The sequence below is a fragment of the Callospermophilus lateralis genome, chromosome 15 (genome assembly GCF_048772815.1).
Source record: "Callospermophilus lateralis isolate mCalLat2 chromosome 15, mCalLat2.hap1, whole genome shotgun sequence".
In the NCBI taxonomy this organism is placed as follows: domain Eukaryota; kingdom Metazoa; phylum Chordata; class Mammalia; order Rodentia; family Sciuridae; genus Callospermophilus; species Callospermophilus lateralis.
Genome location: NC_135319.1, coordinates 78,540,154 through 78,684,332, shown reverse-complemented (window position 1 = coordinate 78,684,332; position 144,179 = coordinate 78,540,154). Strand labels below are relative to the sequence as shown.

Genomic DNA, 144,179 nt, shown 5'->3' with positions numbered 1-144,179 from the left:
ATATATATATATATATATATATATATATATATATATATATATATCAATATATATATCAATCTATCTATCTATCTATCTATATGATTACTAAGCGATAAAGAAGAATACTTATGACATTTTCAGGTAAATGGGTGGATTTGGAAACTTTCAAGTGAAATAAGCCAATCCTAAAGAATCAAAGGTTGAGTGTTTTCTCTAATATATGGAAGGTAATCCGCAATAAGGTTGGGGGAGAATATAAATTCAGTGGATTAGACAAAGGGGAATGAAGGGATAGGAAAAGGAAAGACAGTGGACTGAATCTGACATAGGTTTCCTATGTACATATGAGTATACCACAGTGAATCTCACCATCATGTACACCCACAAGAAATTAATTTAAAAAATAATAATAACTATGGGTAAATGGCAGAAAGATGAATAGAGGGAAGAAAGCAGGGGTGGGGAAAGGGAAAGAGAGGTACTGGGTTCTGAATTAGGCTAAGATATATTTCATGTTGTATAATTATGTCAAAATGGGTTCTACTGTTATGTGAAACTAACAAGAACCAATGAAAAAGTGATATAGATACAGTGTATGATTGCTAAACTGTGAAACCAGCTAAAAATATCTAAATAATTATTGCTAATGTGGATATAAAACTTAATGTAGATATTAAAGTAATTATTGAAAGAGAAGATGCATAATAATAAGTAACAATATGGTAACAACAATTTAAGTCCAAATTTCCATATTAAATAAATAAACCAAATCTGGGAATGGTTGGAAGTGGGAGATAGTAAATACAATACTGTGCTAAGTTTTGTATATTATATAAGATAAAGGCAATAGGTACTATTTAATTCTTGCCACAGACAGATAAAAACAAATTCAAATTAATGTTAGCCAGGACTATAAGAAGAAGATACATTGTATGTTTGTAAATTATTATAAAGGAAAAAATAAATAAGATCAGAAAAATATACCTCATGATACACAGTCTTTGCCTCTGAATTGTGAAATTATGTGATTCATTGTCTTGTTTTCACTTTTTTTTTGCTTTCCAAAATTTAAATACTTGCATTATTTCACATTATAAAAACAAAAACTGCAAAATTATCACAAGAAAATATCTGCTCCTTTTAAAAAACTGCATATATATTCAATAAACCAGTTTTACACAGTTCATCACACCAAATAGCCATACTAACTAGATTTTTACCATGTTAGTCATCTATAGTCTCCTAGCATGAAATTGTTCTATTTCAAAGTCTCAAGTGTGGTAATAAATAATTGACATATAACTGATATGTCTGGAAAACTCAACTACCTTACATTGAGGGCTAGGGTCACTGAACCACCTAGGTGGGACCTTATTCATTGACCACTTTGTTTTTAACTCTTTCAAAGCCATAATCACCGTTATCACTCCCCTCACCACCACCACAACCACATCTGTCTTTTACTGAGCACCTATTCTGTGTCAGGCTAGTACAGAATGCCCTCCACGCACGACCTCACATTAATTCTTCCTACAACTCTATAAGGTGAGAATCCTTGTCCCTTTCTTATAGTGATAGAGAAAGGCTCAGAGAGGTTTAATTGTCTACTTGTTGAACGATGACCCAGCATGACTATAATTATAGAATAATAAATATTCTATATTAATAGTAAAACAGATGCTACCATTGGGAGATGAGAGGAGTGACAGAAAATGGCCAGTTCCACTGCCCTCACGCAGCCCTATAACAGCAGCTCATTCTGTGACTGTGGTCCATTCATTCATTCACCAAACACACGGTGCCCCGCCACGGGAGGGAGGCCTCACCCTGAAACTCTGAAGTCTACCCAGACCAAAAATTTTTCCTGGACAAACTCAGGAGAGGAAACAAGTCAAAGATAATGGCCATACAGGTCGAATATGGGCAAGGAGCTAACAGAGACCCGTGGGAAAGGCCTGGAGGTGGCCCAGAAGCCACCATGCTTCGGAGCTGATGACTGGTGGAGGGATGCCTTCTTGGGAGGGACCGTGTTTATCCATTTAAGCCAGAGGTGACGCAGCGTGTTCCAGGGGAGGGAAGCCAGGGCTTGGGAGGGCTAAGGCAGCCAAAGGAGCGAGCTGTGAGGTCCAGTGCAGGGGATGGGGAGGGCCTGCAGGGGGGCTAAGGTCCACTCCAGGCTTTAAACCTTATGCAATAGGCGCTGGGAGGGGACATAGACAGCTGCTGTGCTTGGGGACAGTCACCATGCTAGGGGTGGTAGCAGGGCAGGATAAAATGGAGAGTGGGAAATGGCCCAGAAAGGCCCAGAAGGCAAGCCCTGCACACTGAGAGAATGAGAGACACAGGAGAGACCAGCTCTATGTTCCAAACCTTGGGGACCAAGGCCCTCACAATGGCCTGGGGGTGGCTTGCCACTCTCCAGCTCCCACGACCCCTGACCTCGTCCCTCTCTTTTCTCCCCCTTGCTCACAAGGCTCCAGCCACAGTGATTTCTTCAAACTTCAAACACTGGACTGACTCAGCCCGAGACTTCGCACCTGGGGTCCTCCTGGTGTGCAGCTCCCCCAGGCCACTTGCACATCTGCTCTCCCCTCCTTCAAGTCTGGACCTCCATTGACCTTCTCCTGAGGCCCGTCTCAGCAGCCTTCCCCGCACTCTCCATCCTCCTCCTCTTCCTAGCACACCAGGTCATGGTACTCGTTGGTTAGGTTTTAGGGTTGGGCTGCCCTCACTTGCAGTCACCTCCATGAGGGCAGGGACTTTTGTCTGGTTTGTCCCCTGCGGTATTCCTGCAGCTGGCACATGATAAGTGCTCATTAAATATTTCCTCAGTGTTATAACTGATCACGGTGACGTGGAAGAGGGCCGGCCTGGGTAGGAGGAGGAAAATAGAGCTGGTCAGGCGTGTTCTGTCAGAGCCTAGTGGGATCCCAGGCAGTGGGGAAAGGGGCTAGAAATGAGGGGCCAGGTCCAGGGTTTAGAAGAGAGAGAGGGCGAGAGAGAACTTGGGTTTGGAGGACAGTCGCAGCCCTGAGGGGAGGGCTGGGAGTACAGGAGAGGAACCTGGAAAGTCAGGTTCTGTAAATGGAGGGAGGAGAACCTACCAGGGAGGAGGTGATCAGATTGCAAAGACAGGAAAGGCCATGTGAAGGAGGCTTGGGTAGGAGAAGAGGTCATCTGAGGATCACTGGTGTCCTTTTGGAGAGGAGTTTTAATCATGTGGCAAAGTCACTAGACCTGTGCTGTACATGTGGTGGCCACCTGTGTCTGCTGAGAGCTTGAACTGGACTCTAAAAATTGTGAAAAGTTAGAGATAAACCGATGCAATACATCTCAACAATTTTTATATTGATCACATATTAAAAAAGATGATTTTATCTTAAATATGTTAGGTGAAATTAAGCTATATTCGGTCAAATAAAATATTATTTAAAAGTAGTTTTGCTAGTTTGGGATTTTTTTTTTTTTACTTTTAAATAGGATTACTAGAAACTTTAAAATTGTACAAGTGGCCCAAATCATATTTCTATTGGACAGAGCTGGCCTTAAGAGTTACCAGTATAGATAAATGAATTTCTTCCTCTCTCCCTCCTTCTAGCTTTCTGTCTTCTTCTTCCCGCTCTCTCTCCTCTCTCTCTCTCTCCCTTCCTTTCTTTCTAGAAACAAATACCTCTTAGGAGCTACTTTGTTTTCTGAACGGATGCCCAAGTATTTAATCTTCTGTCCCCAATAAAAATAGATGCTTTTCATATCAAATCATCAAATTGCTTTAGCATTAATTTCCTGGAACTATGTTAAAGTCAGTGAAACACAGCCCATTAGCTGTACCAAGCTCTTATCCTCCCTGGGAGAAAGAGAAACTGCATAAATGAGGTTTCCTCTACATTAAGCAGCAAATAAATGAAGACCTCAGAAGAAACCACCTATGAGAAGTCCTGGAATTGCAATTACCCAGCCCTCCAATTGGGTAGGCAGAAGTTTTCTTACAATATAACCATCTTCCAAATAATGGTCCCTCTCGGTAGGAGGGAGGGAGACTGTGGGCTGCATGGGTCCAAGACAAAGAAGCTACTGATTTGGACACTTGAACCGCTGCTGAAGAAGGAAATTCTCAATGTTCATCTTGGCTGGGGCCACGGATTGTTCTTGGACGATGTGAGGCCGGCAGTGAGCCTTTATTTATCTGCTGGTCGTGCAGTGAATTTGCTCTCTTTGAGAAAAATCCAATGACACTTTAAAAAGTTGTTTCTACTGCCCTCTGATTTTTATTAAAAAAAATAATATATATATAAAGATAAAATGCAGTGTTGCTGTGTAAACATCCTTCCTGGAGGAGGGAGCCAGCAAGAACCAGGCAGTAGTCGTTTCTATCCATGAGGAAACGGATTCCAAGTGGTCCTGTAGTCACAAATTGTTCATTTTGTCCTTCAACAGCTGAGTGGAGAAGAGGCCTCTTCTGTACCTTGCCATCCACTCCCCACAGCCTGTCTCTCCCCTCCTTTCCCTGCCTCTCTCCCCAGGAACCTCTGTGGGTTAATAGGAGGCCCCTCTCCACCAGAGTGGGGTGGTTTTTTTTAGTTTTTTTTTTTAGTTAACACAAGTGATTTCTTCCTCAAATATTTATTTAGAAACTTGAGGTTTAAGTGGACACCTCTGGTGACCAGTTAGCATTTTCTAATCAAGGAGCAGTGAAACTAAATACAAGATTAACTGGTGCTGTCTTAGTTCCCAATGCCCTAATCTAGTTGAAGGGCAAAGAAATAATTACAGAAGGCCCTCATGTACTGATCTATTTTCTAAACAGAAGGACTCTAGTTTGCATCCAGAATCCTTGCTCAGAGGTCAGACTCACCTCAATATTGATAATGTTCACAAGCGAGCCAGAGTAGAGGTTGGGTTTCCATTGGCTGCTGACCACTCTGGCCATTTCACTGTGACTGAGCTCCTCAGAGCGGACCCTGGGATGAAGATTTGTTGCATGTGACTGATTTCAGAAATTCTGCCAGGGACTAGGGGAACAAGACAGGGACAAGGCCAAGCAGGTCCAATCTCTGGCCAAGTCCCAGTCTCAGCCTGACCCCACTCTGGAATGTAAATTATTTCTCAGCGTCAGTCTTCACCGGAGGCAGGGAGGCTTGCCCTTCATCCCCCAGACGCCAATCCCTGGACAAGGGCCAACCTGGGCAAGGTGCTCACCTCTGGCCAAGGGTAGACACAAGAAACAGGAAGGGGCTGGGAGACTGGGGGTGGTACCATCAGTGTCTGCTGCACCATAATTTGGGCCTAGATAGAATCTTCTTTTTATTGGTGCATTATGATTTTGTATAATGGTGTGATTCATTAGGCTGTATCCACACATGCACCTATTGATAAATCTCATTCCCCAGGACCTTCTCTTTCCTTCCCCTCTCCCCTCTCCCTGATCTGCTTGCTCTACTCTACTGATCTCATTCTTCTTCTTCTTCTTATTATTATTATTATTGCATTATATATATGGGATTCATTGTGGTATAAATGGACACCGCATAATTTGGTCGATTTTATTCCCTAGTACTTCCCTATCCCCCCTTCCTCCATTCTCTATCTCCTTTCTCTACTCTATTAGCTGGACAGAACCTTGACATCTTCCATGATTCTACTTCTCTGTCTCCCAGGATTCCTTATCTTGAGTTCCGGGTTGAGAATGGTAATGGACATTTGACCTTTTGTGTTGCCCAATTTCTATTCTCCCCTTTAATCATTGTAACTTAATGATTACAGTAATTTAGTAAACCAAAGTCATAGCAATTTTAAGAAATCCTTCTTCTCCTTCTTACTCTGTATCTTTTGGCAGAGATGGCTAGCCCAGACCCCCTGGGTGGGTGCATGGATGCAGGGTCCAGGCAATCAAAACAGTCCTCTCTCCCTCTGGCCCAGTGACTGGCCCAGGGGATGGTACCTTGGCCAGGTACAGGAGCAGAAACCACTCCTGCAGTTTCTAAGAAGAAAGGTATTCAACGCAGGACAACAGGTGCTCATGAAATCCCAGGAAGGGCCGAAGGAGCACGCTCTGGTTTCCAGGAAAGATGCTCATTTCCCAGCCAGGATGCAGGAAGAAGGTGGAGAGTGAGGAGGCCCCGCGTGTGGACTCCTGAGTTCAAGAACATACCTAGTTGCTGCCATCCAGGGTTCCAAAGCTTCCTGATGCACGCGAAGGTGAGTCAGGACACTGAAAGAACTGTCCTTGGCCAGGAGCCATGACCAAAGCAATGAGAAAAGGGTCCCCCCTCACCGCTGCCTTCCAAACCTCGCGCTAGAGCAGAGGATGCGTAGGACCCAACCTGCTGGCCCAACCCTACCTGGGATTTTAGTTTTCCAGCCTTGGCTGTGCAGGGGGTCAGGATGGGCTGTGTGGGCCAGCTCACCATGTCCCTGACAAGCCCATAGCCCAACTCAAGTGACGAGAGTCAGAGCAGGACTTCAGTTTGGTCCATGGGAAGCGGGAAGCTCTCTGTTTCTTGCAGGGTGTGAAAATGAGAAGCCAGTTGGTCGCTGCAGAAAGCCATTTAACAACCTCTAAGGACCGAGGGTGAGGTCGCACAGTGAGAAGGAACCCAGGAGAGACCTACAGACACTTCTTGTTGATGACACCACTTGAAGGGTCAGAGAGGGGAGGTGACTTATCCAGGCCACGTATCAGTCGGAGGCGGAGGTGGGTCTAGAACTCCAGCCATGTGACTCCCACTCCAGGTCTTCACTCATCACCTGGACCCTGGCCTTTGCTCAGAACCCGAGGTCCCTTCCCTGAGGCCAGCAGCCCTCCCACCCATCTCTGGGCGGGTCACACAATGCCTGTTTTCCAGCCTGTGAAGTGGTGATTGGTCTGAGCCCCTGAGCAGCAGAGCTGTTGGAGAATGGCCTTGGCAGAGAAGGCTCAGAGCACATTTTTGCAGCAGACAAGGTGGAGCCTGAGGCTGTGTGAAGGACTAGAACAGAGCCTGGCTACTGAGGAGCCGGGAGCTGGCTTTGAAAACACCCTAGGGGTTCTCTCCAGTGGCGGTGAAATGCAGCCACACCGGTTCAGGCTATTTTAAGCTTCGGAAACCAAGGGAGGTGAGGCGGGGTGAACCCGTGGGCTCCAGGCAGATGAGTTCCAGTCCGGCTTTCTCTGTTCCTCCAAGGTCACCTTGGGTCCTTTCCCTATCACTGGGACTTTGCTTCTCTCTTTCCTCTTCCCTTTGGATGGGAAGGAAGGGCCTTCTGACCTCGGAGAAGGAGTCTGAGGCGGGGAGGTCGCCTGGTGGGGAGGACTCAGATTAAATAGAAAAATGGGCAAAAACACTTTCCTTAATTGTGTTTGTCATTTTTATTTTATGTAATCCTCTCAACAACCCTTTGAGGACTAATGTCTCCATTTGTCACAGGATGAAACAGAGGTTCAGAGAAAGTAAATAGTTTGCCCATGGTCACACAACACAGCTGAAATTTGAAAACAGGCGTGTCTGTGCTCCTCACTATAATATATTATATGTGAACTCAAAATTCAGCTACAGTCAAAGCGACCTTTTACTTACATTTGCTGCTCTCTGTTCCTCTAAGGGCTCTGGAAGTTCCACGACAGAAGCCCCATTATTCAGATTAGGATACTGAAGTTCAAAGAGCTTAAGAAATCTGGCTAAGGACATTCAAGGTTATTCAAATTACATTCAGTCCTGCTAGGACAGAACCCAATTCTGTCTCCACGGGCCGGCTTCTTATCTTGGAATCGGGCATAGATTTTAAAGGTTCTGAAGAAATTTCAAAGACTCCCAGGACACCTACTTCAATCTCTTTCTCATTGTAAAATGAGGAAACAGGTTTTAAAATGTTAGGTGACTGGCCCGGGGTCATAGCACAGCTCATGGCTTCACAGAATAGAACCCAGACTCTGGACTCTTGGGCTGTGCGTTAGCAAACCTCTGTCTCCTGTGGACTTACAGTAGGGCTTCAGGAATGTCTTATCTTCATTTCCAGTTGGTCTGCACTGGGCAGTGGTTTCTACCACTTTGGCTTAGGTTTCTCTATCTGTTCACATCGTCTTCTGTCAGGTAGCTAATGAGGTGTGATGCCCAAAGAGGGGAGCGAGGCAGGCTGCTGTCGCTGTACTGGACAGTTCTGTAAGGAGAAGACTTTTCAGGAAATGACTCTCCCTGTAATCTAGTGCAGGAAAACCCCACTGGCCACACCCATTCTGTCATCCATAATTTTTTGCCATCTAAGTCCTAAGCATATCTATAGTCAGATGCCACAAAATTTCGCTAGGTACTTCTTTAAATTTTCTTACAGACAGATACTTGTCTGAGACTGAGGGTGGTGGTAATAAGCAATAAGACAGAATGAAAATCTAGGGTCTGGAATCTAGAATGGAGCACAGGAGGAGGCAGTTCTAGAATCAAGAATCCAGGAACCAATAGGCTTTTGATATCATTTTTTTTCCTTGAGCGCTTTAAACAGTACTGTTTCGAATACAACTAAAATATGGCAGAAAGTCACATTTTAATTCCTTAATTTGCCCTCACTTTTGCATTAAGTCAACAAATATTCACCAAGCTTCTTCTTATGCTGGGCACTATAAAAACCAGATGCTAAGGATACAGGTGCTCTTCCTGGAGCCCACAATCTAGCAAGACAGATAAATGTATGGATATCCAGCTCCAAAACCATGACCCACCACAAGGAAAGCGTGGGGCCACTGGCTTTTCCTTGGGTAGGGGGTGGGTAGGATTCTTGAGCTTCATGGAGGCCTGGGAGGCAGTTTTTGGAGGCTTGTGGGGAGGAGGGATTTCAGGTGAAGAGACTCACAAGGCTGAAGGCCAGTGGCTGGAGGAAGAAGCTACAGGGTTGACTGCAAGAAGCTGAGTCTTGCTAAGAGAGGGGGCCCTGGGGGAAAGAAGGAGTCATGGAGTTGTAAGAGGGAGAGGTGAGGGGCAAATGGGAGCCAGGGTGAATTCTGAAGAGCTGTGTGTGTGTGTGTGTGTGTGTGTGTGTGTGTGTGTGTGTGTTGGTTAAGCAGGAATGTGACGTGACCAGCTTTCTATTTTAGAAAACTTACTCCGGCTCCTGGTGGAGGATAAACTGGACGATTAGTGAGACCAACAACTAGAAGCCGGTTACGGAGGATGTCAGTGACCAAAGAGCAGTTCAATGCACCATGCACCTGCGCAAAGCCAGGGAAAGTAGAAACAGGAACTAGAGGACGCAGGAATTGAGGTACTTAAGGGGAAGAAAGTAAAGGAATTGATAATGAGGGCTCAATTTTTGAACTGGGCATTTGGTTTAAAAAAAAAGTGGGGAGTGCTTTTTAAAAAACTAAAAAATATGTTATAAACCATTTATGGTGAACAGGAAGTTGGGAAAATAAAGAGAAGAAATACCCATCATTCTAGCACAACCCATATGCTTGTTTTGATTCATTTCCTTCCAACAGATCAATTTCTTTCTTTCTTTCTTTCTTTTTTTTTTTTTGGCGGGGGGCAGGGGGAGAGGTGGGTACCAAGGATTGAACTCAGGGATGCTTGGCCACTGAGCCACATCCCCAGACCTATTTTTTGTATTTATTTAGAGACAGGGTCTCACTGAGTTTTTTAGCGCCTTGCCATTGCTGAGGCTGGCTTTGGACTCACGATTCTCCAGCCTCCTGAGCCGCTGGGATCACAGGCGTGCAGATCCAACATATCAATCTCTTAGGTGACGCTTTTCTTGAATGTTGGATGGTAGTTGGGCAACACTGTGTTCTTCAAACCTGTGCAAGACTCACTTTAGACCCACATCTGGAAGCTCCGTCTTTGTTTCTTATTTTGAGGAAGACAATATTTCCGGCCAGTCTCAGAATCAGGTCTTATCATGAGCATTTCGATGTCATTTGTCCCATAGCTTATGCAGTATATGACATGTCCCGTCTCCCTCCCCACAGGCCATAAAAATGGTCAAGGTGATGAAACTCCTTATGCCTTTGTGTCCTGGAAAATTGAGCCTGAGCTGCCAAGAAATGACAGCGTTCAAATTGATCCTTGCTCTGGCCTGTGGGGCCGGCTCTTGGAGAAGTTGGTGGGGAGCGAATGGACTTTCCATTTAGCACTCTGCTATTTTCACTGCCAGGGCATGACCTGAGCGTGCTTCAGCCTCCTGCCTGGCTCCACCAGGAGTGTCCACTATTGGCAAGTTCCGAGTTCTCCACAGGCACGAAGTGAAGGCTGAAGTCCTGTTTGGGGAAGGTGTTATGCAGCATGTCAGTGGTCTTGGCTTCAAATGAAAGGCCTCAGGGGGACATCCAGACAGTGCCCTTGTTCTGTGTTATCCGGCCGAAGGGTGATCTTAGGCAAAGCACACATTGGACAGAGAGAGGCCAGCCTGGAAGGGGAGCCAAGTCAGTTTGCTAAACCGCAGTGCAGTTTCAATGGAGCATTGGCAAATACGCAGCTACTGGATTCATTCTTTGGATTCTTCCTGTCCCCGTGGCCACAGGGAGACTTTCTCTCCTGGGCATCCACTGGGAGAAACGTAGTGATCAGTGAATCGGGCACAGGAGGGACCTGAAGAGAGGCAGAGGAAGAACTGGGAACATGCTGCTGACCAGAAGCAGGGGCCGGAGCAGTCTTTATCTGTTACCTGCCCTTGTGCAGGGAGAGCAGGATGGCGTCCAAGGGTATGTTCGCTGGGACTTTGCCCAGGCTAATTTTCCATGACAATGGCTGCTCTATGCTCTTTGAGGAGCATTGCAATGGCTTTGCAGGCCTTGTGTGGCCCTGGCCCGAGTTGGAAAAGACTCCCTCTTGGACTTCCGGCTCAACCCAGTAGCGGGTGAGGGACTCTGGCTGCGAGTTACCCGGGAGGCCAGACAAGCATTTCCCTGCTGCACCACCATTTTTACAGAAGGGAGCCTTTACTGGTCACAGCAGGGCTGTCCAAGACGCAGCAAGTGGCCATCCCTGACCACTGGGCTCTTTCACTCCAGCTAGAAGGAAGGTTGAACTTTGTACTCCACACAGTCCCTGAGAGATTTTGCCAGACAGCATGTCAGAGTGTTTTTCTGACTTTCTGGGGGCCTCACTCTTCACAGCCTGTTCTTATGAAAAATGCTAGGTGAGGTCAGAGAAAGAAAGACACTTGGAAACCAGGGCTGGGCTGAAGTGCACCAGCAAGAGTGGACACTTAGTGGTGAGCAAAGTTACAAGCTGGTTTTAATGTTCCCTGATGTCTTTAAGAATAGATAGAGACTCAAATAAAGGAAACTACTGATAAGGGATTTGTGACTTAAGCAAGGAAAAATGTAAGTGCTCTGTTCTTTTGAGAGCAATAAAGACAGCAAACAAGGAAATGCCATAAGCCGTGACCCATAGTGTGTACACACAAAGGGGAGATTCTTGCTTTCAAGTCACCTTCATAAAAAGATAAAACTTAGTGAGGGAAATGACTCATAATTACTATTATTAGTATTTTTTAAGTTTGTTCTTTCAATCAAGGTGGCTCTTAAGTAGAGTTTCCCCGGGCAACTTAATCTCTTATGTCAACATGTTGCCTACACAGGCCTCACATTCACACCTTGGGCGTAAGAGTCGAGATGGATGGTGTCCACAAGGCAGCCAATCCCTTATTAACCCCATGGGGACTCTCCACTTACAGTGTCAAGGCTTCCTAAGCTTAAGTGCATGGGTCCTGAGGCGGAGACGGGACCAAGAGGAGCCTTCCTAATTCTTTTTGGCAGCAAGTGACAGAAAGCAACTTTGAAGCACTTTATGAGCTAGGAAAAGACAGCTCCCAAAAGAATCTTTAAAAAAAAATTGTTTCTAGGAGAATGGGGAAGAGGAGCAAGGTAGGCAGAAGTAACAGTGTCTACTACCACCTGTGCCTGGGCACTCTTCCCTCCCCTTCCTCTCCCAGGTGCTTCCGCTGCCACTGGGCCATCTCCCACTCGGACCTCTTGTTCGATCTCAATTCAACTTCTCCCACCTTGGGCACATGGTGTGCATCCCAGTGAAAATCCTGATCTGTTTAATGCCTATTTGAGGTAGATCAAGAATTAGGATTGGTAACAGGCCAAGACTATGGAATGAAAAGGATCCTACGGCCTTCGAATCTTACAGGTTGATGCAGCAAAGAGATGTAATTAAAAATTCTTCCCTTTCCATCTCAGTAAACCACCTATTCCCAAGATTCCAGGGAGTGAGCATTTGACAATATTCAACCTGCACTACTGAAAAGCTGATATTCGACTGCTGATTGTGCTAAGAAATGTAAGAAGAAACTCAGCATTTTGCTTTGACTCTTGCCTGCAAGTGAGTTCAGGTAAGGAATCATATGGACAATTCCATGAAGATTCAAGAATAGGGCACATGAGCTCAGAAAACGGAAACCGGAGACGATTCTTGACTCCCACCAGGCATGTCAATAGTAGGTCGCTTCCTCTTTCAAGCCATTTGCTGGAAATGTGTGTGTTTGAATGTTTATTTACTTAGCTCTACACTCCTGTTAGGCTGCAAGAAAAGTATTAATCTTGTCCACAGCAGTGTCCCCAACACCCAGCAAAGTACTCCCTGTGTTTCCAATGAGTTCATGGATCTTCACCTTAAGCACCACCATATGAAAGACCAGCTAACTCTATCTGCTTCTATCAGGTCTCACCTCATTTGATTCCTCTGATTTCTTGCTTTTTCTCCCATAACCTAGATTGCACCTGACCATTATGCTCTTTTATACATCATGAGATTTGAGGTTAGCTTCCACCACTGACTATTCTATTTTATTGGTTCAAATTGTTGAGTGAGATAGTGAAGGAAGATGAGAGAGAGAGAGAGAGAGAGAGAGAGAGAGAGAGAGAGAGAGAGAGAGATATGACCAATTAATCAGCTCATCTATTTGCATCAGGTCACAGGTCAAGAGCCAACCAGAAGAAGATTGATTACCCTTGAGTCTGATGGATGCCCACTTTGATCATCAGCTGAAATGAAGGCAAAAGGTCACTATTAATGGGTTCAAAATAGGTTCCTGGTCAGCATAGGTTCCTGCATGGGGAATTTCTTAGAGAAAAAGGTATGTGTGTAGCAAGCAATGTTTGACTTCTCTTGTAAAATAAGACGTTCACTCTAAAGAGCTACTGTAATCAGAGAGAGAAACTACAAAGGCAGACTCACACTAATCAGTGTAGAACCTGGTGCGTCCCTGCAGGTCTGCCTTGCTGCTGATCTAGCCATCCTTTTCTCCCTTCTTTCTAGAAAAGACATCTTTCCTGGTCACAGGAGAGTACATGTGATTCAGAGGGGACTAATGGGTGAACTTTAGCTCCCCCAGACACAGTGATTGGGTCAAGGGTGAGCAAAACCAGGCCAGGAAGAGTCCTTCCTTGAGATTTTAAACAATGAATCTGGAAGAGAGCGATTCTTTTCTCCTCTGAGACCGTGGAGCTGCTGCAGCAGACATTTTCTCCATCATGAGCTGGAAAGAATGAGCCGTGAGTCCGAAGTGGGGACGACAGGCTCAGAGAGCATCCAGACAGCTCTTAACTCCTGATGCCTGAAGGTCAAGTCTACCCTGTTTTGTTCTTCCCATTGTTCGATTCAGAGATTGAATAAACTCTCCCTTCCTCTCTCTTTCTCTCCCTCCTTTCCTTCCTTTGCTTCAGTTAGTTCAAGTGGACTTTTTCTTGCCACCAAGGAAGTTCTGAATTAATACAAATGCTGAATTTGGTCATTTAGGCTAAACAAATTTTTGCTAGATTATGAATAAAATTCTGAAATGCATAGACATTCAAAGGGGTTGGGGAAGAGTACACTGGCTCAAGAATCTAGGAAAGACTTCATGGTGGTAAACCTTTACTCTGAGGAGGGACAGAAGATAAAATGATGAAAGGGAGGGAAGGCAGGGAAAGCAAAAGAATGATCCTGGTGTGGATGAGCAGCACTATTTTAGCATCTTCTCAAGGGTTGATTCCATCTATCAGTTTTCAAATAGAAATTCCTTTAGAATGTGAACTATTTCTTTTTTCATCCTTTCCATAACCAACAATCTTTACAACAGTTTTATGTAAACTCCAAGAAGGATAGTGTTAGTGTTCTGAAAATACCCAGTGGTATTCTTATTACTTCCACAGTACTGAGAAACCCATTCCTAGTAGGGAATCTTCGTAATAAGAGGAGTCATAATTTAAATTTTTATAACATCTTATTTTTCCATGCTTTAAATGCTCTTCCTATAATACAGTAGCCCAACAATCTTTAACAGCTTCCAAAACTCTTTTAGCTTTTCCTTGGTACATGGTAGGCCTAGAATAGTCTTAAGACTCTTTTTTGTGCTAAGTATTATTTTTAAAAGTCTGATGAAATCTATGAGTTCTCTCAAGGAAAGTGTACATATTCCATGCCTGCTACTTTTGCATAAAACTCCAGGGGATTTTCAACCACCCCTGAGACCTCTAGAGAACCATCAAGCCCTGGATAAAAACCCTAATAGTTATAGGATCTAGTATTTTAGTTATAGTGCAACACCTGTATGCCTTGAACTGCCCACAGATATCTTTTCCTACCGTTTTTTCTCTCCTTGGGCCTTGTTTTCTTGTGAGTGTTTAAATTTGTTTTATCACGACCTGCCTGCTTATTTTCCTTGGGAAATCATTTGCAGAACTTGTTTGGGGCTAGCTTGGAGTCACATACATTCCCCTCTTTCCCCCCGCCCCCCCAAAAAATTTTGTGCTGGTTTCTGCCTAATACTTAGAGACTCGACTCTAGTTTAATTGAATGGCTTAGGGTTATTTTGACCACCCAGGTTATATGAATTGGGGACCTTGTGGCAGACTGAATGGTAGACAAGATATGCTCACCACTTGATTCCCTAATCTAGGAATGTCACCTTATTTGGAAGAGGTTCTGCTCATATAATTAAGGTAAAGGACCTTGAGATGAGGATCTGGATAGTCTGGGTGAATCTTCAATCCAACATTAAGTGTTACCATGAAGGACCAACAGAGGAGAAACACAAGAAGCAGAAGAGGCAGAGGTCAGAGTAAAGAAGCCGAGAGTCAAGGGCTGCTGAAAGCCACCCGCCCGGAGTTTGAAGAGACAAGGAACGACTCTCCTCTAGAGCCTTTGCAGGGAACCACACCTGCTAACACCTTGATTTTAGACTTCTGGCCTCCAGAACTGTCAGAAAATAAATTTCTGTTGATTTGAGTCCCCAGTTTGGCATAATTTGTTATAGCAGCTACAGGAAGTCAACATAAGCTCCAAATCCACACAAGGGTTGACCTGTTATGACAATTCCTCTAGGCCCTTCCCTCATTCCTGCCCTGCTCAGCTGGGAGACAACATTCCTTGCCGTCCCCTGGGGCAGAGAATGTCAAAAACAGGGAAGGGCATTTTACTACCAGTTAGTCTGCCACCATTTCCCCTTTCCGGATGCTGGAGGAAGATTTAAGATTCCCAGGTCAGAAACAAAGGAAAGCTTATTACTTGCAGCAATAGCAGTAGCCAGAATATCAGCATTCAAGTCAGTTCCCAACCTCTAATTCCCATCGAGTGACATGAAGGAATTCAAATAATACACAAAAATAAGTTTTTTTATGGGAAAGAAATCTGGGGTTTAGTGAACAAGTTGAATCTGTCCTCCTGTGGTGCCACAAGGAGATGCCATCTTTGTTATACTGGACAGTAGGCCTACAAGCCCTTTGCTGTAAAGGGAGACACTATTTCCATTTTCCAAGACTAAGCAAATCTGTTCTTTGCTTTGGAGGGAAAAACTATCTTCTAAGGCTGGTCATTGACAAACATCCTAGGGAAAATAGCTCAGGATGAAGGTGGTCAGTGCTACGGCCTATAAGATATGCAGAAATATCAGGGATCCTTGGAGACAGAGTGGTCTCCCAACAGAAGGTGTGGAGGGATGGGGTTTTCTTCTGACTTACTCTCACTCTGAAGGTTTATTATCAGTTATTGATTGCTACTTAACCTTATCTTCCCTCTACCAGAAATGGGCTAGGCAGCTCATGCAAACCTTCCTGGAGGTAACAGAACCACAAACATAAATATAGGATGATTCTGCACATAAAATGCAACGACAGAAATGTGTAGGCTTCCAGAGGGTGAGGACGGGTGTTTTGCAGACTAAGAGATTTGGTGCAAGTTATTAAAGCCTATCGCCCTGCAAGGCTGTTTGAGCTGCCTTTCAAAGTACTTCCAAAAGAGGAATTCTCAAACTATTTTGGGGAGTCATAGCATTGTTCAAAAAGTACAGCTTCCCAGGGTGTCTACTTTGAAGGAGGCCTGACTTATTTGTATGTAGGGCTCAGCGTGAAGGTTCAAAAGCAAATGAGCTGTTTTAATACTTTCTCTTATTTACGGAAAGTCTACCAGCACTAAACTGTGAGGGAGAATTCAGGCAGGAAAGAAGACAAGGGACAAATAAGAATGACAGTTGTGCCAGGGACATTTCTCTACCTGACAGCAGATTCCCACCTATGGATTGGGGGTGGCAGCACCCAACTGGAGGCTTCAGTTGAAGCAGAAGGAGGCGGGAGTTGGTTAAGCCCTCCCAGCCCCTCCCTGTGATCTGTTTTTATTTGTTGTTTTCCTATGTGAGGTGTTCCCTGAACTAGGAAGCAAGCTCTTCACTCTGCTCTGTGGCTGCTGAGCCTTTCCCCATCTGCTACCTAACTCGACAGCCCACTTGGGACTAGAAGTCCCCAAATCAACTAGACCGAACAGAGTTATACCTCAATTCAACAAAAAAATGCCTGCTTTCTACCAATTCTCTGGATCCCATTGGTATGAGACCAACCTTTACAGGGACATAAGTCAATGAAATGCAGGTAAAATCAAGTGATTAAGCTGGGGGGGGGGGGGAGTGGCAGAGAGACAGAGAGAGGAGACAGAAATAGACTGCAAAGTAACGAGAAATCCAAATTACCTTTGTTACGTGAAGCAAAACATTTCTGAATTTAGTACCTAGCCTAGAACAAACCCAACCACTGAGATGTGAACCTTTTTTTTTTTCTTCTTCCTCTTTTTTCCCTTTTTATTTTTGAGAGCAAAGCACATGTTTCCCCCTGCGTCAGCAAGCCGGGCAAATGCCGAGTTTAAGGCAATCAAAGGGCATGAACTTGAACTAAAGTTTGAAAATATAGACTGTCCTAGATAGTATCTCAAGGTTGGGAGACATTTTGACATAGAGCTGAACATAAGTCTTTTCTCCTCCATAGAACCAGTTACCCTCTGCTCTGGAAGCTGGAGAAATGGTTTACATTTCCCATAGTGAAAACAAAGACGTCCCCAGTTGAACAAAAATCACAGTTTTCCCACAGTTTGGTTCTTTATCTTGGGTCACGGAGGACATCAGACCTTGAGCTGGAAGGTGAGTTTGTAAGGGTGAAGGTGCCTCCAGGAATGGAACTTGTAGGTTTTACTTAAGAGTTTTCCCTAGAAACGTGCAATGACCTGTGATGACTGTGGGTTAACTTGTGGTCCCAATGGCACCAAATGGTCACATTTAAAAGAGTGCAGGAATTGATATAGAAAAGAGCCAGGTTATCTGCCCAGATCTTATAACAAGACAAAAGGGACTCTGAGCACCCTCTCTGACAGAGTTCAGGGTCTGGAATCCTCAGGAAGAGGCCCAAGAGAGTCAGATAGCTCAGTGGGCAGGGATAGGCCCAACTTGAAAGTCAGCTTCTAGCTCAGTTAAAGCAGGAGCAAAATGGACTGTCAATTGTAGTTCAAAAAGCCCTTTGCTGGGCACCTTGATGAGAGTTGCTCCTTTGGGAGGGACCAGGGCCTTCAGCCAGGCAGAATCCAGAATTGCAAGGACAGAAAGCATGAAATCCCCCAGTGGATCTTCAGGAATGGGAGTAAACGGGCCCTCCTACTCCCTCCCCTTGGTCTCTGAAATCATGTGTCCTTCCTACTGGAGACAACCGCTCAGAGGAGTCTCTGGCCTAATAAACATACTGCATCCTGAAGCATGCTCCCCACCCTTCCAGGGAGTGTCCTTTGAGCTGGCATCTCAGCGACAGCATTGACAGGCTGTCCTGACACTCTTGGAAGAGGCTATTCAGTGCAGATCACCAAGTCAACTGCTGCAAGCAGATGTCCAATTGGAGAATGAGATGCCAGTGCGCCCTTTGCAGGTATTCCCGATTTCCAAGAGTGATGTGTTTGGCTTCAGGGAAGGGCTTCCATCATCTGTAACTTACTTTACAACACTCTCCCATGGTATACACATGTTGGTGTCAAACTGTATCCTCAGGGAAATTATTTGGGCTACTCCACTTAGAAACCTCACACGCCAGGCATGATGAGTTTGCATTTGGAAATTGTAAAGGCCATCTGAGATTTCAACAATGTGCTGAATGACCTCTAGATTCATGTTCTGTGCTGCTCCACATGCTATATGTGAACCCCAAGAACTGAATTGGGGTTCTGTGCTGCTCCACATGCTGTATGTGAACCCCAAGAACTGACTCTACAAACTCTACATCATTCAGCCCTTCTACTCTGGTTTTCTGTGGGAAGGTGCCAGCAGGTGATTAGGGCAGAGGGAGAAAGAGGCTGAGGATTTATCCCCAATTTCCAAAGCCACACAACTCTTTTCAGGCTACAGGTTGGCAGTGATTCCACCCCTCGCTCCGAGGCTGCAGCTACTACCTGGCAGCCCTCTGCTTCAGGTATGGCTCCCTCCAGGTTCTGAAGACCACTTCTTCCTACATCCCTTCAGGCTTGCGAGAGTAGCAAAGCCCCTCACAGTTCCTGGCCCAGAGTGCTTCACTGTCCTTTGCTAGTGCCCTCTGATCCTGACCACACCTTTGCAAAGGTCCCTTCGCTGCACTTTCTTCCATGACCTTGTTTGAGTGTGTCATCTGTTTTCTGCACAGGATTTTGACAAATACAAGTACTTTTATCTCGAGTCAACTCTAGAAGTTTTATTAATTAGCATTTTAAAAACAATTTTTATGTTGATAAGTGGTGCTGAAGATGGTAGAATTAATTAGCTAATGCTCTTGCAAAAAAAAAAAAAATAGAGTATTAGAATCTATTCCACCAGGCAATTCCTTTTAAACTGCCATTTTGGGTCAAATAGCCACCTATTTAGGAAAGTTGGCCATGACGAGATGATTGACTAAAACTTGCCAGGTGAACACTCCTGCAATCATTTCAAGAGAATCCTGTGCCAGGTACTCAGAGAATCTAGGACAGATTGCTGGGACTTTCTCGAGTTCACAGGTGGATTGGATGGATTGATTTGTTTGCTTGTGGATTTATTTTTGTCTGCTTGTTTATTAAAAAAAAAAAAAAAAAGTGCATCAGAATTTGGCTGGAACTTCTGGATTGTGGGTGAGAGAACTTTAGCCCTCCCTTACTTCAAACAATTTAAAGCTACCAACACTTGAAAGAATGATTCAGTAATTATGAACCATCCGACTGGCTTACATCAGACCACCACAGAGAAAAGCATTCGCTCTCCTCCCTGACGAGGAGGGAAGAAAAATTGCCTTTCCCAAACACTGCCCTTCCCCAAGGACCAAAGACCACAGTGGCTCTGTCCCTTGTGTCCCCTTTGTGGACCAAGGGTGGCAGGAAGGAGGAAGGGCTTTGCGGTATCTTCGTGAATGTTGCAGTGGGTGCTCCCCCTGCATCTGAGGACTCTTCCAGGAGATGAGGTACTTAGCAACTCTGCTTTCAGCTATGAGCCCCTGTTACCAGTGGGGCCTTAAATGGGGCCAGGCCTTGTTATAAGTTACATTCACAAGTGCAAATTTCACTGTAGGAAACCTCCAGAGACAGCATACAGCTAAAGTGCAAGAAAGGAAAAAGGAGGCCCATGGAGGCTGAGCCACTCACCAAGGCCGATCTGTATGTGGTGGACAGGGAGTAACTGCAGCCCCAGTTGCCTACCACATCTGGGCTGCTGTCTGCAGCAGTCCAGTAAACTTAAGCAAATTTAAGTGCAGAATCCGAAAGAGGTACATTTGTCAGTCACAACACACCACTCCAAGTCCAGGACCATGCTGCATGAAGCAGGCTGAGTGGAGGAAGCGGGCTTCCTTCCCAGAGAGCTGACTGCCTGGCTGGGATCCACAACTAACTCCCAACATGGAACCAGAGCCCAGCTAGCCCATTGGAGTGTGACCAGCTCTAAGAACTCAGGAGCACAAAGAAGGGTAATTCAGGTGATGGTTCAAAAAGACCTGGCTCAAATGCTAGCTCTTCTTAGACAAGTCACGTAACCTTTCTAAGCCTCACTTTACCTTTCATTTAAAGGAAATACACAACAGGACCTCCGTCAGAGATGGTAAGAATTAAGAGCCACCTGCTCATTGCTGAGCATAGAGCAGAACAGCATGGCATGTGCCCTATTGGCTACTCAGCATTCATCAGCTAATACATTAGCAATCACAGAGAAGGGTACCATCAGCAGAGTCACCTTGCTGCTGCTTCTCAGAGCCACTGGGTGTATGGTGTCCCAAAGCACTCCATGGGGGGTGGGGGAATAACCTTGAAGAATGCTAATTAAATGATCCAAATGACCTGCCAAGGAAATATGATGCAGAAACAGGATTAGCCGAGGGTCAGCCAATTATGGTGGGATTACTCTGTCACTGATTTGTTGGGGGTGACTGAGCGGCACACAGTATTTGGGGAGCAGTAATCACCTGCTTTCCCACACACGGAATCAGCCTCAGCCTTTCAATCTGCCAAAATGCACGCGGACTGCTAAAAATGACTCAGAAATCCGTTTGCTGAGTTGTCTTTGCAAAGCCTGGGCCGTTCTGCTATGCAGGGAAGGATTAATTGTTCTCAAGGTTTCTGTTTGCTAATCTCCTCACTAGCTTCACAAACACCCAAGGTCATGTCCAGTGTGGGTCAGACTACTGAAATGCAACTCCAAGGTGGTAATAGTCTGAGGCCAGAGTGCATTCCTGTTCCGAGTTCTTCCTGAGTTAATTAAAAAGGTGATCACCAGGCTACCACACAGGAACAGAACCAGAAAGAGACTGCCTGTCTGTCCAGCAGAGGGACAAACATTTCCATATAAGGCAAATGGAGATGAAGTTCCAGAAGCTTGAAAGGTAGCTGTGGCTCAAAAGCCAGTATGTGTTCCAGTAGGAGTCAGAGCCTTAATCTAGTGTAGGCTCTGCAAGGGCCCCACAGCCTAGGATCAATTGGAAAAATCAAGATATTAAACATAGTCCATATTCTATTAATACACAGGAAGATTTTGTGGTTATTTTGTCACTTGCAAAACCTGTGGTCTTATAAATTAACCTATGAAGTGACACCGATTGAATAAGGGGAATTAGGATGAAAGTTATGCTGAAGAGAAATGTCTTCCTCTCTGGATTTGCCTGGAGTGGTCACTTACTTCTAAGGGAAAGTTTCCCACTTAGGAAAGTCCAGCTTGACCTAGTCGTCAGCATTGCAATGTCTCCCTGGAATCTCCTGGAATTTTCTCAATTACCTAGAACAAGGTTGATAAGGACTTTCCAAAAATCCATTTTATACCCATTTCATACCCAATCGAATGGATACTATTTCAAAACAAAACAGAACCTTACAAGGATTAGCAAGAATATGGAGAAATTGGAACCCTCAGGCGCTGTTCACGGATTGTAAATGGAAAACAGTATGCAGGTTCCTCAAAAAACTGAAAGTAGAAGTATTCCATGACTCAGCAACCCCACTTCTGGGTATGTATCCAAAAGAATTGAAAGCAGGATCTCAAAGGGATGGCTGCACATCCACATTCGCCGCAGCATTATTCACCACAGCCAAGATGTGCTAGCAAGCCCAATGTCTCCTGACTGAAGGCATGGGTAAAGAACATGGGGAAGTTCAAGGCCAGCCTCAGCAAGTGTCTCAAAATAAAAAGGACTGGGGATGTAGCTCTGTGGTAAAACAGCCCTGGGTTCAATCCCAGTACCAAAAACAGACATACATACAAAAAGTAAAAAAGAAAAACAATGTGGCACATACACACACACATAAGGGAATATTCTTCAGCCTTAAAAATGAGGAAAATCCTGTCATATTCTACAACAGGAGGAAACTTAAGGAGATAAGCCTGGGACAAAAAGACAAATACTGGGTGATTCCCTGTACATAGGGAATCCAAAGTAGTTAAACAAATGGAAAGTGAGACGGTTGTTACTAGGGCCTGTGGGGTGGAGGAAAAAGGAGTTGCTTAATGGGTAGAGAGTTTCAGATTAATCAGATGAAAAACTTCTGGAGACCTGTTTTAAAACAATGTGAATATACTGAACACTACTAAGCTGTCCCTTAAAAATGGTCAAGATGGTACATTTTTGTCACGAGCCAGCCATGGGCTGTGTGTGTGAGCTGTGAGCATTTGAGCACGTGAGAGGCCTGGACTGTCTGTCCTTCCTGCTCTGACTGGGCGGTGCCTTGTAGGTGTCCTTTACCCCACCCCCCCCCCTTTGATCCCACCCAGCACCCTCGGTGGGTGTGGCCTCCCAACATGTCAGTCAACCTGCTGACCACAAGACATCACCAAGCAACCCCCCGAAACCCAATCCCTTACCTTATTTGGGTTGAACTTTCTTGCGTGTTTTTCCCCTCAATAAATAGGGTTTCAGGTTTGCTGTCTCTCTCTTTGGCCTGCCTCTCTTGCCTCCCTCATGGGGGCTGAGGTCAAGGAGCCAGTCACTGAACCCCAAGAAATGAAGGTTCTTTCTGTGTCTGTGTGATTATTTAGTGCCAGCCCAATTCACCTGGAGTGACCCTGACTGATTCCGTTGTGTGTTGCAGAACATTTTGTTATGTGGTTTTTATCACAATAAAGAAAAAAACATAATTAGTGTTTGAAAAAGTTAAACTAATTCATAGATAAAGGAATGGGTGGACAGATTGGCAATAAAAATAATTAAAATGTTCATTGTAGGATCAGGGCAGCTTATATGTGTATGTGTGTTTACTAAGAGTTTTTTAAAATTTTTTTGTGTTCTTAAAAATTTCACAATAAGGGCTGGAGTTGTTACCGCAGTTGCCTGGCATGTGTGAGAGCCTGGGTTTGATCCTCAGCACAACATATAAATTAAAATGAAAGATCCATTGACAGTTAAAAAAACGTTAAAAATTTTTTCACAATAAAATATTAAGAATGAAAAAGCATGTAGTAATTAAGAGTTATATTTATGCACCCTCTATATACTTACGCTGCATATGTAGCCGATATAACTCATTTTTCTTTTTGTTTGTTTGTTTGAGATAGAATCTTGCCACATTGCAAAGACTGGCCTCAAACACTTGGGCTTAAGCCAGCCTCCTGCCTCAGCCTCCTGAGTATAGGGACTATAGGCCTGCCCAGCTTGTAACTCATTTTTCTTAAAAAGAGTTAACATGATCTGAATGAGTAGAATACTGTGGAAATAAAAAGAAGGACTCTTCCTTGCATTGATTTGTTCAACATTAACTCATCAGCTAACACATGCAACAGTTTTTAGAAAATCAACTGAGGTAGAACTAAATAGCAACCAACCACCGAGCAACTAACCTCTGCTCCCCATTCTCCAGCTCTAATCCTGCTCCCCAGAGCTAACTGTGCCTGATCACTTCTATTTCTTTGTTTCTGGTGGTTATTCCTCTGCCTTAGCTAAAATGCCTCTACCACTCATCAGCATTAGACATCGTCTGCGGACTTCCTGCCCCTGTGGATCTGCTCCCATACACTGTCGCCTCCCACCATCTCCTCCCCTCCCCACTGCCTTCCCTCTTCCACTTCTTCCCTGCTAAACACATTATCCGGGTTCATCCACCAGTTAGCTCTGCAAATTTTCAAGCGCATACCTCTCTCCCCAACTTTTGTACCATCAACCATCCCTTTTATCTTCCGATTCTTCTGTTTGTGTGATGAAGGTTTTGATCTATCTTCATCCTCGCCTAGACCTCTCCTCCCACTCACCTTTCACCCTTATGACTGTTCATCATCTTTGACTCGCCTTTATATTGCTATATCTGCTAGACTATGTCAAACAAACCAACAAACCCACAACAATTCCATGTTGAAAGGTTTCATCCCAGCATGGCTAACAAGCACACCGCTAAGCAAATATATAGCCCCTTGGAAATACCTGGACAACTGGGAAGTACTCATGTTTACCAATACTAAGCTCCAAAAACACGTGCCCCACCATGGCCTCCAAGTTATCAAAACCCAAATACTGATCGGGTAGGACTTTTCTCAGAAGCTGATTATTTCATTTTTGTCGTGCGGGTTATCGTTACTTGTTTGTTTGAGATGGGTTCTGGATGTATTGCCTAGGCTGGGCTCAAACTCTTGATGCTTCCACCTCAGTCCCTCAAGCAGCTGGGATTAAAGGTGTGTGCCACTGTCCCTGGATCAGAAACTGGTTGTGATGTGCTCTGCCCTGCACTGAGCTCTCTGTGCCCTGCGTCCCCCAGAACCCTGCAAGAAGCCTTGTCCCAGGATTTCATATAATACTTTAGCAGGTGACAGCCTTGAATTGCTGTCAAAATCATTTGGCAAAGCAAGGAGAGAGAGCCTCTCCTAATTTTATTTGAACAGAGGAGAAAGCATAAGTTCAGAGAAATCCCATGCCTTACTCTAGCCACACAATTATTGCTGCTATTACTTAAATTAAACTTGAATTGATCTGTAAATTCCAAGAATTGACTCTTGGCCTCTTCATCCAAAAATGATGCCCACCTTCTAATCTCAAAAACCTGTGGCTATGTCACTTTACATGGCAAAAGGGATTCTGCAAATGTTATTAAGTACTTGAGATGGAGATATTATTCTGGATTAAATGACCATGATCCTTAAAAAGGGAGAACTTCCCCAGCTCTGGGCCAATGGAATCATGACTGTGGAGGAAAGGGGTCAAAGTGATATTCACATGTGAGACTGAAATGCCACCCGTGGCTTTGAAGATGGAGGACAGGGACATTTGCCAAGAATGCAGGTAGGCTTCTAGAAGATGGAAAAGGCAGGACCATGACTCCTCCCCCACGGCCTACAAAAGGAACATAGTCCTTCCTGTCTGATCTTAGCCCAGTGTGACCCATTTTAGACCTCTGGTCTACAGAACTATACAATAATAAAAGTGTGTTGTTTTAAATTTGTTGTAATTTGACAACTAATATATTAGATAACTAATTCATGGCCCTGGTCCAGATTGGCAGGCCCTGAAAAGATCTAAAAGCAGCCGATTTCTCATAATGACTAGGTACTAGAGAACTGTTTATAAATTATGCATAGAGAAATTTGGAACTTTTGCAAAATGAGTCATGGTGACATCTGAGTTTTTTCATATAGCTGAGTGTTTACCTGTTAAAGACTCAAAGCATATTTTTAATCTTAAACATTTTGTAAGGTCAACATTTTAAACCTTCAAGAAGATTAAATCCTTTCTAAATCATATAGATAGATAGATATGTAATATAAATATCATATTTCCAAATAGACTATATATCTTCATATATAAGATGTGTCCATTAGTTCCATACATTTATTTATTCAGATATATACATATGCATACATATATATAATGCATATATATTCATATTTCTTTCTCCTTAAGCAGAATATATTAAACTTTAGTTAACATTTTCATAATATGTGGGAGAACTTATTTTAACTATTAATTATTATCCCATATTAAAGCATTATCCTTGGGGATGACTAAATGAAAGTTACTGAATGTTGCAGATTTTTTTTTCAAAGATGACAATTTAAAATATTCTGTCCTTTTTTCTGATTTTTTTCAGAATACCTTTTCCTGAAATTTGGCTCAGACACTGTGGTTACTAGTTGTTTACTACCACTTTCATAACAAATGTTCCCAAACTGCCATTTAATAGGGAACCCTAAACCATGTGTTTACCTTGACTATATTAAAAAGAAATCACGTTTTTCAGCTCCCTGCTTGCAATCTTCAATCCTGATAGAGTGTTTTTTTTTAGCTTTATTTTATTCATTTATTTTTCTGTGGTGCTGAGAATCAAACCCAGTGCCTCACACATGCTAGCCAAGTGCTCTGCCACTGAGCCCCATCCGCAGCCCCACTCATAGTGTTTTGTACACATATTTTCTGGTTAGCAAACTTTTGAGTTACCAGCAGGGTGAGATTAGGCAATGAAGCCATGAGAAGTTCACTGGCTCTGGTGTCCAGCAGCTGATCTGTGGCAGGGCCATGGTGAAAACTCAGGCTCCCTTAGTTCCTGTTCTTGGACCTGGGAGACCTATCATCCTGCCTTCAGATTGAGCAGCAAACCCTGCATTTCTTCCAAGGACCCTTTAAACCAGTCAAACAAACCCACACAATCACCATCTCCCTTCTCCAAACACTATTCCTCTCCACCCAGTCTCAGAAGATCTAACCAACACAGTCCTCCCAACTCTGACCACAGCCACCTTTGGAAGGCATTTAAGAGGTTCCATTTCCTAGCAGTCTGGTGGCAGCTGTTGAGGTCACCACCTGCTGGAATGGCTGAGACAGGAGGCTCCTTTCCAGGGGGTGAAATGACTGGGTCCAGTTTTATACCCAAGAGCTCCTAGTTTACTGGTCCTGAGCATTAGACTGACTTGCTCATCTGAGATCTCTCTGAGGTTGCCAATCACTGTAAGACCAAGAGACATCAACAGGTCTGAGAGCGTAGTCTCTTCTAAGTTCACTTAGCTTGGCTAGAAAGGAGGGCCAAGGGAGTGTGTGTGTGTGTATGTGTGTATGTGTGTGTGTGTGTGTGTGACTGAATGGGCTGTGTGGGACTGTCTATGGATGTGGTTGAGGATAATCCTGTGTCTGCGTGTCCCTGTGTGTGTGAGGGGAAGGGGTATGGGGTTGTGCCTGTGTTTGTGTGCACATCGGTGTCTGTTCATGGATGCAGCTGAAGGAGAAATGGGAGAAGGGGAGAGATGGGGGACAGCTGAAAAGAGAGCCAGCAGAAAAGACAGAAATAGACATATGGAAGGCAGAGCCAAGAGCGAGTGCAACAAGCAGGGAGAGGGGAAATGAGTCAGGAGGCGAAGGTACAGAGGGGAGCAGAGCGCAGGCCGAGTTCACGACACAAGCAAGGGAGAGTCCACTTCTGGTGTAGGAAATGCCTTGTTGCTGGAGGCAGGTGGGTGCCAAGGCTTCCAGGGAAATGTGCTACCTCTTGGCACTTTCTGTCTCATTGTCATAGAGGGGCTGTGCGGCCTGATGTCTCCAAGCCCATGTGCTTCCAGCCACGGAGCCTTAGCCCTGTCTCCACCGGCACGGCCCTAGAAGGTGGTGCTATGCCATCCACCTCCTTGTCAGAACTATGGCTTATTTTTTTCTAACTTAGCAGCATCAAACAAAAGAAGTCACTCTTGTTCACTGCGTCAACATGGTATACAGTCCTGGCCCAGAGCCTCCCTCTCAGGACATGCTCCGGATGGGGATCAGGGGTCTTGGCGTGTAGGACTGAAGGGGCGGGGCCTGAGTCTGTGGACAACTACAAACCACACCTGGCATTTGGTGCTGAGCAGTGACCAGGGAGAGATGCCCTGGGAGAGGATGTTGGTCTAGCAGGAGGGCTAGGGACTACCTGCTTTGGCAGCAGGGTTAGCTTCCCCGTGGACCTGCTGTGCAGGTCTAGAAATAGAACTTTCCTATTTCTGGGTCTAGGTCTCCTGTGAGTACAAAAGGTTTGCACTGGATCGGTGGATTCTCAAGTGCTCTGGGGACTCCAGAGGGATCCATCAAATTCCATCAGGGACTGTGGCCAGGTGAGGGAGCCAGGAATCAGGTCTCCCTCTGCATCAACCTGAGCTGCCTTTGTTTGAAGACCTTGAGCTGAAGCAAGTATGGAGCCCTCTGGGCTGCATGATGCCCATGTTCCTGCCAGACCCAGCACTTCGAGGTCCTACACAAAGTCGGGAAACAGGCTGACAGTGAACTTAAAGCAGAGGCTCCTTTTGTCCCCCCATGTGATTAAGGCATCTAGATCCTTTGGCTGGTGGCAGCACTGAAAATTCACCCACACAAGCTGACGTGCAAACAGCACAAGCTGAAGGGGGTTAAAGCTACACCCAACCCCAAAAGGCACCGTCATGTCACCCTGGGAGTTCCTGATTGGGGCAAACCATTGGTTGACATTATTTAGCCATAAATAAGCTGTGGGTTTCAAGCTATCTCCTTGAAATCCATGCTACCTTGATGGTTACAAGAAGCCAAGAGAAACCCAGCTGGCTCACTGCTTAGAAGATCAGAGACAAGCTCTGGAGGAAGGTGGTGGCCATGCCCACCTCCCTCTGACTCCGTTTTGTGTGCCAAGCCCCTCCAGCTGGTTCAAGCCAGTCCTTTCCTTCCACTCTTCACGTGATCCACTCACTGTATCAACAAGCAGCTGTTGGCCCTCAGCTTCTTAGACATAAGTCATTTCTGGATTCTTGAGCTGCCCCTAGGCCCAGACTGGCCATTGCGTATTCTGGAGGGATCAGAAATTGGGCAACTAACAGAAACCAACCGTTCTCAGTTGAGTTCTCTTTGAGCTTTTCTCTTGATGTGGGAGCTGTGGGGTAGGGGTGAGGGGCACCTGCTGGTGCGCGGAAGGGGTCAGGAGAAGGCATTCGCCACCAGACTGAAAAATGACCAACTGCCTAAAAGCCAGGTGGATAAATCTGCCAAATCAGTAAAATGGCATCCTGTTCTAGTGGAAGGGTATAGCAAACACAGATGTACAAAGCAGAGTAGTAATTATATCGCAGAAGAAGATGCTAAATATTTAAATGCCTGCCTGGTGTCGATTTTTATCAGAGGGAATGTTATGGCGCAGGGTTTTACAGGCAGTCACTAGCTCGGATACGGAGTTATTTTTCTCTCACTCTTTAAAAGGGCTGAGCCCATCTTTTACCAATGGCAACCTAAGTTGCCGTTTTGTAAACCGTTACCTTAAACCTCAATCTCACTCCTCGCGTTGGAAAGTTCTCCTTTGGAGCTGTCCTGAAGCCAGGGGAACCTCTTCACAGTGGGACTGTGGTTTATTTCTGTTTCGAGGAGCAGTCACTTTGGCTGGCGGGCACGTGGGTGGTTCTCATGATAACACCTGCAGATGTTGCTCCTCCAGAGGATCCAGCCAGATCCTGAGCAGATGGCGTCTTCATCCCAGGATGCTGTGGCCTGGGAAGTGGCCCACCACTTCAAGCCGCGGCCTATTGATGAGGCCCCTTGCCTCCAAGGACAACACGACAGCCATGTGGAAATGCTCCAGTAGCCCCGAGCCTAGGGTCACAGCTTGGCTTTACCTGAGGGAGCCATGCTGCCCAGCCCCTCCTCCTCTGACTCCCATCAAGGTCTCTCCTGGAGGGCATGACCTCACCAATCACCCACCCTGGAGCTGCCATCTCAGACTGTTTCTGAAACCTGAACAGAGATGGTACATAGATCCCTAATTCAAGGGCCCTGAAGAGCCTGGGTCCCCAGGTCTTTTACCTGGTGTCATAGATGGCTTCCCCCCAAGCCAGCCCTGTTTCCTTCGTAATTTTGCTGGGTGGCAGGTACAAGTTATGGACCAGAGAGACAGCAGGTCACATCCCCGGAAGGAGCTCTGCCAACTGACCTTGGTTTCAGGAGACAAATTCCTCCTAGGATGCACCTATAGAGCAAGGCATACCAGACCTGAAGACCATGGGTTTAGGCAAAAGTGAACCCATCTGCTTTGGGCAGATGTGTAAAAGCCTACGTGAGAGGTTTCCCCTTAGCAGACCACAGATGTCGACTGAAATTCACTGTTAGAGATGCAGTCCCTCTGTTGAATACAATGTGACTTATTATGTTGTCAGCTGTTAGCAGTTTCATGTGAATTACTTTGTCCCAGCGTCCAATGTGATGATTATTCCGGGCAGCATTGGGTGAGCAGGGAGGAAAGTTAGGATCAGAATAGAAAGTGGGGTGAAGGCACCTCTGCCATGGGTTGGGGTGATACAAGGAGCCATGGCCAAGGTCTGGCTTCTTTCCAGTTTGCCACGGATGTTGTTAGTGATGTGTTAGTAGCTTTTCGTCACTTAAGCAAAATACCTGACAAGAACAACCAGAGGAGGAAAAATGTATTTGGGCTTGTGGTTTCAGATGTCTCAGTCCATGGTTGGCCAACTACATTGCTCTAGACCCAAGGTGAGGTGGAACATCATGGCAGAAGTGTATGGAAGAGGGGAGCTACTCAGTACATGGTAACTGGTAAGCAGGGAGAGAGAAGACCAGGGACAGATATATAGTCCCATTGGCCTACTTCCTCCATGCATGCCCCACCTGCCTACAGTTACCACTCAGTAGTCCATTCAGTTATCAATGGGTTAACTCAGCAAATGGATCAATCCACTGATGAGGTTAGAACCCTAATCATTGCCTGAAAACTCATCTCTGAATCTTGCTGCACTGGAGATCATGCTTTCAAAACAAGAGCTTGGGGAGAGACACTCCAGACCCAAACCATAGCATGGTGACAGTCGTCATTTTTAAACTTTTCCTTCCTCTTTCAGGGTCACATGCAATGATGGACACATAGGATTTCAACATGCTTGCTCTTCCACACAAAGACAAATATTGTATGCTTCGATGGATGGGTAGGAGGTACCGAGTGTAGTCCAACTCATACAAACAGAAAGTAGAATGGTGGTTGCCAGGGGCTGGGGAAGTTCTGGACATCTGTTGTTCGACAATGTGAATATTCTTAACACTGCCGAACTGAACACTGAAAAACGGTTGATGGTAAATTTTATCATGATTAAAAATATTTTTAAATGCATGATCTTGAAGGATAATTTGAGCTTTTCACATAGTTAATTCTCAGGAACTATTTGTCTGACTCATTTGCAGAGCTCATTCCTTTGGCACTTTCCCAAACTTAAGAGGAAAGTTAAAAAGAAAAAAAAAAATAGAGCAAACTGTTTCTAAATCCACCCGTATTCCATAATTTTCCCATATTGAGAATTTTCCCAGTATGGAGCTGTTCCTAAACCTGCCTCGTCCTTGGTTCCAAACTCTTCCATCCTGCTCTGCCTCTCTCTCAGTCTCTGGTCGCCTCCCTCCTTTCAGATTCCACTTTTTCTTCCAGGATGTTGACCGGGCTCCGGCCTCAGCACACCCTTTTACATTGCCATGTTTTTTCATTCTTCTTGTTAGTTGTGGCTCTCATAAGGCTCAGAGATTGATTTGGCGGTATTTATTGAATTCTTCTTGGCCAGCCTAGGGGATAGAGATGGGCAAGGACAGAAATAGGGACAATCAGGGAAGGAACAGTGGACATCCCCTTTCCATGAGGCGGTGAAAACACTTCCTATACAGTATTTTTTCCCCCTGTCAAATCAGGGCTTTTACCCTCTATTTTTCAGCTTTCGTTTGGGTCCTTGTTCATGCTCTCATGAGGTGGCACGACAAGTCAGTTCACTGAATTCCACGGGACGTACTGAAACACGGGGCGCGCTGTACACAGGCGCCATTACAAGGATCAGAAATGGCATCTGCCCTCAAGAGGCTTAGGGTCTGGGGAAAAGAAATCACAAAGAGTAAGCAGAGGGGCTGCGGTGGTGGCTCAGTGGTAGGGCACTTGTGGAGCATGTTTTTATGGGATACGATCTTCAGCACCCCATAAAAGTAAATATATAAAATAAAGATGGTGTGTCCATCTACAACTAAAAAAAATCCTTAAAAAAAAAAAAAGAAAGAAAGAAAAAAAAGGGGGTAAGCAGAAGCATTCTTCCCGACCCAGCACAGCTGCCCGTCCAGAGCACTTAGGCCCTCCAGATTATATTAGTTGTTAGAATGGAGTGCTTCTCCCTAGCTTGGTTGACCAGTGTTTCCTCAGTGTGGTGGGGGGAAGGGGTGTCCTTACTGACATTTGGGACAGGACGATTCCTCAGTGTGGAGTGGTGTTTGTTCCATGACTTTCAGGACAGTGAGCAATTCTGCTCCTAGGCACTAAATGCTGGAAGAACCCCCAGCCCATTGTTTTAGCAGTTCTCCAAAAAGTCCCCCACATTTATTTCCATGTGCTTCCCAGAGGCAACGTTTCCCAGTGGGAGCCTCTGGGCTGTGGTGTAGATATAGATTCCTCCCCATTTGTAATCTCCCAAAGGATGTGACCCTGGGAACAGCCCCAGGACGCCAAAGCCAGAACAAGATGACAAAGTGGGGTTCAGACATGGCGCAAAAAGTGATGAGGGGATGACAGGGGGTTGGCTATGAGTCCCCCAACCTACCCTGCTTCATCAGGATCTAACCCAAGGAGTTTTCCAGAGGAGCCCACAGGTTTCCAGAGCTGGGACAATGTATTAATGCCACTGGGGGGACACAAAGGACTGGCCTCTGACTCTATGGACTGTGGTTTTCTAAGCACTGCAAGAAATTGGTAGGCCAGAGAAGACTGTTTAAGAGGTTCCAGAGAGCTGCTGGACTGGGGTGCCCTGATCCCCACATTTGTGGGGCTGCCTAAAAGCTTCTGTTCTCTCCAATATGTATGTTGAAACTTAATCCCCAATGCAACTATGTTAAGAGGTGGGGCCTTTAGGATGTGATTAGACCACATAGCTCTACCCCTATAGGGGGGATTAGTGTCTTATAGAAGGGATGAAGGAAACTGACCAGGCCCTCCTTGCCCTTCAGTCTCTTATGCCATGTGAGGACATAGTAGTCCAGCCCCTCTCGCAAGTTAACACCACCATCTTGGAACCAGAGAGCAGCCCTTGTCATCTGGTGAACCTGCCGGCACCTTGATCTTGGATTTCCCAGCCTGCAGAACTGTGAGCAATAAATTCTATTCTTTATAAATTATCCAATCTGTAGTATTTTACTATAGCAGCAGGAACAAACCAAGACAGGGGCCATCCTGGATCTCGTCCAAATGACAGCCTGGTGGGACCAGGAGGCTCCAGCAAGAGAGACTGGAGGTACAACCCTGAGGATGTCCTAGGCTGTTGAGGGCCACTGGGAATGGAGATGTATCTACCCATCAAGGGAGCTACAAGAGAGAGGGTGAGCTGGAAATCTCTGAAAGGGCCCTGGGAGAAGGCCATCCTTAACCATCTGCCAGGCTCAGGAGCAGAGTTCAGCTTAGGAGTCCCTGTGCATAATAGGAACTGTCTTCTGTCTCTGCTTTTATTTCCTTGGCCTACACAGAAGAGGTGATGGAGGAGAGACGGAGGATCAGAAAGAAGCCAGCAGGTTTTCTACTCAAAAATTGCTCCAAGCTGGGAAAGGAGGGAAGAACATTTGATTTACTAAATCAAAACTGTGCTTGGGTCTTTCTACCTCTAGCATTTAATGCCAAAAGATCTGAGTGACCCAGTTGCAGGTGAATGTCACCCTTCCTGGGTAAACCTGAAGACATGAAGAGAGAGGAACAGTTAGAGTGTTTTGATCACAATCCAAATGTCACGCCGGTTGATGGAGGTTTTCATATAGATTAATTTCAGAGTAATTATCCTAACTTCACTCCACTGTGCTGTGTAAACTGCTTCAGGGAGACGTGATCTGCTTGCTGAGTAGGCAGCAAAAATCTTGGCAAGGGTACAGGTTTTATAATCACCCCCCTCCCCCTCCCCCATCAGGCAATTAGGCCCTTATCGGTCTCCATTTAGATGAACAGGACAAGCTTCTGTAATTAACATGTTGTCCTCAACTTAGCATGTCTGTCTGGCTCAAAAACACAATGTGTAATTTATTGTGACTGGTTTTATTGAATGGAACAAAAAAAATAATAATAAATTAGCCATAAATTTAGAGAGATGGCACATTTGGCGACTTTAACGGCAAGACAAAAGACCAGCTCCCAAGAGGACAGACAGGAGGGATATTTTGCTCCCTGCAGAGCTCCTCCAATGTCAGGAGTGTACGAAGCGGGTGTGAGCTTCAGGTGGATCAGCATCGGTGCTTCCAAATGACTCATTGGAGGTTCTGGTATGTTTAAGGATGATAAAGGGCCACACTGGTCCCAGGCACTCAGGAGAGAGCTGATGGAAACCATCAAGCTGTTTGTGGTCCATGCACAGGACTGGCCAGGTGGCTCAGAGGGACGTGCTAGGACATTTGCTGCTTTACCTTCAGGGCGAGGCCAGCACAGCCACAGTCTGCCCATCAGCCCAGGCTGCTATGGTCAAATACCAGGGACCGGGTGGCTTAAGCAACAGTTATTTCTTACAGTTCTGGAGGCTAAAGTCCAAGATCAAGGTGCAGGCAGATCTGGCTCCTGGTAAAGACCTTTCCTGGCTTGTAGACAACCACCTTCCCATTGTGTCATGACATGGCACCCAGGAAACTCTGGCCTCTCTTCTTCTTACAGGGGCACTAATCCCCATCGCGGGGACCCCACCCTCATGACCTCATCTAAAGCTGATCACCTCACCTCCTAGCACGGTCACATTGGGGGCTAGAGCTTCAACATATGAATCTGAACATTCAGTCCATTGCACACAGAAGCCATTCTCTGCTGGATGCCCTCGGAGCTTCACTCGCGCCAACCCCCGGTTAAGAATCAGAGCAGGATACTTCCTTTCCCACACTCCAGCCTTTTAGGCGGCAGGGAGGGGGACGTCAGGGGAGCCTTAGCCATGGTGCGATCAACGAGGGCCTTCAAACATTATTTGTTGGGACGAGTTTATCCTGTTCCAAAAAGAACTTAGGTGCCTTGCAAAGATAAAGGAGTTAGCAGTTGGTGAGAAAAATGAGGCATCAGGGAAACAAAGGAAGGGACAAAATATGGGCCAGACCCTAAAATAGAAGCAAATCCAATCTATTCTGCTCAAGTAGGGAACAGTGCCATGTTTTCCGGGAGGCCAATGGCATGCTGTCCCGTCGTCTCTCTTTTTAAATTTGGAGTGAAGTCGTGTTCCTCTCAATTTAGGGGCCTGCATTTCGATGAGTTTGTTTTGTTTGGTTTTTTTTATTTGGTTCCCTGACCTAAAATCTCCATTTCAATAAGGAAAGTGGGCTCCATCACAGCCAGTTAACAGTGGTCTTGTAACTCCTTCCTCTCGGGTTCTTTTCCTGGGGAACTTGGCAACTTGTAGGGGTGGGAGAGGAAGTCAAAGGTTAAGAGAGAATCGCACGGGCCCTTCCATACAGGAACTCCATGTATTGAAAGAGAAAACTCTGGAGGAAACAATTCTTTTCACCTCGGGATTTAAATGGCTCCAGACTTAATTATTTTCTAGAAGGGAATCAAACTGGGTAGGCATCCTTCACTGAAGATAAAGCTCCAAAAACAAAACAGAATTATCTGGATAATGGACTTGACTTTTTTTGCTTCAGCTGGGTTGGCACAGTGAAAGAGAGCAGTGTTTATTCAGTTCTGTGATATTTTCATTTGGGGGAACAAAGGCTATCTTTTCTTTCAACTCCAAGAATTGTTTGCCAAGATTATCTTTATTGAAATGCTCTGTATTAATAAGCAACACCTCTACAGTCTCACGTACAAGAGTCATTTTTAGCCTCCAGAGTTAAAAAACAAAACACACAACAATGACAAAAAGGGAAGTTCAGAGGAAAACCGCCCAAGAATTACATTAAGACTTTCTAAAGATTGAGCCTGTTATCTACAGGGTCAAGTCCAATGTTTTAGGCAAGAGTAAAAGGATTTGTTGCTTCCTGGCTCTTGTAACTTGGCATCTCATTTCTCCACCAAAAGCTTCCTAAAAGAACCATCTTGACCTGGTGTCTCAGGTCTAGGTGCCTGAACCTGTCACCTCAGTTATGCAGTCTGGGATCTTTGGCTAAAAGTGAGAGAAATTAATATCGCTCCAACCATGCCCATTCCCAGCCAACTTCAACCAACTGTTGACAGCAGGTGATGTACAAATGCCTCTCAGCATCTCGAGTGGAAGCCCCAGGATGAGTGGCATTATGAGCTGAATTGTTCCCCCCACCAAGTCATACGCTGAAGCTCAACCCAGTACTTCAGCAGGCAACTGTATCTGAGATGGGACCTTTAAAGAAATAATTATGTTAAAACAGGGTCAGTGGAGCAGGTTCTAATCCAGTGACTAGCATCCTTATGAGAACAGATTTGAAGCATGGGAGGAATAGACGAATTCTAGATAGGGCAGAGGGGTGGGAGGGAAAGGGAGGGGGCAGGGGATTAGCAAGAATGGTGGAATGTGATAGACACCGTAATCCAAAGTACATATAAGAAGACACAAATTGGTGTCAACATACTTATATACAACCAGAGATACGAAAAATCGTGCTGTATATGTGTAATAAGAATTGTACTGCATTCCACTGTCATTTATTTTTAAAAAAATCAATTAAAAAAAAGAACAGATTTGAACACAGATAAAACCTGAGGGAAGACCAGATCATTTGTTGGGATGAGTTTATCCTGTTCCAAAAAGAATTTAGGTGATCATGCAGCTAGAAGGTGGCTGTCAGAATGATGGCAAAGAACAAGACCTCAGAAGAACCAAACCTGCCAGCACCCTGAACTTGGACTTCCAGCCTCTGGAATTGTGAGAAATTAGATTTTGGTTACTTCAGCCATGCCATCTGTGGTCTCATTATCACAGCCCAAGCTGACTAGTCCCCAGGTGGAGTCTGGGAGTCTTCTTGTCTCTTCAGTTTAAGTTCGTTGTGACCCTGTTTCTCTCAACTTACCCCAGTTATTTCCCGTCCCATTCATGTGAAAAGGAAACCTGAAATTTTAAAGTTATTTTGCTTGGTTCTTCATGCCTTATTTTCTCTTCAAGTTTTCAATCCATCACTAACCAAATCTTCATCGAACACGACTACATGTGAGGTGCTGTTCTAGAGCCAGTCAGGGTCACCTGGTTTGTTGGCTGGCTCGCCACAAATCCACCAGAGGTATCAACAAAGCCTTCAACAACGTGGGCTGAGAAAAGCCTGCGTTTTCTTTCTTGAAGTCACTATTTTTCTAATTATTGAAGAAATTGGGATTGTTAAAGAATTTTGACAGTGATATGAAAAATTGGGTTCTACATATGTAATAAGAATTGTGATGCATTCCGCGGTCATTTATTTAAAAAATAAATGCCATCAAAATAAATAAATAAATGAATAAATACAAGAATTTTGAAAATTGCCGCAGTCTGGCTGGGCACAAATCAGGAGCCACTGAAGCGGGAACAAACTTTATTTCTGAACTCCACCAGCACACTCCACACACGCTCCCCAGGGAACTCTCCCGAACGCCAACGGGCTCCTCCAGGAAAGAGCAACCGGAAATCCCTCCTCCGGCACTTCCCCAACCAATGGGAACTCTCCAGGAATCCCCACGAGAACTCCAAAGTAGCAGGCCAAGGCGGACAGCAGGGGTCTAATATACACAGCTTAACATAACCATTATCATCTCAATGACTTGCTGGCGTCACCTCTCAACCACTCTGTTCTGGCAAAAATGCCATGTGTCATTTGGACTCGGCTATGGCTCTCAGCAGAAAATATATATAAAATATGACCAAATTACTTAAATTCACTTCTTCCAGAAGAGATGTAGCTATGAAGGTTTTAAGAATTTTCCTCCAACCTGATTGGAAAAATAGATATTGGGAGAATTTCTTCATGTCATGAAGCAACTTTTTAAAATTGTCGCTAAAGCCGTTAACAACATTCTTTCATATGGATTCATTTTATCTATCTTCCCTCTATCAAACCATTCGCCTAGTCCCATTTCTAGACAATGGGACTCTTTCAAATTATTATTAGTATTGGTTTGCTATGCTAAGTAGCCTGGCTTATTGGTCCTTCATATAAATTTTTGTTCAATTTTCTGAAAATTTCCTTATGGTAAGTTCCAAGAAAGAAACTACAGGGATTACAGGAGAGGATCTTTGTAGTTCTTGAGACATTACAAAACTGCCACCGTGGAGTGATTGCACAAACAGGACATAGTTTTTACTCTACAATAATCAGGGATAAAGGAACTTCTGCTTAGAATTGATAATCCCAAACTTAAAAGAAAAAGAAGTTTCATGAGATGATCAGAAAACTCCCTTGGAAAGCTGGCTACAAGAAGTTCAACTTTTTGCTACTGCATCTGAATTATGTATGTATGGTACAAATCATTCAGCTTGTCCTAATCAAGATGTAATACTGAAACGTTGATTAAAATTGAAGAATTTTAAATCTAGTATAAAAGACAGAAGGAATGCTAGGAAACATTTGCCATCTTTATAAATGATAAAAACTGAGGCCTAAGGAGGTGGACTCCCTAGGTCACATGCCTAATCAGAGCTGACTTTGGTATCATTGTCTCCTGGGTCCTCCCCACAGAAATTTATCTTAGGAGATTCAAGTTAGGATGGCACATAGCGATAATGACATATGACTGCTTCTTGATCATTTCCTATAAGGATATCCCTAACTAACAAGTGACTTTCATGAATTTAAAAAATAAAAGCAATATAAGTAAATAAATAAATACAAGCATCTTCTAATAATTGGTTAATTAGGAGAAGAGTGGTTTGCAAAGAGGATAGGTGTTGACTATGGCTTCTCTTCAGAGGAAAATGAAAATTTAATAATGCCTTTTGGAGCTTTTGATGGACTGATGAAAGTCCTACTTCCCCTTCCCTAGTCAGGGTTTTGAAATGAACCATTAGGGAGAGGCAGAGCATTGTCCTTGCTTGCCTTGCAACCTCAGAAACATGGGTTTCATATGCAAGGAAGGTGGGCAAGGAAAAATGTTGGTCTCCTGGTTTGGATTTAAAAACTTAGAATTCTAAAGAAGACAAAATGTTATGCCAGCACTGTCCAGTAGAATATAATGTGAGCATTATGTAATTTCCAATTTTCTAATAGTCATTTTAGTAAAAGTAAAAACTAGAACCAGGCATGGTGGTGCAAGCCTGTAATCACAGCAACTCTGGAGGCTGAGGCAGGAGGATCACAATTTGAGATCAACCTCAGCATTTTAGTGAGACCCTATTTCAAAATAAAAAATAAAAGAGTTTGGGGATGTAGCTCAGTGGTAAAGCACCCCTGGGCTCAATCCCCACTACAAAAAACAAAAGCAACAACAACAACAACAACAAAAATCAAGAATTGGGCACTATAGACAGAGAGAGGGAAAGGAAGGGAGGGAGGGATGTTGGGAAGGAGAGGGAGGGGGAAGAAGGGAGAGAGTGAGATGTCAATCATTCACAGCTGGACGATTTTGTACACTTGGCCAACAGCTTGAATTCACGTCCCAAGTGCCAAGGGTTCACCTACGGCTGACCTGCGGCAGCCACCTGAAAGCTGTCCTGCCCCCATAGCCATCAATCACGCCCTGGAGAACTTGTCTGGGAGAGGAGAGGCAGGCTGAGCCCTGGGCAGAGAGTTTTTCTTATCAGGGACTCACAGTCAGAGAAAGAAAGTCTCCTTGTTCAGGGAGGGCGGCTTTTGTTTGCTTTTTTGTTTCTCTTTTAGCTGAGGGAGTTCCTTGAAAAGATGAATATCATTGGAAGTGGAAATTCTTGCTAATAAGAAAAAACCTTCCCCATCCATACATATCCTGCCCAAGGGACTGTCCCAGCTTCAAGGGATTCCGCAATTGTCCCAGAGCCCCTCCTGCTTGGAGCTGCCTGAGGCCCAGGGACAGCCGCAGGGTTTCCAGAAAGGCCTGCTCTCTGTTTCCTTTCGCTTTGGCCAGCGCTGCATCTAGAGATGTTGAGACCACTGCTGCCCTGGGAGGACTAGGGCAGGGCCACCAGGAAGGCCAGAGACTTGACTCTCCTGGGCTGTGCGAGTGACGAGACCTGGAAGCAGGGACGGAGGAATATGGAGAGGCCTGGCGACCTCCGTGTCCAGGAGAAGGATCCAAAAAGGCAGAGGGCCTTGCCCCAAGCCACAGAGCAGGATAAAGACAGAGCTGGAGCTGGATGTGTCCCTGACCGGCAGCCCGCCTCTCTCCCTCGTAATTCATGCCGTAATTCAGCAGATGCTGAAATGTCCCTCTGTATTTGTGGGCGTTGAGAGAGGGCTGTGCATCATCGGGAGCCGCACCCACTCCCACAGCTGCCACCAAGCCAGTGAGTGGTGGTACTCACAGTCACCAAGGCAACCCTGGGTGCCAGATTTGCCACTTCATCACTCCATTGATCTTTCTTGGGTCCCTACTGCACACCAGTCTCTGCTCCAGCTACTGGGGGATGCAGCAGGAAGCAAACTACTCAACCCCCGCCCTTGCCTTCCTTCCCAGTGGGAAGAAACAGATAATGCGTAGGTTAGAAAGTGACAAGCAGAGGAGAAGGGATGAGGTATGTGGAGAAGGGAAGGGCTGCCATTCAAAACAGGGTGGTCTGTGAAGACCCGGCTGACAAGCTGTCATCCGGGCACAGTCTTCCTAGTTGGGGAACGTTCAGGTGAAGTCCTTAAACTTCTGACTCTAAAATAAAACAGCAATGATAACAATAATAGGTAAGTCTATTCAGAGTGCTTCTTCTACAGCCTTCTAAGTTCTTTATATGCATCAAACTTTCCTAGTTGTAGAAACCCTGTGACTCAGGTGATCTTGGGCCAGGTGAGAAACTATGGTGGAAAAAATAAAAAGCCATTTGTGTGACACAGAGGGAAGAGCTGGCAGGCCTGAGACACAGTGGCTGTCGCCTGTTACACCGAGTGAAGACTGGGATACACCTTCTCTTTCCTCCTGGTTTCCCCGTTCTGCAGATGAAGAGTGTAACTATCCCCTACCCAGTGTTTGGATGAAGTGAGTCAACACTGTTGGTGCTCTGCCAGGCTCATGGGACCCTCCTACTGGTTCTGCATGACTGTCCCCCAGTTCTGGGCACTCTGCTTCCCAAGGTTCCCTCCTGGGCCCTTGTCTGAGCACCTACTCCTGGGCTACTGGGGCTGCTTCTCCTGCAGGCAAAGGTCCATAAGATCCTGGAGGTCCATGATTCCATCTACCCGGAGCCCCTGCCCCAAAGGCCTGTCCTTTGTGCTCTCCTGGGAGAATTCTCACCTTTGCTTCTCCTCTTCCCACCTCCTGGTCCTGTTTCTTCTCACTTCCTTTCTGGTTCCTGGAGAGGGCACTTCCACTGTAAATCACTGGCTTGTGACTGTGACCACACCCAGCTTTGTGCCTGCCGCCCACCACCAGCTCAGTGGGGGAACTTTCATCTCCCCAGGCCTCTGGGGGCTGAGCCGCCTGCACTGTTTTCCACCCAGGGGTCGCCAGCTAATTCCCACTGCGCTCCCTGCATGACCTTTCTCAGGGCTCTGGGAGAGAGACCAAGTCCCCGGTGCAGCACAAGGCCCAGGCGAGATGCATTGGAGAGCTGTATAAGGAAGGCACATGCTTTGGGTGATTGTCAAGGGGACAAATCATAAACCCAGATTTTTGATCAACAAGACTTAAATAGAAACGGAGGCCATTCATTATGCTACCGGATTTAGTGCTTTTAACAAGAAACACACACACTTAAAAAGTAAGTCCTCAAAATTCAGTCTTTTGATCTCCACTATGGCTGATGAATCTCCACAATTTAGTGACATCCACGTGAGCCTGGGGACCGGAGAGTCACCATGTTCAGATCCTCAGAGTGTTTATCTTCCTCATTTAGTGAGTACATTTCAACTCCCTTTCAAAGTCAGATGGCTTTAAAGATATTAGCAAATGATCAAATTTACCTTATGAGATCTAGTAGCCTTGTTTTTCTAACGGTGACATTCTTCACCCTGTCCCATATGCCTCTCATGCCAACAACCTGAAAAATAATGCTTGTGTTTGCACATGTGTGAATGCACAGCATTTCTGGAAATTATTGTGTCCAACAGGGACCCCTCGATTTCACTGAGACAGGGCAGCATTACTCTGGAACTGGGCCAATTGAGGGATGCAGGAGGGACTGGCATGTGTGTAGGAGAGGCAGGTCCATCTAAGACTGGAAAGAAAGCCAGAGTCACTTAGTCGAGTGGTCCCCAGTCCTGGAGGGACATCAGCATGGGGATCTGCATGGACAGAGATCCAGAATCAGAACCACCAGGTGCTTTGCCCCAACCCAGCCTCAGTGAGCCTTCAGCCTGAAGAGTCCGGCCTGAGGTTATCATAGGCCCCAAGGGGTGGGAGGGGCAGGAATGGGACAACCGGATCTAAGCCCTGGGAAGTCTGTCATCCGGTCCCAGGGCAGAGTGAGGGAGGGAGTTTGGAGAAAGTAAAGCACAGAACCAGCCGGGGATGCCAAGGCAGGTGACCATCCAGGCCCAGAACAAAGCACAGATACAAACCTAGGAAAGAAGCACTGAGCCCGACGTGAAGGAGAGCCCAGAGTGGAGCCAGTAGATCCCCCCAGCTTCTGCAGGCCGAGTCTTTCCAAAGGAGTCAGACTCAACTCACATCCAGGTGCCCCAACTTGTGGCTCAACGTCTGCACTAAGTGAGGGCCCCTGGGGCCAAATCACAGAAAATCCTCATCCAAATTCTGCTACACCCCCATCAGCCTGCCTCCAGGGACCGGAAAATGTTTGCCACTTGGGTCCTCTCTGGGGGTGAAGAAGCAGGAGAAAGGGGTTGGATGTTTCTGGAACATTTGTGGGGTGTGAATCTGGTAAAGGAGTACAGAACACTCAGCATGGACAAAGTAAATTGACAGACATCGTTGATGACTTACAGGAAAGTCAAAAACCATCTTTTTCCAGTTGGACACATCAACTCTCATGAACGCAGATTTCAAAATCTCTAGGTTCTGCTGGAATTTTGTTGTAGCAAATATTGACCCAAGTTGGTGGGCCGCTGGCAGGGTCTTGCCAATGTTTTGGTTATCTGGAAACTCTGACGGGCCGTCGTGGAGAGAATGGATCCTGGGAAGTCAGGAGACCGGGCTGGGTTCTGGCCCCATCTCTGTTACCAACCACCAGCGTGTCCTTTGATGACCCTCTTGGACTCACTGCCTCCCCCCGTTTCCACATTCTCAGGATGAGGGGGTTGGGCTAGATCTTTTCCAGCTCCATAAACACATGATCTTACGACATAAATGGGGGCACCGTAGCTAAAATCATCTGATGTTAATTTGGACTTAAAAACCATTCTGATAAGTGTTTTCAGCCTTAGGAGGTGGCCTGAAGTGCACTTGTGAGATCCAAATTGGCCTCTCCTAAACCCCGAGCCTACGCAAGGCTCGTGGCTTTGGAGAGCTGCTTGGAGTCTCCAGGCTGGACAGATGGTACGGAATTTGGTGCCACTGACAATAAAGGTTGGTCCGTATCTGGCTGGATCCTGCAGTAATAAATGCATCAAGTATTTTCTTTCTCTTTTTAGCTGGATGCGGCTCATTTGAAACAGAGCCCGAAACTCCAAATGAGGACACGAGTACCTCAATTGTCAGCCTCTCAAGAACTTTAAAACTCGGTTCAGGGTTACTCTAGACCAGTGTGGTTTCGGCATAGGCCTGAGTCCAAGCTGTCGGAAGAAACTCTGAGACCCTGATTTGTAGACACTGGGGAGTAGCAGGAGAACACCTGTGTGAGGGCTCCTGCAGGAAATCTGGTCCCTGGCAGCATTTGACCCCATCTCAAACGTCTGCAGCTCTCCTTTTTCAAAATAAGGGGTAAAGTGAAAACAGGTTTTCTCGCAGGTAGGGGGTGACCAAGCAGCTGTAACAATGGGTAGCTTCCTCACGCCGGAGCTTCAGACTGTCACGTGATTATAGAGGGAACACTGCCTTATGAAAACATTGTTCACAAAATATTTAATTCACAAAATTAAGGGTGAGAAGGAAAGGGGATTCTTCATTCCTCTAAGGAATTCTTACGTCCGTGTATGTGAGGTAGGGCTGACAGTCAGAAAGGAAGCCCGTACATCTGGGAGGGGCACTTGTCTGGATTTGGGCCATGCAGAGGGTGATTAGGTAGCAGTGGATACTGGCCAGCCTTGGGTGGGGATCAGAGGTGACCAGATCTCTCCAACATGCCCCATGGGAGGTCATCCCTTTGCCTTGTCAACCACACGCACATTTATGACACAAGAAAAGAATTTGTCCAGCTATAAAAAAGAGCACAAAATGCCCCATGTGCCTCGGGAGACACCTGGACACCACATACCTGTTACTTAAACATGCCTGTTACTTCCCATGGTGATGGTGGTACAGAGGGACTTAGATTTTTTTTTAATATTTATTTTGTTTTATTTTGGTGTAGAAGGACACAACACAATGCCTTTATTTTTTATGTGGTGCTGAGGATCGAACCCGGGTCCCGCCCGTGCTAGGCGAGCGCTCCACCGCGGAGCCACAATCCCAGTCCGGGACTTAGATATTTTCAAACCCACAGCTAGTTCAAGAATAATATATATCAGGCATACAAATTATTGTCTTGTGTTATTTCTAGAATCCCATTGTAGAATCCCATTTTTAGATTGTGAAGATTAGTCCATTCTGCTCTCTTTTTAAAAATGGTTATATGACACAAATCTACCATCTTAGGAATTTTAAGTGCACACTGCAGTATTATTATGGTACAACAGATCTCGAGAACGTTTCCAAGAAGCAAATCTGAACTCTAGACCTGTGGAACAAGAGCAGCTCCCCATCTGTCCTCCCCAGACTCTGGCCACCACATTCTACTTTCAGCTTCTCTGCATCTGACCACCTTAGATACCCCCGCAGCCCTCAGTCTTTCTCACACTGTCTCGCAACAAGTTCAAGATGCAGATATTATCATTGCTTTCATTTTTATAGCAGAGCAGACCGAATCATTGAGAGTGATTTCTCTAACTTCATAGAGCTAGTAAGTAAGAGTCAGACCTTGAACCCAGATCTCCTGACTTCTGGGCTGTGGTGGTGGCCCTTTGCCACAGCACCACCCACCACCCCTGCTCACATGGAATTATTAAGAACCAGGGTGTTTGCAGATATATAATTAGTTAGGTAAAGATGAGGTCATATTAGATGACTGATGTCCTGAAAAAAAGGCATAAGAACGCACAGAGACAAGGAGATGTGCACAGGAAGAGTCCACGTGGAGAGGGAGAGAGGACTTGGAATAGTGCGAAAGCAAGCCAAGAAATGCCAAGGATGTCCAGCGCCTGCCAGAAGCAAGGTGGGGCCGTGGAAGGCTGCTTTCTTGCTGCCTTCAGAGGGAGCTCAGCCCTGCTGGCAACCCAGAGTCAGACTCCAAGCCTCCACAAAGGGAGGATAAATTGGTGTTGTTTCAAGCGGCAAATTCGCTTCAGCAGCCCTGGGAAACCCAAACAGGTGTTACCTCTCTTGAAAAGGAGTCCAGCACTGACTTCCCCGATGTCTATGGAGTGTTGAAAGGGCTTCGGTAGTGAGTCGAGATGCCTAGCCACCCTAGAGGCTCCCAGAGGCTCCATCTAGAATTCAGTCTTCCCTCTTCCCCTCCTGGCCAACATCCATCCTGTCTTCTTTAATTCAGACCAACAGCCCTACCCAGGACTGGGGAGGAAAAGGGACACCACGGTGAATCCACTGCCTGCCATCTCAGATGGTAAACATTACAGGACCCGGGCACTGGGGCATGAGACGGTCTTCTTCCGTGTGATAGGCTGAAGATTTAAATCTCTCTGCCCTTGTCCTACTCAAGCTCTTGAACCAGAACGCGCTTGAGTAATTTGTTCAGAGCAACCCCAGGTATGCGTGTGTAGGGTTTTGGGTAGTCTCTGCTACCTGTAATTGTATTGGCTTACAGTAAGAAACAGAGGTCAGAATCCAGCTGGATGTGGGAGTGGGTGCCGTGGGATGGCTGTGGGATGTGTTCTGTGCATCCAAGTCAGGATGTTCTCACAGAGGAATCTGCAAACTCATACGAAAGAAGAGGAAAGCTAAAAGGATGTTCTTCAGACCCATGCTATAGCAAAGGGGTAATGCTCAAATTTGTAGAGGTTTTGAAAAGCAAGAGTTTCCTCTTATGGGAGGAAAAATAGATTAGCATGTGAATCACGATGAAAGTTTCAGGTTTTCTTTACAATAGCGCTTGGAAATGCCTTGCATGGTCTGGCTGATCTTCTGGTGAAAGCAGCTGTGTTACATCCACCAGCATCCAATAACCAGTGACTCACAATCTGTGGTCCAGTGGACTCTTGAGCTGGAAGAAATCTCAGAGTTGGTTCAAACACACTCCTCTGGCAGACAGAGAAGGGTAGGCAGAGAGACCCTCTCCAGTCCCTTCCTTGTCCTCCCTGCCTCACCCCAACCAGGTGGACAAAGGACTTTGCCTTCTGTTTTTCTCTTTGCTTGCCATTGCTATCTTCTCCTTAAATTCACTTCCGTCTGCATTGTCTCTGACCCTACATCATTTGTAGTTTGAGTTGTGGGCTTCAGTGGGATATAACTAATCAATTACCCATCCATCCACTCAACTATCCACCCATCCATCCATCCATCCATCCATCCACCCATCCATCCATCCATCCCATACTTACTGAGCAAACTCCTATGGGTCCACCACTGTGCACCAGGGATGTAGAGATCATTAGAGCAAGATCCCTGTTACCAGTGAGATTATAATCTGATCAGAGGTATAAAACTAGTATGCAAGTAATGAGCCACAAACCAGCCTTCTTCAAAGAGTAGTTCCCCATCTAGCAAAGCATTTGAAGAATTGGAGAAAAAGATTTTAGTAGAGGATATAGCCAGTCTTATAAGTAGGGATCATTTATTGATCTGTACAATTTGAAAACTTAATGAACCTTGGCAACTGTGTATCCTAAATTTTTCAAAATAGCTCTGCTGCAAAAGATTCTATTTTCTTTTTAGTTCATGTGTTCTGACTGTCAGTCAGGAAATGCTGGATGCCATGCTGTCAGGGTTTTCTGAATCCATACATTCTCCCAAGCACCTTCCTTCTCTGCCTTGGATGGACTGGATCGTAGGATTTTCAATTCCAGTGTCTCCCACTACCCCATATCTATACCCAGAGGAGTAACCACCTGAGCCAGACAGTAGCTACACCAATTACTTGAAGCCTGCTTCGGATGGGCACAGGTGATAGGAAGCTGCATGAGAGAGTCAAGGAGCACTGGGCTGTTGAGCCAAATGAGAGAATGTGATGAAGATCTTGGAGTAGGCACCAACAAATGCTTGTGGGGAATTCTCGATGCAACTTGGAGTGGGTGTTGGGAATGAGTGGGGGAAAGCCTAGAGAAGATGCTCAGGAGGTGGGAGAGAATCAGAGTGATTCTTTCATCCAATACTTGACCCAGCATGAACTCTGCTGAACTAAGGGCTGGGGCCTGAAGGCTCAGACCCCCATAAGCAAGAAGAGTCTTAAAGTCTTTGCATTTCTGTTTCATAGGTAGAAGGACCCCTACTCTCTCTTTCTTTAACAGCTTGGACGAAAAAAATAAGTCAACATCTTTTTATAGTGAAAACACATCTCTCCATATACAGAAACACATGGCTCCTGAGACACAAATGTCCAATTAATTGTGGACAAATTTAACCAGAAATTAGGAAGCATGTCAGGAATGGCTCCAAATCATCTGGGCCTTCATCCACCCTGACAGCCCCATGTATGTGGAGTTTATTTCCCCAAAGGTTTTGCCTCACTGGTGTGTCAATTTGAATTATCAAGGAAATTTCAAAAATATTTTATATCAGATGCATATTTGAAGTGGATGTACAAGTTTAGAGTAGATTGGTTATAAGCCGTCGTTTTCAAACACATTTTGGGTGGCAACTGAATACCAAGCACTCACTGGGGCTGAAAAGCCGATATCAAGCTGGTACTGTGCCTCCTGCTGCTGGGGCTGCATCCTCTTTTGAAACAAACAAGACTTTTGGGCCTGAAACCTACTCTGCCAGTCACCAACATAACTCTGAAAGTGAGCTCCCTTCAGTTCCACCACGAGGACACCAAGGCACTGCCCAGCTCTCTCCTCAAGTGGCATTAGCTGCAATAATGCTCAGAAAACCTTCTGTCTTAAAAGTGTTTTGGCCTCAGGCGTTTCACCTACATTTGTCTTATGTGGAGGTGGTTTAAGCACTTGGGGGGCTGTTTCCCCCCACTTCCATCTCGCCTGTGGATTACAGGAAAGCATTTGGAGCAGGGATGAGGAGTTCAATGATCCTTTCTGGATCAGATGGCAAGCGTTACCTTCAGCCTGTGTTCCAGGTCACAATTCATACTCACTCTGGGATGGACCTAAGAGAGCCTATTTTGGGCCAAGGACCTTACATCTCAGAGAAACTACGGCCCAGAATGGGTTATTGATCCATAAAGCTTGGCATCATGGATCCCTAGAGCTGCAGGACACTCCAGGCCTTTCGTTATCTAGTTCAGCCACCAACCCAAGGAGAGGCCCTTTCCACACACTGGCTGCCTGATGATCACCGGGCCTGGGCTTGCACATTTCCGGTGATGGAGAATACAATGGGTTTTTTCCTCCGTCCATTCATTTACAGACATGTCTAATTGTTGTGAAGCTCTTCTCCATAATCAGACAAAATCTGCCTTCCTGTCGCATCCACTGACAGCTGCATTCCAGAGCTTCCGGAACAAAACTTGGGGTCCTCTGGATCCCAGGAGCATTGCTCCCACCCCCACCATGGCATCTACCCATCTGGACCATTTACTCCCCTGCTTTAATTCCCTGGAGAGTGAGGTCCACACTGACCGTTGGTGACGCGGCAGCTTGGAGTGTTTATTTATTTTGCTTTTGTTTATTAATGATAACCACCACCTGTTCTAAGTCCCACCCATTCCCTTCCCCCTTTCCTGAGGTGCAGAAAGCCCTCATTAGGACAGCGGGTGAGTTCACTGCCCTCTTTAAAAGCAAGGCAATGGAAAAAGCTTGTGTGTCTCTTGACAAGGCTGCTTAAATATAATCACAGATCTGTCACAAAACATGCAGGCTTATGAGGGGTTGTCACATTTTTTCCTGCAGTGGGAGACGTTTGAGGAAAAAAAATTTTTTGAAAGTTAATTCAAAAGGAAGAAAGAGGAAAAATTAAGGACTAAGTGATTTTATGAACATTTTGCATAACTACCATATCACTAGCTTTGCCAGGATTAATGATATTGCAGAGGATTCCTAAACAAAAGAGAAAATGAGACTTGGAGCCATATGCGTAGTAAGGAGTTGGATGTTCCCCTTCTATGAACTTTCAATTCTCTTGCTCTAGTGAGAGGCGGGAGGTGGAAATACTCAGTTCAGGTCCAGATTTAAGCCCATCATCTGAAGGAGGCTTCTTCAGAGATGACCTGCTCCCATGATGGCAATCACTCAGTCACACTCTACTCCACGGTTCCAGATTCCAGGGGAGTTCTGCATTCCCAGGCATTCTTTTAAAAATGTTCTTTTTAAAGCTATTTGGATTTGTATAAAGGAAAAAAAAATCACATCCCTCCGAGTTCTGTTGATGAGACCAGTGGGGGATGTCCTGGTTTGCTGTGTCTTTCAGGCTGGCCTCTTCAGTGTCCTGAGGACACTGGCCTGGACCTCCAAGTCTTAAAAGGATTCCTCCCTGAACTTCACATCTGGATGCTTCCAGGGTGTGGCCGCCCCACCTCACCCCATTGCCCAGCATTTGCAGGCAGGGTTTCAAGGACCTCTGAGCCTGGAGCCCCTAGCTCCTCGTGGGTAGATCCTGGTTGCTGCAGGGACAGTCCTAGGGCCCAAGGCAGCATTAAGTCCTAGAGTCCCAAGGATATTGCTGCGTCACCCCCTTGCCCACTCTCCCAAGCACTGCAGTGATTTTTAAGGCTTCTGCAACCACTGAGCAGAAATAAGACTTCGGAACTCTTCCTGGCTTAAAATGTGCTTTTCGTTTTCTCACCAGCCCACGTCTCCCACCCCTTCTTGCCCTGAATTAGAAGCACATCAGCAGACAGATCTCAGGACCCTAAACTGCCCGAATGGCGGGTGTCTATCTTCTCGTTCTCCAGTTAAATTCTCCTTCCCCTTCCCCTTTTCTTTTTCACGGGGTCAGGCTAAATGAGAGCATTGCATTCAGAGATAGCTTTAGCCTGGAAACACAGCCTCCCACCAATCAGCCTACCCTCTCCTCCAAATGCAAAGCAATCCCACTCTTTTCAATTCCCAGTAGTTGTAATGAGGATTATGAGAAAGCACCGTAGATCAATTTTCAAATGAAATGTAAGAAGGCTTTCCAGTGCCTAATCTTGACTGTCGAGTACAGCCACAGTATTATCTGGAGTTGCTATTAAAAACCAGGCTGAGCCTCAAATTAAGTTACATTGTACCTGCCCAGTGCAGCAGAAAGGGACATCAAAGAAAGGACCCATTTGGATGACAAACAGAAATAAATGCCTGGCCTGGGCATTGAAGACATCTGGCTTTTTTTTTTTTTTTTTTTTTTGAGGCTGATATTTGTAGGTGGGGACAATTAGAGACTTTAATGAGAACTGGATGTGGTTTCCTTATGCCCTCTTCTAACTCTACGTGAGTGAGTCTATTTCTGAAGGCTTCTTGATGTGTTGATAGTCTATTCCTTGCTCTTTACAATTTCTTTTTGCATTTTAATAAACGAAAGTAGTCTTTTAGGTAAGAAGTCAAGGTTGGCCTGAATGCATGCAAGGTCAGAATTAGACTATTTTAAAGGGAATGTGGTTTCATTACTTTCGACCTAGAGCAATACTAAATTGCTTGGAGAGGACGGTCTCTTTGGGATTTGCTCAAAGGGAAAAATAACTTTGGTAATTAATACGTCATTTGTCTTTTGAAGGACTTTGAAGTGTTTTGAATTCATTCTCATAGGCAGTTTTAACATTACCTTCTATGATCTTTTTATAGTTTATCTTGATCCAAAATATGCCAGATTCTACCTCGGGTGACACTTTATAAAAAGCGTTTGGTTGTCCTCGATGAAGCAGGATCAGCAGCTCCAGACCTGGCCAGACCTGGGTTTGAGCCCTGGCTTGCAGCCCTGGGGGGAGGGGTGGCTGGGGGCATGCCACGCACCTCTCCTGGGTTCTGTTTCCTCACTGGTAAGTGGGAATAATGGCAATCTTCACTTCTTGGTGATGTTGTGATGAGAGGAGGACAAAATGCACATGGCCACTTATAACAGGGCTGGGCACGTACTGTAAAGAACATCTGCGGCCATCCAGGGGTTTCTGAGAAAAGGGGCACAAAACGGTCAACGTCAGAATCTGAAAGGGTCCCTGGGCTCTCTCTCTGCCACCCTTCCTAGGAGGAAACCAGATGACAAAGACACCTCCTGCTGTGCTCAGGTTTAAGCCCTAAGTAAATAAGAGATTTAATCTCACGGGAAGCAAGAGCATTTTGTTATGGGTACAGAAACATTTTATCAGTCTTCAGGCAAAGTCAACAGTAGATGAAAGGATGTAATTTTTTCCAATTTTTTCTGATCCGTAGGGTGAGAAAATGGCAGTGTGAGTCTCTGAGCAGCCTTCGAGGCACCTGTGGTACAATAAATAAGACCATGCTGGTGTCCCTGTGGGGAAAGAGACTGGACTGGGTTTTCTGGACACCTGGATTCTACGTCTGTCGCTGTCTGTTCAAACAGGGCTGCTGTAGTGAATGCCTTCAACTGGGTAATTTAAGAAATTTATCACTCACAATTCCAGAGGCCAAGATCAAAGTGCCAGCAGATTCTGTGTCTGGAGAGGGCTTGCTCTTTATGGGTGGTGACGTCTTGTGGCATCCTCACAAGGGGTACAGGAGCTCCTTCATGCTCTTTTATAAGGGCCCCAATCCCATTTGTGCGGGTGGGATTCTCATGACTCACCTCCTAACACTATTGCAGGGGGATTTTATCATCCATGTGTGAACTCTGGCCACATCCAGACCACAGCGGTCACTGAAGTGGCACTGCTGATACGTGAGACTCCAAGGACCTCTTTCCCCTCAAGAGGTGATGTCTCAACTAGTTGGTCCCCACAGTCTCTTGGGCTCCTGAGTCCACAACCAGCGTCCACCAGCCAGGATTTCTCTTTGGGGGTTAACAAAGCCTGTAGTTGACAGTGTTGGGCCATCCAATGAGACCTACCTTGCAAAAAGGCCCACGGCAAGATGTGCCTTTCCTCCCAGATATTTATGCCCAGGAGAAAGACCCCTCCCAGCCATGCACTGGGGTGACATTGGTGCCGGCTTTGACTCCACAGGTATTCGCTGGGCACGTGCCTTTCAGCACTGCTGCCCACCATCAGGCCCATGGGCATGGGGGTTAAGTGGAGCGGGGGCGGGGGAGGGTTTCACTACTTGGTGAAAAAACAAATTCAGGTGAACCTCTGGCTTTTATCCAGATGGCCCACAAAGCTTACCTATCATTTGATCAGAGTGATGGAAGGTCTTTTACACAGAGTTCTGGAACCTTCCATATTTACTTCCAACTGGAGCATCCTCGCCTCCAGTGGAGTCTGGTCCTCTCAGGTGACTCAGTGGGAGCACAGGCTGCTCTTTCTTCCTGACGTCTCTCTCAGGCCAAGCCCACCTGCCCCGACACAGGAAGCTCTTAAAAATCAAATGCCCTTCTCTATCCTTTTTAGATGAGGAAACTGCTTTGTGAAGCTTGAAAATGGGCCACCGTTTAAGTAGCAAGTTTGGTAGGATCGCTTAGTTGTCAAGATATAGATAACATCTTCAAGTGCCATGTAAACAGATCAAGAGTTTGGGAGCAAACCCCGAGCATCAATTTGAAGAATGACTCCCCCACCTGCCCGCTCATGATTCACTCCCTGAACAAGCTGTCTGGCTTGAGCTGCTCCCCAGCTCCCAGGACACCGAGGAAGGAGCTGCAGGAGCCCCAGGCTTTGTTGCTCTGATGTGCTCACCACCCCCATCCCCCAAATGAGGGCTCCTCCCACTCCTAATTGTTCATGTATTTACTCTTTTTATAAAAGACTCAAGTTTAAAAGAAAGGAGCGTTTATTGAACGGGCTAAGAGCTGGAGTTGAATAGAAGGTTCTAAGTGGCACAACTATGTAATGGAGGATGGGGGTAAAAGAACACAGACTTTGGGATTCTGACAGGCCATCCAGGAGTGAGTGGAGGCCATCTGCCCAGGGCTTGGTGCCGGGCTTCTTCAGGACAGCCGTCCTGTTAATTAGGTTGACACAACATACTCTACACATTTGCTGGGCCAAGACTAGAGAGGCCTGCTTTGCTTTTCCTTCTTCCCTCTCTCCCTCCTGCCCTTCCTTTTTTAAACCAGAACTTTCCATCTGCATTGGTTTTCTTTGCTGTTATGGCAAATTACCACAAATGTAGCGGCTTAGTGCATCAGAGATTTATTGTCTCAGTTCTGGAGGTCAGGAGACCAAGTCACCTCAGGTGGCAGTTCTACTAGAAGTAACCCTTGTTCCATGGCTTGTGGTCCCTTGCAGCAATAGCTGTACTCCAGCCTCAGCTGCTCTGCTCCCATCTCTCTCATTCTTCTGTGGACCCTTGTGATCACATTGGGACCCCCCAATTGTCCAGGATGATCCCCCACCTCAAGGTCTTTAATAACATCTGCAGTCTCTTATACCACATAAGGTAACGTATTCCGAGGCTCCAGGGTATCAGGCTGCAGACGTCTTTAGTGGGGGGCATTATTCTGCCCACTCAGCAACCTGAATTGCTGAGGCTGCCGGGCTGGGGGAGTGGCAGCTGGGAGGTGACTTCGAGGAAGTGAGGCTCAGGTTTGACTTTGACTTTCTGAGTGAGCCTGGAGGCCAGGGCTCTGGACTGGATTTGGACAAAAGCCATTATTCTGGGTTCTTTTCACAAAACCACATAGTTCATTGTGCATTTTACCAAAATATTAACTCAACTGCCATTACAGTGACAAGTGTGTATAAATATATATACAGATATAAAAAGCATCTATCATATCTTCCTTTATTAAGTTAGTTTTTTTTTTTTTTTTTTTTGGTACTAGAAATTGAACCCAGGGGTGCTTTACCACTAAGTTACATCCCACCCTTTTTAAAATTTGAGACAGGGTCTCGACGAGTTGTTGAGGTTGGCCTTGAAATTGTGGTCCTCCTGCCTGAGCCTCTCCAGTAGCTGGGATAACCATGCCCAGCTCATCTATCATATCTTATAAAGTTGAAGGCACCCAGGAAACAAAAGGAAAGGTATTTCTGTTGAATTTAGCCCTTCTTCTTCACGGTTTTAGGCAAGATTCTGAATTTTTCAGGTAAGAGTTTAGGGAAGGGGTCGGTGCCTGTTGTAGAGACATGAAATATCCAGGAGAACTGTGTGTGTGTGTGTGTGTGTGTGTGTGTGCGCGCGCGCGGTCGCATGCTGGAGATCAAACCCAGGTATCCTGTGTGCTAGGCACGCACTCCACCACTAAGTTCTACTCCAGACCAAGAGAACTTTTAACCCGGGTAAAGGGAGTTTTCACCCAGCTATTGAATTTACTTTGGCCCGGCCCTTATTTACCATTGTTTGCACCTATTCTTTGCCCTCTAGTAAATAAAATCAAGAGTTTCCCAAAACACAGACCATTGTTGGATTTCCCTTCATAAAACAAATGGCAGCCACCCCTCCCCCCAGCACTACCCTAAGAGCAGCAGAGATGCTCCTGTGCCTTCAGGACGATCCATATTCTTAGAGAAAATATTGTCTTTCAGTGGCCTAAGTTTGCCCTTAAAATCTTTCTTCCTTCTACCCCCCACAGAATTATGGTCTCTACAGAAATATTTAAAAAGAAGGCATTCCGGGAAAATGCTCATGACTTTCCTCTAGGCCTGTTTAACTTTGGGGACGCCTGTGCATTTGGATAAAGCTTCATTTGGAATAAAGTTTGAGGTTAGGGAAAGGCAAGCTAATAGCCCTTTGACAAAGACCAGTTTTTATGTCACCCTCTTAATCTTTAATCTGGTTACCATATGTCGTTTAGTTGAGTAAAAGACTGTATTTGCAGTACTAGCTTGCCCAAGCCAGACAATGCCAGAAAATGAGAAAAAAATAAGTAAATGTGCCAATGACATTTGAAAACAATGCTTTTTGTCTAATAAATTCTTACTTTATTTTGAACTTCAGTATCTGTTTTATTGCATGTATATAAGGTATAGAAGTAGATTTGATAAGTACCCGTACATCGAACTAATTAATATATCCTTCACCTTACCTGGTTACTCCCCTGTTTTTGGTGGTGAGAACATGTAGAATCTACTCTGGGCAAATTTCAAGGGGACAGCCAGCACTACTGGTCATCTCCATACTGTTTATTACATTTCCAGAATTTACTTATCTTACATAACTGAAGTGTTCTTGACCACTATCTCTACATTTTGCCCTCCCACTAGCCCTTGGTAGTTACCATTCTCTCTGCTTCTGTGAGTTTTGCTATTTTAGATTCCAGATTTAAGTGAGATTGTAAAGTATTGGTTTATTGGTATCTAGCTTTTTCACTTACTATAATAACCTACATGTCCGTTTATGTTGTCACAAGTGCCAGGATTTCCTTCTCTTTTGAAGGCCTAATAATATTCCATTGTATGAACATATCACATTTTAAAATCCATTTATCTATCATAGGCATTTAGATTATTTCTGAATCTAGGCTATCAAGAAAATTCAACATCCTTTCATGATAGAAACTCTCAACAAACTAGCTATGAAAATAATAAATTTCAACAGAAAAGCACCACAGGTAACAACATACCTAATGGTGAAAAGCTGAATGCTTTTTCTCTAAGATCAGAAAAAGACAAAAACACACTTTTTTTTAAAGAAACATTACTCTATTTTTTATTATTAATTTTTAAAATTTACATATGACAGAGGAATGCATTACAATTCTTATTACACATATAGAGGACAATTTTTCATTTCTACTTAATGAAGTACAAGAAATCCTAGCCAGAGCAATTAGGAAAGAAAAAGAAATAAAAGGCATCTTAATCCTAAGGAAAGAAGTACAATTGTCTCTGTAGATGGTATGATCACATAGAGAGAAAAACCTAAACACTCTATCAAAAAATTGCTAGAACTAATAAGTAAATTCAGCATGCTTAAAATTTTAAAAAAATGTATCTGGACTGGAAAAAGAATACAGATTTTATTCTAAATTCATAAGCATTTTTTACAATAAGAAACAAATATAATTATTATTTAGAGAATCTGATATTAAAAAAGAGAATATGATTTAATTCACTGATACTAACAATGGTTATAGGATTGGGACATCTCTAACAATATTTTTGAAACAAAATTTAAACTCTAGTATAAGTAATTTAGAATTTAATATTGGATTGTGTATTTTAAAATATAGTAAATATTTGCATAGACTTAAATAGTTATTGTAATAGTTTCTTAGGGCTACTGTAACAAAGTACCACAAATAGTGGTACTTTGATGACTTAAAAAACTTTTTTTTTTTTTTTTTTTTTTTTGCAGTGCTGGAGATCAAACCCAGGGCATTTTGCATATACTTTCTGGGCAACAGCACTTCGACACTGAGTTATACCCACAGCCCCAGGTGTTTTTTTGTTTGTTTGTTTCTGTTTTTTTTTTTTTTTTCCTCTAAGTTCTGGAGGTTCTAAGTCCACACTCAAGGTGTTGGTAGGACCACACTACCTCTGAGGTTCCAGGGAAAAATTGGTTTCTATGGATATGGTATATTATTAATTGATTTTGGGATGTTTAATCAACTCTGCTGACCTACAGTTTATCCCAGTTGGACATAGTTCTGACATCAGCTGGTGTGCTGCAATTCAACTCTGGCATGAACCCACCAAAGTTAATTCACGTCCTACAAGGTAAAGGGTATGATACACAACAAGTTGCCCTCACTTCTGAATAACTTGCTACCAACCTGCGGTGTCCCCATGAGCTTCTTGGATTAGATAATTTATTAGAACAATCCAGAGAACTCAGGAAAATGCTAACCTATGAGTATAGCCAAACAAAAGCCATGTAAGGTAAGGTCTGGAAAGGTCTAGGATGCAGCTTCTGTGCTTTCTTCTCATAGAATCAGGGAGCGTCCCCTCCCTGCACATCCATGTTGTCACCAAGCAGGACGCCCTATTGACTGCATCCAGGGATTCCATTACCTAGGCATGATTTATTGAACACTGGCCTTGTGATTGACCTCCACCTCTAGATCCTTCCTCTCCTCCCTGGAGTTTAGGAGGTCAGGGGGATAGCATGTCTCAAAATCCAGATCTTCTAATCACGGAGTGGGTCTTCCCAGCTCCCATCCAGAAGCCCTCTAGGGACATACAGTGAATCATTTCGTTGGTATAAATCCAGGTGCGATCTCAGAAACTCATAAATAACAAACACATCTCTATCACTCAAGGAATCCCAAGGGTTTTGAAGTTTTCATGCCAAGAACACTGGAAAAGACCAAAGCCTTTATTAAACAGCAGTCATAATTATTTTTATATACTGCTAAATATAATTTTAATACTTTTATTAGGAAATTTTGCATCTATACTCATGAGACATTGGTTTTCAGTTTTCTTGAGATGTTTTGTCTTATTTTGGTATCAGGCTCATAGAACGCATTGGAAGTATTTTGTGCTTTTTTTTTTTTTTTTGTAAGTATTTTGTGGAGAATTGGTATTACTTATTTAAATGTTTAGAAGAATTTGTTTTAAAGTTGTGATTCTATTTATTTTTATAGGTGTATTCAGACTTTCTATTTCTTCTTGAGTCTTTTTCAGTCATTTTCGTCTTTATGGAAAGGACTAGTTCTCCAGGAGCCTTCCCTTCCTGGGAACTCAGGGGGAGGAAGTCCCACCTTCTTGGCCTCACTTGCGTGGAGTTTCCATTACACTGACCTGGGGCAGGGGCGGGAGGCAGGGCTCAGGACTCCCACAGCTCTTATTGAGACTTAAGATTTTCTTGAATAAATGTTCCATTTGCTGCATGCTCTTGGAACAATTTCCAGAGACTTTAAATGGTCATTTAAAAATATTCTTCACTAGTTATGATTATTCACTGGAAAGAGGGAGCTCAGAGGTCCTTGTGTGCCACCCGTGTGATGTGACATTAAGTATGCCTTAATCCATGACTGGTCATCCTTCTTTTCACAGAATGTGTTGTTTAATTCTTGACTTCATAACTTCAGCTGGCTGTGAACAGATTGGGTAGGACTAACCAAACGGAAGACGGGGGAAGGAGACACTGCAGGCATAAAATGTGGGGAATTAATATTGAATTGAAAAACATATTAAAAACTGGAGTGGTTAACTTTGAAATCAGAAGGCTAAAGTTATAAAAAGAACTAGTAGCCGTGTTCATTGAACACGTGGGATGCTAGCGATGCAGAGCAAGGTACATAGATTAGACGCGGGGACTCATCTCCTGGCAGGGTTGCTAGAGAGTTGAATATGTACTTTCCATAGATCTTTATCTTTCCATGGCTAATCTCATCAGTGCTAAACTGCAGCCTGTCTCTCCCTTCATGCACTGTGGTAGGATTCAAGAGGCACTTACTTCATTAACAGGAATTACTAAAATGACTTCAGTGTTGTACCTTTCACCCGTGATACCCACAGTGAAAACACCGGAGCATGTCTTAAAGCTTGTAATAGCAAGGTGCAAGAAAACCAAACAAGATTGTTGGCCATGTGGGTGATCATTCTGTTCTTCCTCCCCAAAGTTAAACAAATACAGGCAGCTGTTTTTTCCTCCGGGACTTTCTGCAAGGGTGACTTGGGTAAAGCTGCCCAAAGACGGGGGCCGGGGTAAACAACCTCATTAGGCCCGGCATTGCTTGCATTCTGAGGTCATGTCAGCTTCCTGAACTGGGTAAGCCATTGTTCTTCCCTTTCCAGGATGGGAAGATAAGCTATACTTCAAATATTTGTCCTCCTTATCTTGTCTACTCTAATAAGGGACTTGATTGTGGTGACATTTCAAATAAAACGCTAAATATAGAATTAAAGAGATAGATATTATTGAATGGGATGACTCCAATTAAAATCCTAAACCTATTAAAGGAAATGAAAGCTTCTTGTGTGTTGGCAGGAAAAGAGAACTTAGCCTTTCTGAGAGATTTTCCCACTTTGCCAGGGGCAGTTTAGTGATTGCTTCAATAAGGGGAAATAAGAGCAGACACATAACAGCAATATGACCCACTGGCTTCTCTTAGCAACTGAAATTAAAATGTCCTCGACCTATTTTAAAATCATTTACAAAGTTTGATTAGATAATTACTACTTACTAACATTACATCCTAAGAATGGCTTGAATCTGACTTCAGAGGCACAAGGAGGGGAGACTAGAAAGTGCAGCTGGACACACACACACACTATACATATATAAAATTTGGGCATGTCCACACAATTTGTGTGTGTACATATATCTCACAAGAGCTGTGTTTAAAAGTTATAGGGACATCTTCAAGCTAAAAAAGCTAAATCCTGTTGTAATTAAGTTAACTGAAAGTGCCGTGGCGAACAGCAAGATGAAGTAGAGCATTCCTTCATGTGAAAGACATTCCCATTTTATTTTTACTAAAACCGACTTAAAAGCTCACTTGAAACAACCCCATATTTTATTTTGAGGGGTTTATCCCTTCTTGGAAAATAATCAGGTACTGGGTGCTGATGACAGCAGCTCACAGGCCTAGAGGCAGAGGTCAGAGGAACTGGGAAAGAGCTGCCTGTCAGTCGGTGAGGCTCCCTGACTGCCTCTGCCCTGACCAGCTGAACAGGGGAGAAACCAGCCCAGAACATTATAAGGTCTGGATGTAATCTGTGTGTCATGGGAAAAAAAAGCTCAAAGAGAAATATATTCTTTAGAAAATTGTCAAGATTAAAGTTACAACTCTATAAAATATTACATGATTATTGTGTATCAGATACTTTTTACAGATCTTATTTTAATGGAGTTTTAAAATATTCTAAGTAAGGTTTTATTTATTTATTTATTGGTGCCATGGATTAACTCAGGGGTGCTTAACCACTGAGCCACATCTCCAGCCCTTTTTTAATATTTTATTTAGAGACAGGGACTTGCTGAGTAGCTTAGGGTCCTGCTAAATTGTTGAGGCTGACCTTGAACTCACAGTCTTCCTGCCTCAGCCTCCCCAGCTGCTGGGATTACAGGTATGTGCTACTGTGCCTGGCCTAAGTAAGGGTCTATATCTCAAAAGGTTATCTCAAAGGTTTTCATGGACTATTCATAAAAAAAGAGGGAGAGGGAAGTGAATACCAAATTGGTTTTTTTAAAAACATTCTTCCAAGTCTGAAGGTCCTGACCTAGTTAGGAGTTCAAAATGTAAGTTAAATTAGCTAGATTGGAGTTACACAAAATTATCGCCACTAACAAGGTTGAATCTGGTTAACTAAAAGCATTTAAAATAATTCTCTGAGTCCTGTAAACTTCTGTGTAAGTGTACTACTTGATTAGTTTCTAACGTTATGACTTAGGCATAAAAAACAAATTCATGTTGGAATGCACCTAAACAGATTTGTCCTTATATATTGCACAACATACCCTTAGAATGGCTCAGAACTTCAGGTCATCCAGTTCCACACCCTGGCCCCATGTGACAAATGCTTACAGATCACCTGACGGACTGTCTGAGACATTCATTGGCAGAAAGTTCTCTCTACAGCAGGTGTGATCTTGCAATGTTTTGAGCATTTACTAGTATCTAGTCGTTGTGTTGAGTGCTTCTTTGACATGGTCACGATTCTGTACAGTTAGTAACATCCAGTTGTATAGACAGGAAAGTGTATATGGATAGAGATGAAGTAATTTGCTCAAGGTCATTCTGTTGTCAAGTGACAGTGTCAGGTCAGCTGGCACATCCTGGATGTGACACTATGCCATGGGGCAAGTCTACTCTCATTCTGCAATTTTTTTCTTGCACATATTCATCATAACCATCATAGCCCCAGACAATAAGCATTTATTTTTTTCCATTTTTTCTTGTACCATTCTTTACCTGTTTACCTTTCCAGGGTGCACACAACAAGCCATAATTAAGGGAAATAGAAGTAAGATTGTTCCTAATTTTGCTCTAAAAAATTGCTAACTTGTAATTTTTCAAGCCATACAAAAATGCATATGTTAATAAATACCACTTCCTCCCTATCTTCTTCCCCAATTCAATTCTATATAGCTATTAGGAGTCTGTTGTGTCCTACTTTCCAATTCCTTTTTTTCTATTCATATGAACCCTTAAACATGTGTCCATCTATGTATCTATTTTTCCACCTGTGTGTATGTACATATGTATGTATGTATGGGCAGTCCTTCCTTCTTTGCTTTGAACAATTCCCATATGCACAATTCAGTTACTATGGTTTAAGTAACACTAGTCCTCCAAGAGCACGGTTCAAATTCCAGCTAGAAATTAGACTGTTGTCCTCAGTCTGCAAATCACTCATGTAGTAACTTATGTGCCCTATGACTCGAAACCAGTAATGTCACTTCTTTCAAAGTCTGTTAGTGGCTGGTCACTGGGCATCTGTAATTCATTCAGTTCCTGCACAGAGAGCAAAGCGTGTAGTGACACTGCTTTGTTTCCTATGATACAGCCATGTGACATTTTACAAAGATGATGAGTCAGCAGAAGGCACTGGCCAACAAGGACAAATAGTACAGCAAAGAAATTAAAAGTGATAACAATAGAAGTGAAATCGGAGAGGACCGTGGGGTGCTGACACTGCTGCGGTTTGATAGGACATGGGTGAGAAGCCAGAGAAACTTAGTGAAGGGAACTTAATAAAAAGATGTCCCAGAGGAAGTGGTGCTGGCATAAACCGTCACCTCAAAAACTCTCGGAGCCATTTCACAACACTGAGAGCAAAAGAAAGGAATGTGACAATTTGCCAAGGTATAGAAAGGAATTACTTGCCCTGTGTCATGACTTACATCCTAAGAAAGCAGGCACAGCTGGAATGTTAGGTTTTTGACAATAAAACCCTGAATTCTCAATGTCGGAAATGCCTTATATTGTACTAAAGAAATATTAAATTTACTATTTTTCATTTCTCCACACATTTATAATTGAAACTTCAAGAATATGTTAACATATGATTTTGAAGGCCATGGAACAATCATTTTTCTCCATTGATTACTGTTTTGTAGTTTGTTCGCCTGGTCATTTTTTTATGGTCTTGCCTAAAGACTCTATGTGTATGGTATAGAATCAGTTTAAAAAAATAAAAGCATATTCACATTCCTTCTGAAACTTGTGTTCTTCCTATTACATGTGAGTGCAAGTAGATGTGATTCTTTTTAATGCCTGCATTGTATTCCACTGCATGGATAGACAGTTGTACAGAGAACATTTCCTACTGATGGACATATAGGCTGTTATCAGTTTTTCACTATTACAATGCTGACATACTTTCATGCACATATTCAAGTATTTTATGGAGGCAATTTCTGCAACTACTGGGTTATTAAAATAAGAAAAATATTTACCTTCACTAATAGTCATGGCAATAGAAAACACCACCACAACATTTTACATTCGAATGGCCAAAATTTAACTCTGACAGTACCAAGTTGGAGAGAACCTGGGTCCACTGGCTCTCAAGTATTTTGCCAATATTAGTATAGTTCAGACTCTTTGAGAAACAGTATCCAATGTGGTCCCTGTACTTCACACAGGCACCTGTAGGAACTGGGTTCTTTTCACACCAACGCAATTGAGGCCTGGTATCTCCCGTAGACCTTGTTAGTCATTAGTCTTTTTGTTTACTTATCTCCTCGACTTTCCTCTCAACTATAAAATAAGGTCTGGAGCAGATATTTTGTCTAACCTGCTCATTACTGGACTAGAAGAGCATAAAACACCACTCAGCAAGTAGCTGAGTGAATCATTTTGCACCTCCTGATACAGTGGGACTGCACAGCTTTTCATTACCATCTCTTCTGGGGACTGCATGCTCACATTTCTTGGACTTTTCCAACTGGGGTATCTCTTACTGCCTATAGGAGCTTTTCACATATTATACCAGTAATTCTATGTCTGTTTTGTGTTTTGAAAATATTTTTTAAGTTGGTCATTTCCTTTTTCATTTCTTGCCACTTTTTGTGTGGTCACACCTGTCAATCTTCCCATCACTGCTTTTGGGTTTCAGGTCACTCCAGGAATGGCATTCTAACCTTCCACACAATTCTTTCCTTTATCTTTTTCTGGCATTTTTGTAGTTTTATTTTCACGTTAAATCACTAATTCCTTTCCAATCTATCTGCACAGTATCAGGTAGAGAGTTAAATTTTGTTGATCTTTTCGAATTTCCTAATACCATTTACTGAACAGGTCACTCCTTTCCAATGTTTTTTTTTTTTTAAATTTTTGTTTTTAGTTGTTGATGGACATTTATTTTATTTTATATATGATGCTGAGAATCAAATCCAGTGCCTCACACATGCTAGGCCAGTGCTCTACCACTGAGCCACAACCCCAGCACCCCCAATGTTTTTAAAAATCTGTATGTAATTATGACAGCATGATTTTATTTTGAAGTGTTTGTTCAGTTTTTTAAAAAAACTTTATTCCCCCAAAGTTCAAATAAATCATGGCTTACAGGTTTCTAAGTAGTAAAATTATCTTATATACTCATAACAGAAAGCACATTAAAAAAAACCCAGAAACATGGCTTGAGAGAAAATATTTAATCTATTCCATGAAAAAAAAAAAAGTATACAGCTTTAGAAAGAGAGGCAGTAGGTTTCCACATGCAGCATAAACATACCTTCGCTTTCTAAGATCACAGGTATCACACTTTTTTTTGCACCTCTGAAGGCCACTGTGCTTACGGCAAACGGTTAATACATGCACTCAAAGACAAGACACTGAAGAATATGGTCTTGAAATAAAAGTAGAAATAGTGTTGTATAAAAATATATTAGTCTGTCTATATTAAATACTTTAAAAAAGCACAAATAAATTCTTTTAGAACTAGACCGTACCTACAAATATCAACATCTGAACTTGTAATTTACGATTTTCATTGCATTTTCAATCAATGAAGAAAAAAATAAATACAATTATACTTTGGAATTGTAAAGATGAAGTCAGCACAGCAGACCAGCTCTAGTCTCAGAAATAAAATCACATGCTTTCTCCATACAAAAGATAGGAAAGAATCTGAGTTTTTATAATTTAATGTATTTTTGAAATGTTATAATTTGAAGCAGTGATAAATGTATGTAAATCTCAATTACACAACAAATTTTGATTTCTCCACAAACCACATGTAAAGTAATGACAGTGATCATAAAATGGCTCTCAATGTATCCTAAGAGGGAGATTTTAAATTTTTTTGAAAATTTTAACCTAGGTAAAGTATAATTAGAACATACAGATCAAATGACAGAGAAATTAATTTCAAGTCACAAAGGGTATTGCTCCCCTACTTTGAAAACTGAGATATTAGAATTTAAGGGGAGGAAAAAAATCCCCCCGCCAGGAATTCATTCTTCCCTATCTATGGTTACTGACATGACCACAGTTCCTCCCTGAAACTTCTACACAAACTTCTGTGGTTTCTAAGAAGCGGGAGGTACAGTGTGCAGGGGAATGGTGGTTTCTGTTTTCCAGATGATGCCAATGACGATGGTTCACAGGCATGGACACAGCACAACGTGTCGTGTCGCAGCTCCATCCCAACACAAACCGGCAGGTGTTCCCAGTGGGACTAAGAATAATGACTATGAAATTTTAAAAGTGGAAGACAGTTACATGGAGGAGTCAGGAACTTGTCTATTTTTACCCTTAAGAAACATAATTTATTGACTAATATTTGGTCCTATTTATCTCAACATATTTTTCATGAGCATTGCACAAACTACGTAAAGAAAGAATAACAAAAATTTTGCTTAAACTGATCTGCTTAAATCTGAGGGCTGATTTTTTTTCCTCTACTTCTCAGCACTGAGTTCTCCCTTCACTTATTTCAAATGGAAACCTGTAACCAAACACATTAAAATTAAAAAGGGGTAAATAGTGTTTGTTCAAGTATTTAACATTAAAAATCTGACAATGTTGCCTAACCCTGTGTTTCTTAACAAAGACTGATAGAGGAAGGAATCCTTACAACTTCTGGACAGTTACAAGGATGCTTTTTGGTACAAGACTGTTGAGTACTTCATTTAGTACTTATTTAGTGCTTTTTAACGAAAGGTGGATGGTCCAGGGGGAGGAATATTTGGAGATGTCTACAATACTCTGCTTTTGGTCCTGAGGCTTTCAACAGAACAAAATATCCCTTGGTCCTCTTGAGTGGCATGCCAGGGAAGGACACCAAAACAACAACTAACTCTAACTAGGCAAATGGTCCATGACACGTGGCTAGTATTTTAACTTTACAACTCTAACCTTTGAAAATGATTAAACCAAACCAGCACACTAAGAAAAGGAAGGGCTGTGTCAAAAAGCCAAGTGGGGCCGCCTCCATTCTTCTGTATGCAGACTCTGCCAAAGGAGGCCAGGCTAAACTGCAGGTTAAATATGTGCAAGGGCCAGGGCTTGTCGGCTGTGGAATATACATAGATGATTCGAGCCTCTCACTTAAAGTACTATTCTTTATATTAACCTATTGCAAAGAAATGAGTGAAAAACAAACTTTTACTTATTTGGGACAAAACAGTGATTTAAGATTAGTGCTAATTCTTCATTCACATAAACTATGTGCCACAGGTGGAAAAAGCAATCTTGGTGATTAATGGTAAATTCCACTTTTAAAATATGTCAACATCCATCACTTTCTTAAATGGACACATCACCTTATAGATTTCAGGAATGGGATTTTATACTAAAATTAATAAATTCCTTAGTGCATGCTACTGTTAGTATTTATTAAGCAAGCCATTTAATAGTGAAAAGATGACTGCATTCTGTATAAGAATGATCATTAATCAGAATCACTGGCAGATAATCACTGCTAGCACTTTGCTTCATTTCTTTTAATAGCATCTAATGCTGAAATCATAGGCTGACCCTGGCAAAAACTTTACTGAAATTGAATTGCATGTATTTGTGTCATTGTGGAATGGTCTACATACCAGTATTTACGAAGCAAGAAAGCACTAGACTTTACATTACTAGAGCTAATTTGCTAATGAAACAAAATTTTCTTAAAATACAAATGATCTTATCAGGGTTTGAAACAGTCCTGTGCTAAGAATTGTTAACTCTTGCTGCCATGGTCTTTATTACTGTCCGCAGACCAACTGAAGCCATACAGGTGGGACTAGCACTGGGATTTCTTTAATATACGCATCTGCCAAGAAAATTTGTGGATTAAAGAAGAGTAGTATATAAAAATCTTTGGGGAAACAATTATTCAGACCATTTTAAGGCCTGAATAATAGTTTATAACAAAAAATCATGCAATTGAATGGATTTAAACTTCAAAAATAATCATTAAGAGTACTGGGTTCTCTGGATTGACGAATTACTACATAGAGCCTGGAAAGATGCCACTTCCTAAATGTGTGACCTTGACTTTGCTGGTATAACTGCTCACCCCTATCTCAGCTTCTGGTCCTTCCCTCTTAAGGCGGTCCTGAGTTACTGTACAAAGCGTTTGCAGAAGCACTGGGAAATGCTTACTACCTAGTTGGAGGCCTAAGAAAGTGTTCACAGAAGTAAGTGTTCTGCATCTCGGCTTTTTAACCTTATACCCTAGTGTAGCAGAGCCAGGAATTAGGAGACCTGAGCCAGGACAAAATATCTACCTTTCACTCTCCTTCCTCGACATCCCACATCACCTAGCAACTGTGGACACCCAGCCCCGCTCTAGGTATCAATGTCATTTTGGGAGCTTTCTGATCTCAAAGCTGTTCCCTCATCTGCACAAAGGAAACAATAATCTTCCTGTCTAGTTTATAAGGTTATTTTGAAGCTCAATTAAGGCAGTATCTATTAAAGCACTTTGAAGATCCTGTAAGCACCATCAGAGTGAAACTTCAGGTTAAAACATGTATCCTGGTGCAAGTTTTAGGCATGTGTTGTTGGAGTATGGTTCAGGGTGTCTGGACCTTTTCTGAAGCAAGTGGATCATTTATGGGTCCAGAATATTTTTTTAAAGTTTTAATATGACTCTAGGCATGCATCTTTATAACTACAGTACTGTTTGGAAAACAATGATATGCTTTATTATAGAACTTTCTCTTCTTCAACCCCAACTCTATGGAGAATACTAACATAACAAATAGTTGGTAGATAAAGATTTTCCTGTAAATTTGCAGTTGCAAAGAAAATGTCAAGCCTATGTTTGTCTGTGGTCAACTTATCATTATTATTAACTAAGCCTATAAGTAGCAGTTTCATTATTTACTAAATGCTAAAGAAAAAATTATTATGCTATAGGTACATATTTTTATTATCTTCCCCAATTTTCCAACTTTGGAAAAACAAGTAAAGAATAAATTATCTCAGGGGTATTAGCTCGAAAGTAGACTGGCTATAAAAGAAATGTGAGAACTTCTTGAACTAATCTTCATATCCATGTACACATACACACACACTCATCCACACATATTATACAGTTTTTGGCTGCATTAAGACCTATATATTAAGCTTACTATAGCTTTTTGAAGACCTGATAATACTCTAACTAAATACATTATTAGACAAAAAATAAAATTGTTTTTCATAGTCATTGAACTTTGCCAAAGTTACACTTATAGGTGATTAAATACAAGGTTTTCTCTTGTGAATAGGTTAAATATTTGCTTGAGATAGAATATTCAAGATAAGCAAAATTCTTTCCAGGGATCATATTAATCCCGAGTATAAATTTTTTAAAAAAATCTTACTATTTGTAAAATAATATCACAGCAAGGAGAAAAAATATATAATTCAGGGTAAAAATCCAGGCATTATATCAAAATGTGTGTAATGTTATCTTACTAGCGTTAATTAAGGTGACTTAACTGAAACCTTAACTCTTTCGAAACCCACTGGACATAACTTGTGCAACAGAAAAGCAAAAGTAAAAAAAAAAGAGCCCTAACCAAAAACAGAAGGCAGACATGGATCAAGAAGTTTTAAAAATAAACTTTATATAGTGTCTACTCTTATATAAGAGGTTTATGTTAGCTATAAATTCTAGAATCACATTTATGTTGCTTTAGTGTGCTTTATTCAAAACATACTAATCCATTATAAATAAAATTTTTAGTGTATAAAACAATGCAGACTGGCAGTGGGTAAGAATAAGAATGTTCAATAAAAGAGTACTCTGAAAATCAAGAAAAGTATTTGCTTAAGACTAATCCAAAACTCTAGCTAGGCAAGTAAAGGGAAAGCTTAAAAAGTAGTTTTGAATTTTTAATGTACGCAAAAATATATAAACATACTCTGGGTATTATATTGAAAAATAAGTCATCAGTTATTTCTATTTCTTTTAGAGAGTGAGACTATTTATGTCCTTATACAGGAAATGAGCCAAAATATTCTCATCCTGTCCAAGTGGAAATGAGAAGTATGATAAGTCAATGACATTAAAAAGTAATAAGGTCTATACTCCATAAAGCAGAAAAATTATGTTTTGGTTGTTTGTGGAGGGAAAAGGTTTAATGAGGTAATTACATACAATTTTAAACAGAATTCTTTTTTATTTTATATTTTTCTGTAAAAGTAGTTTTTGTAGGCTATTAACTAATCAAAGTCATGATCTATACATTCTCTTAAGAGATTTCACCAACCTTCTGAAACAAGTAAATACTGTTTCAAAACTGTATTTCCCAAAATATAAATAAATGGGCAGACAATGTGTAAAAGATTACACTTCAAATTTAGCATTGTTTTTAAAGGAGGGGAAGCATATTATGTCATATTGTCTAAAAATATAAGGAGGGGAAGCATATTATTCCATATTGTTCATAAATATTTATTAAATAAATAAACATGGTCCGCCTGAGGTTTTTAAGATCTTGTAAGCTGATTAAATCACAAACATGTTGAATCTACTTTTGGAAAAACAAAAGTTTTTAGATAGTTATAAGATAAATTGTGATAATAGTAATTTTTTTCTAAAAATCTCCAGTATTCTCAGTAGCTATTTCTTTTGGAGTTCAAAAAACCAGAAACCAACAAAACAGTATATGTTTTGGCTCTAACATTTTAAAAAGTAGTTAAGATATACTATACCTGTAAGTTACACAAAAGTACTTCACATTGAAAATTTCAATATGAAGACTTAAACGTGATCTTAAAAAACATCACGATCAACAATCAAAATTTAAATTTTAAATATGGGAATCAAAACCCCCAAAACCAACAAATCTGCATTTAAAGCTTACAAGTAAAATATAAATTTCTGAAACAACATACATACCCATTTATATCAGATTCAGCTGTCACAATAAATTTTTTATCACAGACAGAAATGTGTCCTAAGTCCCTTCTCCTGGAAAGTTATACTATTTCTGGGACCCATTCACTATCTAGTGATAATGTGTTAATTCAAAAACCAAACCAAACCAAAAAACAGTTAAGGAACAGGCCTATATGTTCAACTTTTTCTGTATAAAGTTATAAGGCATTAATAATGCTGTGTTAAAACAACAAATAATTTATAATAAAAATAGATCAAAACTCTCTTTTTAAAAATATTTTAACTGAGAAAATCACAGAAGGGAATAAAGATATATGTAACCACCACATGCTCTAAGCACCTAAAGAAAATAATATATATTTTTTCTTTTTTGGCTTAAAGTAAACCTTATGCCTTAAATGGCAGGTATCCTTACACAAACATGTAGACTGGAGCTTAGGTCTATCTAAAGTTACTATAAAATTTACATATGCAAATGTGTTTATTTCTATTAATAAAGGTAGAAAAAGTTACTTAAAATACTTGGTATGATTATATCAGCACTGCAAATTATCTTATAATATTCTTTATAGTGTAGACTTCAGTCTTTTGCCAAATAGCTGCAGAGATTTCATATCTTTGTCTAAATGATGGTCAATGACTTAGCTAATATAAAAGCAGAATAAATTTGTGTACAATAATAAATAAGCATGGCTTTATTTTAATTTTAGTTGCTAGAACTGAGCAATGGGTGTCTTGAATCCAGAAGCAGAAATAAAATTTTTTCTGTAATGAAAGGAATGGAGGACAGGGCTTATGACTAAGTGCTGCTAGCTGGCTTGCTAGAATACATACCTGAGCTCTACTGGATCTATGCACCCGGGTTGTGTGTAAGTTATCTGTAAAGGCTGCCTGAACAAAATTCCCTTCATCATGCAAGCACTGCTGTCTGCACTACAGTAATAGAGAAACACGCTGATAGATACAACTGCTGTAAGTGATAAGCAATTGCCAGGAATTTGCAGTGAAATCGTTGGTTGGTTGGAAATGTTCTCTATGTCTCCAGATGGTATCTGTCCTTGAAGAAGCCACTCATTGCCTAGAAAATAAAAGAAATAAATTGTTAAGATTGTATAAGAAGAAAGCAGGAGACAGGAAAAAATCTCAGGGAGATAAGATACATTCAATCAACTAATATTGATGAAAGTTTCTAATGCTGGGCCCTGCAATCTGGGGCAAAGGCATAAATATAAATAAGACATAATGAATAAGACAAATGAGCCCCATCTGGTGATTTCTATATGTAATTATTACAATTCTTCCTTTGTTTAAACACCATAAATCATAAACTTAATTCTACTGAAATCAAGCTGAATATTACAAATATGGCTCTAGATCCTTAAGCCCCAAATTTCAAAATGAAATCTAAGCAGGCTAAATAAACACAAGCTATGTGAGATAACAGACCATTTTACCACAGAGAAACACAGAGACACAGTACAAAAAGAACTTCATCTAGAGAATACAAGTGTATGTACAACTCCACAGTGGCTTTTTAGTTAAGATAATGGTAAATTCTGAAATATCTTAGAGTAATAATAATAAAAATACAGATAATGCCATATATACAATCTCTGAGTCCAAACAATACAGAAACTAAGATTTTTTTTCTACCTCATTTTGATATATAAAACTCATCTTAGACTTAGATACTAAGATCATCTATATAACAAACATTCAATAAACCACTAAAGAACTTTAAGCCTTCTGGTATTAAAATTCTTAACCGTCTGTATTCATTTCGAGCCTTCTCTCTGAGGAAGGCCTGTGTCCTACTGAGGAAGCAGTACTGCACGGACATTCTGCTCACAGGGGCAGACACCAGGAGTCAGATTTGGGAAACACAGCAAGAAAGTCTTCCTGCTAGAGAACACTCAACATCTTTCACGATGCATCAATGACCTGGCCTTTGTACAAAAGCTGGGTCCTCCACTGAGTAGCCATGAGACACTTTTTAGCTTTTTGTCTCTTTTCTTTGCCTCCCGAGGAGCCACAGACTCAAGAGCCTGCCTCTATTAGTGTTCTCTCCTCTCCCCTTTGGTTGATTGCTTCTAATATTCGGTTGACTGAAAAATGAAATTTGAGAAAATTTAAGACACCCATTGCTCAGTTCTAGAAACTGCAGTTAAAAAAGTTAAGAAGAATAAGGAGAAGGTGAAAGGGAAGAACTGGAGTTAAGTGCAGAGAATTTATGCAGGAGTTTTTCAACAGGTCTACAATTCTCTTGAAAATTGTTTGGCTTTCTTTACTTAGTTCTGGACTGGGAGTATGCTCTACTTAATCCTTGATTTCACTTGATAGAAAGTTAGCACAGAATTTCTTAAATTTTAAAGCCAGATGGGAAAATAATAAACTGCTCTATTTTAATATTCAAATCAAGAAATAAAAGAAAATATTTCTTTACCTATTTTCATATATATGACATTAAGGATCTGTGAATTTATAATATATGCCAGAAGTTTTTTTTTTTTTTTTTTTTTTTGCTGCTTTTTTTCTTTTGGCTTAAAACTTTCACATATGCTAACCAGTTTAACTGTCTCAAAAAGCAGCCAAAAAGAGAAAATATCTTTTAATCCTAAGTGTACAAATGTATTCCATAAAATAATTTTCAAAATCTTGCCTAAAAGTTTATTTGCCTGTATGTAATAAAAATGGCACAAATATCTTGGACAAGTGATGAAAGAGCTAAGTATTTTCCCCCAGACACTTCACTTTAGTACCATTTGTATTTTATATCCCAAAGACTTGAGAGTAATTCATCTGTTTAACAAAACAGAGTTAAAAATGTTAATTTGTTAATGTCTGATTTTAAAAATCAATACGCTGCTCTACAATTACACAGAGAGAAATGAGATTAATGATATCCAGCTGATGCACCACTTCAGACCTGGGGGCACAGACACAACAGCTAAACCAGCAGTATAGGGTCTGCAGTGAACCCAGAGGGCTGTGGGACAACTCTTCTGTCCACAAAGCTAGCTCCAACTCTCTGAGTAGTGCATGGCTGCCCGGTTCCTTGTAGGGAGTGAGAGGGGTGGTTTCCCTGTAGGCTCACTCAGCCCGACCCAGCCAGCCTCCCAGTCTTGAACTGGCATCTACACAGCTGGCCCACCAAGTTCTCTTTGTCCTCTTGATTTAGACTTGTTGAGTGGCTTCTGTTCTGAGAATGTATGAAGGTAAGAAGGCATGAAGCCAGGATTTGGGTAATGTACAAAAAAAAAAGTGTGTGAGAGGGTATGAGGGAAAAAGAGTTGGGGAGGAAATGGAAGATTGAGTGAGAACGTGTGAAAGAGCGTGGGAGACTAGGACAGAGGATGATCATTGGAGACAAGAAGTCCTACTTTCAGAAGTTCTGGACCACTACTATCCCACTGTAGAATTGCTGTCCACTACATTACAGATGACGGAAAGCTCTAAAAAAACTCTAGTAAAACCAGGCGGTATGCTTATTCCATAGCATCCATGAATGAAACAAGAAGCTAGCTCACACTATAAAGGGCAGGGACTGCATTAAGGTGACTAGACAGATGAGTTACAGAAAAAGATGTTAAATAAGGAGGTGCCACTTCATTTCTCTATTTCAGACTTTAACTTTAAAAGGTTCTTTTTGGGAACAAAAATGAAGAAAAAATGAAGAACAAGCTTAGAATATGGGAAGAAGTATAGGCAAGTCCATTCTCTAAGAAACTGCTAACAACTGAGGTGTAATTCAGTGAGTTACACTGTTCTTTAATAACATGGAGGAAAGGACCTCTGAGATCAAAGAAAACTGCCAACGTGGGTTAGATCTAAATTCATTTTTTTCATATAATCTTCCTCAATCACCGAGTAAAAAATAACACACGATAAATGAGCAAAAATTATTGCATTAACCACAAAAATTTATTAAATATTTTCATACCTTCAGCTGTTAGAAACCAGCAACTAGATACTCCTTCAGTTAGCTTTGCTCCTGATGGGAGGTCCAGTCTGAGCTTGAACTGCAGCGTCTGCCCAGGACAAGCAGTTACTGTGGAAAGCCCAATGCTCGGGGCAGATTTAGGCAGTTTGGGTACCGTCTTCTGTTTTTCCACTAGGAATGGGCCATCTACCACGGCATTTTCAGATCTGAGGACAGGGAGCTAGGAAATCAAAAAATCTGTATTAAAGCACCAGTACTGTGCAGCACTTGAGAGTGAGTTTACTTTAGATTTCAGTAGGAAAATGAATTTCTCTATCACTGAAACTGTCATTCTAGTCTGAATTAGAAGGTGTTTGTCCTGATGCCCTCCATATTATTCTGTGAGTAGAGAGAAATGTTCATCTTAGCAAAAATAGAACCAATACTTAGAGTAATTGTCCAATATGTTTATAGGTGGCAGGAAATCAAAGCAAGATTTTATGAATTTAAATGTCGTAGATATATGCATCCCCTTATAATTTGTAGCCAAGTATGTTATTCATCTTATAATAGAGATCTATGTGAAGAAAGATGACAGCTTTGATGATACTTTTTTTTATTTTAAAACATATTCTTTGCAGATTACTAGAATTTTAGAAGAAACAAATCTTTTTTTTTTTTTCCAGGTGATTTATCAAGAGGTAGCTATGATAGACACTTCTCTTACAATTCTATTATAGACCATGTCCACATCTTTAAAATGTGGCTTCTAAAACTTCCTCTGGCAGATAATTTGGTACTAGATTCACCATAGGGAACAAAGATTACACGATAATCTCAGGATCACTTCGTAACACCACCCAACCCACGTGCCGTGTGTATGTAGTATGTGCTGGTGTATCTATATATTTAAAAACAGATCTGAGTCCTTCCTTTTCTCTTGAAGGTTCATCAAATCTCTCCAACTCCCAGTCTCTTTCTCAAACTCTCAGCACAGATGGAACTTATATTTTAGGAATGACAGGATATCCTCAAAGCAGTCCTGCTGGTCTGGTTATCACAGAACACAGCGGAGGAGGGCTTACTATACCACCTCCACGTGTCACCTAAGCCACTGGAGATGGTCTGACTCAAAGCATCTCTGTCAGTGCCATGGCACCTGAGTACTGTTGTTAAAACCACACCCTCAACTTATGCTGCAGTTCACTTACCACAGAAACTGTTCTTGTTTCTAAGTCCATCACTTTAATTTGGTGATTATTGGTATCTGCGACATACAATAACCGACCGTTCTCTCCAACACATAAGCCTCCTGGCTCATTAAAAGCTGACTCAGTAAAACTGGAACTGAAAACATCATTTGTGTCTCCGGTTCCTGCTAATGTTGTACAGCTTTTTGTTTTTGGATCCACAACTTTAATCTAAAGAAAAAGAACAAAATTTATGTATCTGAAGATCCACCTCACGCTTGTATAATGGAAAGGTATAGCATCCAGAAAAATGTTAAGAGTTTTGGATTGCCATTAAATTATCAATAAATCTATAAAAAAGTAGGTATTTCCTTATTCTCTTGAAAAGCCCAACACTCATAATCTAAGAAGAGGTATTCCACCCCAAGAACTAAAAACTCTGTATTTTCTAGGTGTAATCTTGGATAAATTTTTTTCTATAATTAAAAATAAATAATTCTATTGTTTTTCTTTACAGTGGAACATACTTTCATAACTGAACTGACCCTTTTCTCACGAGCATCTAGCCCTGACAGAAGATTTGAACTTCTGTTAATGACATCAGTCACGTCTCAAACATATTAAATTTATGATCTCTTATTACAAAGTGTTAATATTTCTTATCTATGGATGCTTTCTAAAAAAGAAACATGCAATGGGAACTAAAGCCACTAAAAAGACAAGTGGGGACGCTGGTGGAGATGGGATTTCGTGGCAGCAGGCACTGGGAAGATGAGAGCTCAGAAGCCCTCGCCTGCTGGTTGACACATTATCTTCCATTTGCTTTCTCCTTATTTCCTGAACATATTTTGATGAATCACAATTCATAACTTTTTTGCGGGGAGGGGTACTGGGGATTGAACTCAGGGGTGCTCTAGCACTGAGCTACATCACTAGCCCTTTTTATTTTAAGGCAGGATCTTGTGCTATGTTGCCCAGGCAGGCTTCAAAGTTGAGATCCTCCTGTCTCAGCCTCAGAAGTTGGGACTCCAGGTGTGTGCTGCTGAACCCACACAATTCATAACTTTTTATTATAGCCAAGTTTAGTGCTTTTCCTCCTTCAGATATCATCATAATATCTTGCCAAAGAAAGGACCAGAAGAAACACAGAACAAGCTGGTACATAGCTGCCAAGGGCTGTTGTTCCTCTGTATTCTGGAGTGGCACTTGTAGGAGGTACACAGATCTTTCAGCGTTTTAAACACCACAGGCAAAAGCAAGGATTTATATAATTCTGTCAAGACTCACCTTGTGATTATAGGAATCTGCCACATAAAGCAAATTTCTCTTTTTATCCCACGCTACTCCAAGTGGGTGTTGAAGCTTTGCACTGAGGCCTACTCCATCGACATCACCAAAAGCAAATAAATTCTTTTATTTTTTTTAAAGAGAAAGAAACAGCAGTTATTAATTTTTATAATGTTTGTTAGAAAATAAAGTGAAAATTAATATAGCTGTATGTGCTATTACAGTTAAAAGGGAAAAGGCCTGTCTTTCATACAATCAGGGCTGGACACTTGCTGTAGACTGGCAGGAACTCACAGGACTGTGGCCTGGGCTGGTTTTGGTGCATCGCCACTCTACTCAGGCGTGGTGAGGAACAGGCTAAATCATTGAGGCTGGTGCCCTTTTCAACCAACATCTAATATGCGCTCTTCTCTTCTCAGTGAGCAATATTCTATCCCTTCTTTCTCTCTAAAGCCTTAATGTTTACATGGTTACATATCATCAAGTAGCATTGATTTACTTTTCTTAGTTAGTTTTACTTGTTTTTCTTTATACTCATATTTTCTTAGGCTTGATCTCCATTTGATCTCATGAACAGGCCAAGAATGACTTCTCCTAAGTTTCATTAACTCTGCACAATTCAGGAAACTGACAGCTTGATCAGTGACTGGGCACACTGCAAAAGTGACTTTCTTTACCATGGGATCTCTTTCTCCCCCTACGAGGTGCTTCACTGCTCCATCTTTCAGCGAGACGGTTCTCACTGTACTGCTCTCGCTATCTGCTACAAATAGGCAGCTCCAGGGATCTTCAGAGGCCAGAGAAAGACCTGAAGGTTGGGCAAAGCCCGCCTTGTGAGGATACGCATTATTTCGATTTTCCTCATTTCCACTTCCAGCAAACCGAAGGCAGGTCCCTTTTTTTAGCTCACTGAAAGACAAGGTCATAGATGGCATCAATAGATGGGATATTGTGCCCAATATAGTCATCCAACAAATTAATGAAAATGATCTAATCAATGGTGATAGCACTGTAAAAAAAAAAAAAAATCAAAATTAGTGATCTTGGCCTAGTGAAACTGTGCTAGTTAGCCTTCTCTGTAATTTTCCAAACCATTACTTATTCAGCCACTGGGTAGAAACCTTCCTACTTTTCTTCAACATACACACAACTGAAAGCCCTCTCAAAGGCCAAATAGGAAATCCCCAACAGGATTAGATTTATAAAAATAATGGTCAGATTGTTTGATAAAGTTTATTCCCAATTTAATGTCCTGACTGGTTTGCTGCATGAAACATTAAGTTCCGAAAGGGAACTAACAAGACTACCTAATTCGTGATAGTTTAAAGCTTACATTTTCATTAAAAATGTTTATGCTCATGTGTAAAAGTAGAGAATAACAAAAAGAATTAAGTAATAGTTTTTGAAAGAGAGCCAGGTCAGGCATCACTACTTTAGGAAAATGACATAGGCTGACCTTACTGCATCGACTACTGAGTCACATCAAATCAACTTCTTACATACACTAGGGAAATGTCCACTCAGAGGATACTGGAATGATCCTTTTTGTGATATAGAGAAAGTTTTACAGGTTAGTTTCTAAATTCATGCATAGGGAAAAAGCTGACTTAAAATGTAATATTCAAAACAAATAAATTGAAAGGTAATTACTATTAAAAGTCTGAACACTTAAAAAATGAACCCCCTTAATCAAATAAAAAAGAGTGAGAAAAAGCAGTACCTTTTAAAACATTTGGGGTCATTACTACTTGAGGACCAGCCATGAATAAAGATAATGCATTCTTAAAACTAAGGTGAGGGTCAATGTGAACCAAGTGTTCATTTTCCTATTATGAACAAGAATGACGATCTTACTTAATTAAGAAACTTAGACAGCCCTTGACCATTTATGTCCAAAATAGCCATCACCCAGAAGAACATATTCTGGCAAGCTCCATTACTTCTGTCTGCTGTTTACAATTAAGCCTCACGTACGCTGCTGGTAACCTCTAGCCTGGAGAGCACTGACAGTCTCCTCGATGGCATCTCTACCTCCAGTTTTGTCCCAATCTGAATGCTGCCAGGGTTCTTTCAAAATCACAGAACTAATCATGTCACTCCCAGCCTGACCCTTTCTATAAAGGCTTGCAGAATGTCCAAATCTCTTAAGAGGACTCACAAGGCACTGGGTGATCAGCTGCACTGACATCACCACTGCCAGCTCTTGCCTGGAAACCGCCCCTGTCCCTGTGGAAGCCCTGTTCCTCCATGGGGTCTCAGCCCAGTACGCCTCTTCCAGGAAGCTTTCTCTGACACTCAACTCTTAGTGATAATGGGTGTCCTTCTTACTTATATTCAGGAAATTTCAACATGAAGACTGCTCCAGTGATTCTTTTCTACATACACTGTTTTTGAATTGTTTGCGATCTGATTCTTCCTCTGTAGCCCACCGAGTATGGCAACTGCATGTTTTCATTTTATCTTTAATTTAGTGAGCATATCCTTTCATCTCTAGTACCTAGCAGAGTGTATTTAATAAATATTTTTATGATTGTTGTAAAACATTACATAAATATGTTTCAAAGCAATACCACACACATATATATAATACTTAGAATACCTGATATTTTCAATTTTCTATATAACTGCTCCTTTCTACTGATAAAGATAATTGAGAGGACCTTACTTTCTATGGTGATTTAATGACCTTTATGGTCTACTGACTTTTATACTTCATTTATTCTACAAAACCTTACTGAGTACCAGATACATAATTAGGTACAAGGGATGCAACAATGAATGGGACAGAGCTTCTTTCTTTAAGAGATGGTCTAGTATGAGGACCTAGTTAAAGAGGGGAGAGACAGGAAGAAAAAGAAAGGCTGGGCAAACTTACAAGCACAGTGATGTAACGATATCTGCATTATAGTGAGGCCACAGAGAAGGGTGTGGCCATCTATATCTGGAATGTCAGGCAGAGGCAGAAAGGCTCTATGGGAAAAGACAGGAGGCCTTGTAGAGACACCACCTTTCCATTCTCATATACCCTATGGTGGCAGTAAATTGACCTGTGTTTATGGTATGTGCCAGTCATTACACTGAGCTCTTCACAGATTATTCATTATTAAAGAAAGCATAGGAGATCAATATGAGTAAGGAAACCGAGGCTTAGAAATCAAACAGATGAGTTCTCCTAAACTCAGAGTCAGTCAACAGCAAAGCTAGGTTTCAACTCAAGCCTGACTATAAAACCTGCACTTAGTGACCACTCTGCCACGCGATGCTCCTCCATCTGAAGGAAGAACAGCAGTTACTGGAACTATGTGTCATTAGTTAAGGGTTCACCAAATATTTCTAGTTCTTTTTCTGGATGCTCAGGAGGACAGCTCTTCCTGGGCTTCTAGAAGCCAGATGTGACCACAAGACTTGCTTGTCTCGTGAAAAGTGAGTAGAGGTGATGTGTGTCACTTTGCAGAAGTTTAGGGGCCAGTGAGTGACTCGCCACCTCCTTCCCTCATGATCTGCCTTGATGATGGGCAAAGCTCTAAAAGGCAGTGGCTTCATCAGCCAGAGTGGCAGAGCAGCGCTCCCCAGAGAATCTACACAGTGAGCAAGGAAAGTGTCTTGCTCTGAGCCAGCAAGAACTGGGTTGTTTGCCCTGGTAGCATAACCTGAGTGTCCTGCCTAGTCCAGTGGGCATGGTGAGCATGGCAACCCTGGGGGAGGGAACTCTGAGCCCCTAGAATACAGTCCACTCAAAGAAAGATGCAGAGACTTACTTTTTCTTCGGTAGTTTGCCAGAGTCCAGCAGGAGTGCCCATATCTGATGGGTCCCTGCCATGGCTATCCATAGGATGTCATCTCTCTGGACCTCTGAACCTTTATAAAAAATAATAATTACTATATTCACATCTGGTAATATAAACACTCCACTTGTTTCAGAAATTTAAATTCATGAACAATAGCAATATATTTATAAATCACAAAAGAAAAAATGTGTTTTATGTTTTTATGTTGCTTTTGAAATTTTTCTGTTTTGTGAGAGGTTTACTTCTTCACTTAAATTCTTTTTGTTCTTTTTATTTCAGTAGTGGGATTGGACCCAGGGGCATTCTACCACTGAGCTAACTCCTGTACTTTGTCCTTCCATCCCTGCCCCCACGCTTTTAATTTTGAGACAGGGTCTTGCTAAGTTGCCCTGAGATTCTTCCACTTTGGCCTCCTGGGTGGCTGGGATTACAGGCGTGCGCTACTACACCCAGCTCAGACTTATAATTTCATCTGGAATTGTAAGATTTCATGAGAATCCAAAGTGTTAGGATACACTAAAATTATTCAACACATGTATACAATGTGTAATAATTAAATTAGGGGAATTAAAATATTCTTAATAGATTTATGCTTCTCTGCATTCTGAGCACAATGTTTTTAACTATCTGATTTCTTATCATATATAACAAAATAAATGAGCTGACATACTCTTCAAAGAAATTCTCAAATATCTAGAACAAACCCTCTAGGTTTTACTCGTTAATAATAGCTTCTTTGAACAATTTCCATGAAAGAACAGAACTTTTAAGAGTTTAAGAAATGTGTATTTCCATCAGAGTCTGTAATTCAGACACAAATCAAAACAACTACTTAAAAACCTATGGTTAATTGGTTGTAACTTTTAAAAAAATTTAGGACTGATATACAAAAAATAAAACCAAGACTGTAATATATGACAACCTAGCTTTTTACTAAACATAATTTTCTTTTTTAGAAAGTGAACGATATCACAACTTATTACAATGGGACAAAGGTCTACTTCTCAAATTAATTCTACTGTTAAGATATTTTATTATTTTAATTTAAAATGTATTCTAAAGTAATTGAGGCACTATAACTAAAATAATTTGCTCAGACATTATCTCATAATAAAAGGAATGTCTTAGAAAGGTCATGTTATTTATGTTTCCTTTAATTTTATGTAGTTTGTATCCAGGAGAAATTTTTTTTTCATTAACTGGTATCTCTTTCAATTTAACAAACAAAACAAAAAACAAAAAAAAAACAAAAAAAAAAACCACACAACCAACCAACCAACCAAAAAAAAGAACAAAAAACCCACAAACAAACAAAAAAATGCAATGATGAGGATCGTCCTCAAATAACTGTGGCTGCCATGTGCCAAGCACTTTCCAGAGCTTCATTACAGTTTCTCAAAAGCCCCGTGAGAGAGATGCTGTTAGGAGGGCTGATTTATAGCTGGGTAAACAGGCTCGAAGAGGTCAGATAACTTGTCAGCCTCACAGAGGTAGCCAGTGAAGGAGCTGGCCTCTGAACCCAGGCAGTCCACCAGAAACATTAATGCCCTTAACCATTTCACATGCTACTTCTTTCTCTCTGTTCTTAATTGCTATCCAGTAAAATCTAAAGAAAAATAATTCATTTAAATTTAGTATTTGATACTCAAATATGTCTATAATCATAAATTATGGTAAAAATGACACTGGGTGTCCATACATTCTGGGAACTGAGCCTCTACTTACCTACCTTAAAACTAGATCAAAAGCTTTCCACAATTAATTTTTAACATTCCACACTGCTCCTTCAGCTACTCTAGAGCTACACTCTGGGACTACTAGAATGACTGCAACCCTGACGCTAATACCACATTCCATTACCTTAGATACACTGAAAGGTCCAAGGCCTGCGGAGCACTGGGACAATGCTAAGAGGCAGCGACACTCAAATGTCAGCCACAACCGTTACTGCATGACTTTGGACCTTAATTTTATAGCATGTCATTTTAGGGGAGTCCTAAGGCATTTACAGACTGAACAGCCCTTGAGAAGATGGCATTGAGGGTAAAAAGCAGGACACGTCTTCCATGAGCACTTGTTAATCTTACAGTGAGCGTTACTAAGCCTGTCTCATAACAGAGGATACTCACAAAGGGCTTGGTTTACAACTGCTTATTTGTGTTCACTCTACCATGAACCCAAGATTATAAACTTCTCAGCATTAAGCAATGAAAATGAGTTTATGCTCCTGCTTAGATGACAGTGATAAGAACTAAGGAAATGGCCAAAACAGAAAAAACAAAAACTTGAGTAAGTGGCATAAACAAAAGGCACAGAAAGTCCACCAAATGACAAATTCTCATGAATTTTAACTTAATCTGGAAGATTTTCTAATCCTAATTTTCCAAAGTCCATATTTATTCAATAACATTTTTAGAATCCTATCTGATTGAAGCATCATAAAAGATAACGGTTTCAAGTCCACCACTCAGTCCTCCCATTTCTCTGAATAGAACTAATTATGCTATAGAGTGATGGGCCACTGAAAGAAGAGAGTTCTGGACCCTTTCTCTATTTCCTTAGCTGTGGAATCAGGTGGCTTTGGCTTTGAATTTCCATTGTATCATTTGTCCAGCCTGTGTACCTCAATTTCCTCATCTGTCAAATGAGAAGATCTTGTCTTGGTACTTAGGATTAAACCCAGGGGCATTTTACCACTGAGCCACATCCCCAGCCCTTTTTATTTTTTATTTTGAGATAGAGTCTCACTAAGTCATTGAGGGCCTTGCTAAATTGCTAAGGCTGGCCCTGAGCTTTTGATCCTCCTGCCTCAGTCTCCTGAGCCTCTGGGATTACAAGCACACGTCACCACACCAGCCAACTTTTAAAATTTTACAGAGCAACTATTAGAAGCCATAAATAAATTTAGTAAGGGTATTAGATATAAAGCCTACATAAAAATGAATTCTATTTGTATACCATCAAACAAATACAAACAATTTTATAATGATAATGTTTTAGAAAACACCAAACACCTATGAGCAAATCTAATGAAGGATGTACGTGTCCTCTTCAAGAATCACTATCATGGTGGCAAAATTACTGGTACACTATCCTTCCAGCTTCTCAGGTCAAAGCCTGGAGTCACCCTTAATCCTTCTCTCACAGGGCACACAGTAAATCCTGTTGGCTCCTCATTAAAATATATCTAGAATCTGAGCACCTGTCACCACCTTGTTGCTCTAAGCCATCATCAGGGAGTACCGCAAGGAGTACCCTCTAGCTGGACTATCACCTTGTCTCCACATGAACGTCCTCCCCTAGGAAAACCGGGGCAGGGTGAGTTAGGCAAAACTAGCTCTCAGCCTAAGAGCCCCATCTTGGTAAAAAGGAGCTATGCTGGTGTACATCTAAAAGGCCAACCACACAGAGCCTCCGTTGTCGAGTTCTCTGAACAGGTCAGTCCAGCTCAGCTGGGCTCACTACACACACCAGCAAAAGCCTCGCAGTAATGAAGTGTGAGCACTTGTTTAACCTTGGTCTCTGGGAACTTACTTCCTTCAGAAGCAGCGCAATGAGAAAAGCAGAAGAGCAAGGCTGTGAGGCTGTGGCAGGTCTTTGGGATTCTACACATCAAGCGACGAGGAAGGCGGTGCAGCGACCACCTAGAACGCTTCCTATGTTTAAGGCTCTAAGTGCTGTATACGGGTTCCTTACTTCTATTTTACAACCTTGAGAAGTCTTGTTATCATCATATTCATTTTATAAAAAAACTAAAATTCTACAAGGTTAAATAAGTTGCTAAAACTCACATAGCTAAATCTGGAATACGAGTTCATCAGTGAGTCTGGCTGAATTATTAGTGTTGTGATAAGAAAGAAGTACAGAGGTGAACCTGTACTCTTTTGTTCAGTTCTTTGGTTGGCCCCTTCCGTTCTGCTCTGACCCACAGATGGCTCTGGACAATGTCCCCACATCTGTTTTCAGTGTGATCAGATAGATAAATCAAATGTACCACATTTCCCATGGCAGGATGTGCAGCTAGGCTGACCCTGTCTGCCCTTCTCTCTGTAGACCCTACAACTTGTGTATGTATGGTTGGATAATCTAACGGTATATTTTCTAGTTCTCTGCCTTCCCATTTTTGTTATGGTTTATATCATCAGTATCTCTTTGTGACTTTCATGACAAAACTCTCTTGTAACAAACAATGACAACCGCAAAGACCCACACAGAGCTTTCTATGGACTAATGCGCATTCATGCTCCTAATCCTCCTGGCCTTGGGGTGGGTGCTACCTGTATCTTCCCTGCTGATGAGGAAACTCAGGCATGAAGAGGCTACAGGGCTCGTCTCAAGTCCATAGCTGCAGAGATGGAGGGACTCGGAGCCCAGGCAGGCTGGCTCAGAGTCCATGCCCCACAGCACCATGAGGGTCCACCTTGCAAGAAGTTTTCACCTGCCTGGTGATCTGTTTCACTGCGAGCTGAAGAGTCTGTTGTAAATAAAATGTGTTTAAGAAAGGAAAAGAGAAACGTGGACAATGTCACCTTTGATGACTCTCCAACTAGTAAAGAGTCATGTTACTGATTTACACTGTTCTCCCTAGAGTTTAGAATCTCTAAAGCACATGGATGCATCACTAGGTACGGGTATTACTTCTGCTCCTTCTAAGAAGAATAGTAATCAAGAACATTTCCATTTTTAAATTAACAGTGTATTGGTATTATTGACATTTAGAGACTCATGATGAAAAGTAAAACAGTCAAAGACGATACCAAAACTGAAAACCTTTTATAACCCTCAATAAATATTAGAGAAATAGTTTCAGAAAACAGGAATGAAACCAACAAATGTGAAAACTATCTGAAATTCAGTGTTTATAAATTTAGCTGTTTTAGGCCATTATGACTGTACTCTCTTGGTGGCCTCTGAAATCCTCCTTGGTGCAGCCAAACTCGTCCACAGCTTCTACGAAGCAAACCCTCGAGCCAGGAGGGAAAAGCAGCAAGTGCACAGGAGAGACCCGTGACAACCCCGTGACAGCTATGGGAAGGCTGAGCAGGAAGGCCACACTCGGGAGGCCATCTGGTCTTCAGCCAGAGACCTAGGGACACAAGTAGAGGTCTCATGCTGGGAGAGAAGCAAAACACTTAGATCAGTCACAGACACAAGACAGAATTCAGCTACCAGAGAGGAGAGACAGCATCCAGGTGCCCAGGAACTTCCTATGAATGAGGCTGGACCAGCCTAACAGACACCCCATCCCCAACACAAGCCTAGTGTAAAGTGACCGGAGCAGCAGTCTGTCCCTGGGGGAGCTGTGCGGAGAGAAGTGCTGTGTGGCTCTGCTGTGCTGGGTAGCTGGAAGCTGACGGTGGGGCACCTCAGCCCTCCTTCCCTGCGCTAGGGCCACAAAAGGGAGCAGCTGCCCAGGTACAGAAAACAGAAAGCTGCGGTACACTGACAGTAACCACAGCAGTAATGAAACCCAGGCCGGCTCAAGCTTCAGCCCCAGGTGATAGCCTCCTGTAATGTGACATAAATGTACAGTGTCACACAAAATGGCTGGCATATAAGAAACAATGAGAGGACACTCTTAAAGGTAAGAAAATAAATTACACATTTTGGAGTGATAAAGAAACCAGTGGAACCAGATTCAGAGAAGATGTGAAATTTGGAACTATGGAATCCAGATGTTAAAACATCAATGCTTACTGAGTTAAAGATTAGAGGAAAACACAGTCAATGTACCGAAATAGTTGGGAAACTTCATCAGAGAAATAGAATCTCTAAGAATAAAATGGAAAAGTTGCTTTTAAAAGAAGTCATTATATTGGAGACAAAGAATTCCTCATCAGCTGACTAGGTGAGGCCGAGGAGAGTTAGTGAACCTGACAACAAATCAATAGGAACTACCAAACCAGCACAGGCTGAAAGAAGAGTGAAAGAAAGAGAATACAACATGCAAGAGTTTGGTGGATATAACATCGACGAACCTGATGTACGAGCAAATCAAGTCCCAGAAAGAAGAGAGAGACGGGGGCAGAAAAAATTAGTTGAAGAGGTAAAAACGGGTTAAGAATTGCTTGAAAATAAAGGATATCAAACCAGAGATCCAAGAACTCCAGGCGGGATAGCTCCTAGACATATGGAACTCTGGGAACCAAAGGTAGGAGCCTGAAGGAATCAGAGAAAAATACACTTTACATGTAAAGGAACAAGAGACCTCCTGTGGAAAGCGATGCCAGCCAGAAGACCAAGAAGGGACACCCTTAAAGAATAGCAAAAGAAAACACTGTCAATCAAGATTTATGTATGGAATAAAAATATCTTTAAAAATATACAAGCTAACCACTTTTTAAGGCCAGAATAAAGGCAAAATAAATCATGGCAGCAGAGGCAGTTTTTCAGGAAGAAGCAATGCTGACAGACACTTGGACCTCTAAGAAACAGCCACTTTGGAAAGGCAGCTGGCAATTTAATTCCTACACATTGCACAAGAGAAGTAAATATACATTCATTCTCTCACACACTCACACACACACACACACACACACACACACACACACAAAACAACAAAAAACTCCTGTACATAGCTTTTATGGGGGCTTTGTGAATAGCATGTCTATCAAGGGTGAAAAGAAAACTGGGCACAGGAGGACAACGCACTAGTTCTCGATAACAAAGAACAAACTTCTGATAAGTGGAACAATGAGGAATCTCCACAGCATTAAGCTGAAGGGAAGAAACTTGACAAAAGACACTGCTGAGGAACAGCAGACTGGCAGGTGCCAGTGGTGGGAGGGGCTTGGTGATGGTGGAGAGACTGAGCAAAGGGGCAGGAGAGACTTTTTGGGGTGATGGAAGCAACTCTGTATCTCGACTGTGGTTAATAGGTACAAGACTGAACGCATCTGTTAAAATTCATAGAACTATATACCTAGCAAATTTCCTTTATGCAAATTATACCTTTGCTAACCTAAGAAAATAATCTTACCAACATCAAGTCAATGTGACAAGAGTATAAAATCTTCCCTCAAATTTTAGATATAAAGATGCAATAACTGTTTTTCAAAATAAAAATCTATTAGTCACTGCATAAAATAATGCTACAAAAATTTCTGATCACTTAATTATTTATAAAACAGAAACATTTTATGGTATTTTATAGAATATTCATGGAAGTAATAAAAATGTATTACCTAAGCACTAAGTACCAACACTATAGATAATCAGACCAGCAGGCTAAATAACTGGATTTCAATCATTAGAGGTTTTATAAGAAAAACTAAATTTCTATCTAGGGAAAAATGCTGATTAAAGGGCTAAGGAAGGTTAATGGGATTCAGGCACATTATACTTTTATAAATGATTCTAAATCAGGTAAAGTCTAAAGTACTTAGAGACTAGCAGGGGTTCTGACCTCTGTGATAAAACATTTTTTCAGGTTATTGTCTGGCGTCAGTGGAGTCAATGCAGACCTGATACACATTTTAGAAATATGGCAAACTATCTGCTAAAAAATGTATTTATTGCAGTCAGTAATAATTTTTAGTGCATGATAAAGCTCTGGCCATATTTAGAGTGACAATCAAATAAAAAAAAGATGAAACTCACTTTTGTAAAAATCACTTTATGTTAATCATTTTTATGCTTTATCACCGTGACAGCACACCAAGGTTACATATGCAGGCCCTATGCAAAATAGACACATACACTCACAACTTACATATATATATATTTAAAGTACTCAGAGGATTTCAAGTCCGTTTCTCTATTTTCACCTTGAAGTATGTTGTTTATTAAGCTGGAACCCTTGGTTGAGTACATATGTTCAACTATGGATTTGTCCTTGTTATTTTCCATTCTCTTTACCTCATCTTTACTTTCTTTTACTGTTTGTTTATTTGCAATACTGAAGAGTAAACCCAGACAAAGTACCTCGGAGGTACATCTCTAGCTCCTCCCTCCTTTTAAAAATTTTGAGACAGGGTCTTGCTAGATGTCTCCTGCTAAGTAACAACTCCAGATACTCTTGCCTCAGCCTCCAATAATAATTCAAATATATATGAACCACTGCAAATGAAAGCAAAAAATTGTTTCTACTTTGAATAGAAGTAGAATAGTTTAAAAAGATTCAGTAAAGGTCAGTAGTTAAGTCAAATTGTCGAATTAAGTATGAAAACAGAAAGAATGAGTTAAAACTTTTTTTTTCATAAAAACTGAGTAGAGGGGCTGGAGTTGTGGCTCAGTGGTGGAGGCTTGCCTGGCATGTGTGAGGCCCTGGGTTCAATCTTCAGTACCACACACAAATAAGTAAATAAAACAAAAATGTCCACTGACAACTAAAAATATATTTTAGCTCTCAGATGTCTACATGTGTTTTTAAATTCTCATCACACTTTAAGGAAATCAAAACAACACATTTTGGGTAGTAAAAGAAAGACTGTCAGGTGCTGCTTAAGGAAAAGGCTTTATTCTCATATCAAAATATTGGCTAACAAGTGTATATTTATATGTCTTAAATTAAAAGACAGTATTTTAAAATTTTTTAGATTCCTAAGGTTTTTTCCTATATGGTCAATTATTGTACTGACTCACCACAGTAAAGAAAGATTCTACTGTATTTATGTACTTCTGTTTTTCTTTCACAAAGCATTGGTAGATTAGAAAGAAACTATCTCTAATGAGATAAATAAAATTTGATAAAAATTTGAAGCAAAGGTAAATATGTTAATATTAAAAAATGTCATGTTGTTCATTATACTTTACTAAGGATAAATTTGTCTCTGAGTTTCCTAGCAATCAATACAACAAGGCAAACAGTTATGATTTAACTTAAAAACAAACCTGAGAAAACCTAAACAACCTAATACTCAGGAAAAAGAAGTATAATTACCCATAATACAAAGACCAGAAAAATTTTCTCCAGTAGACAAAGGTCACTTATAAGGCAATAACTCAAAATGTCAGCAAATATTTATAGTAGAAACTCTATGTCCTACAGGGCTGTGCTTGGAAATAAGTAACGTGAATATATACACACATTACAAATATAAATTAATATTATGTTTATGAATTGATATATTTTTAAATAAATGGCATCATGCTAAAATACAATTAAGTAAAGACAAGTACAGCAAATATCCTATAATCCAATTTTCCATATTCTGACAATATACATTAATTCAGAATTAGATTCATGCAATTAAATTAAGAGTGATTTAAAATGTATTGAGTGACACACCACTTTGAAAATGTGATGAGAATCTAAATAATTCTTCCAAATCTTAAATAGAATTTCTGGGAATACACAGAAATGTGTACATATCTTATAAAGCCTACCCACCAATGTCTTGGGCCAGAATAACCACTTTGGCTGCAGGTCTACCACAGAGCCGAAGCTGCTTTCTCCTAGCCAGCACTCTGCAAGGGACTGAGCTTACGTACATTCACCTTACCTACGTCCTGCTTCTCCTGTCAAGTGCCTGAGTGAAGATATTTTCAACTCTAAGTTAAACGCAGAGCCGTGCTCTGTTGAGCTGAGGCAGAGCTCATCTTCTTTCTTAAAAACTGAGCAAAATAAACAAGTAAGTTTCAAAGAGATGAAACCTGATGGAGTGCTTGACAATGGAGCCAGCATTTCCTTGGAGATTGATTTGGGTGCCTTCTTACTACAGAGATTGACAACCAGAAATCCTATACCATAAAGTATGATTGAAAAAATTTTAGCCTAGACAAAATTTAAGTACTCTGGCTATTAAATAAATGCAACTTAGTAAAGCATGCAGGAAAGTACATTCTGTTTTTAAACAATGTAAAATACATGATACATAGCGAAAGCTGAATTATGGTTCTCAATTCTTCACTTGCCATGGTCTCTTTGTAAGCAAAGTATATATCCTTATTCTCTGACTTTGAACTTGGTTATGTGACTCGTTTTAACAAACGTATGATGTTATAGTAGGTAAATAGGTATGGCATGAACAAAGGCTTAAAATGTGTATAACTGGGCTTACCCTCTTGCACTTCTGCTTTGTTAATAGAGGAATATACCTCTGATAGCTACCGGTCCATGGAAGGTGAGCACCACATGGACTAGATTTATACTCAAACATGCTGATCAGCTAAACTCCAACTCCATAAGTGAGCAAGAAATAAAGGTTTAGAGCTGCATGTGGTGGCACATGCCTGCAATCTCAGCAACTTGAGAGGCTGAGGCAGGAGGACCCCTAAGTTTGAGATAAGCAAGAGCCTATCTGAAAATAAAATAAAAAGGGCTGGAGGCGTTACTTGGTGGTAGAGCACTTGCCTAACACAAAAGAGGCTGTGGGTTTAATTTCTAACACTGCACACAGGAAAAGGAAAAGGAAAAGGAAAAAGGAAAAGGAAAAGGAAGAAAGGTTGGTTAGTTTAGGTTTGTGTGAGTCTTGCTGGCATTACTGAGGCAATTACTAATAGACAAAGATGATACAAAGAGGCAAAATGCAAAAACATCAGTAGCTACATTGTTGTACAGACTCCTGGCTGTAAATAACTTTTGGGGGTTAGAGGATGTTATATATTAAGTGCAGAACTTTTTTCTCCCCCTGACAAATGGAAATTACATGCCAAAGCAGGAATTCGCATTCACTTTATCTATGTTACTGACAACTACATTTCAGACTGCTTTTCCATCCATAAGATTTATGTTCTGCTTTCCCATCTGTAAGATTTATGCTCAGTGTAGTAGCAAAGGCAAGGAGGCAGCGTGATAAATGTTGGCAAGGATTTAATTATGAAATTGTTTAGAATTTCGAATGCATGGTAATAAAATGGAGATGAGTTTTAATTAGTTTATTATAATTTTAAATTCTCTACATATGACGTGTCCCCTCTGGCCTGGGCCTGGGATATACTGCTCCATAGTGCTGCCTCCCTTAGAGGATGACAAAACAACTCATTACTGTTTAGAACAAGAATTCTAAAAATGGAGTTCTCAAAAATATATTCCATGTCACACTAAGTTAAATATATTACATGTGCATGGTACCAACCCATTCATTTACTTTAATATTAAAAGCTTTACAAAAGCTAATCACAATGGAAAAATGCCTTTGAATTATAACTAAATTGGCGACATAATAGAAAATTATCTCAAATGTAAAGCAATTCAACAAAGCTAGCATGTATTGACTCTTTGACTATATTAAGACCACATGAACCATTTAGCCTCTCAAATTCCATTTTTAATGGACTCTGCTAACTTCTTTATTTGTTTATCTGATTTTAGACATGTAAATAACCATCTCTGTACCACTAAGGGCCAGTAAAAATAAATGTACTAATAAGAGGACTCCAGGATTTCTTTGAGTGAATTAATATAGGTAGAAAAGATCATATGAATAATGTTAAGTCTTGTTTATTATCAATATTTGCATATTCAGTAGGGTTAATGTTTTTAATTGCTCAAAAGAAGCTATCATATTTCAATACTATACAAACTGTTAAAATCTAAACAAAAAGCAACTCCCTCTTTGTTTTCTTGATTTCTTTTTCAAACTGGAGTTAATAAGAACACTAAGTGATATACTTCATAAATAGTCTCCAAGTTCTGAAACTATAATCCTTTCAGTTTTCTGAGTATTCTTAAACTAAATGTTAACTGGAAAATGCTAAGATAAAATTTTTAAACTTTAAGTTAGAGGACTATATACTCCATCTTGTATATAAAATATAATTGTTATGTATAACATTTATACTAGCCTGTATATATTACTGTTGCCTTTGTTGTATACAATTAACTCCAAGTCATAAGTACAAAAGTATAAAATAACCAGCAATACAATTAATCCAAATGAGTATTGCAAGAATATTTTTTTAAACCTTAACTATTATTAAGCAAAGTTTACTCCCATTGAATATTGAAACCACACATACCTGATGTTCCCAAAGCGACATCCCATGGGGAGCTAATGGGTTGCTGCTCTCCTGCTGCTCCTCCTTCTCTGTCTGTTCCCTGAATTCCAATGCCAGCTACAGTGCTCACCTTCTCAGCCTCTAGGTCAATCTATAAAAATTTAATGGATATGTTACACGTAGCATGCTATCTTTTTTTTTCTTTTGTGATGTAGAGATTTCCAACAGAACACAGACAGTATTTGCAACACAGTGTTTCTGAAAAGGCCAATTGATTATAAGGAACTTTCTATTCAGTATAATCAGTGCCTCTCAGTTCCCCACCTGTCTAACCCCCACTTCACTCCTCCTCTCCCATCCTCATCATGCCTCTGCCAGAACTGGCCTGGACCTCATCTTACCTTGAAAATATTTTAAAAGAAAGTGAAAATTTAAAACACAATCTAGCAAAATGCATGTTTCTTAAAATTAAATGTCTGTATTTCAATTTTGCTCGGCACTGATCCAAGAATGAGCCAGCCAATCAGCATTCTCAAGATCCCACAACTAGTATGTCACAGATCTGGGATTTAAATAAATGTAGTCGATGACTCTATTTCTTAAATGAAACAAAAAGAATGTTTTAGGCACTGGGGATTGAACCCAGGGCCTTGTGCTCGAAGTAGGCATTTTACACTGAGCCACACCCCACTATAAAACAAATGTACTCCACTGATTAAAAAAAAGATACTCTGCTTTCAAATCCCGACACCTTCCCAACATTTTACCACGAATACTTTCAAACACATAGAAAAACTTAATTTTGCAGCAAATATCCATACACCTATCACCTAATTAGATTCTAGTATCAACACTTCACTTACTTGCTTTACCATATATTTTTTCTAGCTATTAATCCATTTCTACTTTTTGATGCATTTCAAAGTCAACTGCAAACATCAGCATACTGTCTTTTAATTAAAAGATCAGCACTTCATGTGCTTTTGTTTTTCTTTTCCTGAGAAAGGGGTCTCACTATGTTGCCCAGGCTGGTCTGGACTCTTAGGTTCAGGCGCTCCTCCTGCCTCAGCGTTCCTAGTATAATCAAGTGCAACCATGCCTGGCTGACCAAATGGCTTTAACTTACATTTCCTTCTTAACTCACAATGTTGAATACCTTCTTCCATGCTTCTAGTCATTCCTTTATCTTCTTAGATTCTGTTCAAATCTTTGGCTCATTTTTTAATTGTGCTGTCTTCTATTTTAGTTGTAGGAACCTCTGAATATCATGGATACTAGACCCCTAATAGATGTTTTGTGGGTTTGTTTGTTAATGTTTCTGAAACTCTGTGTTTTAATTTTTTAAAATCGTACGTGGCTCAAGCGGTAGCACACTCGCCTGGCACGCGTGTGGCCCGGGTTCGATCCTCAGCACCACATACAAACAAAGATGTTGTGTCTGCCGAAAGCTAAAAAAAAAAAAAAATATATTAAAATTCTCTCTCTCTCAAAAAAAAAAAAAAATAAGAATCATATTCTACATGCTACTTTAAAACAAAAATCAGTAGCTTTAAAAAAATGGTAAATTTTAATGAGCAGGTATTTCAAATTTTGATAAAGTTTAATATCATTTTTTATGATTACTATTTTTTGTGTCCTATCTTAAGAAGTCTTTGCCTACTTATAAATCACAAAGATAATCTCAACCATCCTATGGGAGTATTAAATGGTTTGTTATTGTGGGTTTTTGATACTGGGGATTGAACCAGGTGTGCTTAACCACTGAGCCACATCCCCAGCCTTTTTTATTTTTTAAGAGAGTCTAAGTTGCTTATGAGGCTGGTGATCCTTCTGCTTCAGCCTCCCAATTCACTGTAGTTTTGATATGCAATTTCTTGCTTAATAAGGATGACAAGTATCTTTTCTGGTGTTTATGGGCCATTTGAGAAATGTTTCAAAAAATTTAGTTTTGTCAGGCACACTGGCATAGCCTATAATCCCAAGGATTTAGGAAGCTGAACAGGAGGATCACAAGTTTGAGGCCAGCCTGAGCAATTTAGAGAAAACGTGTCTCAAAAAAGTAAAAAAGGGCTGGGGATGTAGCTCAGTGGTAGAGCACTCCTGGATTCTATCCTGAGACAGAGAGAGAGAGAGAGAGAGAGAGAGAGAGAGAGAGAGGGAGGGAGGGAGGGAGGGAGGGGAAGAAAGAAAGAAAGAAAAAAAGAAAGAAAACAAACCTGGGTGATATTACAGGAGAGTTCTAACAAATGTTCAAAACCCAGTAATTCCTGTTAGGCAACTTTTACATTTAGGTCTGTGAGACATCTTGAATTGATGTTTGTCTATGTTGTATTAGAAAAGTGTATTCTGTTTTAAAAATTCCATATGGTTATCTAGATGTTCTAGCACCATTTGCTGAAATTATTTTTTCTTTCTGTGTTTGAGTACTTTGATGTTTTTTGAAAATCAAATAACTAGCCAGGTGCAGTAGTACATGCCTGTAATCCCAGAAACTCGAAAGGCTAAGGCAGGGGATCCTAAGTTCAAAGCCAGCCTCAGTAACTGAGCTAGGCCCTCAGCAACTTAGTGAGACCCTAGCTCAAAATAAAAAGGGCAGGGAATGTGGCTCAATGGTTAAGTGCCCCTGGTTTCAATCCCAGGAGTAAAAAGAAAAGAAAATCAAATAACTGTATACATATGGGGCTACTTAAGGCTCTTCCTTCATTTTTCTTGATCTATATCTACCCTTGTGTAAGAACCTGCCTTTCTTGATGAATGTAGCAATATAGGGAGTTTTCAAATCAGGTAGCATAAGTCTTTAAATTTTGTTATTTTTCAGGATTGGTTTAGACATTATATACCCTTTGTTCTCTGTTTCCATGTAAATTTTGGAATCCATTTGTCAACTCCTACAAAAAAAGCCTAGTGAAATTTTGATTTGGATTGTACTGGATTTATATATAGATCAGTTTGGAGAGAAGAAATATCCTAAATTAAGCCTTCAATATTAATTCTATTAGATACATTCATATAATATCTAACACGGAATTAATTTTCTCAGCAATATATTATAGTTGGAAATACCTCAGTCTCCATGGGGAATTGATTCTAGGGCCCACCCAGTACAATAAAATGCCAGGATGCTCAAGTCTTGAATATAAAATGACAGTATTTTTACATAACCTACATATATTCTTCCATATACCTTAAATCATCTCTAGATTACTTATAATACCTAATGTAATAAAAATACTATGTAATAGTTATACAGTATTATTTAGAAAATAATGACAAGAAAAAAGATTGCACATATTCAGTACAGATGCAATTTTTTTTTTCCTGAATATTTTCAATCCTTGGTTAGCAGAATCTACAGATGCAGAACTTGTGGATAGAGAGGACAGGCTATATACAGATCTTGCACGTATTTTGTTAAATTTATCCCAAGTATTTTATGTTTTTGCTGTTATGTAGATAGAATTTTAAAATTCTAATTTCCAATTGATTGTTACTAGTATATAAAAATAGAGGCCAGCATCATGGTGCACGTCTGTAATTCCAACAGCTCAGGAGGCTGAAGCAGGAGGGTTGCAAGTTCAAAGCCAGCCTCAGCAATTTAATGAGACCCTAAGCAACACAGTGAGAACTTGTCTTTAAAAAAGAAAAAGGCTAGGGATGTAGCCCAGTGGTTAAGTGCCCCTGGGATCAATCTCAGTATCAAAAAAAAAAAAAAAAAAAAAAGAAAGAAAGAAAAAGACTTGATCTTTTTATATGGGTTTTATGTTCTATGACTTTCCTAAATTCACATCTTAGTTATAATAGCTACTAATAGATCTCTTAGAATTTTCTGTGTATACATGTCACTGGCAAATAAAGACAATTATTCCTCACTTTTTCATACTTCTTATTTCTCTGTCTTGCCTTAATACAATGGCTAGAACTTGCAGTAAAAGTGTTCCCAATACTGAGGGGAAAACATTCACTATTTTGCATTAAGTGAAGCTGGAGGCTTTTGTAGATGCCCTTTATCATATTAAAGGCATTTATTTCCATTTCCAGCATGTTCATTTCATCATGAATATAAATTAAATGGTTTCAAAGATTTTTCTTCATCTATTTAAACAATCTTAAGGTTGTCATCCTTTCTTCTGTTACTACAGTAAATTTATGTTAATCGTTTTTGGCAATACCTCTTTGCATTATTTCTCTAGTGTCTGCTCTATAGCTGTCTGAGATTATAGAAAACTCCTCTATTTAACCTTACCAATATGTTTACTGAAGCTGATCTGTGAAAATATAATAGGCAACTTGGAAAGGGTCCTTGAAATAGATCTTGACTTGAGAAATACATCATAGAAATAGACAAGAAAATTAAAAAACTCATCTTATTAAAAAAGAAAATCAGACCTGGGTGATATTACAGGAGAGTTTTAACAAATGTTCAAAACCCAGTAATTCCTGTTAGGCAAATTATTCCAAAATACAGAAAAATGAAACTACTTGATTTGATGAGGTTAGTGTGACCTTGATTCTAATATCAGATGAGCAGAGTACTTGAAGTTTTGGAGCCATTTAATTTTGAACATGAATTTTAAAATACTAAATGTAAATTTGAATAATCAAAATCAACTTGATTCCTAAAAAATTAATGTCAAGGTAAGGTTTATCCCAGGAATAAAAAGATGGCTCAACCTCAAAAGAATCTACCAATTCTTCACATCTACAGACCAAGGACAAAAAAAAAAAAAAAAAAAAAATCATACAATCATTTCAATAAATGTTGTAATAAAACAATTTTCAGCAACTAGGAGTAGAAATTTTTCTAACTTAACAGATACTCTGTTTTTAAAGTTACAGCAAATATTAAACTTTTGGAGAAAATACACACACATTTTAAGATCATGAACATGACAGGATACCCATTTACTCTGCTAATGCTTAGACACAACGGAGGTCCTAGACAGCAATACGATAAAAAGGAAGAGAAAGTTTAACAATCAGAAACAATTTGTTTATGTAGACATTTATATATAAAACATTCAAAAGTTTTTGTTTCGTTTTTTTCACAAATGGACAAGTTGATCCAAAACTTCATATGAAACTACAAATGACCTAGAAGAGGCAAAACAGTCCTGGAAAAGGAAAAGTGGGAGCACTCAGATTTGCTGATATAAAAACACTTAAAGCTATAGCAACAAAAGTGATGTGGTCCTGGCCAAAGGACAGACATATAGGTTGATGGAATAGACTTTAAAGTTCAGAAATAAACCCACCCATTTATAATCAATTGATTTTCAAGAAGGTTACCAAAATTAACTAATGAAGGCAGAATATTCTTTACAATAAATGATTCTGAAGTAACTGGATAGGCACATACAAAAGAATGAAATGGGGCCAGGGAATATAACTCAGTGGTAGAGCATTTGCAAAATCTGTTAAATCTACTAAAAACTTAGTGAATTGTATGCTTAACTGGTGAGTTTCATGATACATAAAATATAACAAAATAGCATCATTTAAGATAGCTATGCACCTAAAACACTGTTTTACAAGGTCACATGTAAGTACAAAAGACATGCATTAAATGTATCAGACTGCTGCCTACAGACTTGTTCACATAAGGGAATGGCAGTTGGAGTGAAGAATAGGGATGTAGGAAATTTTCAAGTTAATATATGTTTTAGACCAAACAAGGTTCTGCTTGGAACAATGATGTTCATGTGTGTGAAAATAGGACTATGATCAATTTAATCTTCTGTAAATGAGGTCTTAAAAACAATGTAATAAATATTCTTAAAAAAGGAAGGGAAGAAGTAATTTTGCTATTTATTTTTGCAGATGCTACACTAAGTCATATAACAGAGAAAAGTTTAGAAAGCCTAACTTTGTTGTGATTATGTTACTTAAATGCATAAGCATTTGAAATGCAACACCATGGTCAATCCTACAAAACCTACTAAGTTATAAAGCAGAAGGATGGAGCACACTTCAAAAAGAACAAGTCCTCTGGATTTCTGAGCTAGCCCTCTTGCTACTTCAATGGATGGCTAATGTCCATGACATTCTGGAGAATTACAGAAACATACAACCCCCAACACAAAAAAGGAGGAAGAAATATTGATCTCTAAGGGCTCAATAATAGAAAACCACTTTTCTACAAAGTAGGTATCATGGAAACATCAATCCCATGACAAGCTCTGCCTAAAAAGGTTCTTCAGCAGTAAGTTTAGAAACATTACACAACTATGCCACCACTAACATACTCAGCAATATATTATTATATTTGAGAAGACAACCTCCAAGAGTTTCAAAAATTACATCTATTTTATTAATCCCTGAAATCCTTTTCTCACATAATACCTTCTTTTATTAATAGGAATATATATATATTTTTAAAAATGCTTCATTAGGCAGATGTTATTTGTTCATAAATTAACAAATGTCTACTGAACACCTTCCATAGACCAGGCCCTGTTCTAGGTGCTAGAATTTCAACAGGAAATTCAACAGGGTGAGGTTCAGTGGTAGAAGACCTGCCTAGCATGCACAAGGTCAAGGGTTGCATCTCTAGAACACCCCCCTCTGAAAAGATACAATTTTTAACTGTGGTTGGTCACTTCTAAGGAACTGGAGTTGATAAACAGTAAACTTTTTTATTAATTAATTTTTTCTTTCTGTATTAATAATTTTTTAAAAATGAAGAACACATATTACTTTTAATGACATGAAATAAATTTTAAAACTAATTGATCAGTGAGTGTTACCAGCCAACAAGTTCAGAGCTGAGGAGAGGCAGGAGTGGTAGGACTTTTTTTTTCCTAGACTGGAGAAAATTTAACTGGAAAGGACAGTTGTGTGAACTAGTGGTTAGGAGAAAACCTCAAAATGAGAGCTTTTGGGTAATCAGGCATGTAACTTTCAAACAAAGGATAAACAAAGAATTTACTGGGTTCTTCTTCTGTGGTAACTATAAACTGACACAAATAAAAACAAAATACTTAAGAATAAAACTAAAGCAAGTACCCCTGAAAAGGTGGAATAAGGATGATCTGATATGCTTAAACATCACCCTTCAACCTTGAACATTTAATGTAGTAAATAAATATAAGCTTTTCTGATCAGAAGTAGTAAAACTTAAAATGGGAAATTACCTTCCTTATGAGGTGGTTTTCAGTGTCTGCCACGTATATGACATTATTCTTCATGACTACACCCTGTGGGGAGTTAAAAGTTGCCTCTGAAAATATTCCATCTTTTCTTCCAGCGTTAGGTCCTAAAAGACAAGACATAACTCATAAGATAAAATTTTCTGACTAAGAAGTAATTTCAAAGTAAAACCAACAAAAATGAAAATAAAAATTTATATTTAATGCTGAGATTTTAAAATAAACAACATGATACTTCTTCCCTCAAAATGAAAATGTTTCCCAAGGTATCTATTATTCTCAAGAGTGAGTATTGGTAATGACAGGGCTTTTGATGTAATAGTTACTAGTGAACTTCAGCAACACAGAAGAAACAAATTTTAAAAGCACTTTAATTACTTATTACTTTCTAAACTAAAAAGTTAAAGATAATTTTAACCTTTCAACAGCTAGCTGAATTATTTTCAACAAAATAATAAGATAAACTCCTTTATAATAAAGTGAAAATTATGCACTTTTTCCCTAGAAAAGCACACATACCCCACACTATCTCAAACAGTGCAACAGCCTCAGCTGAGTCCTTGCTCTCTGTTTTACCTCATCATGAATTTAGGCCTATAACATCTCATCCATACTTGAAGATTCTGGTCCAAAGGCCTACTCAGACTTTACAAGGGATGGAAGAGTTCCAAGGGTGGGGAATATAAGATGATAAAACACAGTTGCTACTTCTGTGTCCTGGGGAAAAGCAATTCAAAGTCTTTAAGTCAGCAGCCACAAACTGCTCTGCAGAACTCCACTGTGCTAGATGTGAAATAGGTAGGAAATGACCCGAGGAGTCTACACACATGGATTAAATCCCAGCTCTGCCCCTTCCTAGCTGATGGTTTGGGCAAGTTCTGTGCCTCAGCTTTTCTTCTATAAAATGGAATTAATAGTACCTAACCTACAGCATTGCAAGAATAAAAATAAATTAATGCAGGTATAATGCTTAGAATAATGTCAGGCATACAATATTACTAATGACACTACTGTTGTTGATGTTGATAAGAGTTCCCAGGGAAAAAAGCACATGGTGGGGGAATTGTGTAGTCACTTTAAATTGGAAAATATTGTGTACTGCAGTCCCCTTTTGGATATTCAGGAAACATTAACAGAGTAAGATACAAGGTGTCAGATGACTCACAAAAATTTGTTAAATCATATATTAGTGCTTTCTGAGTGTATTTGACCAAATAATTATTTTTAAAATATTAAAGAATAACTATTAATATATCATCAGATAGCATTATTCTTAGAAATATTTGGGAAATATAGCTTTCGGGTGGTTTCCTTATTCGCAAAGAAAATGGTAGAATCTATTAAAAACTCCTTTATATCATTTTAGATATAAAAGAATTCTCATAAATGCTTGGTTTACACAAAAATACTAAGTAGCCAAAACAAAACATAACACATACTCAAATAAAAACACTAAACAAAAGACATCACTACTTCAAGAGGTAAGGCAGTACCTTGGCAACCTGGGAACAGCATGATGGCTCAGGAGTAGGCCTGGCTGACCTGTGCTTTGGGCTCCTACCCTATGTCTAAGGCCGCATGTGTTGCGCATCTTGATTCATGACCCAAAGACATGAATCACTTTTCTCTGACTAATATGTTGTTACATTTCAGTTCAGCCTTGGATAAGCAGAATTAGTAAGGATGTACTTAGATTTTACTAATTATGTACATGTTAAACAAGAGGCTTTATTTATTTTTTTAAACGTAAGGCCAGGAAGATATGGAGCAAAATGATTTATGCTTAAATGATTCTTTATTTTGCTACATTCAAAGGGATCCAGAAGTATGCTTAAGTTCTTACGGGAAAAAGGAGAGAAAAGTAAAATTACGTACAAATCCTGGCTTATTAATTTTATAATCTAAATGTCAAGTTCTTGAGGCACTGTCCTGGTCTTCAAGAAGATTTTGTTGGAAAATAAAATATAATACTTCTATTTAAGATGTTAGAGGTCCAAAATATATGTATTTTCATAAGTAAGTGTACAGTTTATTAAAAACAAGACAGGATATATAATTATACTGAAAGGATACATAGCTTAATGATTTCCTGCTTTGACAAGACTTTTTTGGATATTTTTGTTTGCTTTTTGAAGAAGTAAGATTAATTCATATATATTAAATAATAATAATTTTGTAATGTAGTTAGAAGTTAATGTGTTGTCTTTCTACAGTTTGTTATTAATTATAAATTTCAATTTTAATATATTTACCTGAGTTATTTTAAACTACAAAACATATAGCATAATTTAAAGGAAACTTTACCTCCAATACTGTACTGAATTTGTCCATTCTTCCAAATGACCAAAATTCTATGATGTCCAGTATCTGCTACTGCCAGTCTATTAGTAGCATGGTCCACTGTTATTTTGCCAGGAAACAGCAATGGTGAAGGTGGCAAAGAATCTTTATAGAGCTTTATTCCAATTTTATTATCTCTGATTTGTCCCCTTTCTTTGTAATATTTTAAAGCTATTGAAGTGTATAAAAATAATTTATCTTTGTGTCCCTCTCCAATCAAAGAAAATAGCATATTTCCGCGGGGCCCAAGGATGACCAGAGTGGGCCAACAGGAAACTTCTAGCTCTTGCCAAAGGCAGGCATCTGCATCATTGACCACAGGGTGGGTGATGTTGTATCGGAGAACAGCACTCTTAATGTTGTCCAGGACTTTTTCATTTGGAAACTTAGCTGAGTGTACACCAACAATCAGAAGACCATCTGAAAGACGGAAAGCATACAAGAAATGTTATGAAGTATTACACAGCATCATCTATACATTAGACTTCAGGTCATTGAGAGGTATAAACAATTGATCAATTTTTTAAAAAATACAACTATAGTATCTTTAATGGCATAGAACACACGTATAAAAAATTAACAAATTTTTTATTATTTGGAGCTGTAGCACAGTGGTAGAGCGTTTGCCTAGCACATGTGAGGTATGGGTTCAATCTTCAGCAGCACCACATATATAAATAAAATAAAGGTATTGTTATGGCAGTATGTATAAACGTGGCCGTATAACCAATGTGATCCTGCAATTTGTACACGTGGAGAAAAATAAGAATTCATATCGAATTTGAATCAAATGTATGATATATGATATGTCAAAATCATTGTAATGGTCTAAGCAACTAATAAAAAAATAAAGGTATTGTGTCCATCTACAACTAAAAAAATATATTAAAAAAATTAACATATTTTGCTGGGTGTAGTGATGCATGCCTGTGATCCCAGGGAACTGGGAGGCTGAAGCAGGAGGATCACAAGTTTGAGACCAGCCTCAGTAACTTAGCAAGCAAGACCCTATCTAAAATAAAGAAGGACTAAGGATGCAGCTCAGTGGTAAAACACCCCATTTAAAAAAAAAATTTCATGATAATATTTATTTCTATATAAAAACACACGTGATCAGGGGCTGAGGTTGTGGCTCAGTGGTAAGAGCGCACACCTAACATGTGTGAGGCACTGGGTTCAATCCGCAGCACCACATAAAAATAAATAAATAAAGGTATTGTGTCCAATTTAAAAAAAAGACTAAAACAAACAAACAAAAAAAACGTGATCAAATTCATGGGCTATTGTAGTATTAAAATTTTTCATGCCTATTGGCTAGATAAAAGCTTTTAAAAATAGTATTTGTTTATTGCAGTAATGAAAATACTATTTGAAATAAATTCATTGAATGAGCTTAATGGCAATAAAATGACAGAGGAAAAAGTCAAAGAACCTAAGATAGTTCAACAGAAGTGATCCAATCGAAAGAATGCAGAGAAAGAAGACTGAATAAAAAAAGAGGAGAAAGAGACTGGGGAAGAATAACTAACTAAATAATAAACTTCTAAAATTTGGCCAAAGATATAAATTTACTGAATTTAATGTCAGCAAACAACAAAAAAGACAAATTACAAGAAAGTCCTGCCTTGATACAGCACAAACAAATGGCTGAAAACAAATGATTAAATACATCTCAAAAGCAGATACTGAATAAAGATACATGAGGAATGGTTGCCAGGGAGCTGGATGTAGGGAAAGAAATGGGAAGGGCTGAATACTTCTTGCCCTGGGCAAGTTAATTCATCTCTCTGTTGATCGGTTTTTGCAAATGAGGGAACTATCACTAACTGCTTCCTAGGTCAGGCAGATTAAAAGAGTCTGTGTAAGGCATTTAGAATAGTGCAAGTATACAATAAAATCTCAAAGAACTTAGCTATTATTATTCTTTTTTAAGTTGTAAGTATAAAGATAACCAAACAAACTTCTCAAATCATCAAAATAAATTAATAACACACGATGTTGGGAAACAGCAATATTTATTATGTGTCAGAACTGTGTTATTGTGTTTACTAGGTCATGCCCATAATATGTGTATTGGATTATACACATAATGGCACAATGCTTTTAGACAATAATCATAGGAATCAATATGAATGGGTTCAACTCATCTATTAAAAGAAAAAAGTTTTATATACACTGAATATAAGAGATACATCTAAAATAAAGTGAATCAGAAAGGCTACAAATAAGAGATAGGCAAAGGTAGAGCAGGCAATAATGAACACAGGGGAATACGGCATTACGTCTTCTCTGACTCCTGGGCCAGTGGAGCGTTCAGCTCCCTGACAAAGGAACCTGACTCTGCTTTCACCTCATTAAATAAACTGGAAGCCTATGAAAGTATTTCTATATAAAAACACATGTGATCAAATTCATGGGCTATTGCAGGATAGCCCAATTCCAAATTGTCTTTGTTCTTCCCTACTTCAAACCCATCCTTCCTTTTCAACTGCCTGGCATCTTCAAGCTGAGTTGCTAAACACAAAAGCAACAGCCTCATGCAGAGGTCCACACTTACATACGCTCAATAAATCCCTGTTTTTCACTACTCCTAATGGCTCTGCTTCTCTTATCCAACCATGACTAATACTAAAACCCTACATCCTTGTTTTGGTCCTACTTCTACTATTACATGTATGAAATCTTCAGCTACCCACAGGCTGTTTCCCTATCATCCCTAGTTGGATGAAGCTCTCCCTAAGGTACATTCACCAGGAAGGACACATGTGCACGGTATTCTGAGTTCTTGGACACTCAAACTGTTTTTCACAGCTTTGACTGATGCTTGAACACACGGTTGGATACAGTATCCTTGGTTTACTCCTGAAATGCTTGCTTGTATCCTGTTTGTGAAAAGTCTGACAAGTCTTGATAACATGTCTTCTTTGCAAGTCATCTTTTTGTCCCAGGTCTTGAGGTTTTTTTTTTTTTTTTTTTCCTTTCTTTCAATCTTTAAAATGGAATAGTTTTATTGGGATACTGCTTGAACTGTTTTGGGTCAATTTTCCCTTGTACCTGGTAGGAGCCCTCAATACGTAGATTCAAGTTTTCTTTCATTCACACTAAGTTTTCTTAAATTCTAATTTTAGTTTTTACACTGGTTCTGGCCAGTTGTCTTGATTTTCTTGAGTATCTCCAAGTAGTCTTATGTTGGACCTCCTTTGTCCACCTACCAATTCAATCATTTTTTTTCTAAATTTGAACTTTTTTGTTTAGTTCATTTTTCGTCTCCAGGCTTTCTTTTTCCCCTGCTTTACTTAAATATCCCTTAGTACATTTTTATATGAATTATTGTCCCTTGAGTGCCTTATAATTTAGTTTTCAATTGTAATATAATTTCGAACTTTTCCTTCCTTTTCTTTCCTGATCTCAATCAACACACATTTCTTCTGTTTTTGTCTTTTTCTTAGTTTTTCAATTTCTGAATCCAGTTGTTTTTTCATTATTCCTAAATGCTGTTTGAGGATATTTAATTCAGTATGGAGGAAGTGTTACAGTTTTTGTCAATTTTGTGATTGGTAAAGTGAGACTTTGCATCAACATTTCAACTTTGAATTGCATTCTCAGCTTTCCCCGGTTCTATACAGATGTGATCTGCGTTTCCTATTCCTCTTCATTTTGTGGGCAGATTCCCAGCTTGAGAGTGCCCTCTTCTGACAGTTCCTTTTTTTCTGTGAGGTTTTATTGATGGATAGCATCTCTGAAGGGAGGAGTGTGTCTTTCTCTTTTGTTTCTGCTAGATCCTAAACTTTTTCCTCTTATTTCCTTCTTCTCCTTCAGCTGCCCATCTCAAGGGATGGCAAATCTGCAACATATGGAATTCTCTCCCCAAAGCAATGCTCCTCCCATGGAAGAAATGCTTCCATCCTAGCCCTGTATTCTTTTTTGTGGTGCTGGGTATTGAACCCAGGGCCTTACGCATGCAAGGCAAGTATTCTACCAACTGAGCTATATGCCCAGCCCCTGCCCTGTATTCTTTCAGAGCTGGTAATACATTCAAATCTGTGTTGAATCTGGGCACTTTATACTGGAGTTTCTCTTTCTGGGGGTGAGGAGGTTATTCTGTTTTTGCTTTGTTTGCCTGAGTCCTTTAATCCACTTATTTTTTTTTTTTTTTTTTTGAGAAGTCTTTTAAGTTTCCTCTGTCCCTGTTCTTAGCACCTGCAGGCTTGTAGCAGCAGGACCTTTCCTGGTATTTAGTTTATTTCCCAACTTACATGTGATGTGAAGGCCATGATATTCTGTCTCCTAGTATTGTAAACTGCAGGGTCAGATATTGTTTTATTTGCTCTTCTTGTCATTTTTATGTTTGGGGAGGGTAGGGAAGGAGAGTGGAAAGGTTTAAAATTAGGTGGCCACCATTCTCCAAACCTGGAAGTAGCACTGACAGATTACTGTTTAAAGTATGTTTTAGCTTTTACATTGCTCACTGGTTAAATAAATGTAATTGAGTTCTAAAACCAGTCCCTTACTTAATGGAGAAATGTAAGCAGTATTTTTCTTTCTCTTTTTCTTTCTTTTTTCAGTACTGGGGATTAAACTCAGGGGCACCACTGAGCCACCCCAGCCCTTTTTTTACATTTTACTTAGAGGCAGCAACTCGCTGAGTCACTTAGGGCCTCCCTAAGTTGCTCAGGCTTATACATATTACATGTCTGCAACAATTACTATCCATCACAATCCACTGTACGTTTTCCTACTAATCAATATACCTCAACATTTCCTGAGGGTGTTCACTAGGTGAAGAGAGTGAAGGAGATTCCAGGGAGGAAAGTCAGCACATGCAAAGAGGTCACAAGGAAGAAGAGACAGAAGTGACCAAGCAGAAAACAAAAGGTGAGCAAGGGACGGATGAGAATAAGGAGAGAGGGTCAACCTTAAAGTCAAAAAGGATTAGATCTTCAGCCTCAGGGCAATGGAAGTCATTTGGGGATGAAATCCAAGTCTCAAAGACTCTCCCAACAAAACCAGGGGCTGAGGTTGTAGCTCAGTGGTAGAGCGCTTGCTAGTACGTGAGGGACTACAGATCTGCTATATCCTCTCTTGTCCACTACTCACTTATCTACCCAGGAGTCAGACTGAACTTCTAAAAAATGCGAATCTGATTATGCCCGCCCCCCCGAAGAGAAAATCCCTCTCTGGTTTTCCACAGTGCTTAGTATAACAACCAATCTCATCTCTCCAGAATTTTCTCCACACTTTTCTCTTCCCCCAGAGTGTTTTAGCAACCTGGCTTTCTTTTACTTCATCAAGAATTATCACTACTAGTGGTCCTCCCTTATCCATTTTCTATGGTTTTAGTCACCTGCAGTATGATCATAGCCTGAAAATTACAGAAATAAACAATTCAAATGTTTTCAATTGTGTGCTCTTCTAAGTATGTGATGAAATCTCATCCTTTCCCACTCCACCTTAGGACATAAATCATGCATTTATCGAGGGTATCCACATTGTATATGCTACCCACTTGTCTAAGTTACCAGATCAACTGTCACAGTATCACACAGTATTCTAGTAACCCTTATATTACTTCATCATGGTCCCAAAGTGCAGAAATAGTGGTACTGATAATTCACATCTGCCAAAGAGAAACGATTCTTTAGAGTGAACGCACGAAAGTTCTTGACTTAATAAGGAATGAAAAAAAATTGTATAGCAAGGTTGCTAAGATCTATGCTCAGAATGCATTTTTTACTAGTCAGTTTGTGAAGAAGAAAAAAGAAATTGATGCTAATTTTGCTGTCAAATCTTAAACTGCTAAAGTTATTTATGCCACAGTGTATGATAACTGCTTAGTAATAATGGAAGAGGGCGACAGGTTATAGGGTTCAGCACAAACAGTGGTTTTGAGAACCCCTGGGGTCTGGACCATATCCCCATGTCAAGGAAGATGACTATGTTCCCCTGGCTTTCAGGCCCTGATATCTGGTGTTCCCTCTGTCTAGAATGTTCTCACCCTCTGTCACCTTCAAAAGCCATGCTTGTCTTGTACACCTCAGGCTCAATTTTTACTTTTGTAAGAGAGCTTTCTTTAAGCTTAAACCAGATTAAACCCCATTATTGCCTTCGTGGCATCCTGTAATTTTCCCTTTTAGCACTAATGAGAAACTACACAAATATGTATGTGATTATTCAATTATATGCCTCCCCTGTAAACTATAATTTTTGTTACTCACATAGGGATCATGCATATTTTATTATTCACCTCACAGCACACAGTACATAAATAGGAAATGAAAGAATAGACAGGATTAAATACTGAAGAGATGTACATATTTATAAATTTATGTGACACATAATCCAAATAGGATATCTATAATGATCATATACAAAGTCCATTGCAAGGTATCTACACTTCCCTTTTCAGTTTTAAGAACTTGAAAGTATAGAGATTTTTAAAAATTATTTTGCTTTTTCTATTCATCATACATTATAAACATACATATTTTATATATAAAAGTTAGATTGGAAAAGTTTCTTCCCTTTGGGAATCTTTTGCCCACATAAGGATCAAAACTATTCCATTTAAATACAGAAGAAAAGAAAAACAAAGAAAAGGAAGAAGGAGAGGAGAGAGAATAAGGAGGTAAGAGGGGAAGGAGGCAAGAAGAAATATCAAAACTTATAATTGCTTCTAAAATATTAGTAATACAATAACTTTTTAAGATAAATCACTTCAAAGGTCTTATTTTTCACATTTATACACATATATTGAATACAAATCTATCACAACTGCACATGCCATTTTAGTAGATAGTGTAACAATCTGGGTAAATAAAAGTCCTGAGAATATGAGGGCATTTTTGAAGGCGGTAGAAGGAGACATTCTGATATCTAAAAGAGAAGCAAGACTTCACTAGACAACAGGCTTGGAGATCATTCCAGGCACAGGGAACACTGTGGGTCATAGAATTGAAGTAACAGGACATGGAAGGAACTAAAGGAAAGCCAGGAGGCTAGAACAGCTTGAGGGAAGAGAAGAAGGTGTGGAGAAGATGTGGAGAGGAGGTAGAAGAGCTGTGGAAAACAGGAAATAAAAGGATCAAAATCACTTCGATGTAGACTAAAGCAGAGAACAGAAGCAAATTTGAAAGACAACAAAAAGCTGACATGAAGCCACTTTTCACACTAAAAACCCTGAAAATTTGTCACAAATTGACCAATATTTTTAGGGTACCTAACTGTACAAGGACACAAAATAACAGCTGAAGAAGCAAATATAAAGTATGTGCATAAAAGAATTAACAGAGCAGGCCTGGCGGCCTGAAGGGCCTCTTTCTAAGAGGGCTCCATCCTGGCTCCAGCAGGGTAAACTCTGGGAGGGTTCTCAAAACTGGCAAGAATGACTCCCTCTGCCCACACTGTTTGCACAAACAATACAGTTTAAGCCGAACACCTGCTGTCCTTCTGGGAGTCTGGAATTTTGGAACACGCCAGCAGGCAAGAGATGCCCACATGATCAGCCCCCAACGAAAACCTTAGGTGTTAAGCTGTTAATAAGTGTCCCTGGTTGGCAGCAACTCCAATGTGTCTCTCAATTTTCTTTGCTGAGGGAATTAAGGGTACGCTGTATGAGGACTTGGGAGTCTTGTGCTTGGTCTCCTCTGGACTCAGCCCCATGCATCTTTCCCTTCCCTGATTTTGCTTTGCATTCTTTCACTGTAATAAACCACAGGCAACGGCACCACTCTACAAGGAATCTTGTTAAGTCCTATGACTAAATTAAACAATGGTGATTTGGGGAACCTGATAAAAATGAAACTATTTGTTAATTCATTTAAAGGCCTAGTTTTACTATAACATTAGAAGTACTTTATTCTGTACATTAAAGTACTTTAATATTTAGTAAAATATTACACACAAAAAAGCATATACTATATGATAGAATGCTAATATTTACTTAATAGTAACCTGACGTTCAGGTTTTTAACAGTCTGATTTAGTTATACACTAACATACGCCAAGCAATCACATGTTAAAATATGCAAAATCTTCCTGATAAATGTTTTCTTATAAAACAAAAGGCACTGTGCTAAATCTGGGTGCTACAGAATAACATACCAATATATAAAGCATAAAGTTAAAAAAACTTAGAAACTCTCTAGTAGTAAAAGAAACTGCTGAAGTTTAATATATAATGTGCTAAAGTATTATGAATTAGTGACTTTAGGACAGTTACATTCTTAAAAAATGTATAAGTATCAGAATGACTCATCACTATTAAGCATCATTTACCTTTTTCTTTAAGTTTCTTTGCATCTGTCATTTCTCATAGACTATGAGAAATTGCAAACCTGAGTTTGTTTATTTTGCAGTACTGGGGATTAAACTCAGAGCCCCCCATATGCTAGGCAAGTAGTAATCTATATTCTCTGGCCTTTTTATTTTGAGGCAAGGTATCACTAAACTGATCAAAACCTAGCTTCAAACTTGTGATCCTCCTGCCTCACCCTCTGGAGTTGCATTACAGGTGTGTACCACAATGTCTGGCCAACACTGAGATTAGAGGCATGTTCTACCATGTCCAGGTAAATCTGAGTTTAAAAGCTATTTTACAGAGGAAGGAGACTGGGTTTTAAACTGGGTCTCTTTTAAAGTGTTTTGAATTAATAAGCACTTCCTCATTAGGAAGAGAAATTTTGGCTTACTCAGAAGATGAAGAGAACATTCCACAGAATTTAAAATACACTATAGAATGACACTTCAAGAACATAAATAGCACTGCACCAGATATGTTCAGAAACATATCAGGTAGTAATAGAAGAAGACATTTAGCTACAAGAAAACACAACTAATTAAGTGACAGCTTACTGAACTTTCATGTGGTAATCTCTGTGTATACCTTCTTTTGTGAATATGAATTAACTTATCTTTTGACAATATAAAAATCTTTTAAGTTACCCAGGATTTCCATATAGTAGCATATTGTTGAAGTATGTTACTTTGAAATTACAAAGTTGAGACCACTTTCAAAGCATTTTTTTAAATGCTTAAAAATTTATTTCACAAACAATATTCTAACAGCCAAATGCAGAAAAACAAATTAGTCAGTCAGTCTACTGTCCCACTCTATCAAATGAGCTATCTGGGTAACAAATCCTACTCAATGGTATGCTAGTAACTAGCTCATTGAAGATGGGGGGAGAGGAATAAAAGCAAAAAAAAAAAAAAAACAGTTCAGAAAAACCAAAACCCTGATTTGAAGCATTTGTTGATTCTGTGAGGTAAATACATCCAGTATGGAAGATTTCAAGCTCACACTGGCTCATCAGACTTACATATTCAACAAATGGCCTTCAGGAGCCTGTAGCAATCAGTACAGATGCACTGCTTGCCCAGACCCGCCCCCCCGCCCCCCCCCCCCACAGAGGGCACAAATGCATCCTTAAAATAATCATTTTTAAAATAGGGGTTAAAACGCCATATTTATGTTATTATGGTTTTTTCCCATTAAAATTTACTATATTAACTATTTTAAAGTATACAATTCAGAGCACTGTTGTGTGCAGCCATTACATACATCTCCTGAACACTTTTCTTCTCGCAAAACAGAAGCTGTGCCTATTAAACAGAATTCCCATTCTCCCTCCCCCGATAACAGCACCCCACTTTCTGTCTCTATGATTCCGACAGTTATTAGTACCTCACGTAAGTAGAATCATGTGGAATTTTTTTTTTTTGTGACTCCACATTTCATTTTGCATAAAGCCTTCAAGTATCATCCGTTTGTTTACAATTTAAGACTGAATTCTATGTATGTGTGCACAAGTGTGTAAGCTTTGTTTACTCTGGTACTGGTGATTGAACACAGGAGCACTTTGCCACTGAGCTCCATCTCCACCCATCCCCTTTTAATTTTTACACTGAGACAGGGTTTTGCTGAGTTGCTGAGGTTGGCCTCGACTTGCCAACCTCCTGCCTCAGCCTCCCTGGTAGCTGGGATTTCAGGCATGTGTCACCACACTCAACTAAGGCTGAATGATATTTCAATGCATGCATAGCTCACATTCCATATCTTAGCTGTTATGAATAATGCTACTTGAGAAGTCTATTCAGATCTTCTTTTCTTCAGTTTGGTCTTTTCATCTGGGTTACCCAATTTGTCTGGCATTTTCTTATAATCTGTTTTATTTCTATAAAAAAATTAAAATGTCCCTAATTTTATTTTTGATTTTAGCAATTTGAGCCTCCTCTTTTTTAAAATTTTAGTTCATCTAGTTAAGTTTGTTAAATGTGTTGATATTTTCAAAGAACCAATTTTTGACCTTTATTATTTTTCTACTTACTATCTATTTTGTTTCTCTCTTCCCAAACCTTTATTGTTTCCTTCTGCTAGCTTACAGTTTAGCTAGTTCTTCTAATTCCTTAAGCCTGAAAGTCAGTTACTGATTTAAAGTATTTCTTGTTTCCTAATGTAAGCATTTGTGACTACAAACTCCCCTCTTAGCATTGCTTTTACTATGTGCCATAAATTTTCTCTACATATTTTCTAGTTGCCATTGTGATTTCCTGTTTGGTCCACTGGTTATTAAGAGTATCTTGTTTAAAATTTCCATAAATCAGGCTGGGGTTGTGGCTCAAGTTTAGAGTGCTCACCTAGCATGTGTGAGGCACTGGGTTCGATCCTTAGCACCACATAAAAATAAAATAAAGATATTGTGTCCATCTAAAACTAACAAAAAAAAAAGTTTCCATAAATCTTTTAACTTTGTAATTTTACTTCTGTTATTGATTTCCAACTGCATTCTATCATGATCAGAGAACATACTTTGTAAAGTATCTATCTTTTTAAATCTTCTGAAACTTACTTTGTGGTCTAATATATGATTCATCCTGGAAAATGTCTGTGGAGAGCCATCCGTGGACTATATGTGGTCCAAATCGGCATGGAAACCCACTGAATAGGAAAATGTGGTATTTGGGAACTTCCAGTGTCAATCCCGCTAGTAAGATCACCCAGATACATGTGAACCTGACTCTACCAGGTCCCACACAGCACCAGAGATGGGGTGACCTGCTGTGGCCACACAGCCTCTCTGAGATGAGTGTAGCCTGTCAAGATGTCAATCAAACTGCTAGACTGCAAGACATCATGAAGCAAGACTCCACCCCTGAAACCTTATCCTTGCCTTTGATGCACTCTCTTAAATAAAACCACCAGAGCCATTTTCAAATTGTTCAGCTCCAGCTCCTATGTGGGCTGGACCTATCAGGTGCTCTGCATTTATAACTATTTTTCTGACTTTGTTTTTTATTTCTTCACTAATTATTTCAGACTTTATTTTCTCAGGGGGCTTATCTCCTCCTGAACAGGAAAAATTACCCTAGTGAAGTGCTGGCCACCTTTCGATAAAATGTCCCACATACACTTGAAAAGAATTGTTTAATCTTGTCAGATCTGGTTGGTTTATTGTGCTGTTGGAGTCTTTTATTTCCTCATCTTCCATCTGGTTGCTCTACTGAGAATGGTGTACTGATTCCTCCAACTACCACTGGAGAACATGTGTTTCTCCCCTCAATCTTTGTCTCATGTATTTTGATAGTTTGTTAATAAGTGCATAAGTTTTTATCTAGTTCTATTGATCTTTTATTAACACATAATGACCTCTGGTCCTTTTTATCCAATATTAACACAGTCTCCTCTGTGCTCTTTGGGAGATTATTTGCAAGAATTGCCCGTCCATCATTTTACTTTCAACCTGTTTGTATCTGGGGATCTAAAGTGAGCCTCCTATAGACCACATATGGGTGGAGTATGTTTTTATCCACTTTGCCAGCCTCTGCCTTTTGATTAGAGAGCTTAAACCATTTACACTTAAAGTAATTACTGATAAGGCAACAATGACTTTTGTCATGCTGCTATTTGTTTCCTACACAACCTCAGAGCTTTTTTGTCCCTCATTTCACATATTCCCTTTTTTGGGGAGTGGGTACCAGGGATTGAATTTAGGGGCACTAGACCACTGAGCCATATCCCCAGACCTATTTTGTATTTTATTTAGAGACAGGGTCTCAGTGAGTTAGTTGCTTAGAGCCTTGCTTTTGCAAGACTGGCTTTGAATTTGTGATCCTCCTGCCTCAGCCTCCCAAACCGCTGGGATTACAGGCATGAGTCACTGTGACTTTTCTAGTGTTCAACATTGATTTTTTTTTTTTTAAGTAAATGTTTAAATTCCCTTCTTATTTCCTTTTGTGCATATTCTTTAGCTGTGTAAGTATGTGTGTGTGTGTGTCTGTGTGTGTGTATATGTGTGCACGCGCGCACTTACGATGGAAATTATATTTAACATATGAAAGTTATCCTACTCCAATCTGAATTTGTACCAGGGTAACATCAATAACAAAAAAAGTATCGTTTAACATTAACAATTTCATGTCCATCCCTTTAAGTTCTTGAGATCATACAATAACATATTTAAACACTGTGTATCTAAAATCATGAAATGGTAAGTTTGGGGGGCTTTGTGTTTTTTTTGTTTTTTTTTTGCGGGGGGGGGGGGTGCACTGGGGATTGAAACCAGGGGCACTGAACCACTGAGACACATCCCCAATCCTTTTTATTTTTTGAGACAGGGTCTTGCTAAGTTGCTTAGGGCCTCACCAAATTGCTGAGGCTGGCTTTGAACTTTGATTCTCCTGCCTAAGTCCCCTGAGTTGCTAGGATTACAGGTGTACAACACCTCCCCCAGTTTTCACATTTCCCTGTTTCTCTGCATGCCTTGTAATTTTTTGGTTGGAAACCGAATAGTTGCATCAAATAATATGGTAATTCTCCCTTCCCCAAGATTCGTGATCTGTTGTTATTTTGATTGTTTAGGGTGTCTCTGTCGAAGATTATCCTGACTGTAAACTTAAGGGCTTCTGGATCCCTTCTGAGTCTGCATCTTCCCTTGGGCAAGAACAATGACTTTTTAAGTTTCTTCATTATACAGTTGGAACTGAATATCTTAGTCTTCAATGTCAGCCTCCCACAACAATAAATAAAGGGGGAAAAATAGGCACCAGCCCCTAAGATCCATCAGAAGTCACCTCAGTCGTATGGGGAGGAGCTTGCCACAAAGTGGAAAGGTCAACAACAGTGGGCACTGCCGCTTGTCTGCACTTCTGTGACCAGATGGGGCATCAGCAAGCAGAGCACAGATCAGATATCTGCCATGGTGCTGGAGCTGAGGGCTGGGTAGCTGCTACTGTGCTCAGAGCTGAAAGTGATCAAAATGAAAGCACCTTGCAGTCCAAGGCCTCCCTGGAAGCTGGAAGCCTTTAACAGATTCCAGAATTCCAAATCAGACAGATTCTGCCAGTGCAAATGTTGTCTAGGTGGCCATAAATTTGTTACTTTTTACTCCACCATCTCCCATGAGTTCTTTTTCTACTTAAAATGTATTTTACTTTTCAGAAGTGTATTTGCACATAAAAATATAATTTCCCACAACATACTTTCATAAAAATAATGTTTCCAATAAAGAGGTAGGCAATTAAGGGGTTTCCATTTGAGGAAATCAATGAATTTGCTGTAAGTATGGGGGGTTCACCAATTAAGTTTACCAAATGCAATTCAGGAGACCATCTTAGGTAGGAAATGGTTAACCCTGGATTCTTAACCCAGTATGCGGAACCCTTCTAAAATGCAAACTCATCATCTCACCCTCCCATTAAAAAACCAAAGAATTCAAAAACAAGCTTTTACATCTCCAGATCCTCAAAGGAAGCAAAAGTCTAAGCAGTTAAGAATGCTACACAAGGACTTCACAATGTGGTCCTAAACTGCCTCTGTCTCCTTTTATTTTTATGACAAGCCCTTATGATCTTGCCATATTAAATGATTCGTCTATTCCTGGAGCAAGAATCTGATTCTTCTGGGCTCCCCTGCCTGTGTGGCCTAGCACTCCCTGAGCCAACGTAGCCCTCTGCCTATTTTCATTCGCAGGTGCACCCCTGCTCACTTCTCAAGTTCTAGCTCAATCCTGTTTCTCTGAGAAGACTTTTTAATGTCTATAAGCAAAGTCAGATATCCCTTTCCTCAGGAGTTCAGTAATGCTTTTTATTCAACTTTGTTACATATTTACTCATCAGTTAGCAGAGTACAGTGCACATAATTCACGCTTTATAAGTGTGCCAGTTTGAATAAGAGACACAAACATCTAAAGCCCAGGGAATAATGATATATTTCTTCATAGAGATGAATTTTTAAAAATAGGATTTAGCCACTGGGAATATTTAAGTTCTTGATAAATCTTTTAATTGGTAATTTTAAGACACAATCTAGTATAACTTAAAAGCATCTGAAGTTTCATTTGCATTTAAAGTACATCTAGATAATCACATTTTTAAAAAAACTAAATTTCAAGATATTCTTCATTTTTGTACATGTCTATTCCATCTTTACTCCACAAGATCTGTGATCCTATCTCTTTTTTAATCGACTCTAAGAATAGTAATTAAATTGGTTAAAAACTAATTAAATGAAACCTTTAATCAATTTCATTTACTCTCATGCTTTTTTTTTTTAAGAGAGAGAGAGAATATGAATCTTTTTTGTAGATGGACACAACACAATGCCTTTATTTTATTTTTTTTTAATGTGGTGCTGAGAATTGAACCCGGGTCCCGCCTATGCTAGGCGAGTGCTCTACCGCTGAGCCACAATCCCAGCCCCTCTCATACTATTTTTTAAAAGTAAAAAAAAAATCTGATAATTTTTCAAACTTCTACAGCAAATATTAAATATAATCTCATTCACTTTTGGAATCTCTAATACCATAAAGGAGGACTTCTAATGTGCTCTGAAAAACATTAACTGTAGTAAATGCCTTTTTAATGAAGCAGAATGAAAGAAAAAGTATGTTATTTTTCATTCCACTGTAGTTCTTGTCATTTGATATTAACAGATATTTCTAGGGAATTGAGCTAGAACTTGCACTTCTTAATGAAAAATTTAAACCTTATATCAGAGTGAGAATAGTATAAAATCAGGGCCAGATGTTTCATTTTTTTCAAAGAACAAATTTAGGTAACTCTTTTAGACATACGAAAAGATCTTTTCAGACATCTGATCATGAAAAAAGAAAGTTGTGCCCTTATCCTCGGAGATAAGCCTTATCTAAATTCTGTTTTTGAGTTAGGCAAACCATCATCACTATGTTAACCCTTCATGAAAAGGCACAGGGAGTTCTTAATCCATAGATTGGAGACTGCATTTAGAATCACTGAAGTCTTTCAAATGCTTTCTCCCATGAGCAAATGAGTCAGCAACTTGCCTACACCAGGGCTATCTGTTAGAAACTCATCAAAGAGCAGATACCTTTATCAGAGTGCATGTGTTCCAGAGCATGGAGATCAGGCAACAGGTGAATACAATTTATGCAGCAGTAGGTGAAGAAATCAAGGATGACCACTTTCCCACAGAGATCCTTGTAGACAGAAATAGGCTCCTCTGTGTTCAGCCATTCTAACCCTGAAATTTACACAAAAAATTACAATAGTTAAAGGAGAAGTCAGATAATTTATCTGAAACTTTCCATTCAAATGTGAATCTTTGTTTTTTTCTAAGACTAATGTAAATAGTCAAACACCTTAGGAGATGATGAAACTATTCAAAGTCTGTGGCAGTTGAAATAAACATTATTTTGTTTATAAAAACCACTTTTTTCTACCAATCAAAAAAACAAGTCTGTAGAAGTTAAAATCCAAAGAGGAAAGAAAGAAAGAAAGGAGGGAATTCCAGGTAGGGGAATAGGAGGCACAGAGGATGGGAAAGCTGCTTTTATGGGGAAGTATGCAAATATAGTAAGCAGCAGCTACTACATTATTTCAGAAGTAGTGTAACAGTCTGTGAAAGGGGCAAAAATATGTTTAGGCAGAAATGAGGAAATATCAAATATTAAGAAGATCTAATTGCATACACAATTAGGTATAAATGAGATATTGAGAATGCAGCTCAAGCTTAAAAACAGTAAGACAGGACTAACCAAAAAAAGGAGCAAAATGTTTGACATAAAAAATAACATACAAAATGCCTAAGCCAATCTCATAAGAGAAGCTGAAATGTTTTAGTCAGATGAGACCGTAAGTACAAAATAAAATATTTTAAATACAAAGTTGGAAGTAACATTAATATTGATGAAGAATGAGTTCCCTTCCCTTCAAAGAAAAATAGGATCTTATTGATCTGTACTTTTGTAAAACCGAATTTATAATTGACTATGATTCAAATTTTAACTCTGTACTATGATGATTTTGTTAAACTAATACTAAAAGTACAGCATCCCCATTTAACCAATTTAAGAAAATAAAGATAAACTCATTGCATATAAGTAAAGGTAGCTATTAAAAATATTTATGCATATTGAATTGGAAAATATTTTATAGCAACTTAAAACCAAAAACTAGGTGGTATAAATACATATAGTACTTATCCACAGAAGCTGTGTGCCAAACCCCCAGTGGACACCTGAAAATACCAACAGCATTGAACCTTAACATCTCAAGCCTTTTCCACTGCAACTGAACACATCATGTTCTGGGCCCCAGTGACTTCTGCAGTTTGAGGTGTGACAGCATAACAAGCACCAATCACTTTTTCCTTCCTCACAATTTGACAGATAAGAGATTACTTCTTACCATAGGTCTTAGCAACCTCAGCATGGGATTTTTTTCTTATTGAGAACTTTCACCCTTTCACTTAAAGAAAGCCCTTTATAGCTTCTCTGTGGCATATCTGAATTGCCAGAATCACTACTCTTGCACTCGGGGACCATTTTTCATTAAAATAGGGGTTACTTGAGCATAGCACTGCGGTACTGCTACATTCAATCTGATAACCAGGACAAATACTAAGTATCAGAGAGTGGGCAGAATACAGAGCAGGGATACAGACAGGGGGATGTTTCACATCAAGGGACAAAGGGATGATTCACATCCTGGGCAGGACATAGCAGGAAGGCATGAGATTTCATCCAGCTACTCAGAAAAGAACACAACTTAGAACTTATGAATTATTTAATTTGGAATTTTCCATTTAATATTTTTGGACTGCAGTTGACCACAGGTAACTGAAACCTCATACAAGGGGGTCTAATATAGTAAAAACAAATGACTACTAATAGTAACAGGAATTACTTAATTAAAATAAAATTTTAGAAGAAAATTTCCAAATTAAACCAATATTTCTACCAATAGGCTTAACTAGTGAGGTTTCAGGGTAGTTCTATTATCCATTTTGATAAAAGTGTTAATTATGTGCCAGATCAAGCAATTATACAGAACTATTAGATACCTACTAATCATATATATATATATATATATATATATATATATATATATATATATATATATATATATCGCAATTGAACACAGAGATGCTTTTGTTTTGGGTAGTACCAGGAGTTGAACCCAAGGGCACTTAATCACTGAGATATCCCAACCCCTTCTTTTTATTATTATTATTTTTTATTTTGAGACAGGGTCTCATTGAGTTGCATAGGGCCTCACTAAGTTGCTGAGGCTGGCTTTAAACTTGTGATTCTCCTGCCTCAGACTCCCAAGTCACTGAAATTATAGGTGTGCACCACCATGCCTAGTTTATACCTAACAATTAATGAAAATTTCATATTCTACTTGCAAGATATTTATTTATAAATCTGCTTCAATGACTTTTCTATATATTGTCCAGAGTACTTAAGTTGAGAGCTTAAGGAAGAAATTATATTTTAGTTGTTATGCTAGATCCTTAATAATAATGGCGTAATGTATTTGATATTAAATGCATTTTATCATAAAAAATGAATGCAATAAGCTGCTAACATTTAGTAAGCTCTCCTGTTAATTAAGAACTTTACATATATGCCCTCCATATAATATCCTGAAAGTACTAGTTCCACTTCACAAATGAGAAAAGGCTTGGAGAAGTTTAGTAACTTTCTCAAAAATCGCACAGCTAACAGAATCATAGGAATTTAGTCCCAGACCTGCCTGAATCCATCCATTACACTGCAAGGCCTCCCATAAACATTGTTTCTTCTAAAAAATGGACCAAGAACTCAGTTTTTGAGATAAAGTTATGTTTACGACTTGATTACAGTATACTAATAAGCCAAGAAAATATTCATTTCTAGCATTCTGATCTCAATAATGAGGTTCAGTAGAAAAATTAGACTTTGTATTTGACAAAGTCTGATTACTTTATTATGTGTATTCCTTATGGGTCACAGAGGCCAAACCTCATCATAATAATTATATACACACACACACACACACACACACACACACTACTATAAATATAAACAAGACTAGAAAACAAAAACACTCCAAAACCCTAGCTGGTGGCTTTCTAGTTATATATAGCTATAACTATAGTTATAACTAGTTATATTATAACTAACAGCTGCCTTTTTACAGGGTTTTTACAAAATATGCATACATTTGCGAATATATACATACAATATTTTTGAAGTTTCTGATGGGATAAGCATTCAAGCATTCACGTACCCAGTTCTATGTGTGTGTGTGTGGGGGGGGGGGGGTTTCCTTGGTATTCAAACCAGGAGCAGTCTGTCTCTGAGCTACATCCCTAGCCCTTTTTAGAATTTATTAATTTTAAAAAAAGTCTCTAGTGTTTAAATTTTTTGCATTTTTGGGAACTGAATCCAGGCACACTTCACCACTGAGCTCCACCTCCAGCCCTTTTTATTTTTATTTTTATTTTTTTATTTTGAGACAGGATCTTGCTAAATTGCCAAATCTGGATTTGAACTTGTAATCCTCCTGCCTCAGCCTGCAGTGTCCCTGGCATTACAATCTTGCACCACATGCACTCAGCTCATGCACCCAATTCTTTTGGAGGTATTCCCCAACATTTCAAATCCAATGTAAGATTAATAAAGGAAGCCGGTGGTGGCCGTGGCTCACGCCTATAGTCTCAGCAGCTTGGGAGCCTGATGCAAGAGAATCCCAAGTTCAAAGCCAACTTCAGGAAGATAGCAAGACCCTGTCTCAAAAAATAAAAAGGGCCTGAGATGTAACTCAGTGGTAAAGCACCCCTGGACTCAATCTACAGGAGGGAAAAAAAAAAGCACTTTTGAAGGTGAGTGCAAAAGGTGTGCAAAGACACCCAAGACTGTCATCAGAAGAGGTTAGCTATACCTCCCAGGAGATAACCGAACCCTGCCACAGCTAACCAATTAACTATACATGTGGTTTCAGTGTCATGCCCGGACACATGCCAACACCACCAGACAAAACTAATGCCACTCCCAAAGAAGGTAAGGAAAGGTTTCATTTCAAACTGCACTGCTGGGAGTATCTATTCCCCTTAGGTTCCAAAGGAGCACCCAGCCAGGATGCAAACCCTTGGAGACAGGCTATAAATGATTCAGATTTTAAAAATTAGAAGTTTCCCGACTTTGGGGCCGAGGAAACCAGCAAACACGGGGTCTGCAGACCGTAACTCAACTCGGGCAGTCATCAGCTGCGCAAGTTACTCGGCCTTCTTGCGCCTCAGTTTCCTCCACTGTGAAACAGGACTTGTAAGAGCACTTTACTGGGCTCAGATAACGTCCCCTTACGAGTTCAGCAGTGGTGGTGGCAAGTCAGTAAACGGCAGCCAGCAGGATGCAGAGCTGAGGGCCACCAGGCTGGGGCAACGGGCGGGAAGCACCGGGGAACCGCCGAGTTTCCGGAGCTGCCGCCGGACTCGGGCCGGACTCGGGCCGCGGCACGTCCCCACCCTCCAGAAACCCCCCCGCGCGCCGCCTCTCGGGGACACCCAGGGCCGGAGCGCGCGAGCCCGGGGCTGCCGCGCCGAGGAAGGGGAGGTCCCGGGAGCGGCCCCCTCCCTGGCCGGCCCCTCACCTTCCGGGAACTCGGGCACCGAGAGGTCCAGCTCCCAGCCGTCCACCTTCTGCAGATACTGGTAGACCAGGTCGTCCTTCTCCTGCTGGGTGACGGCGTCCAGCAGCGCGTACTCGAGCGAGGTCTGCGCGGGCAGCAGGCCCGAGAGGCTGCCGCCCCGCGCTGCGGGCGCCGCCATGTTCCGCGGGCTCCGAGGCGGCCCGGCTCTCCCGCCCGGCCCCGGGCTTCAGAGCGGCGCCTCCGCCTCGGCCCCGCCAGCCCCACTGACCGCCAGGCACGGCTTTTCTTTTTCAAGCCTGCGTTTCAATGCCAAAGTCCAGAGAGCCGCAACTCCCGGGCGTGTAATTAGGCTGCAGTCGCAGCCCACCCCACCCCTTCCAGGTCCCCTCGCCGCGGCCGAGTCTGGACATTCAGAGCGCCAGATTCAACAGGGGCAAGGCCTGGGGTGGGGGGGCTTCTAGCTCGCTAAGGGACCCCTCCCCAACCCTCTATTTTGGAAACTAATAGTTTTCAAAATAAAATAAATAAATCCATAGGAGTTAAAAGGACACTTAAAAAAAAAATCTTCATTTAGAATCCCACTTTTAGACTAGGATCAGCCGATTCGACACACCTCTGGCAGCAAGAAGCAGTTCCCGCCAAGGACCAAAGGTAAAGGGATAGGAATGTCCTCGAGAGAGAAAGCTTTTTAAGTTGGGAATGAGTGGCCAGTGGCTTTGACTTGTAACCAAAAGCTGTTTTGTGCCCCTGGGAGTGCTGAAAGTGCGGGCGCGAATAGACTGCCAGCCGAGCGGGCGGTGGGGGCGCGGAGGGCTTCAGGCGCAGCTGCAGCTGCTCGCTGGGTGCGGTGGCAGGTGGGTGGCCACGAGGGACTTCTGAAGGGGAGAGCTTTGACCGCAGTATTGGAGCTGGCTGCGCTTAACGTGGGGAGAGTTAAGGCCTCACTTGCTTCCTCGCAACCTCCAGAGTCCAAAGAGGAGGGTGGGAGGCCTCTAGCAAGGACCTCCAGAGGAGGCTGGTGGAGAAAGGGTCGCCCCCACTGCGGGACACAGAGCCTCTGTGGTCTGGAGTGCCTGAGTGTGACCTCAATGTAAGCATCACTACCCATATTTACACTTTGTTCACTGTTCAAGGTTTGTACCTTGCTAAAGGAGGAGGATACTGGACGGACCCAGCAAACTGCAGATGTTGAACATCCTGGAGTCACGGATGAGGACACTAATCACACACTTACTTGATGACAGTGTGTCAAGTTTCACTAGTAAACTGAGGTAGCCAGTTAGTGTTTGGGACACTTGCTGAGCTCCTTGCCCAGAGACTGTACCTGAACTTGTGCTATTTGAACAATTGCCCACTTGAAAGAGAACTGACAGTAACTGCATAACAGTTCTACAAAGGATTGTTTTAGTATATTTTTGAACCTATACATTCCATTAGGGCTTGATTTTCAAAATATTGCTATTTTTATGAATCAAGTTCTGGAAAGGACCAAAATACCAGAATGAAATAACAGCCGCAGGTGAAAACTTGACAGGTGCTCCTCCTGTGGTGGGTATTCTGAGTTTTGTTGTGGTATTAATAGAACAGAAGGTGTTCTTGGGCACAGGGTTTGTAGCTTGCCAATGTGTTAGTTGCCAAAGCTTTAGGTTCCCATTGAGTTAGTAGATTTTTCATTACATTCAGTTTATTCCTCAACAACAACAACAAAAATTGTAACAAGTTTAAAAAATTTGTGACAAGAAATGGACTTGATTTACTAAAGATTAATGCTTCTGTAATGGTAAAATCATTTTGCCATGATAGAAGACATGTTTTCGGAAGAAGACATCTGGGAATACAAATCTAAAAGAAAACCAAAACTAGGACATCCAAATAATTGCTCTGAAAATATTCCAAAATCGGTTGAAAAAGCAACAGATGGGAAATACCAGTCAAGACCAAAAGGAAACAAAAAGAGAAACAAAGAAGCTAAAGGAAGGGTGGACTGTGAAATGTGCCTTGGAGAAACAAGTTCCCAGACTTCTGTATCTTCTAGTCAGAATTCAAGTTGTGGAGATGCTATTCAACAGTCCCAAGACCAAGAGACTACTCCAGGAAGGCACCGAAAAACTCAAAAGCTCAAGCAAGTGTCCCCAAAGACACGTCCAGTTCATGATGGGTATTGCCCGTACTGCCAGATGCCTTTTTCCTCATTGCTAGGCCAAACACCTCGATGGCATGTTTTTGAATGTTTGGATTCTCCACCATTGTCTGAAACAGGTAAGGTTACAAAAAAAGGTAAGAGTCTCTAAGTGGTCTAAAAGGCCTGCATGAAGTCAGATGTGTCTGCTCAGTGAAATGAGCAAGACAAGCAATAAACCAAAAGAAAGATGAGACACTATCCCAGGTGATGGTATCATTGCAAAGAAAGTTACAACCTTGAAATCAGCTTTTTGTTTGTTTGTTTTGCTTGTGTGTGTTTGTGTGTGTCTGTTTGGGGGGTCAGGGGGAGGCGAGGAAGGTAGGTAGTACTGGGAATTTAACCCAGGGAGCTCTACCACTGAACTATATATCCCCAGCCCTTTTTTATTATCATTTTGAGACACTGTCTCATTAAATTGCCCAGACTGATCTCAAACTTTCAATTCTTCTGCTTCAGCCTCCCAAGTCACTGGGATTATAGGTGTGCACCACGACACCAAACCTAAATACAGTTTAAATGCATTTTTGCTTTTTCATAAAGGTGTCTGAACATCTCAATTATTTTTCATAAATGTTAATCGAACCCTTACTGCACTAGGTACCTTCATTCTTTATACTTATTTGACTCACAATAAACATATAAGGTAGGTGATACTGAAATTTTATAGATAAGGGCTCTTAAAAGTTAAATATCTTGGCCAATTTATTATCTTTTGGGGAACTGTATAGAAAATACATCCTGGTTTCTAAATATGATTGTGTTGTAGTCAGCAGGCTAGTGTATAGGAAGGAGTCTTAGTTGATTAAGATGTAATAACGAAAAATGTTCCAAATAACTGAAATAATGCTATGTGTTCGTTATCTTTAAACTTGAAGGTCATATTTAACATGTAGAAAATTCTACTTTAAATATATGAAGAAGGAGTTGAATGACATATTTTAAGGTCATCTTAATTTTTTTGAGAAAAGATTATTTGGAAAGCAATTTAAAAGAGTATTTGATTTTGAAATAATAAATTGATAAATAGTAGCTTGCAACATGATGCTGAATTGTATCAGTATTTTTATGCTGATCTCTTTATTGTGCAGTTAACAATAGCTATCCTTGGAAGTCCTCAAGTCCTTAAGGAGGACGGATGGTTTTCATCTGGTAGGTTACTTTGTAGTATTGATACTGTCAAAACTTACCCTGTAATACTTTTTTCTTCATTGAAATTTTCAGAGTGTCCTGATGGCCTTCTGTGTACCTCAACAATTCCTTCTCATTATAAGAGATACACTCACTTCCTGCTCGCTCAAAGTAGGGCTAGTACTGATCCATTTAGCAGCCCGTCACATGTGGCAGGTGGGAGTTTCAGTGAGACCCAGCCAGGCTTTTCTTGTAGCCTAGAGGAAAGATGGTCTCTGCATCAGAAACAAACTGAGAACTTAAAAAACATTTCAAATGATCCCTTGTTGATGACACAGTGTCTAAAAAAGTCTCAGCCTCCAACTGAAACCAATAAAAAGATTTCTTCTACAAATAGTCAGACCTCGCAGCAAGCTTTACATTTTACAGCATTTGTTAAGAATGACAAACTGGTAAGAGCCGGTTTGCCTTTTGCTGTGGCAGAATTAGACAGCCACAACAACTCACAACGCACACATTTGCCATTGCCAGAAAATGACTTTGGCAGCTGTGAAATCTCCTATTCTCCACTTCAGAGTGACGAAGAAACTTATGATATAGATGAAAAGCTGGATGATTCACAACAGGAACTATTTTTTTCTGAGAGTTCTAAAGATGGCAGCTTAGAAGAAGATGATAGTTCTACCAGTTTTAAAAACCTCCCCGGTCCCTTCCTGAAGGACCTGGAGGAGAGCTGCCCCAAAGTGAATAGCTTCTTAACCCAGCAGAAGAACACTAAAGAATTGTATAAGTGCAGTGCTCTAAATTCTTCTCAACTTAGCTCCCAAACAGAGTGTAGTATTTTATATGATGATCCAGAATATTCTGATGGGCGGTTTTTATTGTCTTCACCTGCATTAAGAGGGGAGCCTGCTGCTTCTAATTGTCAGACCACTAAAGCAAAGCCTGGTGGGCCAGACTTTCACGCATCTCAACCAAATAAACAGAAACAGGTGATTGAAAACCCAACTGTACCACTACTTCAGAGTAAGATGTCAGAACCTTTTGGAAGCCAGGGAGGAGAGTGTCTTCCTTTGACCCAAAGTAAAATTAGACAACTATCAAGTGAGAACTTCTGTACTAGAAATGATGCTAACTCACCACATTTCTGCGGAAAGGTATTGGATAGTATGCTAGATGGTGGCGTTACAGTTTTGAATACAGGAAAAAAATCAAGTACACCTACTGCTGCTAAGTCTCCTTTGAAGATATTGCCCTCTGATCCTAAGTGCAATGAAAGACATCCTTCTACCAAGGTAATGAAGCAGATGGATATAGGTGTGTATTTTGGACTACCACCGAAAAGAAAAGAAGAGGAATCACTGAGGGAAAGTGCAATAGATGGGATGAACTTAAATCCCATTGTAAGTCCTAATGGAAAGAGGTCCCGGCAGTGCAAGAGGAAAGCAGAAAAATCTTTAAGTGATTTAGAATTTGATGCAAAGGACTTAAATGAGAGTCAACTTTCTGTGGAACTGCCTGCTGAGAGGTCACAGCGGCAAAGAAAAAGACATAAAAAGTCAAATTCACCACAGGAAAGAGCACGCGGAAAGAGGTCAGGCTACCTTATTAACAATACAGAATTGGGAACAACCAATTCCAGTGAAGACAATACCTTCAAAAAATCGGCTCATGGAAGGCTGCAAAGAGGTTACATGAGATTTCCAGACTCAGCTAATGCAGGGGAATTAAGAAAAAAGACATGTCCCTTCTATAAGAAAATACCTGGTAAGTTGGAACATCAGTGCTCAATTTATCAAAGACCCCCAATTTTTTAACTTAACATTCATTTTCTTGTGTGTGTGTGTGTGTGTGTGTGTGTGTGTGTATGGAAACGATTTGTGTACTCTGTGTTTGCTTTTCATGATACTTCATGAGTCTCTAATATAATTTTCTTTTTTTTCTCTTTTTGGTACTCAGAGTCAAACCCAAGGGTGCTTCATTATTGAACCACTTCCCCAGGCCTTTTTATTTTCTGTTTTGTGATAGGATCTCACTAAGTCATTTAGGACCTCACTAGGCTGCTGAGGCTAGCCCTGAACTTGCAATCCCCCTGCCTCAGCTTCCCTAGTTGCTGGGATTACACAATTGTGCCACTGCACCTGTTAGTTTCCTTTTTCTTATTTGCTTTTTATTGTTATTCCATTAACTCAGCAAACTTTTATTGAATATATTCTGCATACAAGTTACTATGCTAGTTCGGTAGATATTACAGATTATAGACAGACGAGTAGAGATTGAGGAAAGGCTCTAAGAAACTATTATGGATAAGAGGCAGTGTCTAAGCACTTGTGAGAAATATGAAGTCCTTCAAAGAAGAGAAATCCTACAGGTTGTACCTATCAAAATAAATGCCAAACATTCTAAAATCATATTAGAACTTTCCCTGCCTTTTCATATTTTTGTAATTTTTTTCTACCTTCACAGATGAGTTCATAGAAAAATGTGTAGCAATTTTTTTATTATGTGTGTATGTGGTACTGGGGATTGAACCCATGGGTTCTTTACCACTGATCCACATTCCCAGCCCTTTCTGTTTTTACTTTATTTTGAGACAGGGTCTCACTAAGGTATTAAGGTGCATGGGGCCTCGCTGAGTTGCCAAGGCTGACCTCAAATTTGGTATCCTCCTCCTCAGCCTCCTGAGTCTCTGGGATTACAGGCCCATACCACCACACCTAATTATGAATTTTATTATTGAAGAAATCCATAATTATTCTTAGAAGAATGTACAGTAAAGCAACCAAAATATACTGGGTTTTAGAAGATTTCTGTTGAGGTGCTTTATTTATGTTTTGGAGCTATAATTTGTTCAATGTATTTGTGTAGAGAATAACGCTGGTTTTATTTTTAATCATTATTGTATTATTTAATACCTTTCTGGACTTTAAGTAAGCCAGAACTACTAAGCCACCTGTTAAAAGCCTCTAGAAGTATGAAAGCTACTTGTTTACTTGCTTGTCACCTGTCCTCACACATGGCTCTTCTTTTTTAAACATATTTGAGGACTTGTTTTCCTTGTTTCCTTATGAGAAAATTTTTGAGGCATTTTTTTCCATTCCAACCCCATAATGAAGTTCAGATTATGTATGTACTTTTTTTTATATCTTTACTTTGTTTATTTGTTTTTATGTGGTGCTGAGGATCAAACCCAATGCCTCACATGTGCAAGGCCAGTGCTTTGCCACCGAGCCACAACGCCAGCCCCATGTTTTTTGTTTGTTTGTTTGTTTTTGTTTTTTTTTTATATAGTGCTGTGGTCTTTAGAGGACCACAAACTTTTGTAAGATTTGGGATTATTTGGGGCCTCAACCATTTTTGCCCCCTTAGAAGCATATCAATATCACTTGCTGAAGTGATATCAATATCACTTGCTGAAAATTCACCTTTCAGAATTTCCAAAACATTCTCTTTTTGCTGTTTTGCAGAAGTAAAGGATTTCAGATGCCCAGTAAATGTCATAAAGCATTAACAAAGAACTGATTGGTTTGTGATTGGTTTAAATTGTTTAAAAATTTATTTATTTGGTTGAGTTATACACACACAAAAGTCACTATACTGGAATATTTAGGAGAAACTTGCAAGACTTATTCTCACCTTTTACTAAATTTATGAAGCACAAGTTTTAAAATAATTTGTGGTTAATAGGAAATGAGGTGTAAAAAGGATAGGTGTTCAGCATCTCTGGTCAGATCAGGTGTCGCTGATATCCCCGTTGTTGGTTCACCCCGCCTGGTGGTGCTTTCCTTGCAGGAACCAGCTTCACAGTTGACGCCTTTCAGTACGGTGTGGTGGAAGGCTGCACGGCCTATTTTCTCACCCATTTCCATTCTGATCATTATGCTGGATTGTCTAAAAACTTCACATTTCCAGTCTATTGTAGTGAGGTAAGTTTTCGTATTCTAAGTTCCAACTTTATAGACTGCTGCAGATTTTTAAGCAATTTGATTACAAGAGGAATAATTAAATGGTTAATACCTATCATTGTAGTAGGAAACATATAAAAAACAGATTCCAAGGTTTTAAAGGTTCTAAAATGAAATGAGTTAAAATCAGCAGTTATAGTCCATTTTTTAAAAATGCATTTTGTTACATGAGGAGAATAGACAGACTATATGACTGTTGCGCTTAAAAAAAACAAAACAAAACAAAAAAAAACATTTCATTCAGTGAATGCTCTTTGAGTGCCTAAATAGGTATAAAAGGCAAAACACCTAACTTTAAAGAGCTTAAGCCTGCAGGGAATTGGTGTTTTAATTTAAAAAATGGAGTGCCTAGGACTAGGGAGAAGAGAGATTTTTACTGTGTCACAGGCCAAGGTTAGAGAATGACATTTCATGTGAAAGAGATGCTTTGAACTAATTATTAAAAGGTGAAGACTTTAATCCCTATCACTAAAGGCTTTAGCTGGGATTTTATTTAGTCTTCACAGCATTTATTAAGTATCCTGTTTTTCTTAGTGAAGCTACCTGAGGCTTGCTGAGGTTAAGTGGCATGCCCAGGTCACAGAGCAAGTAATGGCAGAGCCCAAATTTAAATGAAGGTATGTCTGATCACAGAATAAGGCAGAGAAAAGAGAAGAGAACTTTCCAATGAGAGAGTAGAATTTGTATAAATGCAGACACCTCAGAAATATACCTATTCTAGACTCTTCAGAAAATTCAGAAAGTCTGGAACACACTGTGGGGAACCTCAGGAGACATGCCCATAGCAATGGCAGGGACCAGATAAGGGTTTTGCGCATGGTGCTGGGAATGATGGGCCTTTCACAAGTGAGGGAGGGCCGGTGGGGATGTTCAAGTAGAAAAGTGACAGGTTGTTTTAGAAAGGCCCTTCCTGACATTGTGGAGGGTTTACATGAATAGAAGTGTGAAAACGGGAGATTATTAAGATGTTGTAATTCTGAATTACATATGAAACAAAATATGTAGTGTTTTGCTGTGTCAGAAGTAAGCACATCCTGTTTTGTAGATAACTGGCAACTTGTTGAAGAGCAAGCTTCATGTGCAAGAACAGTATGTCCATCCATTGCCAATGGACACTGAGTGTTTGGTGGATGGTGTCAGGGTTGTTCTACTTGATGCCAATCAGTGAGTATTACAGTCACCTTAATAATGGTTCATTTAAAAAAATATATATTCAAAAGGAAATCACATTGGCATGGGTATTTAAGACCTTTTCTGTTAGAACTGGAATGCCTGATGCTTCTTAAAACTCCAGTAAAACATGTTTCCACTTGTTAAAAAAATGTCCCCAATTACAGAATCAGAGAGTAAATATAGAGAAATCCTCTAAATGTTGCCTAACCCTTATTTTAATTTAATGGTTTTTCTTTTCAGTGCTAGGAATTGAACCCAGGGCCTTGCACATGCCAGACAAGCACTCTGCCCTGAACTGTATTCCCAAATCACTATACTTGACATATAAGACTCCATCTTTTTTTTTTTAAATACTTTCACATCTTGGTCTTCAAAAAATAATCTTTTGACCAGGAGCAGCGGCCCATTCCTAAAATCCCAGCAACTGAGGAGACTGAAGCAGGAGGCCAGACTCAGCAATTTAGGGAGACCCTAAGAAACTTAGCAAGACTTTGTCTCAAAGTAAAAAATTCAGAGTTGGGGGTGTAACACTTGGTGGTAAAGCACCCCTGGGTTCATTCCCAGTACCAAATAAAATTAACAAATAAATAAATACTTTTTGCAGTTTTCTTTAATATCGTTTATATAAACCAAGAGCTCACACTCCATTTACATACTAAGGGATTAGTTGCACTACCATGCCCAGTATCCCCACTGCCACTTTTAAATTAAGAAATTCACCAGGCTTTAGATATTAAAAATGTAAATTGGACCTGGTACTGCACTTGTGTAATCCCACCTACTCCAAAAGCTGAAGCAGGAAGATTACAATTTGAGGTCAGCCTGGGCAACTACTTAAAGACCCTATCTAAAAATAAGAAGTAAAGAGGCCTGGGATATAGCTCACAGAGCGCTTGCCTAGTGTGTGTTGAGTCCCTGGGTTCTATCCCAGTACTGCGGGAAAAATGATTCAGATTTTTCTTTCTTGGAAATTATTTCAACTCCCCCAACCCCACCCCCACTTTTAAATGTCAAGTGCTGATGTTAGGGGTGGGGGCCACTAATCCTTGGGTGCCAGTTCTTGTGACTCCACTGGAAAGAATTTGAGTGAAACATACAGTAGGAAGCGAAGGTTTAATAGCGTGAGAAGCTGGGTAGTGTGCAACATGGGGACTACACAGACCGCCTGGAGAGGGGCCGTGCAGTGCTCACAGAGTTGGGGTTTTTAAGGAAATTGCGTCCCTTATTCTTGCCTCAGTTTTCCTGTCCCCTTTAATTGGTTCATTACCCTTAGCAAACTTTCTCTGTCGGGGTCTTAATATTCTGGATGACAGGGCAGTTGGGTGGTTGTGACATGGTTTTCGGTGATAAGGAAGGGTTCCAGTAACTTGGTTGCAGGAGATGGTGTTGACATTTTCTGGAAACCGTGGTTCCTCTTTAGGAGTTCATTAACTGTAGCTGAGGGGAGGTCTTGACATACCAGACGCCACTTCTCTGATGTTCTTCTGTTTCAGTTAGGATCCCTAGGATTTTAAGTCATGATTCCCCCAAGGGAGTATAATTCTCTATAGCTTGGGGAAGGTTGGGCATTCCAGCTCTCATTCCCAAATGCTGCTGGCTTAGATAAGTTTTCCTGCTGTTCCTATTTTATGATTCCTGGATTTTTCTTGGTGCATAGGCCTAATATGTGTCCTTCATTGTCCTTTCCCGCTGCCCACCTGTTCATGGCTAACTAACCTACCTAACACTATCAGCACTCATGTTCCCATAATACATGACTCTGCTTCTTTTCACTTTTCCTAGGATGTTAGTTAGCTCCTGTTCTGTTGAGAGCAGAGAATTTTAGGGAAAGAAGTAAGACTAAATCCAAGTTTCCTAAAATCCAGGCCAATGCTTATACTTGAGGTTGCTTTCCTTCAAGGTTTTGTCTGCTTAGCTCTGCTGCTTTTTCGTTTTTCAGTCGTCATTTTAAGTTCTGAGTTTTTGAGCCAGCTTTATTGAGGTGTTCACCATAGATTACATAATTAGCATAACTATCTGATCAAGCTAGTATGGTGTAGCCTGTGCCTCAAGCATACAAATATTTGTCTTGACAAAATATACCAGGGGCTTAGAGCTCATTCCCCAGACCAATGACCAGTCCTGAAGTTGGCCTTTCTTGGGAATGTGCAGGGTTTGAGCTTCTCCTGCCTGGGGAGTCAGGCCTTTCCTGCACACCGTTCTTTCTTCAACCTAAGTTTCCTTGAGTTCTGAGTGTTGCATTCCCTCTGAGCACAGTGTTGTGTCATTGTGGTCAGCTAATGGTTTGCTAACTTGTGAAGAAGGTACCCTCCCTTTAGGTGCTCTGTCTGTTGTAATCTTCCCTAAGCATGTTTGTGTTCAGCTGCCCAGGTGCCACCATGATCCTTTTCTACCTTCCTAATGGTGCTGCTGTATTGCACACTGGAGACTTCAGAGCGGATCCCAGCATGGAGCGGTCTCTTCTTGCAGGCCAGAAAATCCACACGCTGTACCTAGACACCACGTAAGAGAGGCGTTCATTGAGTGCTTCCTTTTCCTGCTGATAGCATTTATTCTGTATTTTATGAATTTGCTTGGTAATTAAAATGATGGCTTAATGATGATTATTATTTTAAGGTATTAGCAGAGGAATGCTGTTTGGAAAATATACACTTGAAAAAGAGCATATGTGGGACTATATGTCTTAATTGATGATAGCTCAGTTTTTTCATAGTTCATTTAAAAAAATTTTTTTTTTGTACTGAGGATTTAATCCAGGATTGCTTTACCACTGTACTACATCCCAGCCTTTTCTGTTGTTTTATTTTGAGACATGGTCTTGCTAACTTGCTGAGGCTGGCCTCAAACTTGAGATCCTCCTACTCTGTCTTCCAAGTCGCTGGGATTACAGGCATGTGCCACCACACCTGGCTATTTTTGAGTATGTTTATAGGACATCCTGTTACTGAAAGGAGGAAGAAAAACTGAAGAAAAATAGCCTTATAGGTTATTCTTCCAAGTGTCTGTGAACAGATCAGATAAAAACAGGAAAATGATGCCAAATTGACATTCTGTTTCTGAGTATTGAAAATTGCTTATAAAGGTAACTTCTAAGTGATAGTTTTGAATTTTAACATAGTAGTACAAACCATTACATTTTAATTATATAAATAATCTATATATCAAGGTATAATTGACAGATAAAAGTAGTATATATCTCTGGTATATAGTGTGATATTATATACTATAATACCTCATCAATTTGTTATAAATTAATTCTATTAACTAGTTCAACCTGTTGGAAGAAATTTAAATGGGATATTTTAATAAAAAATGGCCTTTCCACATCCAGTTTTCTTACAGTAACTGATTTTTTCCATTCTTTTATGTCTACTTTAAGTGGTAGATAAATTAAGAAAATAAGTGAAAGCCAGGCATGGCAGTGCATACCTATAATCCTAGCAGTTTGGGAGGCTGAGGCAGGAAGATCACAAGTTCAAGACCAGCCTCAGGAATTTAGCCAGACCCTGGGGGTTGGGATATAACTCAGTGGTAAAGCACCAATAGGTTAAATCCTCAGTACCCCAAAAAGAAAGAAACGAAAAAAAGCTAAAAAGCATTGTTACATAGTTCTAAAGAAAATTCTGTATTTTATCATGAGTGTTGATAGGAGAAAGGACTGAATTTTTCCCTCTTTTCTGGTGATTGACTAGCAAAAGTGATTTTGAAAATTGGGAAAAATTTATTTATTGGGTATTTGTAATTTATTACATTTTAGTGAAAGAGTGCTTACCTTTCATCTCAAAATATGTATAGATAGTATTTTAAAATTAATCTTTCACTGGGTGTTAGTCTGTTTAGGCCCAACTGGATCTTTTGTGTTCCTTTAATTCTATATATATTTCTGTATCTGCAAGAAGAGATAGTATTCAACCATGTAACTATGAATTGATCTAAACATTAAATTCATGTTTACTTTCATTACTTTAAATTCTTTAGTCCACATATAATCCCTATCAGTAGTATTTTCTATTATAGTATCTGAGTTGGAAAGAAAAGATACTGAGATACATAATCGATAACTAAGATAGAGGACTGGCTAGAAATATTCTTAGAAGGAAAAAAGTCTTGAGAAAGGCAGTTTCTTTGAAGGTGATAAAAGAAATGTACTTGAGCACATGTCTGTAATCCCAGAAACTTGGGGGGCTAAGGGGAAGGATCACAAGTTTGAGGCCAGCCTTGGCTTTAGTGAGACCTTATCTCAAAACAGGAAAAATAAAATAAAGGGAGTGTTAAAGCACTCTTAAGTTCAATTCCTGTTACTAGGGGGCGGGGGGAACAAAAAAAAAAGGAAAAAAATCCTTAAAAATAAATGAAAACTCACAATCCCCATCATAAATTAGCCATAACTTGTAGCAAATAACTTTAACTCCAGGAAGTGACCTAACCATTGTGGTTTTAATATATTATACTGTTGTCATATGTGATTTGCTGCAGCTTATCTCCTAAAATAGCAAATTGTTAAGACCATAGCTTTCTTCTGTTCTTTTAATAAGTACCATATTTCCATATTAAGCTATTGCAGCCCAGAGTACACCTTTCCGTCTCAGCAAGAAGTTATCCAGTTTGCCATCAACACCGCCTTTGAGGCTGTAACTCTAAACCCCCGTACTCTGGTTGTCTGTGGCACTTACAGTATCGGAAAAGAGAAAGTCTTCCTAGGTGGGTGGTAGCTGTATCTAATTTACATTAACGTATTATAAACATCAGATTCTTTTTGCATAAAGCCCTGTCAGTGTCTACTCCTGCATTCGTACATATTTTCTGAAATTATCCCATATTATCTTTGAAGTTGAAGAAAGATTCATAATGTTTGATACATTTAAACTTTGAAAGCCTTAACTTTATTGAAACATTTGATGAATATGTTTATCTTAGTACTTATAAGATGTTTATAAACAAGTACCCATGTAACATTATTATTTTCATTAACTTTGAAGGATGAGTAATGCATAGTTGTATCATCCTTTGAGGATACCTGCCAGTTAACTTTTGTTGCTTTATCTATGTATATATTACACTAGTTTGTCTGGGAGATATTGTTCTATTTTTGTGGGGTACTTCGATTTCTTCTTAAGTGTGATCACATTATCTCAATCATTAAGATATGAAGTGTTAGCCTAGCATGGTGGTACACGCCTGAAATCCCAGTAACTCTGGAGGCTGAGGCAGGAGGATAGCAAGTTTCAGGCCAGCCTCAGCAACTTAGTGAGGCCCTGTCTCAAAATAAAAAATAAAAAGGACTGGGGATGTACCTTAGTGGTAGAGCATCCCAACCCCCAGTACCAAAAATAAAATAAAAAGTAAGTTCTTTGGCATTATCACAATTTATTTCACACAGATAAACAATTAAATGATTCAGCCACTTAGAGATATAGTAAATGTACAAATGTTTTGAATTTGTTTTTGATAAATTCTTATTTTAAAATGTGACTAAATTACAATTTTATGATTTTTCTGTATGCCATAATGTTTCTGTCTTTAACCTTTTGTTTTGCCTGTAGCTGTTGCTGATGTTTTAGGTTCAAAGGTGGGCATGTCCCGAGAAAAGTTTCAAACATTGCGGTGCCTCAATATGCCTGACATTAATCCCCTCATCACCACAGACATGTGGAGTTCATTGGTCCACCTTCTCCCAATGATGCAAATTAATTTTAAGGTAAGGACTCAAGAGAAATGTTTTTTAGGGTGAACCAGAAAAAGATCCAATGATCATAAACTAGAATCCCATTTTACTTGCATATAACTTCAAGAAATTCAGTTATAATGAAATCACCTATTTTAAAATTTGCCTTAGAAAGTCTTTCAAGGGAATTCTAAATGTTTTTAGTTCTTCTGAATATGTAACTCTAAAAAGTAGTTTGTGTGCCAGGTGTTTAGAAAATAAAGAACTGTCATACAGGAAGGAACAGAAATAGAAAAGAATGCATGTGTGTTCATTGAATCCTCCATGTCAAGATCACTTTCCAGTTCTTTCTGGGTGGGTGGTGGAAGTGAGGGGAGAATTCTGAGGTCTGTTCTGGTTCTGTTTCATATTAATATTAAACCTCTGTAACATTGGTGTGTGTTGAAAATTTACTTATTGAGGATTAGATCAAATAGTGGAAGTTCCTGAGAGGAAGTTCTAGCATTAGTTCTTGGTTATAAACTGAGGCACATATGACACAGCCTTACCGTGATTTGGGGGCTTGTCTGTCAGGTTTGTTTACATAAAGAGGTTTATTCCATATATTTACATTTTGATACTTGTCAATGGAATATTTCAAAAAATACTGAATATTTTGTATTAAACACAATTCAGAACATAACGCACAAAGAAATATGTTTTTACTTTTGTTCTAATATTTGTAAAATAACTTTTTTGGAACTTTTTGAAATGGGATGCTAATTACTATTGCTATCTCTGTTTTATAAATAATAATACGTTGTGTAAAGAAAATGAATGTTAATCCTTGATTACAGAAATTCTTTCTGGTCTAACTACTCCTTTTTTCTGTGAGACTAAGGTGAACTATTTATGGCCTATTTTCATGAGTATGTGTAATCCATAAAAATTTTAGGCATGCCTGGCATTTGTCCTAGCACATCTGTAATCCCAGGGACTTGGGAAGTTGAGGCAAAAGGATTGCAAATTTGAGGCCAGCCTCAGAAATTTAAATGAGGCCCTAAGCAAATTTAGCAAGACTGTCTCAAAAGTAAAACAATTTTTTTTAAAAAAGGGCTGGGGATGTGATTCAATGATAAAGAGCCACTAGGTGAAATCCCTGGTACAAAAAAACCCCCAAAAACCCAACAATTCAGGCACAATCAAGCCAAGTATTGTCCATTATTTCTCCCCTACTCCAGTACTGGGGATTATACCCAGGGGTGCTCTACCAGGGTGTTCTTCCACTGAGCTATATCCCTATTCCTTTTAAGTTTTTTTTTTTAATTTTTTAATTTGTCTTGCTAAATTCCCCACGCTGGCTGGAGACTTGAGATCTTCTTTCATAGTCTACCTTGTCACTGGAATTACAGGCATGTGCCACTGTGCCTGGCTTGTCCATTGTCCATTGATGGTTTTGTTTTTGTTTTTGTTTTTTGGTACTGAGGATTAAACCCAGGGGTGCCCACTGAGCTATTTCCCCAGTACTTTCTATATTCTATTTTGAGACAGGATCTCACTAAGTTGCTGAATGTCTTGCCAAATTGCCGGGGCTTTTCTCAAATTCGGGATCCTCCTGCATCAGGTTCCACAGTTGCTAGGATTATAGGTGTGCACCACTGGGCCAGGCACCTGTTGTTTAAGCGAGACTTGCAGACGTATTTTAAATGTGGGAGGCAATTAGTGTGAAGACTAATGAGATGTCATCAGTCATAAGGATGTCCAGTAATATCCTGAAAAGGGTATAACATATTCTAATCATTTTATTTTATAGTTTTATTTCCAAGTTTGTTTTTATTTTATAGTTTTTTTAATTTTAAATTTATTTATTCTAATTTGTTATACATGATAGCAGAATGCATTTCAATTCATAGAGCACAATTTTTCATGTCTGATTGTACACAAAGTAGAGTCACATCATTCGTGTCTTCATACATGTACTTAGGGTAACGATGTCCATCCCATTCACCCATCTTTCCTATCCCCCTGCCCCTTCCCTTCTTGCTCCCTCCCCTTTGCCCTATCTAAAGTTCTCCATTCCTCCCTTGCTCCTCACCCACAATCCCCATTATGGATCAGCATCCTCATAGAAAACATTCACCATTTGGTTTTTGGGGATTGGCTTACTGCACTTAGCTTAATATTCGCCAACTCCATCCATTTACCTGCAAATTCCATGATTTTATTCTCTTTTAATGCTAAGTAATATTCCTTTGTGTGTATATACCACAGTTTCTTTATCCCTTCATCTACTGAAGGGCATCTGGGTTGGTTCCACAGTTTAGCTATTGTGAATTGTGCTGCTATATACATTGGCTGCATCACTGCTGTAGGCTGTTTTTAAGACCTTTGGGTATAAACTAAGGAGTGGGATAGCTGGGTCAAATGGTGGTTTCATACAGAGTTTTCCAAGGAATCTCCATACTGCTTGCCAGATTGGTTGCACCAATTGGCAGTCCCACCAGCAATGTATGATAGCCCTTATCCCCCCACATCCTTGCCAACACTTATTGTTTTTTGTATTCTTCATAGCTGCCATTCTGACTGGAATGAGATGAAATCTTAGAGTAGTTTTGATTTGCATTTCTCAATTGCTAGAGATATTGAATGTTTTTTCAAATATTGTTGATTACTTATATATGATCTTCTGAGAAGTGTCTATTCAGTTTGTTAGTCCATTTACTAATTGGGTTTTTAGTTTTTTTGGTGTTAAGTTTTTTTAGTTCTTTATATCCTTAGAGATTAGTGCTATATCTGATGTGCATGTGGTAAAAATTTGCTCCCATTCTGTAGGCTCTCTTCACCTCACTGATTGTTTCTTTTGCTGAGAAGAAGCTTTTCAGTTTGAATCCATCCCATTTATTGGTTCATGATTTTGTTTCTTATGCTATAGGAGTCTTGTTAAGGAAGCTGGGGTCTAATCTGACATGATGAAGATTTGGGCCTACTTTTTCTTCTATTAGGCTCAGGGTCTCTGTGGTTAGCCATCAGGAAACTGCAAAGCGTTACCAGTCCGAGACACCACTTGACATCCACTAGGAGAGCTGTAATAAAAGTGATGGTAACAATTGATGAGGATACATGGGATTGGAACCTGGGTCTTTGCTGGTGGAATTTGAACTGGTGTAGCTATTTTGGGAAACAGTTTGGTAATTCCTTAAACCATATCATATGGGGTGGTCATGTGACCCAGCCATTTCATCCTATATGCCCAAGAGAATTGAAAGCACACGTCTGCACAAAACTCCTATGGAAATGTTTATAGCAACGTTACCCATAGTAGCCCCAAAGTCAAAACAACCCAAATGCCCATCAAATAGTGAATGCTTAAATGAAATTCGATCTATGAATAGATCTATTCATAAAACAGAATATTATTCACCTGTAAATAGGAATGAAGTACTAATGCATCTGTAATATGATTGAACCTTGAGAACACTATGCCAGACAAAAGAAGCCGGACACTGAAGGCTACTTATTGTATGATCCACTTACATGAATTGTCCAGAACATTAAATCCACAGAGACAGAAAGTGGGTTAATGGTTCCCAGGGCTTGAGGGAGAGGAAATGGAGAATGACTGCCAGTGCTCAAAGTTTCTGTTCCAGAAGGGGATAGTGGTGATGGTTGCCCAGCTTTGTGAAAATACTAGAAACTGCTGAATTGAACTCTTAAAGGGTGGGGCATTTATCTGCCTGGAAGCCAAGGGGGGTTAAGAAAAGAATGAGGGTCAAGGAAATGAAGACAGGAAATACAGAACATGTGCCCAGAAAAGGATTTGTTTGTTTATTAGAAACGAGGGTTTTTATATTGTGAGTCACAGGGAGAAATGGAAGATAACTGAGGAAGGCAGTTATTGATGAAGTAGGGTTTCTGAGTGGGATTTGGAACACAGGTAGATTCTTCAGCCCACGGCTTTCCAGGCTATTTTTTGATATATGTGGCCTTCTTTTAGACAGCTTGTATTTACGAGTCTAAACTGAAACAAGAATTAAATCTTCAAGCAGCTACAAACTCAAGAATTTTTATGTAAGAATTCAAACTGGTTTTAAGGATTCAGAAATGTTCATTAAATCTATATTTTTAATATTCATTGTCTGTATTTTGCCACTTCTAAGAACTTATGCTAAAAAAGGAATCCTTTGTGACAAGATCCATCTGTGAAGCTCCCTGATGATGGGAGTTAGAGAAAGCTAAGAAAGGGCCCAGGATTTCCATTAAACCAGAGCCAGAGGGCGGGGCTTAACAGATCTGCTGCCTTGGAGCCTGTGGGCCTCCAGAAGGTGACGTCTATGTCCTCTCTGCTCCTCCCTGATCTACCTGGCATAATCCTGGAGCAGATGATTCTTCCATTAAAGTGTCCTGGTATTGATGATATTTCTTGAAGATTTCTTTTCTTCAAAACACAGATGTAGCAGAAGCTGTTGGTAATCATGGTGTTATATTTTAGTTAGTAATTAGATAATTTTTTTAATCAGCCAAAAATAATTTTATTGCATCAGAGGTAATGACTTTTTATGAAAAGATAAGCCTAATACAGTTTTCTGGGTATCCAAGGCCTTCCTAAAACCCTCTGAAAAGCTATAAAAAGTAATCCCTGGGTCCTATTTATGCTATATGGTTGATTACCACTGCTAATTTAAACCTGATTGGCCAAATGTGGTAAAACATTTTAAAAGCAATGATGCTATAGATGATTGTCTTCATACTGAAAAATAGTTCTAGTGACATTGCCAAAAGGACTTTTCTCACAAATTGGTTCAATAAGCAGAAATGGTCATAGAACAGAGATTTTGTGTCAACTAAACTGTTTATAATAAATTTCCTCACGAGAGTTGTTCTGAAATCATGGTAAATGGACAACTGGTAACTGTGACGGTCTCTTCTGAAGGTTGGCTTGAATAACATCTTAAGTTTATGTTTGTGGCGCTAGACTGCACCACATGGTGTTTTTGTGGTCACTGATTTGTTTCATAAAAAGCAGAAATTAGTTCTCTTTTTAAATTGCCCTGGGTGTTTTGAAGTAACAAATAGGAATGGTTGGGTTGATGACATAGATTGAAAATTGAACTCTGAGTTAATGGCATTTCATGTATAATTACACTAAAACCCAGTTTCCTGTCTTGTCCTTTCTCAGTGAAGGCAAGGGGAGGAGAAGACACTGGGTTAGCTCAGGCTTAGACAACCAAGGCAGCAGCTTGAAACTTTGCAGAGAATATTGTAATGGAAGCTTATTTGTACATCCATCCATGAAAATTTCTTTCTTTCTTTTTTTTCTTTCTTTTTTTTGATGTTCCTAGTAGTTGGTTAGAAATAGGACTGTTTTGTGGTAGATGCTCTTGTATTGACCTCAAATTAATAAACAGGTAATTGATACAAAAGAAAAATCCAAGGATTTTCATTTCATTGGTGAAGCATATTTTATTATTAATCCACTCTAATGAATTATTGAATAATTGAAACTGGATGTTATTCTGGACTGGGGATATAGTTCCATTGGTAGAGTACTTGCCTCATATGCTGGGTTCAATCCCCAGCCCCACCAAAAAAAACAAAAACAAAAACTGAAACTGGGTATTATTCTTAAAACTAAAAGTATTAAGATTTTTTTAAAAAAATCTCTCTTGCCACTATTATCCTTAGATGGATTTCTCTTAGCTCTCAAAGATTAAAGTTTGGTTATCAATTTTCTAAGAGTTTTATCAAATATCATTTATTGTGACTTTGGTTTGGAGTTCCATTCAAGATATAGTTTTTACAATACTAAGGATTGAACCCAGAGACCCTCTGCCACTGAGCCACACTTCTAGTTGGTTTTGTTTGTTTGTTTGTTTGTTTGTTTTGAGACAGGCTCTCCTTAAATTGCCCAGGCTGGCCCCTAACTTGTGAATTTCCTACCTCACCCTCCCAAGTAACTGAGATTATGCATGTGTACGGGCATGGTAATGCCCAACTCTATTCAAGATTTATAAAAGGAGCATATTACTTCCAATTATAGTGGCATAAAGAGTTTGAAATTTAATCTAGTTCATGTTTAAATGGTAGAAAGGTGTGAACACCTGAGAATAATGCTAATGTGATCTTTAAAATATATATCTGGAGGCTGAGGTTATGACTCAGTGGTAGAAGGCTCATCTGGCATGAGGCACTGGGTTTGATTCTTGGCATCATACATAAGTAAAAAATATTGTATCCACCTAAAATATATATCTGTGTTGAGTATAATGTTGCCATCCTTACAAAATTCTGTCAATCCTCTGTCAGTTTATGTGTATGGAGTCGTGTGGGCACTGATGTTTACCACTAGTGATGTTAGAGTCTCTTGCAGTAGGATTTGGAGAGAGGTGTTTCTTTGCCTTTTTTTTTTTTTTTTTTTAACTATCTGAGTTGTAATTTGCTTACATTTAATTACTCGGTGTTTCAAGTTGTTTCCTCATATTTTTTAACAGTACCTGAACTTGTTTAGATAAGCAAAGAAGAGCTGATATCTATTCAAAGATTCCATTTCTTTAGAAACATGGCTGCAAGGTCATTGCAACCAGTCTTAGCAACTAAAAGCTTCTCGTGACCATGCCAATGTGACATCTGTAATCATCCTGCTTAATTCCACATGACCCATCTCCATTGACTGCTGAATCAACGTGCTGTTTTTTTTTTTTTTTTTAAACAGGGTTTGCAGAATCATTTGAAGAAGTATGATGGGAAATATGATCGGATTTTGGCTTTTCGACCCACGGGATGGACGCACTCTAGCAAGTTCTCCAGCATAGCAGATATTACTCCTCAGACCAAGGGAAACATTTCAATATATGGTATATTATTAAATTTTCTCACATTTAATGTTTGTAATCATTTGCATTTCTTAAAATCAACATCCCAAAGCCAAAACAAAACCAAGCACAGTATAATTTAACAATTCCTGAGGGTTAATTTTTGTTTATTTGCTTGTTTGGGGAGGGTATACTAGGGCTAAGAGGAGCTTTCCCATTGAGCTACATCTGCAGCCCTTTTTTGTTGTTTAATTTTTTATTTTGAGACAAGGTCTTACTAAGGTTCTGAGTCTGATCTTTAACATGAACTTGCAGCCCTCCTGCCTCAGCCTCTCCTGGGATTACAGGCATGGATCACTGCATCCAGCAATAATTCAGGAGTTTTAAATCTCTCTACAACTCTAAACCTCTGTCTAGTCCATTGTACACTAATACAGAGGAGCTCAACCAATAGATAGGTATTGACAGATTATTTCCTTTGTGTGATCAATGATATTTAGAGGAAATTGCAGAACTACTGAAAGGAGGAACTCAGTGTCTATAAATGGAAGTCTAGATTATGCATGAGATTGTGAGCAGGAGGAGAATGGCTTAGATGTGATGACAGCAGGAGGGACAGACTTGACTTTGGTGTTCTCCTCTCCTGGAGGGAGTTCACCATTGCCCGCACAGCTGGCTTAGTTCCCTGGATGTCACCAGACCAGCGGCTTAACCTTCAGCCTCTGAAGACTCTAGCTGACTCAAAACAGGTCCTCCAACCCTTCTCTCTGGTATTTGATCTTTAATAAAGGAGATAAAGGGATTTTGAGGGTTTCATCTTTTTCTAATTGTTTATGTATGTAAAGCTTGGGACTAGAACTTGTTCTAGAAGTCAAATCTCCTGCCTGCCATTCTTCACATTTGACTTATATTTCTTCAAGATTTTCCTGAAATCTATAGCAGAGTGAAGTGTTTTAAATAAATAAATAAAAATAAGAAAATCCCAATTAAATGGGACTCTCTAGAAATGGATATTATTAAGTATATGCATAGGAAAGTAATGAGTTTTTTTTCAATGTTCTAAGTTTTATATTATTTTTAATGTTTTAATCTTTATTTTCTATAAAAATACCAAATTTTCTTATAAGAACTAAAGCACCAAGGAATTTGGATAAGAATGCTCAGGATTACTTTTCTGTTTTATTTTGCACTTGAAAGCTTGTTTGGTTTTTATTTATTTAACTTTCCTATGTACATACATGAATATACCACAGTGAATTTCACCATCATGTACATCCATAAGAAATTAATTTTAAAAATAACTATGAGTAAATAGAAGAAAGATCAGTAGGGGGAAGGGGGCAGATAGTGGGAGAGAGAAGGGGAAGGAGAGCACTTTTTTATTAGTTTGATATTTAGTAGGCAATATCTTCACATTGGTCTTTTCAGGAATTCCTTACAGTGAACACAGTAGCTACCTAGAGATGAAGCGTTTTGTCCAGTGGCTGAAACCGCAGAAAATTATACCTACCGTAAATATTGGCACCTTGAAATCTCGGCACACAATGGAGAAATATTTTAAAGAGTGGAAATTGGAAGCTGGATATTGATGATACCACCACAGAGGATTCAGCAGTAGTAAAGTTCCTTGGGTGTAGTTAGTAGTTAAATGGTATGAAATACATTTTATGTGAACTGCCCCATGAAGATCACATAATTTACTTTCTCATTTATATTTGAATAAGATATTCATGGTGCTGAATGCCTCTCAGAATCATCAAAAGTAGCTGAGTACAGTGATACATTCCTGTAATCCCAGTGACTTGGGAGGATCAGGAGTTTGAGGCCAGCCTCAGCAACTTAGCAAGGCCCTGAGCAATTCAGGAGACCCTGCCTCAAAAATGGCTGGGATGTAGCTTAGTGGTTAAGCATCCCTGGGTTCAATCCCTGGAGCCAAAAAAAAAGAGTTCATCAAAAATATCTGAATATCCTCAATTTCTTGCCTCTTCTTCCTTGGAGGCATTTATATTTCACATTATGGTTTAGGGGAGAAAACAAAGGCAGTTTTGGTGAGCAAAAGAATTCATAGTGATGGAAAAACTATACCGAAAGTATTATATACAAGTAATTATGTATCTTTGAAATTATGAAATAAAATTTTTATATGATATATATTCTTAAATAAAAATTATTATAAATTTGATAGAATGTCTTTTGGTGGGTTTTGTCATTGTTTTGTTTCCTTTTTCATAGACTTTTTTTTTTTTTTTAAGAACAATTTTAGGCACAGAGAAAGATTGAGCAGAAAGTTCAGGGTTCCATACCCCCACACCCCCATGTCCTCTCCCATTAAGAGCAATCCCCCACCAGGAAGGTACATGTGTGACAGTTAATGGACTTATATTGACATATCAGAAACACCTTGGTCCACAGTTTAACTAGGGCTCACTGTTGGTTTGGTACGGTCTGTGGGTCTTGACAAACCTACGAGAGCACATCTATTATCACCGTATCATACAGAATTGTTACAGCGTTAGAAATTCTCTGCACTCTTCCTGTTCATCCCTTTCTCCCTCGTAGGCCCTGACAGTCACTGATCGTTCCACTGTCTCCACAGATTCGCCTTTTCCGACACGTCCTATGGTTGCAGTCTTATACCATGTGCTTTTTCAGACTGGCTTTTTTCACTTAGCAGATAGTGGGAGAGGGAAGGGGAAGGAGAGCACTTTTTTATTAGTTTGATATTTAGTAGACCATGTCTTCACATTGGTCATTCAGGAATTCCTTACAGTGAACACTGCAGCTACAATTAGAA

At 40.3% G+C, this 144,179-nt stretch overlaps 2 protein-coding genes and 1 long non-coding RNA gene across 5 annotated transcripts; 2 read left to right on the top strand and 1 right to left on the bottom strand.

Moving 5' to 3' along the window:
• The first annotated feature begins 10,517 nt into the window (after window positions 1-10,517).
• Window positions 10,518-15,086, top strand: LOC143381437 (uncharacterized). Its single transcript, XR_013088814.1, has 3 exons — window positions 10,518-10,645; window positions 12,134-12,390; window positions 12,865-15,086. It is a non-coding gene; the product is annotated as an uncharacterized LOC143381437 (long non-coding RNA).
• A 41,977-nt stretch (window positions 15,087-57,063) lies between these two features.
• Window positions 57,064-120,901, bottom strand: Nhlrc2 (NHL repeat containing 2). Of its 3 annotated transcripts, none has more exons than XM_076835052.1 (12): window positions 120,485-120,901; window positions 115,938-116,090; window positions 100,562-101,017; window positions 98,243-98,364; window positions 91,134-91,263; window positions 79,203-79,302; window positions 76,122-76,353; window positions 75,445-75,567; window positions 74,179-74,388; window positions 72,989-73,208; window positions 69,883-70,126; window positions 57,064-57,123 (listed from the first exon to the last, which is right to left on the bottom strand). In XM_076835052.1, the coding sequence occupies exons 1-12, from the start codon at window positions 120,660-120,662 to the stop codon at window positions 57,078-57,080; spliced, it is 2,214 nt and encodes a 737-aa protein (XP_076691167.1). In that variant the 5' UTR covers window positions 120,663-120,901; the 3' UTR covers window positions 57,064-57,077. The 3 variants fall into 3 exon arrangements, with proteins under 3 accessions (XP_076691167.1, XP_076691169.1, XP_076691168.1); XM_076835054.1 differs by lacking the exon at window positions 120,485-120,901 and adding an exon at window positions 120,199-120,270; XM_076835053.1 differs by lacking the exon at window positions 57,064-57,123 and having other exon boundaries at window positions 68,586-70,126; window positions 120,485-120,900.
• Dclre1a (DNA cross-link repair 1A) lies at window positions 120,426-143,567 on the top strand. The gene is made up of 10 exons (XM_076835051.1): window positions 120,426-121,135; window positions 121,618-122,743; window positions 123,888-125,561; window positions 127,587-127,720; window positions 128,805-128,923; window positions 131,295-131,435; window positions 133,488-133,633; window positions 134,476-134,630; window positions 141,286-141,427; window positions 142,814-143,567. Exons 2-10 carry the CDS (start codon window positions 122,281-122,283, stop codon window positions 142,972-142,974), a joined length of 3,135 nt encoding a protein of 1,044 aa, XP_076691166.1. The 5' UTR covers window positions 120,426-121,135; window positions 121,618-122,280; the 3' UTR covers window positions 142,975-143,567.
• The last annotated feature ends 612 nt before the right edge of the window (window positions 143,568-144,179 follow it).

Excerpts from the sequence above, each read along its gene's own strand:
- Nhlrc2 (XM_076835052.1), bottom strand. The coding sequence starts at position 120,662 with ATGGCGGCGCCCGCAGCGCGGGGCGGCAGCCTCTCGGGCCTGCTGCCC. Across the intron at positions 98,365-100,561 it reads AATTCAGTACAGTATTGGAG|GACCTAACGCTGGAAGAAAA; the intron begins GTAAAGTTTCCT and ends CTTGTCTTTTAG. Across the intron at positions 73,209-74,178 it reads AAACAAGAACAGTTTCTGTG|CTCCCTGTCCTCAGATCTGA; the intron begins GTAAGTGAACTG and ends TTGATTTCCTAG.
- Dclre1a (XM_076835051.1), top strand. The coding sequence starts at position 122,281 with ATGATAGAAGACATGTTTTCGGAAGAAGACATCTGGGAATACAAATCT. Across the intron at positions 125,562-127,586 it reads CTTCTATAAGAAAATACCTG|GAACCAGCTTCACAGTTGAC; the intron begins GTAAGTTGGAAC and ends CTTTCCTTGCAG. Across the intron at positions 141,428-142,813 it reads GGGAAACATTTCAATATATG|GAATTCCTTACAGTGAACAC; the intron begins GTATATTATTAA and ends TGGTCTTTTCAG.